The sequence below is a fragment of the Panthera onca genome, chromosome C2 (genome assembly GCF_046562875.1).
Source record: "Panthera onca isolate mPanOnc1 chromosome C2, mPanOnc1 haplotype 2, whole genome shotgun sequence".
NCBI lineage: Eukaryota > Metazoa > Chordata > Mammalia > Carnivora > Felidae > Panthera > Panthera onca.
Genome location: NC_138347.1, coordinates 117,622,477 through 117,744,837, shown reverse-complemented (window position 1 = coordinate 117,744,837; position 122,361 = coordinate 117,622,477). Strand labels below are relative to the sequence as shown.

Here is a 122,361-nt window from a genome sequence, read left to right as displayed (position 1 = left end):
CGCGGCCGCGCGGGCCTCCGACCCCGCCCCCCGCCCCCCGCGCTCCGCGCTCCGGCGCCTCGGGTCGGTGGTCCCGGGAGGCGTGGGCTTCCGAATGAGAAAGGAGCGGGAGGGGGACCCGGGGAGGAAGGTTGTCGCAGCTCTAGAGTGAGAGGAAGAGAAAGGTAAGGGCAAGTCGACGGTTGCATCTAATCAGAGACGCAGGTTCCACAGCCTGTGAGGAAGAGTTTTGCTGACCGAGATTACAGAGCATGGAAAGGCTCTTTCGCAAGAGCCTGTTAATTTGCATCTGCTCCCACCCCCAGACCCTTGGCTTGGAGAATTGGCCTTGGCAATGCAATGCTAGCTGGAAACACAGTGCAGTCCCAGGCATTTTGTTTTCTTTTCCACAGGTTTAGAGGAGGCCAACTTGATGTTGGAGGGAGGGAGTCCGGGAATGAGGAGAGGGGAGCAGGGTTGCCTAGTTTTCTGACCTTTGGAGAAAAATGCCATTTGTTAATTACCATTGTTAGGCACAATGCTTTTTTTTTTTTTTTTTTTTTTGAAACTCCTAGGGTTCAGGTTTGTGGTGGTCCCTGGGGAGAACAAGTCACTGACTGGAGCTAGGGGAGTCTAAAGGCCCCTAACGTTATAAAAAAAAATTCAGAACTGGGCAGAAGTAAATTAGATTAAGCACTGAGAAGTACTTGGCAGTGCTCCACTTTGGGAAAAGTTTGGAAAGGGGAAGGCATATGGGAGGGGAGTTCTGGAATTTTCCATTTTCTTTTGTATGTATGCTATTTTGTTACTATGCATGTAAGAATAGGTTTTAAAAGTTCATATTGTATTTCTCAGTAATCATTGCACAAGGCATTACATAAATACAGAAAGAAAGCCACATGGAAAGCATAAAAGAAACTAGTGCCAAAACTACAGCAAAATATAACACTATTTATTAGCTTTGTTCTAAATTCACAAGAGTGGTCAAGAAATTGAGCTTATGAATGCAAATATCTACAATGGCCACATGAAAGATAACAAACAATTCAAAAGCAAGACACGTCTTGTGAAACACACTGATTTGAGGTGGAGGGAGGGAGAAATAATGGAAAGTGTGTCTTGTGGCCAAATCAGAAGTTTTGAGGGGAGTAAAAATGATTTAAACCCTTGTCTTTCTGAAATTCCTAATCTGATGATATCTCTACTTGAATACTTCGAGGGATGACAAATTCATTATTCTTTTGTACTAATCCTATTATAGTTGCTCTGCTCCTTTGCTACACCTCTTTGTATTATTTTGTTTGTACCGGTTGTTCTTAAATCACCACCATCTTAGAGTTAATATTGTACATCTTCGTATAAAATTAAGAAATTTGCAACAGAGCTTTTTGGTTCCTCAACACTATGTGCCATTGCTCTCATGCTTAACCTGCACACAGATTATAGACCTCAGAATAAAATGTTATGTTTTGATAAAGTAGTCAGTTGTCTTTTACAGAGATTGAGAAAAGAAAAAGGTAACTTTTATATTTACTCACATATGTATAATTTTTGCTTCTCATTTTTTCTTGTAGATAGAGACTTACCTCATTTCCCTTTGGGCTGGAGAATTTCTTTTGGTATTCCTGTAGTATAGGACAACTCCAGACAAATATTTTTATTTTATATACATTTTAATGGTATCTTTACTGGATATAGAATTTTGGGTGAACAGATTTTTTTTTCTTCCCCTACAATTTACAGTTTTAACCTCCATTTTATCTGATGGGATTCGTATTATTGGTTTTTGAGATGAAATGTGTCAGCTTTGGTTTTCTGCAGTTAGTTTATGATGTGTGGTTTTCTTTGTATTTATCCTACTTAGTTTCCTCTGAGTGTCATAGATAGGTAGGTTGATAGTAGTTAAACTTTCAACCCTAATTCCTTTAAATTACTTCCCAAACTGATTCTTGTTCTTTCCTTTCCTCCTGTGAATTCAATTAAATGTATATTAGACTACTTACTGTTACTTCATTGGTCACCAAGACTTTATTTACTTTTTTCCAATTTTTTTTTCTCTCTCCTTCTAAATGTTTATTTATTTATTTATTTTTTTTTTGAGAGACACAGAGAGAGCATGGGAAGAGGGGCAGAGAGAGAGGAGAGGGAGAATCCCAAGCAGGCTCTGGGCTGTCAGCATGGAGCCCAATGCAGGGCTCTATCTCACGAACCATGAGATCATGATCTGAGCTGAAATTAAGAATCCAACGCTTAACCGACTGAGCTACTCAGGCACCCCCCAATTTTTTTCTCTCTAAATTGATTAATTTCTATGGTTTGCTTTTCATAATTTACTGGCCTTATTTCAATCTGTTGTTAAGCTCATTACAGATATTACATTTTTCAGTTCTTGTATTCCTATTTGGTTCTTTTTCACAGCTTCTATGTACCTGCTGAGATTGCACACCTGTTCATTCATTTTGACCATCATTTTCTTTAAATTATTGAACATATTTATAATACCTGTTTACTACTCTGTTCCAATATTTGTTTCACCTTGGGCTCTATTTGCATAGGTAGCTTTTTTTTTTGACATAGCCACAATTTTCTGTTTCTTAGGATGTATATTAATTTTTTATTGTGTATAGGATATTGTGGATAATTATTGTAGAATTTCTGATTTTTGTCTTCTTTCTCTGAAAAGGATTAATTGTTCTCAGACATGTAGCTGAAGGCAGATCATCTTTAACTCCTGGACCTTTGGTTTATACTGTGTTAAGGCCAGTCTATCAAATGCCTGAAGGTTTTACCAAGCCCCACTATCCTTGGCAGTCCTCATATTCCAAACTCTATTTCCTGGCACTGAACAGCAAAAGAAACCTCTGTCCAGTCCTTTTAGCTGTTACTTTCTGCTGTCATCACTGGGGACTCCTCAGCGCATGTATAGTTCAATGGTCAGTCAAGAATTATAGGGTTTTTTACAGGCAAATGTTAATGTTCTTCCCTCTGTATCACCTTACTTTCTGATATTACCCTCAATGCGCAGCCTGTAATCTCTTCACTGACATCACAAGTCAATAAAACTGAAGCATTCCACTTGAGTTGTAGCTGCCCTGCACCTGAGGACTGGGGACTGTCCACAGGGAAATGGCTGTATAAACATGGATCTCACTCAGTTATTATAATTCTCTTCTTTAACTGGTCAAATCCTCTACCGTTTTAGACTGCTTTTGACAGCTCTCCAATGTCTTCAAGTAATTGTTTCAGGTTCATTATTATCCATGGGATAGTTATTCCAGTACAAGCTAACTTATCTTTTTTTTTTTTTTTTTTTTTTCCTTGAGAGAGAGAGAGAGAGAGAAAGAGTGATCCAAGTGGGGGAGGGGTAGAGAGAGGAGGACAGAGGAACCTAAGGAGGCTCTGTGCTGACAGCAGCAAGCCCGATGTGGGGCTTGAACTCATGAACTGCGAGATCATGGCCTGAGCCAAAGTCAGACATTCAACTGACTGAGCCACCCAGGTGCCCCCAAGCTAACTTATCATTACTGAAATTCTAACTCTCACAGACTCATAACATTTTCAAGTATTTCATTGCTAGAGAAACCAAACTGTTTTAAAGTTCTTTTTATTAAAATCTATATCCACAAGACATTCTGCGTTTTTGCTTGCTTCTACTTTTTGTTCCAAAAGATAATATATTTCTTCCTTTAATTCAGTAGCCTTTTAAGTTTTTGTAAATTGCTATCCACTTTTCCTTAAATATTTTCTTCTGAAGACTGAACGCTCTTTCTTTTTGCTACTTCTATTTTTTCATGATTGCAGATTCCTTACATTGAGATTAGCTTCCTTAGAGTTATTAATTACTTTTTAATAGTTGGTCTGATACTGTGTAACACAACAAAATATCAATAGGACCCTATTATTGAGGCCCAATTATGTTAGCTTTATGGGCATAGTAACCATTTCTAGTATATTTGTGGTGATTAAACCCCAACATTAGTGACCCTGGAGTCTGTCTTTTCATTGTATACGACAGAAATTTTACTTATTAGTATTTGGTAGATGATCTTTTATTTCCTGACCTCCGTTCTTTAGTCCAGTAAGGTCTATGCATAAGATATAAGGGAAATGGAACCCAAAGAATTTTAACAAAAGAGTAAACAAAAATCATAAGAAATGAGAGTAGGCTGGGGCGCCTGAGTGGCTCAGTCAGTTAAGTGTCGGACTTCGACTCAGGTCATGATCTCACGGTTCGTGGGTTCTAGCCCCAAGTCAGGCTCTATGCTGACAGCTCAGACCTGGGGCTGCTTCGGATTCTGCGTCTCCCTCTCTCTCTGCCCCTCCCCTGCTCACGTTCTGTCTCTCAATAACAAATAAACATTTTTTAAAAATGAGAGTAGGCTGAAGTTGGGGGTGGAAGGATATGAGCATGGTGGAGAAAGGCTTTTCCCAGCAACTAAAGTATTCCTTGATTTTTTTTTTTTTTTTTTTGCCAGCAAATAATATTAGGTGAATTGCCCAGATTTCAATGATCATCCTCCTAGCTACTCTCAAAAATTTTGGAGTCAGAGTACTCCATGGCCCCTACAGCGTTCATACATTATAACATTGACGGAGAAAATGAACTTTCCTTCCAACTAATCAGTGTAAAGAGAGTACTTGTACAACTGGAAATATTTCTATTCATGTGCAGCATTAGATACGAACAGGATGCCAGCAACAATATGCTTCAGGGTAAAGTTTCTCATTGTCAGATTTCTCCTTATGGATGGACTTGTTACAAATGTTGTGTTTCAAACTGACTTCTCTGGCACATTAACCAGGAAAAGTCAGTAAAAACAGAAATCCTTGTAATGAAATTGTTTCTCTGCGGAGTGCACATAATGGAAGTTTTTTTGCTCTCTTTGGAATCTTACCTGCTGACTTAGGGCTAATTTAGGGGGGTCTCACCCAGAAACTCATTTAATGGCAATTTAAGAACACAATGTGGTTATCCATTTATAGACAGTATCCTCAAACCAGCTCTTTAAAGCTATAGATAACAGAGTCTGTACGGGCAACTGACTTTTTTATTTTAGAAAGAGTAACTTGTATTTTGCCTATATAATTTCATTTTCTTCATTAAATCCATTTAGGTCCACAGCTTTATGACTAAAATTAGATGTAGCCTATTAAGGTTAATTTGAATCTGTATTTTGTTAACCTTTTGTGTTAGCTTTTTTCTTAGATTTTGTCATATACATTGACTTTTTTATGTCTACTTTTTTAACGTCTACATTTATGTCACTGATACAAATGCTGGGATAAATAAAAAATTTGATAAGTTACCACTAGAGGCTAATTTCAGGATGAAAGAAATTCAGTAATTAATACTTTTGATAATTGTTCAACCAGCTAAAAATCCACTTAGACTGTCCTGTTATATAGCCACTTTTTTCTTTCTTGCCCAAAGCAATTAAAATGAACATTTGTGCTACATGTATGTTAAAAACAATGTTCATCATGGTGGTCCCATGATCTCTCTATAGTAACAAGCAGGAAAGGAAAATGTGTCCACTTCCTAAGTTTGATATTTGAGAACACAAAATCGTTAATGTTGTTTACCACTCCTTTTGCTAAATGCTCACATTCTATTATTTAAAAAATAATACTATAAATTTGCCTGAAATTGATATTGTAGTGTATTGTGCATTGAATTGTATCCCCCTAAAAGATCTTAATGCCCTAATTTTTGGTACTTGTGCCTGTGATCTTACTTGGACATAGGGCCTTTATGAATGTAGTCAAATTAAAGTGAGACCATACTATGGGCGCCTGGGTGGCTAAGTCAGTTAAACATCTGACTTTGGCTCAGGTCATGATCTCACGGTTCATGACTTCAAGTCCTGCATTGGGCTCTGTGCTAACAGCTCAGAGCCTGGCATCTGCTTTACATTCTGTGTCTCCCTCTCTCTCTGCCCTTCCCCTGCTCACGCCTGTCCCTCTCTGTCTCTCAAAAATAAACATTGACAAAAAAATTTAAATGCAACCATACTAAATTGGAGTGGTCCTAACCCAATGACTAGTGCCTTATAAGAAGAGAGAAATTGGAACACAGAGACAGACGAAGGAAAGCACCATGTGACAATGCAGGCAGAGAGCAGAGTGATGTGTCTATAAAGCCAAGGAGCACCAAGGATTGCTAGCAACCTCCAGAAGCCAGGAGAGAGGTATAGAAGTGATTCTTCCTCTGAGTCTGCAAGAATGAATCAACCTTAATAACACCTTTTCTTCAAATTTCTAGCCTCCAGAACTGTGACAGAATAGAATTCTGTTATTTAATGTGATCTGGTTTGTGGCAATTTGTTAAAGCAACCAGAGAAAATTAAAATAGAACGTGTGTGTGTGTGTGTGTGTGTGTGTGTGTGTGTGTGTGTGTGTAAGATTTCTATAAGTCAATATTGCACTTTTTTCTCTGTGGAAATTGGGAGAGTTTGCCTTTCACAAGTTTTCTGAATGTTCACATGTTCTATGATGTTGAAAATATAATTGACAGTGGTTTCAAAGAAACATTTACATGTTATTTTGTGCCCATGGATGTAGTTTATATGATTTTAAAAGCTTGTATTCAAGGTGCTTGCATGGCTCAGTTGGTTGAGCACCAACTTCGCCAACCTGAGCATGGCTCAGGTCATATCTTGCGGTTTTTGAGTTCAAGCCCCGCATCAGGCACTGTGCTGACAGCTCAGAGCCTGAACCTGCTTTGGATCCTGTGTCTCCCTCTCTCTCTGCCCCTTCCCCACTAGCACTCTGTCTCTCTTTCAAAAATAAAATGAACATTTAAAAAAAAAACTTAAAAAAGCTTGAACTCATTTATACCATCTATTCAAATTTTCTTTGATACATGAAGTGGAAAGTGGGTTGCATCTTCAAGAATACAGCAATAAAGAATGGAAAAGAATGACTGGAGTGTTTGGGGGAACACATGAAACCCAATCAAAATTATTTCAATATCACCTCAAGGAAGCACAAATAAAAATGATTTATCAAGAAGAAAGAGAATTTCAATCTTATTGAAGTAAAATTATACTAAAAAACATGGGGTGATTTTTAAAAAATATATCTCAAGGAACCTGGGTGGCTCAGTTCGTTAAGCCTCCAACTCTTGATTTCAGCTCAAGACATATCTCCTGGTTCCTGAGATCAAGCCCTGCACTGATCAAGTTCAGCATGGAGCCCACTTAGGATTCTCCCTCTCTCCCTCTCTCTCTGTCCCTCCCCCGTTCACTCACTTGCAAATAAATAAATAAACATTAAAATAAATATTAAAAATATTTATATTTCTCTATAAACAAACAAGTCCACAAGGTGTTTTGCAGGAAGAGAGAATCTAGAGCCAGAAAACTAAAAAAGTTACAGAAGATTTGGAGTTGAATTTACACAGTGAGGAATATAAGCTCATACTCATACATAATTTGGAAAGCTAATAAATTCAACCTTTGGAGTTCTAATAAAACAAGAGAGTTGAAGCACACATCAAATTGGTATTCTGTTATCATTTCATTCAACAGATATTTTAAAAGTATCCTGAGCCATCTCTTTGGGTTCCTTGGAAATCAAACTAAGGGACAAATAGTGGGGTAATGCCTCCATTTGAAAGCACTAAACTTAAATTGAAAAAAAACAACAACATTTTTTTAATGTATAAAAAAACAGGAATAACAAACCTGATTCAGAAACATGTGTTCTCTGTCTTACATGTAGGAAGCCATGGGTAAAAGAGACTCTGGGTTGCATATAGGTGATAGAAATTTCCCTCATGGCCTTAATAATGCAGTAATTCCTGCCTGCTTCCCAACTGGCCTCCACTTGCTCCCACTATACCTCTGTGTTATGGGATGCTATTCACTCTCATTATCAGTTCTTAGTTTCACATCTCTTCCACATTAATACTTTTCCACCTCTACTAAGCTCCAGGGGTTAGGTGAATATACCATATCTACAAAGAAAAGCAAAAAGAAATCGAAATCCTTGACCTGTAAAGAAAAAAAAAATGGGATTACTGTTATCTTCCATTTTTCTTTTTTTTTTTCAATATATGAAATTTATTGTCAAATTGGTTTCCATACAACACCCAGTGCTCATCCCAAAAGGTGCCCTCCTCAATACCCATCACCCACCCTCCCCTCCCTCCCACCCCCCATCAACCCTCAGTTTGTTCTCAGTTTTTAACAGTCTCTTATGCTTTGGCTCTCTCCCACTCTAACCTCTTTTTTTATCTTCCATTTTCCAAAAATACCTCAATCTTGCTACACTTTCTGGTAGAGAAGGGCAGAGGAAGGACAGGGAACAGAGAGGCTATGTGACACAGAGAGGCAGCCTAAATAGTTTGTCCAGCAGTAGACAGTTGTAAAGTGTCTTTAAGGCTCATATTTCAATAAAAATGTAAATCTACAAGACAATTTGAAGAAAACAAGTCTCATTAAATTAGTACATTGATTGGGCGCCTGGGTGGCCGCAGTCAGTTGAGCAGCCAACTCTTGATTTCGGCTGAGGTCATGCCCTCACACTTTGTGAGATCGAGCCCCGTGTCAGGCTCTGCGCTGACAGCACAGAGCCTGCTTGAGTCTCTCTCTCTCTCTCTCTCTCTCTCTCTCTCTCTCTCTCTCTCTCCCTCTATACCATGCCCGATCCAAGTGTGCTCTTTCTCCCTCTCCAAATGAATAACTTAAAGAAAAAAGGTTAGTACATTGATGTGTTCATTGAATTGTATGAGAAAGACTTTGTAAAGAGTAGTCCCATCATTTTACAGTGGAGGGGAGATAATACATGCCTATTGGACCAAAGAATTAAGATTTCTGAATGCATGAGAAGTGTACTGAACAACATCACAAGAGGAGGAACACGATAGCTTCATAAGAGTGCATCCAACAGACCTCCTGACTTTCAGTTTAATTTGTATGGAGTGTACCTGTCAGATGTACCAGAAGATGAAAACAAGTGCAGACGTTTCGTGGAGAGACTAGTGGAGAGACTATCCAGTTGGGCTGCAGAAAATCTGTGCTGATTCTTTCATTAATTTGGAAGAAGTCTGAGCTAAGCCAAGCACAGCGCTTGACACAGAACTAGCACTAAATTATTTGCAGAACAAAAGTATGAATCAAAGTAAGGAAGTAAAGAGGAGCACTCCTAGTTAAAATTACTATTACTTGTTTGGGGAAGTTTATGAAATAAGCAACCAAGTTACATTAATTCAAACTATAAATTATTTAAGCTAAAGAGAATAGAATCTGAATAGTATCAGTTGAAAATTTATCTTTCCTAAGGCACCTGGGTGGCTCAGTCGGTTGGGCGTCCAACTTCAGCTCAGGTCATGATTTCGTGGTCTGTGAGTTCAAGCCCCGAATCAGGCTCTGTGCTGACAGCTCAGAGCCTGGAGCCTGCTTCGGATTCTGTGTCTCCCTCTCTCTCTGCTCCTCCCCTGCTTACACTGTGTCTCTCTCTCTCTCTCAGAAATAAATAAACATTAAAAAAATTATTTTTTCTTCCCTGCTTTAAATTTCATTTACAGTCTTGACAATAGATTTTTGTAAATTACAACAAAATTACATCTTTATGTTTTGGAAAAAAACACCAAAAAAAGAATACAAACATTTAAGTTCCAGTTTGATCTGTGACAAACCTTTAAATCTTTATTCTTATTTGTCATTGACATAATGCCAATGCTCCTCTTTCAAAGAAATTTTGATGATTTAAGACTGAAGCTCCCATCAGCATAGTTTCTTTTATTTATTTATTTATTTATTTATTTATTTATTTATTTATTTATAAGATTTTTCTTTTAATTATTATGTTTAAGTAATCTCTACTCCCAACATGGGACTGGAACTTACAACCCTGAGGTCAAGAGTCTCATGCTCTGCCTACTGAGTTAGCCAGGCACCCCAGCCCAGTTTCTTCACATCTGAATCTCCATGAATTAGTATAATCCTGGCACTTTAGCCAATTAATAAGTACTTGTTGAAGATTTCACAACTGAATAGTAATTCAAATGAAACTTTTCAGCAACATGGAAAAGAAAACTTCTCTTTTGAATCTTTCTAGCTCCTGGTTTGATTAATTCTGTGTTATACTTTTTCAGATTACCTGGCCATCATTTCTGAGCTGATAGAATCAAAAATGTCTGTCAAATTTACAAAACAGTATTTCCTCCCAGTGTGAGAGTACATTAAAACATTCCTTACTTTGGATACATTCCTCTTCTAGGCTGTTTGGAAGCAGTGAATCTGTCCACCTATAAGAAAACAAAAGAATTCCCCACCTTTTCATCAAAGGATTCTTGATCTCCTAAAAAAATAAACAAAAAATGAAAGGTTTGCAGATATCCATAAATGTTTGACTCATTGAATGGCACCAAAAGAGAAATTTCAGTCAATGAAAGAGGAAGACACAGTTAAAACAGAGGGAAGAGGAAATGAGATTAATTCTGGAGTACTAACAATTACTCCATTAAGTCCACTCCAATGGACTCCAATGAGTCCATTAAAAGCAATGATAGCAAAACCAAAATGTAGGGCTGCTAAACGAACATTTTGGTAAGAGAAGTAAAATTTGGTATGACCCACTTGTTGAGTTCTAAAAATATATATATTAAAAATTTAGTAAACAAATTTTGATTGTTCTGTTTTATGACAGATTCCAGAGAATTGAAATATACTATACAAAAATGACTAACCAATCAAACAAACTAATACAGTGTACAAAATCAGTACTTCAAGAAGAGATCCATTGACTGTGATGGAAACTACTCTGACTTCTAGGGAATGTTGGTCAACCATGCAGATAGCCAGATACACAGTCACATCGAGTCTTGAAGGAAATACAGTAACCGACCCCTGGGTATGAATGTAAGAAAAGTGAACATCATCATCTCAGAATGAAGGCATTATGATTGTTTTTATTATTTGAATCAAGGGAAATATTTGGATTTACAATACTTACCTTTACTTTATGACTAAGCAAACTGCTGGATGTTAACAGGCAGAATCTAAATTATGTGAAGATGCCCTTTGCAAACATAAATATCTATCTCTCTTAGTGATAGATTAAGAAAGACATTAAGGTAAGAAAGCTGAGTGATGTGAACATTGCTTCTTCTTAATTTGGATATAGCGAATAAGTTACCAAGTTAAAGGGAAAGGGGTTTATAGAAATGAAATTAAAAAGAAATTATGTCCAAACCAGATTGAATCTTGCAGTGCATGAAGTGTATATCAAGAATCTATAGCAAATACCAGAAGAAATATGTGAAAAGCTCATCAAAGAATGAGAAAAACAATAAAGATTTGGCTCAAGGTTTCCAAGGGGGGAAAAGGAGTCAAAAGAAGTTTTTAAGAAAATCTGACAAAATCAACACTTGGAAGATTGTACTTTTCATGTAAAAAAGATAAAAATTTCATTAATTTTTGGTGTCCACCTTTCTATAAACTTACATGTTCCCTATTTAAAAGGCAGATAGAGGTGGTAGAAACATCATGTTCCTGAACATCTGCAGAAACTGGTAACACTTAGGAAGTAACTGTAGTCATTGATCTCTGGACAATGGAACCGGGGAAATTCTGCAGTTTCTTATGCTCAGTGTTGAAAACCATGAAACTGAGACTCCTACTAAACTAATACAATTACGTATATTTTGTTTGTAACCCTGAAACTTTACCTCTGAAAAAAAAAAAGGCAAACAAAACAAAATAAACAAACAAAAACCTCTGGTCAAAGGAATGACAATTCAGAAATGTGCTGTAAATTTCTCTCCGAGACAACTGATCAAAATGTAACATAGCATTAAAACAATTTTTTTTTTTAATTTTCCATAAAGTTTATTTATTTATTTTGAGAGAGACAGAGACAGCACGTATGGGGGAGGGGCAGAGAGAGAGAGAGGGAGAAAGGGAATCTCGAGCAGGCTCTGTGCTGCCAGCACAGAGCCCAATGCAGGGCTTGAACTCACTAAACCATGAGATCATGGCAGGGCCAAAACCAAGAACCAGTTGCTTAACTGACTGAGCCACCCAGGCACCCCAGCATTAAAACATATTTTAATGAAATATGGCACCTACGATATATTTTAAAATTCTAGTGGAGTACATCAACTAAGAATTGTTTATTGAACAGATACAGGGGTATCTTTCAAGCCCTCATTGTAGATGCATTTGGGCCTCAGCAACTGTCTAAAACCATGATTCTCAAAGCTGGCTTCCCCGTAGACTTACCCGGCAAGATTTGTAAAAATATCAGTGTTTGGGCTCTCTATCCACAAAGATTCTGATTTAATTATTATGGTGTGGACCCCAGAGACTAACGACTAGGTCTACCTCTAATATTTTGGGGAAACAAGTAAATGCTCTCTCCATCTCTTGTCTCTCTGTATTTTCTATTGTTCTTTTTGTTTTATTTATTTATTTTATTAAGGTCTGGCTTTCTCTGCTTCTGTATTCACATGACAGAAAACGGTCCCTGAGCCGATCATCTATGATAGAAATGCTGGTCATCTTAGGAAAGTATGGATGCTTTTCTAGTACGTATAGGTAAAGATGTAGAGAATGGTAAGTGGCTGGCTTTAAAAAAAAAAAAAAAAAAAAAAGCCCAAATAAAGCAGGTAATATAATACTGTTCAGTTATAGAGAAATTATCTTGGATCTCTAACTCTCCTTCCTATGCTGACATGTGAAATAGGACATTTCAACACAACTTCTGTACTTACATTTTCTTATAATATTTTTGAAAAAAGTATTAAAATTCGTAGGCACACTGAAATTTTACTAATAAAATCATTGTTTCCTTTAGGTGTAATTCTTTAGTAGTTTTCATGAATAGGCATATTTCTTCTGCTGTGCAGACATAGCACCCCTCATTGTGAACCATCCTGTTCCTGGATCTCAGTTTGCTTGTTAGCCTCACCGAAGGGGGTGGTGACAAGGTGGAGGGATGGGGACTAAGGAATGTGAGAGTGTGAGAGAGGGACATGATTTTTCTTTTTTTGACTACCTAGTAGAAACAAACCCAAAGCTTTCCTAAGTTCTAAGTAGATCTGCTAATCTTTAAGCAAGAGTTTTGTCATCTTTATTATTGTTGATGTCTCTCAGACTACAATATAATCTCCTCCCACATTATGTTCTTGAAACTAGTCCTTCCTTACTTTGTAATCTGTCATCAGAAGAGCATTCAGGTTTGGCTTTTCACAGTTCTGAAACCACGATTTGTGCCGTTAGAACAAAACACAATCTGGTTTTCTTTACTGCCATGGGCACTTTAGCCTACACCTCTGCATTCATTACTCTGCTGATGGGCCTTGGCAAAGCAGGGAGGGGTTTTGGCAGTGTCCTTGGTACAATCACAGCCTTCCAGGAACATTAGAAAAGCACTCATCCTGGCTTCGTTTTGGCCTGGGTCAAGCCATAGCTGTAGCCATTGTGTCACAAGGGACTATCACCCTCAATAAGTCCCTACTTGGAAGTTGTTCTCAAAGCAACTTGGTTGTGCTGTGATAAACAATAAACACTGTCAAGAATTGCAGCCCTGAGATCTTAAGGGAGTCTGACATTCTTTGACCAGTGGGTCTAATTACCATAATTTGAAGCTACCAGTGACGAACTAAGAGCATCACCCGTTCCTCCCTCTGCCCGTCTCTGCTTAAGAAGCATTAACTGACTTTGAAGTATTTCTGTTTAAAAAGTCAGGCACTCATCTTTCCCGGAACACCAGGATAATTGTTCACTTCCCCAACTGAGATTGAAATAAATGATATCGCTGTAGTTTGCAAAAAAGCAATTTTACTTCTTCATGAAAAAAACACCAGTTACTTCTCAATATAGTCCAACCATATTTTTTGTATATTGTTTTAAAATAATATAATTGCTAACCCTATCTCTTGGCACAAGTCTTTTAGCAATGAAAGAGTTGGGCAAAAATCACATGATGGAATCAAAAGGGGTTAATGAAAAGACTCTCACTTTAAGTTTTCAAAAAACAATACTTAATGATTACACAAGTCTTCAGGAACTCCTTTTGTATACTTTATCTTCAATCTTCATCAAGCTTAACTTAAATATGAGAAAACAGAGAGGTAAAATAAAAAATTTATGAGCTTGTTGTATGTTGTTGAATGAGTTCTTGAATGTTGTTGTAAGGATTCAATCCAAATACTCTGACTTTAAGTCTGGTGCCCTTTTCACTATGTCACGTGACATCCACTGAAAAACAAAGAAACAAAACCCTAATTAGTAAACTGCCAAAATCCACGCAAAATAAACAAAATTCCAAATGATTCCATACACTCCACGCTCAGTATGATTCAGTCATCTCACGTGGGCGGATGCAAACTTAATCTACATTAGCAGATAGATGTCCAGTGTCCAAGCAAGGAAGGTCCCAGGCAGTTCACCTGTCTTCTGCAATGCAAAGAACGTGTCTGAAATATCATTTAGTTCCCAGGGCCTCATCTCAAATAGAGCTGCAGAACGTAAAGTGTCTTAAAGAGTCAGTAGAGTGAGAGTGCATCTGGATATAGCTTCATTTGAAAAGCAGCTAAAGCCAGAAATATTTACACTGGAAAAATAAAGATTTAGGAAGAAGGAAGAATGGGCCAGTTGTTTTGAAGTATTTGAATTACATAGAAGTAACTTTGCATTGCAATGTGTTGGTGCTAAAAACAAGGAATAGAATTTTCAGAGGAGGACGAATGATGTTCCTTCAGTATACCACTTTCCAATCATTACAGCTCTCCAGAAGTTTCAAGGGACCACCTCACGAACAGGGTTCAAAGGGTGCCTGGCCAGTACATTGTACAGAAGATTCCAGACCTGCCCACCTCCACCCAGCTCCCAACAGTTTAACCCAAGAAGGAAAGACTAGAGAGGTTCACTTGTTAGTGCAAGAGATCATACCTAACACTTTGACTATAGAAAGAGTTTGCCTACAAATACTTATAATAATGATTATAATAATGCTACTTGCTGCTGCTGCTGATAATGAAGATAGGAAATTATACCAGTCATTTGAGAAGCTGAGTATAGCACATTGATTCTCTGGTTCTTTATCATTCTTTTTTTTTTTTTTTTTTCCAAAATAATACCCTTGGATGTTCAGGAGACAGACTGAAAAGCAGAGGCTCAGTTAATGCCCTCAATTTAGAACTACATCTCTAAGAGAGATAGTGCCCTTGAGCTAAAAATGTAATTCTTGGCTTGGAGTATCCTGGCAGAGATCAGAGCAGACAACTGCTCCTATATGCTGCTCTCCATTGAAACAAAGCTGTGTGATGCTCACTGAAACAAGTCTTGAACTGCTCTGCTCCGCTGTCTCAACAGGTCCCCTGGAACCGAGGATTTTGTAATACAGCTTTATATCTTTGCAAAGGTTCTGTGGCCTTTGAGTGCTTCTGCCTTTGTTGGGTGGTTTTGTAAACAGTGACTGGATGTTAGGTCCCCTGGGTTAGAGGCAGACAAGATCAGTCCTGCCACTCGACATGTGTGTGCCCCCTAGATGTCCTCCCTTGCAATAGTAAAATGTCAGTAATGCTTACCGCACTGGCTTGTTTGAAGGACTGAGGTAATCACATGCATAAAGGATTTAGCATGATGTATAACAAATAAGTGCCGAAAAGGTATTCGTTGTTTTAATCACATTCATACTCATTGTTTCAAGCAAGAGTGATTCCACAACCTCAGATAGTTCTGCGAAGAGTCCAACTACAGTTTTGTTGTAAACAGCTAAACCTTTTTGCCTATTGCTTACAATAAAGTAAGGTTTGTTGAACAATATGATGTTATATAAAAGTCATCGTAAAATATCAAATAAATACTTACAATAAATGCTATGTATTGGGATATAGAAATTGCTTCGTGTTAACTTGTGGCTTTTTATTTTATCAATTTCTTTGAAATATGGGAAGGTGAGAATAAAGAGACCTTGTGCAATTGGACCAAGATAAATATAGTTTCGGGTTCTGAAGCAGGAGCTTCCGGGAGGGTGATGACTGGAATTAGCTCCCTTCCCTGTGCCACCAAATCCTATGTGTCTGTTCTTCCTGAGTCAGATGGAAGCTGATGTTTATGGGAGTCTGCGGGCCACTGAGGCAGTGTGTTCCATAGTGGCCTTGGTGTGGAAGCTAATGCGCAACCATGAACTCTTGGGCCGGATCAGTCTCTGAAGCCAGGGTTCCTATACTAAAGCCAAGAAGAAACTGAATCATGGGCAGATCCCTCCTGCCTTGTGTGCAGGAGAATAAGAATAGAATGGGTCATCAAGAGGTTTTCTTGATGGGCACCTGGGTGGGTCAGTCAGTTAAGTGTCAGACTTTGGCTCAGATCATGAACTCGCAGTTCATGAGTTCGAGCCACACATTGGTCTCTGTGCTGACAGTTCAGAGCCTGGAACCTGTTTCAGATTCTGTGTTTCCCTTTTTCTCTGGCCCTCCCCTGCTCACACTCTGTCTCTGTCTCTGTCTCTCTCTCAAAAATAAATAAACATTAAAAAAAAAAAGAGGTTTTCTTGAGGTGCTACAGTAAAGAAAGGTTGACTTGCTTGCTTTTACTCTATCAGTCTCAGAGGAGAAGCCACAGACCCCATAGTGACCCATATGCCCTAGCAACTCTGATCTCCTCCCCTATTCCTCTCTCACTCACTTGCTTCTGCTCCGGTCACACTAGCCTCTTTCTGATGCTTAAATGTCAGAATCACACTCCCACCCCAGGATCTTTGCAATCATTACACCCTCTGTCTTTCTCAATTATGTAGTATACTTATTTTAAATTCTTATATTTATGAATGCATTTATTAAATTTATTTTCTGCCTCTCCCTCTTTTCGCCCATATTATCTTCATTAGTCCTAGAAAAGAAAAGAGTAAAAAAAATAAATAAAATTTTATGCACAATAGGGGCACCTGGGTGGCTCAGTCAGTTAAGTGTCTGACTTTGGCTCCAGTCATGATATCGCAATTCATGGGTTCAAGCCCCGTGTCGGGCTCTGTGCTGACAGCTCGGAGCCTGGAGCCTGCTTCGGATTCTGTGTCTCCTTCTCTCTCTGCCCCTCTCCTGCTCATGTTCTCTCTCTCTCTCAAAAACAAAATAAACATTATATAAAAAAATTTAAAAAAAATAAACATTAAATTTTTTTAAAAAAATTCCATGCACAATAGAGACAACTTTGGAATCACTAAATTCTATTCCTGAAACCTTTATTACACTATATGTTAACCTACTTGGATTTAAATAAAATCTTAAAAAAAGTAATACGTTTAACAAGAAATGGATAGAACCTTCATGAAGAAGACTGAAATTTCAATGCTTGTTGTAAAATATAGGAAATGTAAGCAATGCTTTTCAATGGAAAGACTCAAGATTTCAAAAATCAATACATTTAAAGTTAATATATTATTTTAATACAAAAAACACTTAACTTTTAAAAAATTGCTAAAATGATCTTCAATTACATGAAGAAAAAAACTAAATGCCCAAGAATAGCCCAAGAAAACACTGGAAATGTAGTTTAATATATAGTTCACAGTAATTGAGCTATTGAATATTTTTTTACAATGATTCAAATGATTTTGAAAACAATGTCTCTTAGCTTTCAATAGCAGATTTCTTTGTAAGCAGTTATATATACTCACAAATATATGACAGTTGTTAAGTTTGCTAACCTATTTTCTTTAAGAAAAATTTTTTTTAATATTTTTATTTATTTTTGAGACAGAGAGAGACAGAGCATGAGCAGGGGAGGGGCAGAGAGAGAGGTAGACACAGAATCTGAAGCAGGGTCCAGGCTCTGAGCTGTCATCACAGAGCCCGACACGGGGCTCAAACTCATGGAGTATGAAATCATGACTGGAGCTGAAGTCGGATGCTCAACCGACTGAGCCACCCAGGTGCCCCTTGTTAACCTATTTTCTACTCTGCTCTTGTTCAATTCTCATAATATGTTTCTTCCTATCATAATTATACTGTGATGAGTTTTAAATTTGGGGGACATAAGACTACCAGAAACAGGTTTGTTTATAGGCTCTAAAAATAAATAATGCAAAATAATAGAACATTTGAAAATGGCTACTTCCAGTGAATACATAGAATTTCTTTGCTTTCAATGTTTGTATATATTTTTCCTGTTTTTTTTTTTTTTTTTTAAGTTTATTTATTTATTTTGAGAGACACAGGGGCTCGGTGCTCTCAGCCCAGAGCCTGATACAGGGCTCAAACTCATGAACTGTGAGATCATGACCTGAGCTGAAATCAAGAGTTGGATGCTCAACTGACTGAGTCACCCAAGAGCCCCTATATTTTTCTTGTTTAAGTGTATGTTACCTGTGGATTTGGTGCCTTCCATGTTATTATGACAAGAAAGAAACTGTCCGTTCCCCACCCACTGAATTTAGTCAGATATTTTAGTCAGAAGTCAGTCAACTTCTCCAGGCCATTGATTCTTGTTAGGTTCGTAATGGAAATATTTTCAATATTTTTCTGATTGTGAAAATGATCCAGACATATTATAAAGATTGAAACAACACAGAAGAGAGGGAGCTAATGTGTCAGATGGAAACACACTCAAACACACACAAATGCAGGATAGAAGAAAGGGCCCAAGGCATTCTTAATTTCAAGAATATATTTACCATATACAAAACAAACAAGTCCAGTCTGGAGACATGTGAAATTCAGATGTGGTAGCCTGGTCCTGTTGACTCGATCTCAATTAGCAGACATGTGCCAATACACTGTGCCAACCTTTGGACCTTAGGCCATATAGATAGATAGATAGATACAGATAGATACAGACAGACAGCTATTTCCAGATGTATAGATATTTCTTTCTGGATTGAGAACACGCACCAGAAACCACCTAGCCTTTTGAAATGTCCACCTCCAATATCTTCAACTCTTTCTTTTTTCTTTCTTTTGCTTAGGCAAAATTTAGGCTTTGCCCCTGATCTGAAAAAAGTACTCTGTTGTCTCCGTTTCTCCCTATACACCATGGAGACTTTTCTCTTCTTCTCAACTGAAAAGCATTTCTATCTTATTTTCCATTCATTTCTCAACTGCTTGCAATCTGGCTTGCTTTCTTAATTCTCCATGGAAATGATTCTGGCATAGTTCACGAATGACCTCTGTATTTCCAAATTCAATGGAAACAATTAAGTCTTTATTTACTGACCCCTCATGGCTCTCTGCTCCTTGACATCACACCCTCCTGGTTCTCATACTTTTGCAGTTCTTTGCCTCTTTCACAACTCCCCCCCCCCGCCCCCCGCCACATAACCTCTAAATGTCCATGTTCCCTAGGATACATTACTTGACAAATCCTTGTTGGGTAATCTCACCTTTTCAAATGTTTTCAGTGACTACCCTTGTATTGAAATTCCCAAACCTCTTGATTCCACAGAGAGCCCGTCCTCAGCTATAGACTCATATATCCAATTGCTTACTAGACATTCCCATCGGGGCCTGGCAATGGCATCCCAAATTCAACAGATTCAAAATAAAATTGATTTTATCCCAGGCATGTTTTCCTATGTTTCCTGTTTTGATTGGTGGTACTATAATGCACTTAGCTAGAAATCAGGAGTTTTCCTTGAAACTTACCTTCCACTAATTAACATCTAATCAATTGCTACATGTGTGTAGATCTTGCCTCTTAAATAATTGTCCTGTTTTCCTTCTTTAATACCACAAAGGTATGCAAACTGTCTTAATGATTGTCTTAATCATTGTCTTAATGATGTCACCAAAACACAATTCAAACCACATTAGTCCCCTGTTTAAATCCTTCATTGCCTTGGGGCACCTGGGTGACTCAGTCAGTTGAGCTTCTGACTTCTTTCTTTCTTTCTTTCTTTCTTTCTTTTTCTTTCTTTCTTTTATTTATTTTTGAGAAAGAGAGACAGACACACACAGAGCGTGAGTGGGGGAGGGGCAGAGAGAGAGGGAGACACAGAATCTGAATCAGGCTCCAGGCTCTGAGCTGTCAGCACAGAACCCAACGCGGGGCTCGAACCCATGAACCGTGAGATCATGATGACCTGAAACAAAGTCGGACATTTAACAGACTGAGTCAGACTGAACAGACTGTTCCTCTTTTCATATCATCCCCTTATTTTGGAATCTTCTACTTCCATCCCTCTTCTATTTCTGCCCTTTACCTGGGTAACTCCTATACAAATCTTGGCTCAGGCCTTACTCCCCAAACCTTTCCAACTCCTCTCTGCTATTCTTCCTTCATCCCATTGGGTTAAATCCTCTTTTTATGGATCCTCCGGCACCTCTCCCTATGATCATCCTCACACCGTATGTTACAATTAGCTTTGTGGGCTCATGGGTAGACTGTGTCCAAGGTGGCACCTGTGTAATCCCAGTTCTTAGCACAGTGGCAGGCACATGGTTGGATTCAATACATATCTTGGATGGACAGATGTATGGTATCTTTTACTAGATTTCTTGAATAGTCACTTAGTGAGTGCCAACTAAATGGAAAGTATCACAGGCATTATCGTCGCCAAGGACATACTGTTTGTTCCATTTTTCTAATTTTCACCTCTTTTTGATTATATTAAGATCCAAGAACATTTGAAAATGTTTTGAAAATGAATTAACAATACACTGAAAACTAACGATCCACTGAGGACATATTTGTTAAACAATGTTTGTGTGTCAGCTGGTGTGGTAATTGCTTCCTCCATTACTTTGGTACACATCCAAAAAGGAGGTTAAAACCATTGTTTTATTTAACCACGTTTACACATTCCTGTTCCTTTACCTTGTAGAAGTTTTCAACAAACTTAGAACGTTCTTGGACATAGGAGCAACTATGATACAATCTACCACAAAATTAGCCATGGCTGGACATGATCTAATAATATCCATTATATGTTTATTTTACATTGTAATATTTATTTGTGTTCTGCCAGACCTGAGCCAAGTCTTAAATAATCTGCTTAAATGATTGGCTTGAGTAAATTGAGTCATGCCTGAGCTTCATACTGGTCAAGAAAAAAAAAAAAAAAAAAAAAAAGGAGATGTATTAACAACTACATTTCATATGTCTTTAAAAATAATTGTAGAACAAAAAATTAGTTTAGGTAATGATTTAAAGAAAACATTTTATATGAATCATATCATTAAATTCAGAAAAATATGATTTTGGGGGACATGCTTTTGATATTCCTGATGACTCTGAATACCCCGGACTGGAAAATAAACTCTTCACTTTCTCATACCAGCGGGTGGGTGCTAACATCATCATGCTTTTCAGATCAAGAAAACCGGTGTAATCCCTCTGCTGCTCTCTTAGATCTACGATGTCTTAATAATAACTGGATGATAATGCTGGATGCCATAGCTGAGAGATGCAATTTCACTTTTAGTTCTGCATATCCACAAAAATTTTGTGTTACCACTAAAGATCTTAGGATTACTAGGTACACAGATTCCTGTCACGTTCTTTCTCTTTGATTTTCTATCTGTCCCAACATATACTTTTTAAAAGACTTATTTCGGTAGATTTTTCATACCATAAAAGCCACTCTTTCAAAGTGTGCTGTTCGGTGGTTTTGGTATATTCAGAGAGTTGTGCAACCATCACCACTGAGCAGAGATAATAAGCCCCAAACACACAACATTCTGGCTGTCATCCCAGCCCATCCCTACTCTTAGGTTCCTGGACAGCTAACTCTTAAATTCCATCTCCATCTGTTTCCTGACCTTTGATCCTTTTTCTCATTTAACACTTGCTTCTACCCTGGAGACCTGGCATTTGTATTTTGTCTCTGATTTCTGACAGTCATTAAGGACTTTGACTTAGAATTGCTTGCCAGCTCTCTCTCACCAGTTACTTCTGGGACCTCTCTTGCTTTAGCTGTTCTTTACAAATCTATCCATGCATACAACCCACCCCAACCACTCCAGCCAGTTAGCTGTTTCCCAGAAGAGGGTCATTCAAACACTTGGCTTCCAAGTTTTGTTTCTTGGGACTCAGCTCTTGATGAAGTTATAGCAACATGAATGAGCTCAGAATCTCTCATATGGCTTGTGAATCAAGAGCTGAAAGAAAATAGGGATCTTGTTTAGGAGAAATTTAGGGCATGCCTTCAGAAACTGGGAATTGCTTCAAAACCAGGCACATAAAGATATGAGGTACAACCTGGTGAGGCACAGATGAATTGCCTGTGGATCCTAATTCTAGATTACCCCTCAAGGCTTTGCATGGATATATACTGCTGATTCTTAGCACAGAATGAATCATATCTCAGAGTTCATATTGGAGATGAGAGGGGGTCTTTAGGGAGCCCTTGTAGTTGTCACTTTCACAGGGACATTGCTGATATTGAAAGGACAGGGGCCAGAGATGCTAGACCTCCTGCAATGCATAGGACAATCCTGCACAAAGAATGTTTGTTGGTATCCTGAATGACTTTGAATGCCTAGTGGGGGGCATGAAAACAATACGTGTTTAATTATCGAGTGTATCAAGTATTTCATCAGTCTGATAGGTTGAAGACTATGGACTTAAACCATTAACTGTCTGCAGTTCTTCTACCTTTGGCCTTACAACCTGCACTAACAAGTGACTTCGGTCACAAACCCTGCCCTGCCCTCCCCTCCTGGCAATGCCCTGAACATCAACCTGAATCCTGATGGGGAGATCCCTCTTTACCTTTCCCTCAGAATAAACTGGTTATGTGGCCCAGGAAGAGCTATGGTCAGACAGTTGTCCCAGCACCTCCTGAGCTAGCAAGTGAGTTGAAGTACAGCTAGACAGTAGGAGCAGGGACTCTGGACCCAGATCAGCTACTTTTGAACTCCAGCTTTGCAACTTACAAACAGACCTTGAGGAAATCACAAAACTTCCCCTTTCCTCAGTTGCTTTCTCTGTAAAGAATAGGCAATATTTGTACCTGTTCTAGAGGTGTGTTGCAGGATTAAATGTCAGTAAATATAAACTGCCTGTGAGAGCATCTAGTACAAAGTAGTATGTCAACTATTGTTATTCAGGAACCTGTATCACTGATGAATTATCCTCGAATAGGAAGGTCGAATGCCACGTCAATTCTCATCATTAGATGTGTGACTTTGGGCATTTCATTTCAGCCATCTGACTTTGTGTTTCTCATTGGTAAAACGAGATGAATAATTCATGCCCCTGTTATCCAACAATGACTTAAGGTCTATCTTGTAAAGGCTGGGGGCACACAGCAGCAAGCATCGCATAATGCACATGGGAACTCAGAGTGTCAGCAGGAGCATGAGTCTCCTGTTTTTGCAATTTCCTAGAGGAGTGTGCTTGGACAGCGGGGCTGGGTACTGGCAGAAGTACTCGCCCTTTGCTGCTGTCTCTTTTTAATGGAGTGAACATAACAGTGATCTTGCTCAGGGAATAGATACCTTGAACCTTGGTGCCAGTTTTTTAATGATGTACCAGAAAATCCAGCTTTCTAGGACCTGGAGACAGTGGAGGAAGTTGCCATACTACCCAGAGAGAGAGGTCCACAGGCAGGAACCAGTACTCCTGTTTTTCTGTACAGCAGTGACAGATAAAACGTAGATAGATTTTTTAAACTGTTAAGCACTATGTACATTAAATTTATCTATGAATATCAACAAGTAATGGTGAAAGATTACCATGAAGAATACAGTATGTGGAATATACAATGTCCATGACATTATGTTCTTTAATCCCAAATACATAACTTTTGTTTAAACAAGAAATATTTCTGATCTTGAAATGATTTTTATGGTTAATCAAACTTGTGCTTGGCAGCTCACAGCTGAGATGAGGAATGAAACTGATGGCCAAGAGGGGAAAAATAAAGAAGAGAAAAAAAAAGTGTTTCAATTAGTGTAATTCTTGTTCTGAAACTAATAGCAAGATTTCTAAATCATTAATTTTCATAATTCTTCTTTAGTAATACACGTAGTTATTTGTAGAGTCACCAGAATAAAATTCACATGTGTAATTTACGTGATGCTGGAACTTGCAATAGAAGCTTAATTTGCAGGACTACATTTCAGTGAGGAAACTGAAAATAACTTGCTCCAAACCCAGGAGCTGATAAGTGATGGAGCCAGGACTCAGATCTACATTTATTACATTCCGAAGCCTGTAATTGCCTAAACCAGACAGAAATGGGGAATACTTCGCTTGCTTCAATATTTAGAGTGATACTGTCCTCTGGCCAGGACTGGCTTCCAGGACCCCAGAGCAAGTGCAATTGCCCAGGGCACCACATGTGGCTTAAAGCCTACTGTTGCCTCCTTGAAATTCTTAATAATTTTAATCAAGGGACCTAGCACTTTCAGTTTGCCCTGGGCCCAGAATTATGTAGCTGGTCCTGCTTCTGGAAAAGTCCTGCACAGCTTTTTAAAGAGTCTTCGTGTTTGCAATGAGTGTCACAAAATCTAGACTTATCAACTAGCAAAATTGTTCCTGAACATCTTTGGGAGTGACTCATTTCTTTTCATTTTGGTAAAACAGCTTCACCTCTCAGACATCAGTTTTCTCTTTTTCTTTCCTGGAATTCTCCAAAGAAAGGCACCCCACCGGTTTTTTCTATAGTTATCTAGAATGATCTTTTGGCTTGAGCAAACCACAGGACTTGAGACAAATGTAACTTCCTCTAGTTTCCTGAAGGGATATGTTGACCCTTCTCAGCAGTTATCTTCAAAATACAAAAGCTGAGAGATAGGAAGAGAGAGAAACTATAACACTGTTTCTGGACTGTCTTCTACCTAGAAAGAGTGTATTAATCTCTCATTGTGTTCCTACAGCACCTGATATATACCTTGTTAATTGCCTTTATCACCTGGGACAGGTTTAATTGAGTTTCTCCTCTAGTAGACTACTTTAAGTAGTAGAACATATTTTTGTTCATTTTTCAAATCTTTGGAGCACCAATATTTAACAATATTTTAGTGAAGTGTTTGGTGAAATTAAATGAATTGCCAAATTTCTCCCCATATTTCATGACTTTGGCAATTACATATTTCAATCCCAATTGTTTGTTTTTCATTATGAGTTTACGTGAAAAATTGTCCCCTCCAAAAACTTAATGAATCCCCAAAATTGATGTGTAAGTGCTTCATTACCTAAAAGCAATGTTTCCAATTAGTTTCTGCCTCTGCTGCCTCTGGGTTTTATTTTCCCAACACGATTTACCTAAAGCTTTAGCTGAAGAGAAAAATGAGCCACTGATTAAATTAATGTCTTATCATAAGACAAAGTGAATTACTATTAGCCTAAATCCTTCTTCAACAGCATTTGACAAAAAGTACTGCTAGTTATCTAGCCAATGCTAGATAAGGACATATTCCAACTAGAGTTGGAATATGGCACTCACATTAAACAAGAGTATCTTTTGAAAGACAGTGTGGTTGAGGTCACCTTTCTTGTAGAAGAGGAAGATTTCTGTGCATCAGAGCACGTAATTTTCAAAATGGATAGGATCAGGGTCCAAACTCGCCAATCAAAATCCTGTGAATCTTTAAAAAATTTAAGAGGAAATAGCAATGCTAATCTGACAGTGTTCTTTCAGGAAATAAAGCATGATTAGCATACTGCTCTGCTAGGGCTGCCATAATAAAATGCCACAGACTGGATGGTTTAAGCAACAGAAACTCATTTTCTTATAGCTCTGGAAGCTCAAGTTTCAAGATCAAGGTGTCCTCAGAGTTGGTTTCTTCCCCACCCCCCCACCTTGTTATTATTTTTTAATGTTTATTTGTTTTTGAGAGAGACAGAGCATGAATGGGGATGGGGCAGAGATAGAGAGGAAGGCAGAGAGACTCTGAAACAGGCTCCAGGCTCTGAGTTGTCAGCATAGGGCCTGACATGGGGCTTGAACTTGGGAATGGTGAGATCATGACCTGAGCAGTCGGACACTTAACTGACTGAGCCACTCAGGCTCCCCCCTCAAAGTTGGTTTCTGATGAGAACTTTCTTCCTGGCTTACAGATGGCTGCCTTCTGTGTCCTCACCTGGGTTTTCTTCTGTGCACATGTGGAGAGAAAGAACTCTCAGGTATCTCTTTCTTTTTATAACACACCAGTCCTATTGGATTAGGGCCCCACCCTTATAACCTCATTAACCATAATTACCTCTCTAAAGGCCCTATCTCTGGGGCACCTGGGTGGCTGTTGTTAGGTTAGGTGTCCAACTCTTGATATTGGCTCAGGTCATGACCTCATGGTTCCTAAGAACAAGCCCCATGTTGGGCTCTGTGCTAACAGCACAGAGCCTGCTAGGTATTCTCTCTCCTTCGCTCTCTGCCTCTCCCCCATGTGCACACAAGCTCTCTCTCAAAATAGATAATAAATGTTAAAAAAAATAAAAAAAATAAAGACCCTTTCTCAAATACAGTCACACGGGGGGTTAGGACTTCAACATATGAATTTTGCAGGGGCACAGTTTGGTCCATAACAATCCCTAACTGGTTTGATGAAGTCAGAACAGAGGTAGGTTGGGGTCAGCTTGCACAGGCTCACAAGAACCAACTGTGAGCATCTCTTCCTAACTCTGCACTCAGTGACTTAAAATGTGCTTAAGTAGGAGTACTGACACTATCAAAACCATCAACCACTACCATTCAACATCATTTAAGATACATTATCACTGAATGCATAATCATATATAACAATCACCATTATATAACAACAAAACTAAATAATAATGCCAACAAGCATTGCAGGTATACGTATTAGCGAAACACTAAACATTTGGAAATTGCCAAACAAATAAAATCTTATATGCATTCTCTCTGACTAAATTTACTTTGAATATTGTGTTCCACTTGACTAATGAAATGGATTTTATAAATAAAACAACAGATGCATTGGTTTTTCCCAATATTTAATTGTAAAAATTTTCAAATACACAGAAAAGTTGAAATACATTACATCAAACACTCATATATCCATGATCTGGATTTTACAATGATCATTTTACTATATTATATTTTACTATATTATATTACTATATTATATTCATTATATTATAATGAATACTATATTATAATGAATACTATATTATACATAATACTATATTATTATATTATATTACTATATTATATTCATTATACTATATTATATTATTTTACTATAGTTGCTTCATCATCCATCTATTCCTTCACCCATCAATCAAAGCTTAATTTTTTTTTACGTATGTCATAGTGAGTTGAAAACACCAATACACTTCTACTAGATACTGCAGCATGCCTGTGATTAACTATTATCCAATATTTGTATTGGGTTCCTTTTTTTCTTGAAAGGTAAAATTTCTGTATGGTAAAATGGATAAATCTTAAGTGTACCACATGTTGAGTTCTTACAAATATATTCACTTGCGTAACCTACACCATTATCAAGATAACCGAACATTAGCCTCGGCACTGAAAGCTTCCTCATGCTCCTTCCAAGTAGAGTCCTGCCCCACCCTTTACTGGCAACAACTGTTCTGATTTTTTTCTTACCATAGAAATTTGTTGCCTATCAAATTATTGATTCTATACATGGAATCATACAGTATGGACTCTAGATATGGAGCTTTTTTTCTTTCATTCAGCAGAGTATTTTTGAGATTAGTCCATGCTGTTGTATGTACCAATAGTTCATTCTTTTTATTACTATGAAGTGTTTCGTTGTTTGAATACAGTACAATTCTTTATCTATTATCTTCTCACGGAAACTCAAGCTCTTTCCAGGCTTTAGCTGTTATGAATAAAACTCTCTAAACATTTTGTACAAGTGTTTTTGCAGACATATGTTTTCATTTCTCTTAGGAATTGAATTACTGTGTCAAAAAATAAACATATGTTTAGTTTCATAAAAAAATTGCCAGAGCTTTTTCCAGTGTGGTTGTACCATATTATATTCCCATCAATAACGTATGAGAGGCATAACTACTCTACGTTCTCTCCAACAGTTAGGTCATTAGTTAACCCATTCTTTTTTGTTTTAACCATTCTGATGAGATGTCTGGGTATCTTTTCATGATTTTAATTGACATTTTCCTGCCATAAGCAATACTGAACATTTTTATGTGCTTATTGGACACTTGTACTTCTTGGCCAAATGTCTGTTGAAATATTTTGCTTACTTTGATCCATTTTTTGTCATTTAATTATTAAGTTTTAAGAGCTTTTTAAAATATATCCTGACTACCAGTCTTCTATCAGATACATGTTTGTTAATATTTTTTTCTGAGTAACCTATACATTTTTAAAAATGTCTTTTAAACATTTTTTTTAACATTTTATTTATTTTTGAGACAGAGAGAGACAGAGCATGAACGGGGGAGGGGCAGAGAGAGAGGGAGACACAGAATCGGAAGCAGGCTCCAGGCTCTGAGCCATCAGCCCAGAGCCCGACGCGGGGCTCAAACTCACGGACCACGAGATTGTGACCTGAGCTGAAGTCGGATGCTTAACCGACTGAGCCACCCAGGCGCCCCTAAAAATGTCTTTTAATGACAGAAGTTTTTGTTTTCCATGAAGTCTAATTTACTTTCTTGCTTTTACAGTTATTGCTGCAAAATCTTTACTTAGGTCAAAATTACAAAGATACTAAACTATGCTTAGGTTTTAGGCTTTATAGATTTAGCTAATATATTTTAGCTTGAGTTAATTTTTGTGTTTGGTATTAGATAGTCGTTGAGGTTAATTATTCCCATATGAATATGTAGTTGTTCCAGCCATTTGTTGAAAAGATTTTTCTATCCTCTTTGGATTCGTTTGGCACCTTGTCAAAACTTAATTTACTACCAACACATGACTGTATTTCTTGATTCTCTATTCTGTTGGACTGATCTGTGTATCAGCCCTATGCTAGTTCCATGTTGTCTTGTTTACCATAGCTTTACAGTAAGTCTTGAGGTTAGCAAATGTAAGTCCTCCAGATTTGTTCTTTGTAAAGATCACTTTAGATATTCTAGGCCATTTGTGCTCCTGCATAAACATTAGAATCAATTTCTACCAAAGCACCTGCTGGGATTGTGTTGGAATTGAACTGAATCTATAGACCAATTTGGAGTGAACTGATATCTTAATGACTTTAGGTCTTCAAAATCAATAAACTTCATTATGTGGACTCTAATTATTTAGGTCTCCTTTATCAACTTTCATCATTGTATTACAGTTTTCAGTGTGAATGTCCTTTATATCTTTTGAGAGATTATTTCCAAATATTTTATGATTTTTGATGCCAACATAATAGAATTATTTCTTTAATTTTATTTTCTAACTTTTTTTTTGTTATTAGTATATATAAATGCAATTGACTTTTAGTTGTATACTGTGACCTTGCTAGCTCATTTATTATTTTTGGTATCTTAATTGTATTTTCCTAAGTTTTTTCTATGTTAAAAATTATGTCATATACAGATAGAGACAAGTTTATTTGTTTTTGAGTTTTAGGCCTTTTAAATATTTTATTGCCTTAGAGCAATCAGGACCTCCAGCATAAGGTTCAGTAGAAATGGTGGGAGTGGGCATCCTGGCTTTTTACAGATCATGGTGGAAAAGCACTAAATATTTCAGCATTAAGTAGCTTCTTTGATGCCACTTGTCAGGTTGAGAAAGTTTTACTATTCCTACTTTGCTGAGAGTTATCATGAATAAACTTTGAATTTTGTCAAATGCTTTTTTCAATCTATTGAAATGATCATAGTGACTTTGTCTTTTATTGTTAATATGGTGAATTACATTGGTTGACTTATGAATGTCAAACCAGCCCTGCCTTCTTAGAATGAACTCCTCTGATCAAGATGTATTCTTCTGCACTCTAAATCACTCGACTTGATTTCTTAGTATCTTGTTAAAAATCTTTTGTGACTTAGTTTATGAGAGATATTGGTTTAGAGTGTTCCTTTTTTGGTAATATTTTTGTCAGGTTTCAAATCTAAAGTTATACTGGCTTGATAAAACCAATTGTAAAGTGTTTCTCTTCTCTGTATTTTCTCAAAGAGTTTTGTAATATTGGTATTATTTCTTAAGTATTTGATAGAATTAATCAGCGAACCATCTTAACCTGGAGATTTCCTTGTGGAAAGATTTCAATAAGAAATTTAATTCCAGTATTAGACACAGGCCATGTACATTTTCCACTATATCTTGCATTAGTTTTGTGAAGTTGCATAGTTATATTTTCAAGATATTTATATACACTATCTTGTTTATTCAATTACTGATAATCATAATTTCTTTTTCTTCATGGTAAGTCTAGGTAGGTTTATTTTGTTGAGGTTTTCCATTTATATTTAAATTTCATTGAGTTCGGATATATTTATTTTCTTCATTATGTGTACTTTGAGTTTTTACTTCCTTAGGTGGGGTCTTAAATGGTTCCCTCTAAAGAAAATTTTCTAATATAAATAGTTTAAGATACAAATTTTCCTGAAAGTACTATTTTAGGTGTACCACACAAATTTTGGTATGTTGTATTATTATAATTCATTATCCTTCCTCTTTTGATTTCTTCTTTCTTCCATAGATTAGAAATATGGTGTTTAAATTTTCAAATATTGCCAGTTTAAAGATATTTTATTAGTAATTTATACTTTAATCCAATAATGGCCAGAGGGTATACTCTATGATTTCAATTCTTTTAGGTTTACTGAGACTTGTTTTATAGCCCTGCATGCGATATATCAGAATGAATATATCATTTATAATTGAAAAAAACATGTATTCTGTAGTTCTTGGGAAATATCAATTAGGCTAAGTTAGTTAATAGTGCTATTCAGATCTTGGTTATCTATCTATCTATCTATCTATCTATCTATCTATCTATCTATCGTTCTCATTGTTCTATCAATTACTGAGAGAGAGGTTTTTTAATCTCCAACTATGATTGTGGAAATGTCCATTTCTTCTTTTAATTCTTTCAAATTTTTTTCCTGAATCATAAGGCTGTTTTCAGGTATACTGAAGATTGCTGTATCTTTCTATATTATATCTTTATTCAAGATATAGTAGAATATTTTATTATTATGACATGCCCTTATTTATCTTTGATAATATCTTTTATTTAAATACAACTTTTTGTGATATTGATATCATTCTCCAGCCTTCTTATGCTTACTGTTTGCTTGGTACATTTTTTCATTCATTAATTTCAGTCTTTCTGTATCTTTAAGTTTTTATTTAAATTACAGTTAACATATAGTGCAATGTTAGTTTCAGGTGCACAATATAGTGATTCAACACTTCCGTACAACAACCAGTACTGATCACAAGTGCACTCCTTAATACTCATCAACTATTTGACCCATCCCCCCACTAACCTCCCTTCTGGTAACCATCAGTTTGTTCACTGTAATTAAGAGTCTGTTTCTTGGCTTGCCTCTTTCTTTGTTTTTCCCCTTTGCTCATTTGTTTTATTAAATTCCATATAGGAGTGAAATCATATGGTATTTGCCTTTCTTTGACTTATTTCACTTAGCATAATACTCTCTAGCTCCATCCTTGTTGCTGCAAATGGCAAGATTTCGTTCTTTTTATGGCTGAGTAATATTCTATTGTATATTTACACCACATCTTCTTTATCCATTCATCCATTAATAAACATTTAGGCTGGCTTCATAATTTGGCAATTGTAGATAATGCTGCTATAAACACCAGGGTGCACGTATCCCTCTGAGTTTTTGTATTCTTTGGGTAAATACCTAGTACTGCAATTGCTGGATCCTAGGGTATTTCTAACTTTTTGAGGTCCATATTGTTTTTCAGCATGGCTGTACCAGTTTGCATTCCCACCAGCAGTGCAGGAAGGTTCCCCTTTCTTCACATCCTTGCCAAAACCTACTGTTTCCTTTGTTGTTGATGTTAGCCATTCTGACAGGTGTGAGGTGATATATCATTGCGGTTTTGACTTGCATGACTTGCATGATCCTGATGATCAGTGATGCTGAGCATCTTTTCATGTGTCTGTTGGCCATCTGGATGTCTTCTTTGGAAAAAATGTCTGTTTATGTCTTCTGCTCATGTTTTAATTGGATTATTCATTTTTTGGGTGTTGTTATAAGTTCTTTATATATTTTGGATACTCTTTATCAGATATGTCATTTGCAAATCTTTTCTCTGATTCCATAGGTTGCCCTTTAGTTTTATTGATTGTTTCCTTCATTGTGCAGAAGGTTTTATTTTGATGAAGTTCCAACAGTTTATTTTTGCTTTTGTTTCCCTTGCCTCAGGAGACATATCCAGAAGGAAGTTGCTATGGTCGATGTCAAAGAAGTTATTGCCCACGTTCTCTTCTAGGATTTTTATGGTTTCAGGTCTCAAATTTAGGTCTTCAATCCATTTTAAATTTATTTTTATTTGTGGTGTAAGAAAGTGCTCCAGTTTCTTTCTTTTGCATGTTGGTGTCCAGTTTTCCCAACACCATTTGTTGAAGAGACATTCTTTTTCCCGTTGGATGTTCTTCCTTGCCTTGTTGAAGATCAATGAACCATATAGTTGTGGGTTCATTTGGGGTTTTCTATTCTGTTCCATTGATCTATGTGTCTATTTATGTGCCAGTACCATAATATTTTGATTACTACAGCTTTGTAAAATAACTTGAAATCTGGAATTGTGATGACTCCAGCTTTGCTTTGCTTTTTCAAGGCTGCTTTGGCTATTCAAGGTCTTTGGTGGTTTTTGTATCTTTATTTTTTTATAAGGAATTAAAAAAAATTTTTTTAACGTTTATTTATTTTTTAGAAAGACAGAGACAGAGAGTGTGTGGGGAGGAGCAGAGAGAGGGGGAGACAACAGAATCCAAAGCAGCTTCCAGGCTCCAAGCTGTCGGCACAGAGACTGACATGGGGATCGAACCCAGGAGCCATGAGATCATGATTTCAGCTGAAGTTGGATGCTTAACCAACGGAACCACCCAGGAGGCCCTTGTATTTTGTTTTAAAGTGTAACATCTATACGTAGTATATAGTCAGTTCTTTTTTTTTTTATCCATACTGAAAATTTCTGGCTTTTAATAAATCTATCGAATGTTTAGTTATATTTTTATCTAATTTTTAGTGTTTTTTTTTTCTGGGATAACAGTACATATCCTTAACTTTTCACAGCCTATTAGAGCTAATATTATAGTACTTCATATTAATGTAGAAACACTAAAAATATGTGGGTCCATTTAATCATTTTTGTGACAATTACCATATGTAGAATCTCTTCTATATGTTATAAATTCCTCTGGGGTTATAACTTTTGGTGTAATTATTCATAAGAATTTAAAGGACTTAAGAGAAAAAGGTCTTTCCATGTGCCATTTCAATGATCTTTATTCCTCATGGATATACAAGTTTTCAGCTGGCATAATTTCCCTTCAGCCTGAAAGACTTTCCTTAGCATTTCTTGTAGTCCAGGTATAGTAGTGAAAATTTCCACTTTACCTTAAAATATCTTAATGCCATCTTTATTTCTAAAGCATATTTTCACTCAACATAGAATACTAGACAACAGTTTATCCTTCGCTACTGAGTTTTGTGAGTTCTTTTTCTGTTCTAGATAGTTGCCCATTTTGGGATATGTAATTAGCAAATTTTTCTCCCAATCTTAGCTTATCGTCTTACTTTCTTTACAGACACTTTTGCAAACCAGTATGTTTCAGTTTTGATGAGGTCCAATTTATCAATTTTTTCTTTATGTATTGTGATATTGTTGTCAAGTCTAAGAACTCTTTGCCTAGTCCTAGATCTTAAAAACTTTCTCCATTTTCCTAAAAATTTTATAGTTTTACATTTTTACATTAAAACATCTGGTGCATCTTGAGGTATTTTTGTGCAAAGTATGAGGTTTATGCTGAGATTTATATTTTTGTCTGTGGATGTCCAACTGCTCCAGCAACATTTATTGAAAAAGCTAGGGGCGCCTGGGTGGCTCAGTCGGTTAAGCATCTAACCTTGGCTCAGGTCATGATCTCACAGTCCGTGAGTCTGAGCCCCCACGTCGGGCCCTGTGCTGACAGCTCAGAACCTGGAGCCTGCTTCAGATTCTGTGTCTCCCTCTCTTTCTGCCTCTCCCCTGCTCACACTCTCTGTCTCAAAAATAAATATTTAAAAAAAAAAAAAGCTATCCTTCCTCAATTGAACTTTTTTTTTTTTAACCTTTGTAAAAAAATCAGTTGAATAAATTTGTGTGGATCTATTTTTGGATTGCATATTCTGTTCCATTCATCTATGTGACTGCCTCCACCAATACCACACAGTCCTCATTAGTATAGCCACATATTAGGCCTTAACACTGGGTAGAGGGAGTTCTACCTCTTTGTTCTTTTTCGTAATTTTCTTTTCGTAGCTCTTCTAGGACCTCTGCCTTTATATACAAATTTTAGAATAAGCCTGTCTACAAAACAAGTTTTTTGGAAACTTAAGAGGCATTATATTAAAATTATACATCAATATGGGGAGAATGCCTTTACTATGTTGACTCTTCCAATACAATGTAACAGTATACCCATCTCTTTATTTATATCTTTGGTAACTTTCAGCATACAGATCTTGTGCATGTTTATGAAATTTATGAATAAACTGTGAGTTATCATTCTGCCTAAAATCAAGGCCTGGAAAAGACTACCTAAGTCTTATCTTCCTTGGAGTCATTGTAAATGGTATCATATTTCTAATTTTGTTTCCTACATGCTCGTTCTTAGTACATACAAATGCTATTGATTTCTATAGCTTGATCTGTGTCCCGTGACCTTTCTGAACTCATTCATTAGTCCTAGGAGTTTTGTTTAATTGGTATGTAGACTTATATTGGGATTTTTCTTGCAGACACACATGCCAGCTTCTTGAAACTGCGGATTTACATATTTTGTCAAAACTTGGTAAGTTTTTAGTCATTGTTGTTTTTTTTTTTAATACTGTTTCAATCTCTATCCCTTTGTCCTCTCGGACAACAAATATTTTGGGTTCTTTGTTATTGTCCCATGGGTCCTTGAGGTTCTGTTTTCTTTCATCAATTTCCTCTTTGTTGTTTAGATTGGGTCAGTTACATAAAGTTCATAGATTCTATCTTCTCTCATTTCCACTCTACTACTGAACCCATGTCACATGTTTTTTGTTTGTTTGTTTTTAAATTTCTGTTACTGTATTCAGCTCTACCATTTCCATTTGGGTCCTTCGGTTTCTGTGCTGAGATTTTCTATTTTTCCATCTCCTTGAAGATAATTTGTAATTGTTTATGGAATCATTTTTATGATGATCGTTTTGACATCTTTGTGAGATCATTACAATATATGATTCATCTTGGTGTTGGTTATCAGTTAATTTTCTATCCTCATTCAAGTTGTGATTTTCCTGTAATGAGTGACTTTTAAAAAACTGTATCCTGGACATTTTGGCTTCTTTATAAGGAGGCCCTGGGTTCTTTTTAATTTTTTTGTTTTAGGAGGCAGTCCCCTATCTTTGGCCTAATTCTATGGGCCATGGTTCCAATAACCCTATTATTTTCAGAACCAATACAGTGCTATTTTGCTATCTGCTGCTTGTTTTAGTTTGTAACCTGCAGTCGTCACTGGTCCCAGCTGTAGCTGTTTCAAGAAGTTGAAGGAGCTTCCCCAGGCTGAGTGCCTCTTGCCTATAGAGAAGAGATGCTCTAGCACATGGGACAGTGAACATTTCCCAGGTTGGGTGTTTGTCTTATTATGATACCTTTTGCCAGTGTTGCCAGCTAAATGACGTTTCCGGGCTCGGGAGAAGAGTCTCATGCCCTGTGGGAGATAAGAGCACTTCATGGTCTAGACATGTGTGGTGGGATCCCCCTGGTTGATGTCCTATAACTACCTGATGTCTCTGGGAGGAAGAGCACAGTCTCAGGCCTGAGAGGGAAGAAGAGCACTTCCTCTGGCTATTTAAAGTCAGGGGCTCTTCCCAATCTGTCCCTTGTGATTCAATCAGTGTCCCCCGGCATTGCGGATGGGACTCCTGATCAGTCAGGAAGAGAAGTTTCCCTACCTGGGCCACACTCTGTTCTAGGCTGCCATCAAGAAATGCCAGAGCTGGAAATCTTCTTATATTGGGTGGGGATTGTAAGATACCGGCTGCTGTATTGTTCCCCCCCGCGCCCATGCTGGGGTCCCAAACAAGTTCCCCATTCTTTACCAACTTTCAGTTATCGTTTGCTGTCTCTTCAGTTTCCTCCAGAGTTTATAATGGTATGTAGTAGGGAAGAGCATGAGGAGACAAATCTATGCCATCCTGTACAGACCAGAAGTTACATTTAACTTTTCTAGCATCATTTCTATGACTGCATAGTACTAAATTATAAAGATATGCAATTAACACATAAAGTGAAGTCTTGATGTATCCTATCTTTGAACAGGGTTGCATTCAAAGAAACATATTTTCAATTCCAAGAGCACTTCAAAAATAATGTGCTTTTTATCAACAAGGAGCCAGACTTTTATGAAGCATGTGTTATATTTGAGTTACACAGAAAAGTTAAAGGTCTTCTAACTTCTGTAGTCCAACATTTCATCATTTCTTTGGAAGATACTCTGAACTGAGGTTAAGGAGAAAGAAAAAGGAAAGAAGATGAGACAAGGAGGTGAAGGAGAAAAAAAAAAGTCAGAGGAAGAAGACAGGCAGGAAGTAAGTTGGAGGCCTAAAAAAATAGCAAAGAGCTCAGTGGAAAGCTTATGTGAGGAAGATCCATGAGAGGTAAGGGAAGGAAGGCAGTCAACAGGGAAATGGGAAAAACGGTAACAAAATTCACATGGTGTTCTTACAAGAAGAGGAGATTAGGACATAGAGACACCAGATTCACACCTGCACAGATGACCATGTGAACACAGTGACAAGGTGGCGGCCATCTGTAAGCCAAGGGGAAAGGCCTCAGAAGAAACCAAACCTGCCAACAGCTTGACCTTGAACCTCTAGCTTCCAGAATTGTGACGAATTACATTTTTATCGTTAAGGCCACCCAGTCTGAGGTATTTTGTTATGGGAGCCCTAGCAAACTATAACAGTTGCATAACTCTGAAAAGATACTAAATGCCACTGAATTGTATACTTTAAATGGGTGAAACTTATTATATAGAAATAAAATCTCAATAAAGCTGTTTCTAGAAAAGTACCATAGGCGATTCCCTCTCGCAGAAATGGTTACAAACTATGGGCTAGACCATGTTAACAAACAGTCCTGACATTTCTGTGCATGGCCCTGAACTCAATGCTGCTAGGTTTTGGGTTTGATCAGATGCTCAAGGACCTCACAGTCCACTGTATAAAACTGTTCAAGAACCAGAAAGTGTGACTACTGTTTGGAGTGAATCTAAAATTTGAAGGGCCAAAGCAGATAAAATTTTGCAAGCCCTCGTTAAGAAACATACTACAGAATTATGTGTGAAAGTGAGTATTGCTTTAGATTTATAAAAGAAATCACAAATTTTACAAATTGAAAATTAAAAAAAAAACCTGACGAATGCCACAATCATCCTCCAATCCAGAAATATTTTTATTCATTACAAAATTCACAAATCAAATTGCAACTGTTTATGAACAAGCAACATAGAAAATGCTAAAGCAGCTCAAATGATTGCAATTTGACCTGGCTGATTTTATAACTTTTCTGTTACTATGTAATTAATTATTGCAAATTTAACAGCTTAAAACAACATACAGTTATTATCTCATAATTTCTGCGAGTCAGGAGTGAGTCAGGAGTCCGGGCACAGCCTAGCTGAGGCCCTTGCTTAGGGTCTTACAAGGCTACAATTAAGGTGTTAGGCTGCGTTATCCTCTGGAGGCTGGACTGGGTGAATGTGTACCCAAGCCTTTTCGGTTTGTTAGCATAATTCACTTCTTGGCTGCTGTGTGACTGAGGTGTCGGATTGCTTGCTGTCAGCTGAAGGCTATCTGCAGTTCTTTGCCACCTGGACCTCTCCCTAGGTTCACATACAGTGTGGTAGCTTACTTCTTCAGGTCAACAATAGAGAAAAATCTTTCTCTAAGACTTCTCAGCTAAGGTAAGAATGACATCCCATACCTTTGTTATATACTGTAACCTAATCAAGAAGGAGATACCCCATCTCATTTTAACATCCTATTGTTTTAGAGCAAGTCTTGGGCCCTGCCTACTTCCAAGCTGTGATAAGTGGTGTCATAAACTGATGTAATTGCAATGTGCTGGAAATTACTCAGTAAAATTATGCAATTACCTAGGTTAATGGCAAGATTATGTATTAGACATCACATCGTGGCCCATAAGAACCTTGTATGCTCTTGTCTGCTGTACTTGTTTGTTCTTTGTGTGAGGGCAAGGTATTGAGAGGTATCAGCCTGAAGCATATATATGAGAGAGAGAGACTCAAACTACCTGGAACGTGAACCAGAGCATCCTATTTTGTGCCAGGCTTGAAGACTGTAGTGATTCAAAACAGGAGTAAAAATGATATGAAAATATAAAAGAGACAGAGAAACCATGAATACACAAGAGGTAAGGATTCCATGGATGAGCTGCCCTCATGCGGAAGCCCTCTGCCAACTTCACGCATGGGCCTATGAATAACACAACATTCCTGAACATTTTTAAGTTCCCCTGAACAAAGGGAAATGACCAGGGAATCCTGTGAAGACTGTGGGTATAAAAAAGAGAATGTCATACCTGTCCATCATGTTAATAAACATTACCTAATATTGGAACTTCAGTTTTCTTATGTACAAAAATAAAATATTATTATCTGTGAACAATATTTTATCTATGAACTAATACAAAAGTTTCTCCTAAAGGTCAAATTCTATGATTGTGTAAATGCTCTCAAATATTCCTTATTGTACTCTGAAGAAAGTTTGTCACATATTTGAGATGTAGAAAAAGCTGAATTATGGACTTTGAACTTAGAACAAGTCCTCAAGAAAACTAATATTGGGGAAAATAATGCTGGAAAATTAACCTGAAGAATATGCAGTTTGTTTACATAAGTACCCACAGAAAGAATTATAGTTATTATCTGAATTATATATTGACAACTAGAAATACATCACAAATATTCACCAGTAGGGTAGGACAGCATCTATTTGCTCAGTATGGAAAATGCTAGATTAGATATATACCCAATATCCAGAAGTAATAAAACTTGACTTTCTCATTATTTTTCTAAGACATTTATTTCCCACTTAGAGCACTTATGCATTATCTGAAAGCTGTAAACAATGTTTATGGTGTAGTGTCATTTATCTAAATAGAGTTGAGAATCACGGATACATTAATAATATAAATAACAGTAATAATAGTAAAACATATTTATTTAATCATTATGAAAACCCTAAAGAGAGGGAATTATTACCCTTACTCACCAATGCTTAGGGAGGCTTCATTAAGGGTTTTGTACCAAAAGGACAGTGCCAGATTATCAAACCCAGGTCATATTTGGATTTCTGAAGCAAAAATAGTATCATTTTACATATTTCTTACATATAATAATATGATTGAATTCAACTATTTATATTTATTCCTAATTCCCAAAGAATGGATGAAATCAAACCACTACTAGAAGAGAGATTTTGCTGTTAATTCTCAAAATGCTGATTCCCATAATGCATTGGGGCATGAACATAAACTTTGCACTTCTTTCTTCAGTTGAAAAAGACACATCAGTTCCATACTTCACATGTGGCAGTATGTGAACTGTACAATAAAACAGGACAATGCTGGAAACCAAGAAACAAAAATGCACCTACCCGTTGATAAATTGGTTTCATGGATCTATGTTCCTTGAAGCCAGAGACCCTGTGGTCTCACATGTTATCAACATTCAGGTGTCTCACTCACCTGTACTGGAACACTATCTGCCTGATCACTTGGCAGAATTCTAGAAGATTTTTTCCACAATTTGACCAAGTGAGAAGTTCTGGGATACTATACACATTAATGAGGAGTATGAAAAGTCAATTCTTTCTCTTAAGGAAAGGCTTGCTTAACTAGTACTCAACCACATTTTCAGTAAGAAAATGTAATAAATTATTATTAGTTCAAATCTGTGTTTCCATTGCATGAAGCTCACATTTTTTCATTCTGCCAATCCTAGTTCCTTCCTACATTCTTAAACATGTGTTAAACATTGCTCATAAAAATGCCACGTATGGTAAAACTAGAGAGTCAGTCCCTGGATATGAGTAGCAATTTTATAACACAGCAAAGAACAAAGGAATCTGGTGTATATTGTCCTGCAATTTCATGTATGCACAATTTAGAAAAACTCAAAATACAAAATATAAGCTCACTACTGTTTGGACTGGCCTTCCTCGTCTTTAAATTATTTCCCAGTACTGGGCAACTAATACTTACTACAAATTCAATACTACATAGCTTTTAAATAACTTCATAATAATACTTTTGCAAAATGATTACATCTCATCAAAGTAATCCCATACATACATACACACACACATACACAAATCAATGCAAGAAAAGATCTGTTTGCTTCTTTTTTAGCAGAGCTTTACCTTGAGGTTGGTGGCATAAAGAACATCCAAGAAGTCTTTTTGCCTTAAATAAGCAGTAATCCTACAGAAATTTCTTAGACAATAAAAGGATTAACTAGTTATTTTGAAAAACATGAATTCTTATCAAGAAAAATGCTGTTGTTATGAAATGCAAGAAAATATTCCAAATAATGTCAACTTAATTATCAATGTTACATAAACTTAAAACAAAAAACAAAACAAATGTTACATAAACTTCCTAAGTACTTGTACTTACATGATTTTTGTTTGGTAAGACCTACCTTTTTAATTATATAGAAAATGGCACATTAACAATTTCATCCATCTTTTACATAATTACTATATTTATATTCACATATGCATATATACACACACAGAAAGAAAATAAATTTACTACTTAAATTTTCAAAATTCTTTTTCCAACAATCATTAGATTTTGTTCACTAAGACAACAGTTCTCAAGTGTGGTCCCCAGATCAGCATTACATTGAAAATATTTAGATGTGCACAACCTCAGACTCTCCTCTAAACCTACTGAATGAGAAACTGTGGAGATGGGCCCAGCACTCTGTAATTTATCAAGGCCTCCAGGTGATTCTGAGGTGCTGTTGAGGTGGAGAACCACTGCTCTAAGAGATCTTTGGCTTAAGGGTTAGTTGTAATGAAAGTATTTCTTCTGTTGATCCAAAATTGAATAGAAAAAAAATTTTTAAGTATTTTTTAGAATGGGATAGCAATTAAATAAGCTAAAAAACTGAACTATGCAGGTGTGATAGAAATCTCAGATATCAGGCTAATAATATAGAGTATCCTTTCAAAAGTAAAAGAAACATAATAAGAGCTAATGCCTTCGCATTGTTTGCTGTCTGGGTGCCAGACATGGTCCTAAGCACTTTATTTATAAGATATTTAATCCTCAAAACAACTCATATAGCTTCGTACTGTTATCCTGCTCATTTTACAGATGGGGAAACTAAGGCATGGAGAGGTTCGCTGTGACTGTCCAAAGCATGCACTTGGTAAGAGGAAAAGTGAGGCACAGAGTAACAAGTGGCAGAGCTGGGATGCTAATTCTATTTTTTTAATGTTTATTTATTTTTGAGAGAGAGAGAGTGCAGGCACAGGGAAGGGGCAGAGAGAGAAGGGGACAGAGGATCTGAAGCAGGCTCTGTGCTGACAGGAGACAGTCCAATATGGGGCTCAAACTCACGAACCGTGAGATCACGACCTGAGTCGAAGGCGGACCCTTAACCGACTGGACCACCCAGGCACCTCTGGGATGCTAATTCTAATTGGATATTTCCGTAGTCCCTAATCTTAATTATGAGGAAATTTATTATAAGCTTATAAAAAATTATTTTAAGTACTTAATTTTTATTAATAGACCATTTGTTTCTTTGTTTCTGAAGAGTAGTGCATAGGTATAAAAATACTATTTGTAGATGAGTGAAAATGGAGAACTTTGGGCCTAATCAGAACAATCCAACTGTTAGGATTTGGCCAGCAAAGTAGTTTGCTTATTTATTTGTATTTGAGGCATTAGATTGGGCTGCACTCCCTCCCTCCGTCTCTGATGTCCTATATTTGCAGCACAAAAAATTCTGGTTCAAGTAAACAAAAGCCAAATCTGAATCATAAGGATGGTCACAGCCCCTCAATCAACTGCCAGACTTAAGCCAGTTTATATACCCAAAACCCCATGAGTGAAGGGGGGACCAGGTCCTGTTGAGGAAGGACCCTGAGATATTACTAAAAATATTTACTATTAGGGGTGCTGGGTGCCTCGGTTCGTTAAGCGGCTGACTCTTGGTATCAGCTCAGGTCATGATGTCAAGGTCATAAGATCAGGCCTCTGCACTGGGCTCCACACTGAGCTTGGAGCCTGCCTCAGATTCTCTCTCTCCCTCTCTCTCTGCCCCTCTCCTGCTCATATGTGCACTCTCTCTCTCTCTCTCTCTCAAAAAAAGAAAGAGGTTTTTTTTGTCTTATTGTTAATATTTCTTTCAGACTTCCCCAAAGGGACCTATGGCCTTTTACCAGCATAACTAACTGTGTGCATTGAGGAAAAGGAAATAATCTGACCATTTGGGGACTACTTGTCACTGCCTCTGAACTAATTCCACAAGACCCAAAACGTCACTGTGGCCATCAGTCAGAGCAGAGGCTTAAAAGGTCAGGTGGCTGATGGAGTTTTTAACTCTGTCTCTCAATGGGAGCCCATCCTGTGGTTATTCCCCAGCTCCAGAACGCACAGTTGGAAGATATATTCAGCAGCTGGCACAATTTGCAAATTGGTTCCTTGACATGTGGAACGAAGGCTACTATGGTGGAAAAAGCCAAGTTGAAGCTACTATGGCCTCCTCTACTCAGCAACACAGTAAGCCAAAAGCATTATTCCATTCCTGGAGGTATCACAGAGATTAGTGCCACCATCAAAGACTTGAAAAAGAGTAAGAGTGGTGATTCCCACCACATCTCCATTCGACTCACCTATGTGGCCTGTGTAGAAGACAGATGGATCTTGGAGAAGGTCAGCGGATTATCATAACTTTAGCCAGATGCTGACTCCAATTGCAGCTGCTGTACCAGATATGGTTTCATTGCTTGAGCAAATCAACCCATCTTTGGGTACCTGGGATGCAGCTACTGATATGGCAAATGTCTTTTTCTCTATCCCTGTCCATAAGGTCCACCAGAAAAGCAGTTTGCTTTCAGTTGGCAAGGCCAGCAATACACCTTCACTGTACTACCTCAGGGGTATATCAACTTTCTAGCCCTGTGTCATAATTGAATTTATAGGGATCTTTGTCACTCTTTCCTTCCATAAGACATCACACCAGTCCATTACATTGAGGACATCATGCTGACTGGACCTAGTAAGCAAGAAGTAGCAACTATTCTAGACTTACTAGTAGGACATTTGCTATCAGAGGATAGGAAATAAATCCAACAAAAATTGGGTCTTTTACCTCAGTGAAATTTCTAGTGGGTCAGTGCTATAGGGCATATTGAGATATCCTTTCAAAGGTGAAGGATAACCTGTCGCCTCTGGCCCCTCCTACAACAACAAAATACGTGCACAATGCCTAATGGGACTCGGGATTTTAGAGGCAACATATTCCTTATTTGGAAGTGTTACTCCAGTCCATTTACTGAGTGACCTGAAAGGCTGCTAGTTTTGAGGAGGACCCGGAACAAGAGAAGGCTCTGCAACAGGTCCAGGCTGCTATAAAAGTTACTCTGCCACTTGGGTCATATGATCCAGCACATCCAATGGAACTTGAACTGTCAGTGGTAGATAGGAATGCTGTTTGGAATCGCTGGCAGAATTCACCTATAAGTGAATTTCTCTGCAGGCCCTTAGAATCCTGCCATCCCTTGCAGAGAAATACTCTCCTTTTGAAAAATAGCTCTTGGCTTGCTATGAGATTTATTAGAGGCACCCAGTCACCATGAGACATAAACTACCCATCATGAATTGGACGTCACCTGACTTACCAAGCCATAAAGTTGGATGTGCCCTGCAGCACACTATCATCAAATGGAAGTAGTACATGCAGTGGGCCCATGCTCATGGAATTCACCACCATTGCCATGTTCCTCACCATCCTGAAGCAGCTGGCTTGATCAAAATGATGGAGTGGCCTTTTGAATACTTGGTTATAGCACTAACTAAGTGGCAATGCCCTGCAACTCTAGGGTAAGCTTCTCCAGGAGGCTGTATATACTTAGAATCAGCATCTAATATATGGTTCTGTTTTCCCTATCATCAGGATTCTTGAGTCCAGCAATCAAGGGGTGGAAATGGGAATGGCACCACTCACTATTACCCGCAGTGACCCATTAGCAAAATTTCTACTTTGGTTTTGCAACCTTATGCTCTGCTGGCCTAGAAGCCTTAGTACCAGAATGAGGAATGGTTATACCAGGAAACAAAGTAATGATTCAATTGAACTAAAAGTTAAGACTGCCACTCTGGCATTTGGACTCTTTATGCCTTTAAATCAAGACAAAGAAAGGAATTAGTGTGTCAGTTGAAGTGAATAATCCTGGCTACCTAGGGGAAATTGGACTGATATTCAACAATGGAGGGAAGGAAGAGTATCTCTGTAATACAGAAGATACATTAGGGCATCTCTTCGTATTACTGTGGCTGTATATTAAAGTCAATGGAAAACTAAAATGACCCAATCCAGACATGACTACTAACGTCCCACATCTTTTAGGAATGAATGTTTGTGTAATTCCACTAGGTAAAGAACCACGACCAACTGAGGTGCTTGCCGAAGGCAAAAGTAATACAGAATAGGTAGTAGAAGAAGGTAATTACAGATGTCAGCTATGACCACAGAAGAGACAAGAACTGTAATTATTATGAGAGTTCCCTCTTACTTTGTTATATGTTATGTGTATGTGAATAGGAAATATATTTGTTCCCTTATACCGTAACAGGCATTGACTTATTACCATGATATTTAAATATTATTAATTTTATATCATGGTATTTAAGTTACAGGATATCAGGGCAAAAGTAAACATCACTTAAGGACTTTACCTTTTCTTTTGGAATGGGTTAGTGCATTTTCTTTTTTTTTAATTTTTTTTTTTAAGTTTATTTATTTTTGAGACAGAGAGAGAGCATGAACGGGGGAGGGTCAGAGAGAGAGGGAGACACAGAATCGGAAGCAGGCTCCAGGCTCTGAGCCATCAGCCCAGAGCCCGACGCGGGGCTCGAACTCACAGAGCGCGAGATCGTGACCTGAGCCGAAGTCGGACGCTTAACCGACTAAGCCACCCAGGCGCCCCGGGTTAGTGCATTTTCAATGGTAGGTAGTATAGTTGTATCATGTTAGGTGACATGACCTTGTTATTGTCTATATTTGGAAATTAAGTATGGTTTAAGGAGATGTGTATGGGTGTTAAGTTGACAAGGAGTGGACTTGTGATGGCTAATTTTATGTGTCAACTTGACAGGGCCACGGGATGCCCAGATATTTGGATACACATTCTGGGTGTGTCTGTGAGGGTGTTTCTGGATGAGATTAATATTCGAATTGATAGACTGAGTAAAGCAGAGTATTGCCCTTCTCAATGTGGTTGGTCTTCATCCAATCTGCGGGATGTCTGAATAGAAAAAAAAAAAAAAAAAGGGAGGTTAGGGGGAAATTTTCTCTGTCCGCTTCTCTGAGCTGGGACACCAGTCCTCTGCTACAGTCAGACTTGGACCTGAACTGGACTGTACCATCAGCTCCTCTGGGTCTCTAGTTTGCCAACTGCAGATTGTGGGACTTCTCTGTCTTCATAAGCATGTGAGCCAATTCCATGTATTTATTTTGTCTCTCTGGAGAACCCTAATAAAGATAATTTCTGAGATTTATCCATCATCCAGGTTGTACTGTATATCAGTACTTTCTCCTTTTTGTCACTGCATGGCATTTCATTCTGGGAATACACTTTTTTAAAAAATCTATTCTCCTAGGGGCGCCTGGGTGGCTCAGTCAGTTAGGCGTCTGACTTCGGCTCAGGTCATGATCTCATAGCTTGTGAGTTCGAGCTCCAAGTCGGGCTCTGTGCTGACAGCTCGGAGCCTGGAGCCTGCTTCGGATTCTGTGTCTCCCTCTCTCTCTGCCCCACCCCTGCTTGCTCTCTGTCTCTCAAAACTGAATAAACATTAAAAAAAAAAAATGTTTTTTTAAATCTATTCTCCTATTGATGCACATTTTGGGATCTCTGCATTTGGGGCTATGAATACAGTTGCTAGAAACACTGAATATAACCTTTGGTAAACATTTGTACTTATTTTTCTTAAGCATCTATCTAAAAGTTAAGTAGCTGAATCACAGAGAACTTATATGTCTGGTTTTATTAGATACTTACAAATGACTTTCCAAAGTGGTTGAAACAATTTGTGAGAGTTCCAGTTGCTCCACACTTTCACTAACACTTGGTTTTTTCAGTCTTTTTAATTTTAACCATTCAGGGCAGGCAAATTGTGAAGTAAGTAAAAAGATATTTTTGATACCCCTGCCTATGTTCAACTAAGCAACTCCACTGTATGTCTTCCATTTCCCTTATGCCTAGGGCCTTCCACTGCCTTTATGAAGCTGGTAGATTTACCCTAATTTCTACTTAAGATGTTAGTTGATAAAAATGACAAATTAGAAGCCAGCAAGCATCATTAGTGTAAAGATGCTGTTTCTTTTTTTAATTTTTTTAATGTTTATTTATTTTTGAGAGAGAGAGACAGAGTGTGAGCACGGAAAGGCAGAGAGAGAGGGAGACACAGAATCTGAAGCAGGCTCCAGGCTCCGAGCTGTAAACACAGAGCCTGACATGGAGCTCGAACTCACCAACTGTGAGATCATGACCTGAGCTGAGGTCAGTCTCTCAATTGACCAAGCCACCCAGGCGCCCCTGAAGATGCTGTCTTAAAAATGTAACAAGTTGCCCACATTAATATATCAATTTCACATAACATTCTGTATTGCAGGTTGTTTTGAAGAAAAATAAAACAAAAATTAAAAACCAGGACATTTGCCAAGTCGTCATTAGTGCTATTTACAAACTTTTTTTTCCTTCCAAAAATATTCTAAGATCGCACCTTTCTGCTCATTTGAAGTTGGTTGTTTCTACATGGCTTGCACTGACCAATGAACTGTGACTCCAAGTGAGATGTTCCACTTTCGGGCAGAAAACTTAAGAACCAGTGTGCAAGTTGCCATGTGCACTCCCCCATGTCTTCTTAGCACTTCCATAAGATTAGGTCAAGATAGAGTCTGTACTAGCACGAGTCCTTGAGAGACTGTGATGAGCAGAGGTGTTCTGATAACTTGCACCTGGACATACAGGGTAAGAAAGGAACAAATAGGGACGCCTGGGTGGCTCAGTCAGTTAAGTGCTGACTTTGGCTCAGGTCATGATCTCCCGGTCCGTGAGTTCAAGCCCCACGTCGGGCTCTGTGCTGACAGCTCAGAGCCCGGAGCCTGTTTCAGATTCTGTGTCTCCCTCTCTCTCTGCCCCTCCCCCACTCACGCGCACATGCGTTCTCTCTCTTTCTCTCTCTAAAGTAAATATTGAAACAAAAAGTTTAAAAAAAGAAAGGAACTTTTTTTTTCTTATAAGTCACTAAGACTTCGGTGTTGTTTGTCATCACAGCATAACCTAGCCTCCCCAGAAAGGCAGTCTGTCCATGTAAACCTCACTCTGGATGAGTCAATTTGCTTATGCTAAATATCTGGGTCCCTCTTTAAATACCATCTGTAGTCTCCAGTTTGCAGCAGTTCCTGATAATTCTTCCTCGCTCATTTATATCCCTTATGAGGCCTCTAGGAATTTTGTTTTTAGTAGACTATTTTTCAGAGCAGTTTAGGGTCACAGTAACATTCATGAGAATAGATATATATCAAAATGAGTATATTTTAATAAAAGTATTTTTTAATAAAGAAGCTATAAGCTAGTTCTGTCCCTTTTAAGGCTTGTTTTAGTTTTATGGTGAGGAGGGCAAAAGGCAGCTAGCAGCAATAAATTTATAAAACTATGTAAGTATTTTGTCGTTTTAATTATTCTCTATGGCATCCCTCATCTCCCTATCCTTGCACAAATAAGAGTCTCTAACATTGTTTATTTTCTAAATCTGTTTTATTTTTAACAAAACAGAAACAGCATTCAATGAGTGTTAGCTACGACAACCTAGCAAACACACTCTTGAAACTTTGAGGAAAAACATGGTTTCAGCATTTTTTCCAAGATAAATTTTTCTGTGCCTCGGATTGTAAAACAGTTACCATAACATTAATTGAATGAGGTTTTACCTAATCAAACATTAACAGAAACAAACATCTCCAGAGGATCGGAATTCCATACGAATTCCACAGGGCAGAAACATCACATATGTCATCTCAAATAGAAAACGAGGAAGTGTCTTTTTAGCTATTGCCAGCCATTAATAATTCACATGAAGAAAATTATTTTAACTGTTACACTGGTGTTTGAACATTCTGTCTTATGTTCTTGACACTAAAATCTGTGCACCTTTTTAACAATTTTATCACTTCCAGTTCTGGCAAGGTTGCAAAGTAGATAATGTGCAAACCTAAAAGTGCTAATGAAAATATAATTAAAACCTACTGACATGCAAAGTCAAGCTCCTAGAAAAGTTCTAGTAATCTGTGGAGCTAAAGGGAAAAATCTGAAAATCCTGCGTATTACACACAGGCTGACACGTCTTTGGCTTCTGAGAGGTGCCAATCCTCCTTTAGCCAGGGGATTTGATTTCTCCAATCATGGCAGGGCAGTGGTGGGGCCTTGGGCCTGAGCAGTGGGTGTTGTGTACTCTATCATTGATCTCCAATAAGGTGGGAACCCTCAAAGGGAGACAACCCGGTATAAAGGGTAGACTAGACAACAAGGATTAAAAGAAAGCTCGACTGTTTTGGCCTGCAGGGCCAAATCTAAGAACCGCAGGAAATTTAATGGTCAACCATTACCCTGTCTAAATACAGAACACGTGTTTAGAACTTGCTATTTATTTTTTATTTCTTTTTCAAGCTTACATAGAGATTTCAATACGTAAGAGATTTTGGCAGGGAAAATTTGATCACTGAGAACTCATACATCAAGATGTGCACTCATCATTTAGGGGTTTATATTCAAAACACACACATGACTTGGGAATCTCCAAATTGGAAGAATAATATAACACATGGTCTTCCATTGGTTACATCATGGGACACCAGCAGAAGCAAGAGCAAGCCTGTCAGAGAGAGCTGTCCTCGGAGCCTCATGGGCTCAGCCTCAGGGTTCTAAACTTGAGAGTGCGTGAAGTAACCTGCCACCATTTTACTCCATTTCTGATCTCCTGTGTTTACACAGAAAGAAACTAAATATCCCACAGATGAAAGATGACACAAGGCATAGTGGTTTAAGGTGTAGCCTCTGGAGACACTTTCACATTAATGGTTTTGTGAGTGACTTTGCACGAGATATCTAACCTCAGTTTTCTCATCTCTAAAAGGGGAATTATATTTTTTAAATATTCATTTATTTATTTTGAGAAAAAGAGAAAGAGAGAGAGAGAGAGAGAGAGAGAGAGAGAGAGAGAATACACCAAGCACTGTGAGCACAGAAAATTAAGAGTCGGACACTTAACCAAATGAGCCACCCAGCCACCCCTAAAAGGGGTATTATCATAGTATCTATCTAATGGGTTTGTTATACAAATTAAATGAGTTAACATGTGGAAAGTAGTTAGGACCAGAACCGTGCCTAGAAGGTAGGGATCACTGGAAAGGACAGCTGCTCTTATCATTGTCAGCATCACCTCAGTCATCACTGCTGCTATAGGTCACTGGTTACATTATTCCAACTATTCCATGATTAGGATGCTTCTTCTCTAAATTTGCCCAGATGCATATCCTTCTGGCCTGGAATTAAATCTTGAGGTAAACCTAGCAACTATACATATCAAAATTATATGCCTTTGCGCGACTGGCTCCTTTGTTGAGAAGCAACAGAACTAAGAACTGCAAGAAAATGTAAGGGACTACCATGAAGCTAGCTAATTACAGAACATGTGTTTAGAACCTGCTATTTATCTGTTGTTTCTTTTTTAAGCTATACTTTTATATAGATTTCCAGTGCAAATCATTTGCGTTGTAAGTGTATTCTATTAAGGTACACGCATCTTGGTTCCTTAGAATCACGTTACGCAGAAAAATCCTCTAAGATACACGCACGGTTGAGTACATTGGAGGTAGTGTTTACCTCAAGAGTGGATGCATCGAGGTCATCCCAGACCCAGCACCGTCTCCTGCCCCCACCACACACACCAGTGGCCACTGACCACCAGACTACTGAGGAAAGTGGGAGAACATGGATAGGACAGCGGGCTGCCTCACCAGGCTTCTGTTGGGGACTTTGAGACTCATTAGCTCGACAGCTCTTGTGTCAGCTAATTCCACCTGCTCTGCTTCCCTCTTCCAGGAGCTCTCATGTCTCTTTCTTTCTGACTCCCTGCATTGCAATTACATCAGAGGGAAGAAATTCCTCAGCACCCAATCCCCTTCCTATTAACTCTTAATAAATTTCAGCTTTGTCTCTGAAAAATGAGATTAGTAGATACCTGTCTCATGATGTGGTACATATGTGCAACATGATGAATTTGCAATTATTTTGTATCAATGGTTTTTGAGTTTCACACTCTAATTCTGTATTTGCTTATTTTACATTTGGGACAGAGTACTATGCTGTATACCTTCGAGTCTCCTTAAATACCTAGCATAGTATTTTAAATCTTTCATACTGCTGTATTTCTACGTGATTTTGTAAACCTCATTTCACTTACATGGAAAAGTGTACTGAAACAAATCATTCTGAGGTTGGTTAGTCCATGTAGAAAACACTCTGAAAACATTTTAATATTAGGTTACCTCAAAAGCAGAATCTGAACCCAGCCATGGGTTGAAGGCGGCCCACGCACTCCCATCACTTTTTCTTTCTTCTTGCTTTGGATGCTATAAAGCGTCCTGCACGGGTTCCAGTGCTCCAGAGCAAAGCCAGCAGTGACACCAGGAGGCCACTGCATTTCCAGCTGCAAATGGGCAGAGGGGAGGAAACGACACAGACATGTACACATGTACACAGCACCCAGATGTGCTCTAAGCCCTTCAAGGACTAGGGAAATTACTGCTGGGCAAGATAGTCCTCCGTGGGCCTCTCGTACTCCTCCCCTTCTCACTGTGCGTGCCAACAACGCAAGGCCTTGACCACTCTTTCCCTTGGCCATTTGTCAGGGTTGACTTTGCAGGGAGCAACCTTAAGGGATGAGGTCACACCTTCCTTCAGGACACAGAGGAGGACTAAAGTTCCTTCTCTAATTCTATGGCGGGTGTGGTTATGAAGAGGATTTTTGTGGTGAAGGAACTGTCAGGTATCTGTATCTTGGCGGTAGAAAAAGGAATCTACACAGGTGATCAAACCTCCCAGGACTAAAAACACGCACACGCACGCAAACACACACACACACACACACACACACACACACACACACACACGAATACAAGTACAACTGGAGAAATGAGAAAAAACAAATCTATCATTGGATAAATGTTCCATAAATTGAGTATTTTCTAATTTTGATGAGCTTTGCCACATCATGGCTTACTGTAATCTTGGAAGGCTGCATTATAGGATTTGAGGAAAAAAGTCATAAATATGAAGAATTCCTTGTATCTTCAAAAGGATTGAGGATTAAAGGTGAAGATTCATCTCAAATTTAAGGCTGTTATTACAGGGCGCCTGGGTGGCTCAGTCGGTTAAGCGGCCGACTTCGGCTCAGGTCATGATCTCACAGTCCGTGAGTTCAAGCCCTGTGTCGGGCTCTATGCTGACAGCTCAGAGCCTGGAGCCTGTTTCAGATTCTGTGTCTCCCTCTCTCTGACCCTCCCCTGTTCATACTCTGTCTCTCTCTCTCTCAAAAATAAATAAACGTTAAAAAAAAAAAAATTAAGGCTGTTATTACAAACACAGTAGAGAGAGAAGATACCTGGGAACAACTAACATTCTCTGAGCGCTGTACTACCTGCCAGGTACTGTAACGACAGTTAACATTCATTTACTATTTAATCCTCAAAGAAATCCTACGTGATGGTACCATTATTATCTCCATGTTATAGGACATCAAAACACAGAAAGGCTTGTAAATAAACTAACATTCAGGAAGTGCTGGTACTGAACATAATCTGTCTTTATATATCCCAGTAATCCCATGGGATATTATGCATAGTTATGTATGGAAGCACTGAGGCCCAAAGAAGTTAAATACTTTATACCAACGTAAATAGAAGGCATATCTAGAATTCAAAATTCTGGTTGACCTCTGTCTAAAGCTGCTTCTTTTCCCTGCAGCAAACAACCTTCCTAGAGCCTCACAGGTTGTAGAAGAGGAACCCAGCTGTAACTCAGAACATCTGCTTTCCAGTTCCAGTACTTGGTGGAGTGTAACACGCTCATCAGGTGCTTAACTTTCTGAGCCACCCTTTCTTTATCTGTGGCAAGGTGTGGATTGGGATGGACAGTGTACAGTTATCTAAAGTGTCTTCCAATTCTAGGGGCGACTGGGTGGTTCAGTCGGTTAAGCATCAGTCTTCAGCTCAGGTCATGTTCTCGTGGTTCGTGAGTTTGAGCCTCTCATCGGGCTCTGTGCTGACAGCTCAGAGCCTGGAGCCTGCTTTGGATTCTGTGTCTCCCTTTCTCTCAGCCCACCCCTGCTCACACTCAGTCTCTCTCTCTCTCAATAAACCTTAAAAAAAAAAAGTTTTTAAGTCTCTTCCAATTCTGAAAGTATACAATTATGTCTAGGGACACCTTATCTGGGGTTATGTTGGTACACTTAGACAAATGTGTGTGACTTCTGTTCTGGGTAACAGACACATTTCTAATTCAGTAGACACAACCAACAGAATTGGTCACCAAGTAAACAACCCTTATCTGAGTCTGACCCTCCAACTAGCACCAGAAGACAAAAGCCACAAGAAAAAACCCTCTGTGATTTTCTTCAGGTGACACAATTTGGCATCTCCCCCCCACCCCTTCCTGCTCTCTTCTTTCATTCTGACCAGCAGAGCCAGTGAAAACACCCTCGTGTGTCATTCTGGAAGGAGCAAAACGATGCTGTGAAGAGTTAGATCAGAAAGAAACAAGGAATTAGACTTGTGTTCTCTGACCTCTTGCCTAGTGAAGGGACAACAGAAATAACAGCAGGTACATCAGAAAGGCCTCTGCATGGTCATGATTTCTTGCCCCATATAGTCAATGACCTGCAGGATAAAGGGCCTTAGTGTCTGATACACAGTTTTGGTAAAGTCTTCTGTGTTTTCAGTTATGGTGTGAATAATCTGGCCCAGATTGTTTTTAATATTGTATCTATTATTAGTTTTAAAAGATGTCATCACTAAAAAATAAAATGAGAAAGCAGCTTTATTTTTAAAAATTTTTTTAATGTTTATTCGTTTTTTGAGAGAAAGAAAGTGTGTGTGTATGTTATGTATGTGTGAGTGGGGGGGGGGGGGGAAGGGCAGATAGAGAGGGAGACACAGAATCTGAAGCAGGCTCCAAACTCTGGGCTGTCAGCATAGAACCCAAAGAGAGACTCAAACTTGCAAACTGCGAGATCAGGACCTGTGCCAAAGTCGGACGCTTAACCAACTAAGCCACCAAGGTGCCCAAGAAAGCCACTTTTAACTTAGAAGCAGTTAAAACGGTCTTCAAGTATTTGTCTAGCATTTTTTAGTGTATAAAGAAAAACAGCTTTTTCAAAATATCATTGAAGCATATGCAATTCATCAGAACATCAAAATATCTTATAACCCTTGTAAGAATTTAAATCCTTTGGGATTTAGGGGCATCTGGCTGGCTCAGTTAGAGGAGCATGTGACTCTTGATCTCAGGGTCATGAGTTCAAGTCCCACATTGGATAAAGGATTATGTAAATAAATACAAATTAAAAAATAACTCCTTTGGGATTTAAAATATTTAAGCTCAGAGCACAATCATTTTAAAATGTTTATTCACATAACAGGAAAGCCTGAAATCATTTTTTATAAGATATTCATGTTTTCTATAATACTTGCATTCAGAAAACTTTAGTTTTAAAAATATTTTAATGTCAGGATGAATTTAAAATGTTGTAACCAGATACAAAATAAACTAGATATAGTGACAGCATGAAATGAAGAAGCAGAGGAGGGAATAGGTGAAACAGAAGATAAAATTATGGAAAATAATGAAGCTGAAAAAAAGAGGGAAAGGAAGTTACCAAATCATGAGAGGAGACTTAGAGAACTAAGCAATTGCATGAAATGAAATAATGTCCATATCATAGGAGTACTAGAAGAGGAAGAGTGGGGAAAGGAGCAGAAGGTTTATTTGAACAAATTATAGCTGAGAACATCCCTAATCTGGGGAAGGAAACAGACATCCAAGTACAAGAGGCACAGAAAACTCCCTTAAAATCAACAAAAACAGGTCAATACCATAGCATATCATAATGAAACTCACAAAATACAAGGAAAAAGGGAGATTTCTCAAAGTATCTAGGGACAAAGGATCCTTAACTAACAAGGATAGACACATAAGGGTAGTAGCAGACCTATCCGCTGAAACTTGGCAGCCCAGAAGGGAATGGCAGGAAATATTCAATGTACTGAATAGGAAAAATATGAAGCCAAGAATCCTTTATCCAGCAAGGCTGTCATTCAGAATAGAAGGAGAGATAAAGACTTTCCCACAGAAGCAAAAACTAAAGGAGTTCACGACCACTAAACCAGTCCCACAAGAAATTTTAAGGGGGACTTTCTGAGTGGAGAAAAAAAAAAAAAAAGAGACCAAAGCAGCAAAGACTAAAAAGGATCAGAGACCATCACCAGAAACATCAGATCTACAGATAACAGAATGACACTAAATTCCTATCTTTCAATAATCAATCTGAATGCAAACAGACAAAAGGCTCCAATCAAAATACACAGGGTAGCAGAATGGATTAAAAAAACAAGATCCATCCATATGCCGCATACAAGAGACTCATTTTAGACCTAAGAACACCTGCAGATTGAAAGTAGGGGGATGGAGAACCTCTATCTATCTATCTATCTATCTATCTATCTAGATGGAGAACCATCTATCATGCTAAAGGAGGCCAAAGGAAAGCCAGACTAGCCATATTTATATCAGACAAACTAGATTTTAAAACAAAGACTATACCAAGAGATGAGGAAGGGCATTATCATAATTAAGGGATCTATCCATCAAGAAGATCCAACAATTGTAAATATTTATGCCCCCAACTTGAAAGCACCCAAATATATAAAGCAATTAATCACAAACATAAAGAGACTCAGTGGTAATAATACCATAATAGTAGGAGATTTAATATTCCATTTACAACAATGGACAGATCATCTAAGCAGAAAATAAAAAAAGGAAACAACAGCTCTTAATGACTCACTGGACTGGATGGACTTAACAGATATATTCAGAACATTCACCTTAGAGCAGCAGAATAATATTCTTCTCAAGTGCACATGGAACATTCTCCAAAACTGATCACAAACTGGGTCACAAGTCAGCCCTCAATAGGTACAAAATGACTGAAATCATACCATGCATATTTTCAGCTCACAACGCTATGAAACTTGAATTCAGCCACATGAAAATATTTGGACATCCTAGTAAAGAATGAATGGTTAACCAGGAAATTAAAGAAGCAATAAAAAATACATGGACACAAATGAAAATGAAAATACGACAGTCCAAACCTTTTGGGATGCAGCAAAGGCAGTCCTAAGAGGAAAGTACACTGCAGTTCAGGCCTAATCTCAAGAAGCTTTTAAGAAAGGTCCCAAATATTCAACCTAACCTTACACCTAAAGGAGCTAGAAAAGGAGAAGCAAATAAAGCCCAATGCCAGAAGAAGGGAAATAATAAAGATCAAAGCAGAAATAAACAATACAGAAACAAACAAAGACACAGTAGAACAGATCAATGAAACTAAAAGCTGGTTCTTTGAAGGAATAAACAAAATTGATAACCCCTAGCCAGACTTATCAACAAGAAGGCAGGACCCAAATAGATAAAATCACGAATGAAAGAGAAGAGATCACAACCAATACCACAGAAATACAAACAATTCTAAGATAATACCACGAAAAATTATATGCCAACAAACTGGGCAATCTGGAAGAAATGGACAAATTCCTAGACACTCACCTACTACCAAAACTGAACCAGGAAGAAAAGAAAAAATTGAACAGACTCATAACCAGCAAAGAAATTGAATCAGTTATCAAAAATCTTCCAACAAATAAGAGTCCTAGGCCAGACGGCTTCCCAGGGGAATTCTACCAGACATTTAAAGAAGAATTAATACCTCTTCTTCTCAAACTGTTGCAAAAAAATAGAAATGGAAGGAAAGTTTCCAAACTCATTCTATGAAGCCAGCATTACCTTGATTCCAAAGCCAGAGACTCCATTAAAAGGAGAATTACAGGTCAATATCCCTGATGAACCTGGATGCAAAAATTCTCAACAAGATACTAGCAAATTTAATACAAAAGCACATTAAAAGAATTATTCACCGTGATCAAGTGGGATTTATTCCTGGTTCAATATTTGCAAATCAATCAATGTGATACACTACATTAATAAAAGAAAGGATAAGAACCATAGGAGCCTCTCAATAGATACAGAAAAAGCATTTGACAAAATAGAGCATCCTTCCTTGATAAAAATCCTGAAGAAAGTAGGAATAGAAGAAACATGACTCAGCATCATAAAAGCCATAAATGAAAGGCCCACAGCTAATATCATCCTCAATGGGGAAAAACTGAGAGCTTCTCTGTAAGGTCAGGAATATGACAGAGATGTCCACAGTCACCACTGTTGTTCAACATAGTACTAAAAGTCCTATCCTCAGCAATCAGACAGCAAAAAGAAATAAAAGGCATACAAATTGACAAAGAAGTCAAACTTTTACTCTTTGCAGGTGACATGGTACTCTACATGGAAAACCCAAGAGACTCCACCAAAAAATTGCTATTGCTGATACCTGAATTCAGCGAAGTTATAGAATATAAAATCAATGTACAGATATCAGTTGCATTTCTATATACCAATAATGAAGCAGCAGAAAGAGAAATCAAGGAATCAATCCCATTTACAAATGCACCAAAACCCATAAGATACCCAGGAATAAACCTAACCAAAGAGGTAAAATATCTGTGTGCTGAAAACTAAGAAGACACAAAGAAATGGAAAAACATTTCATGCTCCTACATTGGAAGAACAAAATATTGTTAAAATGTCGATACTACCCAAAACAATCTATACATTCAAAGCCATCCCTATCAAAATAACACCAGCATTCTTCACAGAGCTAGAACAAACAATCCTGAAATTTGTATAGAAGAAGAAAAGACCCCTAATAGTCAATGTAATGAGAAAAAGAGAGGCAAAGACAGAGGCTTCATAAATCTGGACCGTAAGCTGTATTACAAAGCTGTAATCAAGAGAGTATGATACAGGCACAAAAACAGACACACAGATCAATGGAACAGAACAGAGAACCCAGAAATGGACTCACAAATGTATAGCCAACTAATCTTCGACAAAGCAGGAAAGAGTATCCAATGGAATAAAGACAATCTCTTTAGTAAATTGTGCTGGGAAAACTGGACAGAGACATGCAGGAGAATAAAACTTTCCCATACCATTCACAAAAATAAATTCAAAATGGATACAAGACTTAAATGTAAGTCAGGAAGCCATCAAAATCCTAGAGGAGAAAACAGACAACAACCTCTTTGACCTTGGCCACAGCAACTTCTTACTTGACACATCTCTGGAGGCAAGGGAAACAAAAACAAAAATGAACTATTAGGACCTCTTCAAGATAAACGCCTTCTGCACAGCAAAGGAAACAATCAGCAAAACTAAAAGGCAACTGAATGAATGGAAAAAGATATTTGCAAATGACATATCTTATAATGGGTTAGTATCCAAAATCTATAAGGAACTTATCAAACTCAACACCCAAAAAATAAATAACCTAATAAAGAAATAGACAAAAGACATGATAGACACTTTCCAAAGAAGACATCTGGATGGCTAACAGACACACAAAAAGATGCTCCCTATCATTCATCATCAGGGAAATACAAATCAAAACTACAATGAGATACCACCTCACCCCTGTCAGAATGGCTAAAATTAGCACCTCAGGAAACAACAGATGTTGGCAAAGACGCAGAGAAAGGAGAACCCTTTTGCACTGTTGGTGGCAATGCAAACTCTGGAAAACAGTATGGAGGTTCCTCAAAAGTTAAAAATAGAACTATGCTATGACCCAGCAAATGTACTGCCAGGTATTTATGCAAAGGATACAGGAGTGCTGATTCGAAGGGGCACATACACCTGAATGTTTTTATAGCAGCACTATCAACGATAGCCAAAGTATGGAAAGAGCCCAAGTGTCTATCAACTGATGAGTGGATAAAGATGATATGTTACACACACACACACACACACACACACACACACACACACACACTGGAACATTACTTGGTGATCAAAAAGAATGAAATCTTGCCATTTGCAACCACCTGGATGGAACTAGAGTATATTATGCTAAGCGAAAGAAGTCAGGCAGAGAAAGACAAATATCAAATGATTTCGCTCATATGTGGAATTTAAGAAACAAAATAGATGAACATAGGGTAAGGGAAAACTAAGATCAAAACAGAGTGAGAGGCAGACCATAACAGCCTCTTAAATACAAAGAACATACTGGGGTTTGCTGGAGGAGAGATGGGAGGGATGGGCTAAATGGGTTGATGGGTATTAGGCACTTGTTGGGATGAGCAGTGGTTGTTATAATAGTAAGTGATGAACCACTATTACTACCCTGTATGTCAACTAACTTGAATTTAAATAAGTAAATTTTAAAAATATTTTAATAAAATTATACATTGCATCACAAATCATTCAGCACATGAAATGTGGTAAGATGATCAAGGTCATCACAAACTGCAGATAGAAAAAGGAACCAAGAAAGCCTTATGTCATAGGCAAATGAATGTGTAAAGTTGTTGCTTTAAGGGTCAGGAACACTTTACTGATGAATAGAGGACAGATTTCATGTTTATTGTGCTCATTTCTTCCCCCTTCCAGTGAATCTAGATTCACTTGTCCCTCACTAAGTTCCTTAGTTTCTCTATTCTTTTCCCCCCTTGTCTATAATATCTATGATGGGGGCAGAAAGAGGGAACAAGTGTAGTGGGGGTGACCAGATAATATGTAAGATCTTTTTCAATCTAGATCTAATAATAAATGATTTATAAATAAATAAAATTATACACAAAAATTCCCTTTTTTAGTTTCTAGGACAGTCTTTTCTCTTTGAACCACTAAGAAATGGCCAATATGAAGAACTAACTGGGTATTCAATAATGCTGATTCAAATATTGCTGATCACCACTGAAGTATACATATTTTCCAGGTGTTCAAAATGCGGAAGAATGGGTATGTTGTCAACTAATGTGATAGAAAAAAGTTAATTAGGAAAGTTAGAAACAATAGCATTAAAACAATTAGGCTTAGAGAAAAAACTGATGATATATTACAATGTAGCAATCAATTTTTAATATATCTTCAGTGTTAATTACTTACAAATATATTTTGTCAAGTGAAAGTAGCCTATTTGCACCTGACCACATATGAGGAGAGCTGTCTAGATAGGAAAGGCGCTTTCTTCCAGCTCTACTCTAGAAGACTAAAATATTTAATAATGTTTCCAATAAAATTTCAGAAAATCATCTTCCTGCTACACTAACAGCATCTAGAAAAAGCTGTGTTTACACAGATTGTATCTAGCTCAGTTCCTATTCACTGGTCTCATTAACATGTCACCTACGGATGAGTTGCTCAGAAAGTTCAGGATGGTTTAACACGGACCAGCCACATACGATGCTATTTTCTCAGTGGCTTAGGGAGAGGAATCAGCCAGGGTGAACCTCACACAGGAGTATCAAATTTTCAAGGTGCCTCTGACAGATTAACATTCTGATTTTTCTGTTCACTTGAGTTACTACACACCAAGCTCTTCCCTACGTGTTCCCTTGTAATAAGAGGAGGGTCCAGGAGGGCAAGAGGCTTATAAACAGGATGAGAGGACAGGACAAGAAACTTTCTGGAATGTGTTCTCCTGAAAAGGGAAATTCATACTATCATTAGACAGATTTCTCACCTTAGTCTTACTTAGGGATTACTCCCAAGACTCTTGAATCCTTCTAGCGGAAGAAATCTCCTTGAGGACAGACTGATCCTATCTTACACAATTTTCTGTCATTCCTAACTTCTGGGCACAGGACATGGACTAGAATGCCCTATTGCCTTAAATATTTTTTGAATGAGTTAATGAATGGTTTTTTAATATTTTTTTAACGTTTATTTATTTTTGAGACAGAGAGAGACAGAGCATGAACGGGGGAGGGTCAGAGAGAGGGAGACACAGAATCTGAAACAGGCTCCAGGCTCTGAGCTGTCAGCACAGAGCCCGACGCGGGGCTCGAACTCACGGACCGCGAGATCATGACCTGAGCCGAAGTCGGCCGCCCAACCGACTGAGCCACCCAGGCGCCCCAACGCTGTGCAATTTTAAAAGAAGGGGAAATGGTCTAGGAGACCACAGACTTACAAGGTCAAATTCTTATATTATCGTACAAGCATAAAAAAGATTTTCTAAAATTTATTAACTATAGGCATCCAATAAGCTTCTAACATAGTTAAGGGGTTTACTCTAGCACTTTAATGACTTCATGTATATTTTATACCTATTTTATGAAGGGATAGTTTAATAAAATTCTTGGCTCCTACAAATTCCAATTTCTCAATCCAATTTTACTGCATTTCGCACATCATCTCCATAGCACTGTATCAATAGTTTTCAGTGCACAAGATTAAATATATAGAACTGCAAAGAGGAACTTGTCGACCTCAAGGAATATTTTATTGATCATGTGGGAAGACAAGCATTGAATTAGAGTTCCTTGCTTATAATGAACTTCAATACCTCCTGTTTCCAAAACAAAAAGAGCCAGGATAACAGAAGAGTTTCCAATAGTAGCTATATCTCAGTTTCACTAGATACATTTTTTGAGTTTATACTATTTGAGTTTATAACCAAATCTGCTTATCCCTTGACGTTAGGACCTGGGTTTCAGAGTGGGTTCACAATTTTTAAACAGAAAGAGTTCAGGGGATCACCACTTTACGGTAGAGGGCCTCATGGACTTGGCTTGAAGCTATGTGTGTTTGGTAGGCACCTTATGTTTACTTGGTAATAATAGATTTTTATGAGGGCTAGAGCAGGTGATGAAATTATGGGTGGTGAGGGAAAGCAAGGGGCCAAGGCACCTGATGAGTTTGTCACTAAATGTTCTATTCCTTCATGTTGCCTTTCTTGATGTTTACTCTTCCAATTAAATGACATTCCAGTTAGGATCTATGTCGACTTTTTCTATTCCTACTTTTCTAATTTCCTTCAAGAGGACATCTCAAATATCTTACCACTCAACATTAATCCTTTATGAAAACCATGCACAGTCTTCCCACGAAAAATATTCCTATACTTACACTTCCCCTTCACAAATCTGAAATCAGGACCACTGCTCCTACAGCCTCACAAACTGGGCCTCTGTCATCAATGACCCACCACCTTTGTCCACTCTATCCGGCCTTGTGTCTCTTTTCTGTTGGATCCTCAAGGTCATATTTCACAGGAAGATATTTTGGATTTGTGTGGAGTACCTGAGCTACTAAGTCTTCCAGACCAGGAGGGAAGTTTGGCACAGGAACTGGCTCTGGCACCCATGCTGTTGGAGCAGACTCATTTCACACTGGACATCTGCCAGGCTGGTGCTATATAGAATGGATGCCACCAGTTGGCTGGTACAAGGGGAAGGCACTGTGCTGATGTAGACAGCAGTATCCCATTAGCAAGCCTCCTGGGTAGTATGCGAGAGGAGGGAGTGTAGGTGCTGGGGGCCCTGTGTTCAAAAACAAATGAAAAAATTACATGACTGTAACTACAATATATTGGAACTTAGCATAAATTTTTACACAGATGTTACATGGGTCACATGGAGGCTTCCTAGAAAGAGTCAGAGCTTCTATTTTCTGAGGGAAAGGAATACCACATCCCAAAAACGTAGTAGGGGGATTTCCAGATTACTAACTCATTGAATCCTCTTAAGCTTTATGAGATAGTCATGTTCACTTCACAAGTGCAAAAACTAAGGTTGAAGAGAGGAGGTAATTTGATAGCCTCTCTATGCCCATCTCATAAGGCTGCTGCAGGGTTAGCACAGGACGTGGCTTAAAGTGAGCTCTGCACAAAGTTCTATTTTTATACTCTTCATACTATTGTTAAGTTTACATAGATAAAGCAAGTGGTAACACTGAGATTTGAAAGCACATCTTGACTTCAAAATGGTGATCTGAAGACTATGCTACATTGCTGCTGACCCCGTCACTTCTTTATATCCTCACCATCTGGTTCTCACACTGATTTCCTCCCAACGGGGTGTCTGTTAAATTCTAACTTGGTCAATGTAAGTAAGGTCACAGTCAAGGAAACCAGATTTCTTTAAATAGTCACAATACTTAAGAAGAGAAGCACTTGAAATCATGAATTGGTAGGAGGGTACCATCAAGGTAGGACTTTAGATTTTGCTTCTTTTATCAAATGTGCCTTAAAAGAAGCAATAATACCACACCCCTCCCTCAGCCAGGATGGATCAGTGCAGGCCTAGTAAGGAGGCTGATCTCCTGCCCAGCAGTGACAAGGATCTTATTTCTAGAATGAAATAACATCTCTGCAATCATCTCGTAGTTTTTTTTGTTTGTTTTTTTTTTTTCCAAACTGTGAACTTTTGCCTCTTCTTTATACTTACTGGTACGAAGCCTCATCCAGTTGGGTTTACTGTAGTAACTTCTTAACTAGTTTCCCTTTTCTTGCTTTCTCTCTGTTCCAGTGTTTCCTTCACACTGGCCCCAAGAGCTATCTTATCAAACATTCAATCACTTACTCACTGGACATTTATTGAGTGCCCTTTAGGCACCAGACCATGTGCCAGAAGCTGGGAAGAAAATGATGAAAAAACAAACTCAAGTATCTGCTTTAAAGTCTTCTTTTAAAAGTCTATTTATTTATTTTGAGAGAGAGAGTGTGTGCGCACAGAAGGGGCAGAGAGAGAGAGGGAGAGAGAGAGAGCGCGCGCGCGAGAGAGAGCGCATCCCAAGTAGGCTCCGCACTGTCAGCACAGAAGCCTGATGCAGGGCTCGAACCCACAAACCGAGAGATCGTGACCTGAGTAGAAGTCCAACACTTCACTGACTGAGCCACCCAGGTGCCCTAAAATCTTGATGTCCCACTTTGGTGGCTCAGTTAAGTACCTACTTCAGCTCAGGTTGTGATTTCACGGTTCCTGAGTTTGAGTCCCACATTGGGTGAGCTCGAGCCCCGTTTTGGGTGAACACAAGCCCCACTTCGGGTGAGCTCTGCTTCTCCCTCTCTCTCTGCTCCTTGTGGGATTCTCTTTCTCTCTCTGCCCCTCGCTCACTTGTGCCCTCTCCCCCCACCAAAAAAAAAAAAAAAAAAAGTCTTGATGTCCTGTTAAAAAGCATCTACAGGCTCTCAAAGGCTCCAGGATAAGATGCAAACTACTTAGTCAGCACTGGAAACCGGTCACCTCCACCTCCGCACTTCTGCCTTTTGATCCAGCCGGCCTTCCTCAAGCCCCAACCACACCACTAGGCCTTCATGACCTGGTATTTTTGGACAGGTTTTTCTTTCTCCCAAACATTCTCCCTTCCCCACCTATTTTTTGATTGAGAAACTCCCTACCATGCCAATAAAACTTGACTTGCTCAGGTAGGCCTTCCCTTTAACCCCATAGTCAGTTACTCTGTCTTCTGGGTCCCTATAACATTCTCTTCACATTTCCATAACGGCATGCAGAACACCATTAATGTTTGTACAACTTCCTACTCCAAGCGATGTAAAGGCAGGAATGTTCTACTTGACATCTAGTAAAGTATTTGGTATCCAGTAGGTACTCAGTATTTATTTATTGAAACAATAAAGTAATTAGCTAAATGAGCAACTTAACTCTCAGTGTCATTTTCTACAGGGGTGAAGAGATTCTTTCTGGAGATTTACCTTACCAGGTAGAAAATGGGAATTCTATTCTGGAGGGTCATCAGGTATTGTAACTGGTGAATTCAAACGGCATCTTTGGTTAGGACCAGCATGAGGTACTGGATCCAAGGACTTTGTTTTATTGTCAATGTCACCCGTCGGTTCATCCGTGTTTGTGAAGGACCAGCCTTGGAGGAAGAGGTCATGCCCAACTGAGAAATGGAATGATGTATTACTGAAAATACTATTTTTTTCTCATTGGTTTGCTAAAACATCAGTGTACGTGATCATTGTTAAATATACTACTCTATTTCTTACAACATACACAATACATGCATATGATACACTAGGCATGAATTCACATATATGGTAAATTGTTAGGCTGAACACAGAGTAAAAACTATGGCTGAGTAATTATACTGTGCTTGTGATTAAAGCAATGAACTCTCAGGCTGGCAGTTCGGCTGCCCTGATACTGACTTTTATTTACATAGACGAATTCCTTCCAACATAGCAGAAATTGTTGTCCTATGATGTAGTATTGAGAGCATGCCATATGTGGAGTGAATCTGATTTTTTCCCCACATCTTCTTTGAAAAGTGGCTGTGTCAGAGTAAATCCCAAACAAAACAACACAAATACTTAATGGTTTTAAAAGCGGTTTGCCATTCATAACTCACCGAGAGGTGATTTAGATCACTTCCCCAGTGACTCCTATTTTGACTTATTCTTCCTAAAACAACCTATGTCACTGTAATTACCGAAAGGAAGGTGCTGAGGTCACGTTTCATGTTACACCCTGTCCTTTCATTGAGATTGGAGACACTGCTCCCTGACCTCAGTGTGAGGAACGGCTCAGTTTCTCTGAAAGAACTGGTTGACTTTTAACTCCTAGAAAACATAAGTCCCATAAATGTAATATTTCTCACCTTACATCATTTGCTAGAAAACTCAGGGCCCACTTTTCAGACCTCTTCCATCAAGGAAAGCTTTTTATTACTATCACCTCTTGTGTTGGACTTTTTTCCCTACCCTTAATTTTCCTACCTCATTTGTCTCAAGTATTTTAAGTATCTTTCTTTAGACGCAACCAATAAAAGTCTCCTTTAGTCCTTTCTATGCCAAATATAGGAAGATAGGAATGTTCATATTTATAAATGAATGGACATATTTACATTATCCAAATGTTAAACAATAAAAGCAATTTCCAAATGAAACAAACTGAAAGTGCTATTAAGGAAAACAGTCCTATAATTCACATTTGAAACAAGTCATAATAGGGGTGCCTGGGTGGCTCAGTTTGTCAAGTGTCTGACTACGGCTCATGATCTCGCAGTTCATGGATTTGAGCCCCGTGTTGACAGCTGTGGTGACCGCTCAGAGCCTAAAGCCTGTTTCGGATTCTGTGTCTCCCTCTCTCTCTGTCCTCCCTGGTTCCTGCTCTGTCTCTGTCTCTCAAAAATAAATAAGCATTCAAAAAACAGTTTTTAACAAGGCATAATAAAGTTCGTTCACAAAAGACATGCTGATATTTTTGAAGAATTCTAATGAATACTAAAAAAATAAAATGCTTTAACGCTCTAAGATATTTATACAAATTTATATATTATGTATATATTACTATTAATTCATGATACATGTAACAAGTTTTATGATTTTTTTTTGTCTCTAGTTACATTTCATACATTTTTTCATTAATCCAACAAATATTTACTGGGCACCTATTGTGTAGGTACTACTATAGACGTTGAAAATACAGTGATAAACCAGAGTAACATCGTGCCGGAGATCCTAATTTAGTGCCATGAGATTAAAAACACATTAACAAATATTTCAGATTAAATTGAGGTAGTATAGTTATAAAGAAACAAAGTAAACAGTTCAGGAAAAACATGGATGGCACTCCCAGGACGTTCAGGGAAAGCCTCTCCCTTACCTTCACTTACCTTCAGTCAGTGGAGTGATGAGATCTGATTATACTCTATCTTGAGGGGGCAACAGTGGAAGTACGCAGTGAAGACGGGATGGCAGCAGTAATCCAGGTGAGCCCGATGCTGGCTTAGACAAGCAGGTAACACGGACAGGGTGAAATGTGGTCAGAAGCAGAACCTGCAGGAGTTTCTGATGCACTAAGAGGAGTCAAGATTGGGTGTCAGTGTTCAGGCCAGGGTACCTGAGTTGATGACAATGCCATTAACTGAACTAGAGAGGAAGATGGTAGGGAAAACGGTGGGGACTGGGGAGGGTAGGAATTAAAAGTTTAAATTAAGACATGCTTCAGAAAAGGCCAAAAGAAGATAAATAATTAACAGAAAATGTTGTGTGCGTATGTTTGCAAGTGTACTTATTTTTCTATTACGACAGATGTTTTTACATCTGAAAAATATAAATGTTCTGGCTAGGGAGAGACTAACTCTCTCAGGGCTAGCCAATTCTTAGAAATAGCAAAGGGCTCTGACAGGAACATGCCTTTGATACAAGCGAACTGCCCCAGAGCTCTACCTACTTCCTTTATCCGGCCTGTCCACCCCAGGAGATAACATTCCCTCACTTTAATCTTCCCGGGGCCAGGACCAGGTAACTAGAAGCTATTCTTTGGCTTAGAGTTTGCCAGAATTATTCAAACCAGCCATTCCTCAGTTGTTTGCCCTGCATTGCCTTGCCCTCACCCCTCCACCATGGTCCTGCCAAACCCCAATAAAGGCCATAATCTAAGGGCTGGCTCTTCTAGCTTCTTCTGCTTCTTCCTGATCACAAGTGGTGTTCCTTCTGTGGCTCTGCATTGTGTCCCATGCCTCTCATTTCTAGGGAAACTGCACCACTACTTTTCTTTCAAAAGCATTAACCTATGTTGTCAGTCATCTTTATAAATTAAGGCGAACATAATCTTTTTGCTGGTGGAGCATTTGTGTCATTGTTGATGGCTGCTGACTGATCAGGGTGGTCACTACTGAAGTTGGGGTGGCTGTGGCAATTTCTTAAGATCATGAAGTGTGACCCATCGACTGACTTTTTCTTTCACGAATGATTTCTCTGCAACATGTGATGCTGTTTGATAGCATTTACCCACAGCAGAACTTCTTTCAAAATTAGTCATTCCTCGGGGCGCCTGGGTGGCTCAGTCGGTTAAGCGTCCGGCTTTGGCTCAGGTCATGATCTTGCGGTTCGTGAGTTCAAGCCCCGCGTCAGGCTCTGTGCTGACAGCTCAGAACCTGGAGCCTGTTTCAGATTCTGTGTCTCCCTCTCTCTCTCTGACCCTCCCCCGTTCATGCTCTGTCTCTCTCTGTTTCAAAAATAAATAAACATTAAAAAATAAATAAATGAATAAATAAGTCATTCCCCTCAAATCCTGCCACTACTTTACCAACTAAGTTTATGTAATATATTTTTTTAAGTTCATTTATTTTTTTTAGTAATCTAAAAATCTAACAAATCCAACATGAGGTTCAAACTCACGACCCTGAAACCAAACACTGTATGGTCCACTGAGCCAGCCAGGAACCCCTACGTAATATCTTATTTTTTAAAAAAAAATTTTTGTTAACGTTTATTTATTTTTGAGACAGAGAGAGACAGAGCATGAAGGGGGGAGGGTCAGAGAGAGGGAGATACAGAATCTGAAACAGGCTCCAGGCTCTGAGCTGTCAGCACAGAGCCCAATGTGGGGCTTGAACTCACGGACTGCGAGATCATGACTTGAGCTGAAGTCGGCCGCTTAACCGACTGAGCCACCCAGGCGCCCCCCCACTACGTAATATTTTAAATCCTTTGTCATTTTGGCAGTTTCATGGCATCTTCACCAGGAGTAGATTCCTTCTCAAGCAAAAAAGCAAAGAAGCTCATTCATAAGAAGTAACTCATGTGTTAAAATTTTAATTCATGGGGCGCCTGGGTGGCTCAGTCGGTTAAGCGGCCGACTTCGGCTCAGGTCATGATCTCACGGTCCGTGGGTTCGAGCCCCGCGTCGGGCTCTGTGCTGACAGCTCGGAGCCTGGAGCCTGTTTCAGATTCTGTGTCTCCCTCTCTCTGACCCTCCCCCGCTCATGCTCTGTCTCTCTCTGTCTCAAAAATAAATAAACGTTAAAAAAAAAAAAAAAAAAAATTTTAATTCAAATATAGTAATAATTTAAATTCAAATAATGTAATTCAAATACAATAATTTATTTGAATGTTAACTCAAATATAATAATTTATTTGAATGTAATTCAAATATAATAATAATTTAAAAAATGAAACATTATGAGAATTACCAAAATGTGACACAGAGACGTAAAATGAGCAAATACTGTTGGAAAAATGGAACAAATAAACTTGCTCAACAATACAGGGTTGCCACAAACCTTTAATTTGTTGGGGGAAAAAAAAACAGTATCTGCAAACACAATAAAATGAAGTATGCCTATATATAATCCTGTTCTCCAAAATAAAAATTAAGACCAAAGCACAAAACATTTATAAGTGAACATTATGAGAATAACTCAGGGTTGGAAACTAGAAGTTGAGATGAAATTTTTAAGAGGGGGAGCATGCAGATTTAGTTAATTCAATCAGGCAAGGAAAAAAAGTGAGGTTATCATCAAAAAAATGAATTAATAATATTTCCAGATTTCTGAAGATGATGACAAATAACTAGAACAATACTAACCAAAGCTATAGTTTAGTGAATGCATAGCAAGGGTCAGGTAAATGGCCAAGCAATTTGCATATTATCTCTAATTATAACGTGTCTGTAAGGTACAAACTATTATCCCAGTTTTATAGATGACAAAACAGACTCAGAGCAATGAAACAAATTAACGATGTGCTTATTAAGTGATCAAGCTCACTAAAGTCAATTCCTTCTGAATCCAAAGCCTATGTTCTTTCCACTATGCCATCTTGTGGATCAGAATTTAGAATGTGGTCATTTGTGCTGTTCAAGCGAAGTGGAAAGTCACTGATGTAGAACAGGTCAAGGAACAGCACGTGAGTGATCATTATAAACACTGAGTTGACTCAAGAACGTTGTCATGAGGTAAGCTAGTATATAGATTCTCAGTCCCAATGTTGTCCCCTAAGTATGGAACAAAGAGACCCACTAGGCTTGGACCATCGCCACTCTGTCCCTTAAGCCTAAGTTACTAATACGGTGTCTCAAGAGGTATAAAAGGATTCTGCAGCACACCAGAAAGATGAAGTGTGCAACTGTTGGCCAGCCAAAGGAATTCAGGACATTGGTCCTACCTTCCAATGATAGGAATCCCTGGGATTTAGAAAAACAATCATACCCTTCTAGAACCTTCATTCCTGGACATCCCTAGGTACATACTTTCGAGCAACTCTTGTATGTGGTACACAGAGGATATATATAAGAATGTTCTTGACACCACAGTGCATATGAAGATAAACTGCAAACATTTTTATTGTCCATCAATGACAGACTAAATAAATTTTAGTCTAATCATGTAAATACTACACTGCAGTGGAAACAAATTAGAATCACACCTATCATCATGGATGAATCTCAAAAATATAACATTGAGCAAAAAAAGTAAGGCACTAAAGAGCATGTATGATTTTACTTTTATGTTTAAAGGCAGAAAACTAAATATGTTTTTCAGATATATACGTGAAGGTAAAACTTTACAAAGAAGCTAGTGACATAACACAATAACCAGTCAATGTTTACCTGTGGGGGAGTGATGAGGAAAAAGGGACTCTAGTTTCCTGCTAATGTACTAAATCTTTTTTTTTTTTGAACACACTGGTTTTTTAAAAACTTTTTTTTCTTCCAAGATTTTATTTAAATTAAAGTTAGTTAACATATAGCATATAGTGTAGTATTGGTTTCAGGAGAATTTAATGATTCATCACTTACATATAACACCCAGTACTCATCCCAACAAGTGCCCTCCTTCATGCCCATCACCCATTTAGCACATCCCCCACCTCCCTCCCTTCCAGAAATCCTCAGTTTGTTCTCTCTAGTTAAGAGTCTCTTATGGCTTGCCTCCTTCTCTGTTTTTATCTTAGTTTATTTTTCCTTCCCTTCCCATATGTTCATCTGTTTTGTTTCTTAAATTCCACATGTGAGTGAAATCATACGGTATTTGTCTTTCACCGACTGACTTTTTTCACTTAGCATAATACACTCTAGTTCCATCCACAGAAGGGAAATAATATAGAGCAGAAATAAATGATACAGAAACCAAAAAATACAGATCAATGAAACTAGGAGCTGTATCTTTGAGAGAAGTAACAAAATTGATAAACCCCTAGCCAGACTTACCAAAAAGAAAAGAGAAAGGACCCAAATAAATAAAATCAAGAATGCAAGAAGAGAGTTCACAACCAATACCACAGAAATACAAATCATTATAAGAGAACATTATGAGCAACGATATACCACCAAATTGGGCAATACGGAAGAAATGGATAAATTCCTAGAAACACATAAACTACGAAAACTGAACCAGGAAAAAATAGAAAATTGAATAGACCCATAATCACCCAAGAAATTGAATCAGTAATCAAAAATCTCCAAACAAGTAACAGTCCAGGGCCAGATGGCTTCCCAGGGGAATTCTACTGAACATTTATAGAAGAGTTAATACCTACTCTTCTAAAACTGTTCCAAAAAATAGAAAGGGAAGGAAAACTTACAAATCCTTCTATGAGGCCAGCGTTACTTTGATTCCAAAACTAGACAAACTAGACAAAGACCCTATTAAAAAGGAGAATTACAGACCAATATCCCGGATGAATAAGAATGCAAAAATTCTTAGCAAGATATTAGCAAATCGAATCTAACAGTACATTAAAAGATTTGTTCACATTCTTAAGGATAGGGAAGATGGGTTGTTATTCTGTAAAAGATACATATATGTTTAAATACATGTTTTCAGATGTATGACTTTACTTCACATTAAACAAGAACCATCTGACAGCTACATTTTGAGAGTAATGTTTTTCTAACTAAAGGTTTGTTGTTACCTTCGAGGTTAAGTTTAGGAATTTCTAACTTCTAGGGATTCATAATGAAATTTATTAGAATAGATTTTAAGGGGCCTATTTCTATCTATCCATCCATCCATTCATATATCCAGTAACTTACCATAATTTTAATGACCAATGAATCTAGATAAAAATACAGATTTGAATTTTTTTAAAAAATAAGTATTATTGAGAAAAAATGCAGAATTCTGTACTCTAAGTCTTAGGTAAAAATCTGTATTTTTATCAAGAGACAGCATGTAGTTCTTATAATCAAGCATGCCTGAAATTGATAAAGAAATTTAATAGTTCTCATAAATTAATAGCTCTCAATTAAATCAGTCAGAAATTAGAATTTAAACCTGATTCAAGTAAAAACTAAACCAATCTATAAAGATGTTCTAAAAATCAACTAGTATCAATGAATTTAAACAAAGTAAAATATACCTGCACACTGCCTCGTATGCTGCAAATGCTCATGGTTTAACCTTCCCTCTCCTTCGAGATGCCAATTTTTCCCTACCACCTAGTGTTCTCAATTCCTTCTTATACAATATTTCTTTCTTTTACAATCTCAGAATTTGCATACTATCTGTTATTATAACAACATGTCTCTATTTAGTTAGCATGTTACATGAGGCAGAATAATTTCCAGTTGATATAAGCATACATATTGTCAACATAACTGTTCCTTAACATTCAGCGGATTGTTTTCAGCCTTCTCCATCTCTCAGCAAGAGCAAAAGGTGCCATAGGTTGAAAAGGGGGGGGGGGGGGGGGAACTAAGATGGCAGAGTAGCAGGAGGACCCTAGACTTGCCCCAGACCTCAAGCACAGCTAGATAAATATCAAATCATTCTGAATACCCAAGAAACCAATCTAAGGACTAACAGAACAAACACATCTGGGGCACATCTGGGAGAGGGGTATTGCCATTTCACTCCCTTACCCCTCAGCACAGGTGCAGAGACACCTGCTAAGGGCAGCTAGCCGGGACACTGGCTCTTTGCTGTGCTTCACTCCAAACTCCATGCCCCTGTGCTTTGGTGGGACTGCCCTTCTGGGACAAACCTGCACCAGTCCCAGAGTAATGAGACCCTCCCCCAAAGAACCAAGCGAGGGTCCCTGCCATGCCAAATCTCTAGTTTGGAATTTTAAAACTCAGTCGGCCTGCCTGGGATAGAACACAGGTGCACTGGGCTACCAGGCCGGCAGATGGCCCAGACAGACATGGTGAAGGCAGTGATCTACGAAACGCCTGGGACACAAACAGGGGAGATTATTAGCTCTTCTGGGAAGGCTTCCCAGGCAGCAGCAGGTGTGCACTCCCCTCTGTGCGGACTAGAGAGTTGGCTGGAGCCATTTTCCTCGCTGCCCCTTAGCATAAACTAACTTCAGTAAGCAGCACAGTGCCAACAATGGTGGTCTGAACTACCTACACCAAGCCCTGCCCCCTATGCTCTGCTCATGCTGCTTTTCTGGGGCAAATGTGTCTGACAAACAGAGCAGTGGGCCCCTCCCCTGGAAGACCAATACAAGCCCTTGCATGCACCATGTCCACTGACCACAGAGTGCTGCAAAGCTTCAGCTTTAGTGGAAAGAGCAAGCGGACCAGAGAACACGTAATTAAAACCTGCCACACTCTGGCCAAGGTCCAAACACTCCCCACTGCAGGCAAGGGGAAATTCCGGAGAGGAGTGACCTAAGGGAAAGAGTAGCCAAAACACAGCAGCAGAGTGCACATAGCATACACTGGAGACACTTTCTGAAGGCACCGGGCCCTGGACAGTGTATGACCTCTGCTTCATAAAGCCATTACTCTCAGTAGCAGGAAATATAAAAGGCTTTCCTAATACATAGAAAAAAAGAGCTAGAGAAAATGCCAAGAAGGAGATATTGATTCCAAAAGAAAAAACAAGAAGAGGCCACAGCTGGGAATCTAACTGAAACAGACATAAGTAATATGCCTGAATCAGAATTTAAAGTAACAATCATAAGGATACGAGCTGGGTTAGTAACAGAAAAGACCCCTTCTACAATGTCTCCATTTTATTGTAGCCCATTCCAGTATTATGTTTAGTGTAAAACAATGCTCCTGAAAATTTACCTGCTAGAATTATAAACAGCAGAGGTGAGGAGGAAGTTAGTGGTGACAGCGGGAGGGAAGAAGGAAGGAGCCATGAGGCTGGACAGGACGAGGTTGGTGAAGTTATGGTTTGCTGCTTTTGCAAGGCAGCTCTGATGGCATAGAAGGCATCCCACAGCAAGAGCATCAACATGGTGCTTGCTGCATCCAACACTGCAGCTGCTCAGTATCTTGCTTTTCAATTCCAACTTTGTCAACAGTGATGGGCTAACAAAGCTCAATGAAAACACAAACTCTCAAGCCCACACCATGGACATCTAAAACCTCAATCACAAAACCAGAATGGTCAGCCCTTTGCAGCCGTGTATATATTGGAAGGTGTCCCATCCACTAGGCAAAGGAGCTGCTGGATACGTCATCTTGCAATTCTTGAGGCATGAGACGTGGGAACCTGCACATGCAATCTAAAACCCTGGGTCCTGCCTGTCTCCAGTGCCTTCAACTGTGAGTGGGGAGAAAAGAAAGCCAGGGAGTCACTGTCTGGACAATTCCTTCTGATTCTTACTTACCAGGAGCAGGGAAAATGGTTTCTGTAAATCTTCTGCAGCTGCTACACTCCATCTTCCTCTATGGGATTAACACGGATACAAGGGATTAACAGCCACTGCTGGCACACTTCAGATGGCATGGACAGTGGTCCAGAGTGTGGGTTCAAGTTCCAGAGATGTCCTTAATGGGGGGTGAATCAAGCAATCTCCTTGTTGTCGGGTTATCCTACATAACACGGTGTGATCATAGTTAGATCCACGTACAGAACTCTTGTTGTAAAGATGAAAACTACCCTGTGTAGAAAGCATTTAAAACGGTGCCTGGCACAGGCAAGCCCTCAATAAAGTTTCATTATTACTATTATTTCAATAGATAAAATATATAAACTAATGAAAAGACCAAGAATAAATATCTATATTCAAGAATAGCCTATAAAAAAGCTGTTAGCCTTTTAACAAGTATTGAGCACCCATGCATAAGATTTTATGCTGGGCTTCCTGCTGTCTCCACTAGCTTCTTCCTCACCTCCACTGTTTATAATTCTAGCAGGTAAAGTTTCAGGAGCATTGTTTTACACGCAGCATTAATACTGGAATGGACTGAAATAAAATGGAGACATTGTGGAAGGGGTCTTTTCTATTCCTAGCTAACTGAAAGACGAAAGAGAGTGCATCTCAAGTGTCTGCAGGGTTCGCTGTTAGTTGAGTATAGCTTCATCATGTCGTATCATTCAGATGAATGCATTTAGATAGCAATAGCAATAGACTTAAAAGAGCAGGTGATACAGAGTGTTAAAAACACCTGAAAATTAGGAAAATATAATATCCATTAAATCTTTAACATAGAGGTCTTTTTTTGCAACCCTGCAATATGAAAAATAGAGAATTTTTACTCTATGTTACTATAGTAGGCTTTACGATATAAAATGAGAGACTATTTATACAATTATGCTTGTTTATGTGAGAGCCTTGATAAAGCTCTTAGTAAATAGGAACAATACTTTCAAAGTGTTCAAATTTCATAACTCGTATTTCACAGTAGGGATATAGGCTGGGTTCATACATGTTAATGTGCCAATAATCCTAACGAAGTAAGTATGCTGTGCTTAAAAATGAATCATTTAGTAGTCTTTGCAGTAAAAGGTTAATACGTTATTTATTTTTCTATATCCATAGACGGCTGTTCCAATTTAATTGTTATAGGTAGATTAAAGCTTAGTTCACAACCTTGGTAGCTTCTGGAATGTAATCTGAAACCAGTCTCCACAGGCAGCTGGGGGGGGGTGTGGGGGGGGACAAAAAGGCAGACCACTCCAGATTGGCAGGTAGCAAGTTTAATAAACAAGGGACCTTACACACAAGGCTGGTCTTGGATGGCTGCAGGCTGTGAGTAGATCTTTACACCCACCACCAGAATCTTATAAGTTCATATGGAGGACTTACCTGGGTTGTCACGTACACCATCCACGAGGTCTCATCACCACATTACTATCTCAACGCTGTGTCCTGAGGCAGCTGGCGAAAGCACGTAGAGTACATATTCCAAGGACAGGAGAGGGGATGAGTCACAAATGCCCAGGTCCAGCTCACAGATCAAATGGTGGTCACATCCTCTCGATGACCTCCTCCAGCATTAGCATGCTGAAAATTTCAATTTTTTTTAAGTGTTTATTTATTTTTTTATTTTTGAGAGAGACAGACAGAGAGAGACAGAGTGTGAGTGAGGGAGGGGCAGGGAGTGAGGGAGACACAGAATCCAAAGCAGGCTCCAGGCTCCGAGCTGTCACCGCAGAGCCTGTTGCGGGGCTTGAACTCACTAACTGTGAGACCATTACCTGAGCCAAAGTTGGGTGCTTAACGGACTGAGCTACCCAGGCACCCCAGCATGCTGGAAATTTTAGAAAATTATTACAATAACATACACATACAATAAAACATTGTTTTTATTATCAAAGTAATAAGTATCTACAGAAAATCAAGGAATGCAAAAAGTCATAAAGAAGAAATGAGCTACATCATTGTTCTTACCTTCCCAAAGTAATCATCCCTAAAATGTTGGCATAATCCATTTGTGTGTATGTGAATTTCTGTGTGTATGCATGCAGAGTGAGTTACAATACATCTTACAATAAAATTAGACTACAATTATAGTCATACATTAACGAATATATATTTTGGATGTAACAAATATTTCTCAAACCACAACTTTAGTAACTACAAAGCAATCTATTAATGGCTTTACCTTAACTCATTCAAACTATTTTGTTATTGCTTTAATTTTTCTTGGTATTATGATTAATACTATAAAATAGCCTTTCACATAAATGTTTTTATGTACATATGGTTATTGTCTATTGCCTTGGTATAAAATAATTTATGTTAAGATTTTGGGTCTATAGGTGAATTTGGGAACATTATGCCCAGATATTTTCTTTCTAGGAAGAGTCCTTCTGTTTAAGCCCATATCACATATGAATGAACATCTTAGCACTGAATATTCATTTCCTTTAATCGTTGTCAAATTACTACATGAAAATTATGGCTATTGTTTTATAATACCATTAAATAGAATTAATTCCTTCTAGTACTTGAAAATACTAGTAATGTACTGCTCAAAACAAAATTTAACTTATACTGGCTTAATAGATTTCAAAAAAATGCAAGACATAGTGTAGAATAGCAGATATACACTACTGTTATGCAGTTTTAACCTCACATTCAAAAGGATCTGATTCCTCCTTTTGTAAGAGACACTTCAAATCATCTATTGCTAGTTCAAAACTATATAATTTATTAATTTCTTCAAATGAAGCAAGATAAGGACAAATACAAATGTAATGGGTACTTAGGCAAGCAGCCTCCCCAACTGGAAGTTTAAAATAACAAATGCAAAAAAATAATAATAATAATAAAATAAAATAACAAATGCAACGTATCTCCATTTAGCTTGCCTGTGGATTCTGTATTGAACATCAACATAGTTGAGTTGCTAGCATTCTATAAGTGAATAAATCAAAATTAACACATATTTTCCAGTACAGGCACAGTGAAATTGTTAATAAGGAATGATTCAAATCAGATTTGGCAGGGAGACCCAGAAATATGGACTCTGCTCCTTCCCAAGCTTACACATTGAGGGTGTAACTAGATTCTTGTGGTGAATTCCCTAAACTTAATAAGCATTCTTTTGCTTACCTTCTTTTCTGAACATTTCTGAAACTTCTTAAGCCTACATCAGCGTATGGGGAAGGCTAAGATACCTGAGATATCCAAAACTGATTATTATTTTTATGGCCAATCTATCGAATCAGAATTTGATCCCATCATTATTGACCATCTCTACCTTTAAACTGTCACTTCCCCCGCACCTTCGAAGACAGTTTAGAAATATCAATCCATTTCATTTTGTAAAAAGTTCTAGAGAACAGGTAGCATAACAGAGAGGGAAACAGTAGCACAGAGAAGCTCAAAGGCATCTCTCCAGGACCCAAGCATGGGCAACCTAGCTCCCTCAAAGCCACAGCTCCGCATGTGCCTCAACGGCTGCAGATGCTTGCCTTTCAGCTACACCAGATCCCTTTGGTACTTGTCTCTGAGGTAGGGTGGGGAGGGAAAACCGACTAGAAAAGTAAATATATTTTAATGAGCCACTCTTTAGTGTCTCTACAAAACCTAGCAGTTCTGGTGAAGGATTTGGTAGAATCAAAAGTGGAAATGACCCGTTCAAACATATGTTTCTTTGAATTTGAAGTTCATTTCATAATCAGGTAGGCATGGTCTTTGAGCTATTTTGAAATGATCGTATTTGGTTAATTTCTTTTTTCTTGAAGAATACTTGGCATATAATATTGTATTGGTTTCAGGTGTACAGCACAATTATTCAATATTTACATACATTGCTAAAAGGTCACATTAAGTCTAGTTCCCATTTGTCACCATACAAAGTTGTAACATTGACTATGTTCCCTGTGTTGTACATTATAGCCCCATCATATTTATTTATTTTTTATAACTGGAAAACTGTATTTCTTAATCCTCTCCCCCTATGTAGTCCATTCTCCTACCTAGAAGTGGGATTGCTGGATTGTATGGTAATTTTTTAATTTTTTGAGAACTCCATACTATTTTAATAGTGACTGAAATAATTTATATTTCCAACAGTGCACAAGGGTTCCCTTTTTGTCACATCCTCACCAACACTTGTTATTTCTTGTCTTTTGGTAACAGCCATTCTGACAGTGTGATATCTCATTGTGGTTTTGATTTGCATTTTCCTGATGGTTAATGAGGCGGTACATCTTTTTGTGGGCCGGTTGGAAGTCTGTATGTCTTCTTTAGAAAAATGACTGTTCATATTCTCTGCCCATTTTTAGCCGAACTTTTTGTTTTTTTCATATTGAGTTATAGGAGCTCTTTATATGTTTTGGACATTCATCCCTTATCAGATATATCATTATAAATATCTTCTCCTATTCAGTAGTTTGCCTTTTCATTTTGATGATGGTTTCCGCAACTATGCAAAAGTTTTTCAGTTTTAGTCCCACTTGCTTATTTTAGCTTTTGCTGTACTTGTTTGATGAGACAGATGCAAAAGTATCATTAAGGCTAATGTCAAAAAGCTTACTACCTTTGTTTTCTTCTAGGATTATTATGTTAAATTATTTACAGTATCAAACCACAAGGCTGGAAAAGATAGGTTAAATAGCCATATTTCAAAATTCCTGAACAGATAACTCTTGTTAAATGTAAAGTTAAAACTAACTTCAATGACAAGAACAAAGAAATTAGAATTTTTTAAAGAGAACGATTGAAATTTTTTTTTCAGAAGTTTAAAGTATGTTTATAAGGAGTGGTTAGATGTATAAAGATGCGGCATTTATATACCGATAATTTAAGACCCCAATGATCAGAAATATCAGTTTATGAGGTTTTAATTTTTGAATATTAATTACTAAATATATATGTTATATTGCATGAAGTTTGTTCTCTGACCATAATGGAATTAAACTAGGGACCACTAACTCATGGATAAGAGAAAAACCTCCAAAACTTAAAAATGAAATATTTCTCAATAATCCATGGGAAATTAGAAAATGTTTTTAAATTAATAAAAATAATAGGTCTTAACTATGGTGAACTCTCTGGGACTGTTTATTTTTCAAGGATCTGCTCAACTCAAAGGCGATCATGCAGCAGTATCCCTGAAACTGACCTCATATTATACTGGGTTTACTCCCAAATACAACTTGGGATTGTATACAAATAAGCATAACTTCCTGGTACCACTGAAATATTTACTGATAACACTCTATTCTCTACCTGCTACCTGATTTACATTTCTCTTGTACATTTAGAGAACCCTTAAAATATAAACAGAAGCTTTCCTTTTCTTCTTAAAAATGTGATTACACCGCTGTAAATTTATCGAATTCAAGACTGAATAGCTAGCTGGGATAAAATTTAGCTATGGGCAATGATCATCTATTAGGTCATATTGGCATCCAATCTCAAGATGATGAAATTGCTGCAAAAAAACGCTACATAGATGGGTCTTAATGAAGGACTGTGCACAGGTATGACAAACTGTGTCATGAACCATGGCGGGCACCCCAGATTTCACTTCTGTCATCTCTCAAGTCATCATTTGTTCAAACATACCTATTACTATTCATTCCTGGGACAGCGGTCTGTCTCTGCTACCAAAATCCAATCCAAGATAAAAAAAAAATAACTTCTGCTTTTTAAAAAACGAATTAGTGTCTTTTTTATTGTATGCATGTACTTACTCAATTACGGAATTATAGAATTACCTAAAGGTAAGTAATTATGACCTAGGGGAATGATCCCAAGAACCTAAGACATGATCAAATTTACAGATTATTTCTTTTCTCTTGGGTACTTTCTGAAAAACTTGCAACTGTATAAACCTTTGATATTAAAATAATACAAAAATAATTGAGAATAAAATTGAAATACAAATTGAAACCTTCTATAGCAAACTTTAAAAGAGGCATTTTGTTGTGATTTTTGTATTAGGTCAAGTTGCTGAAGATTTTTTTAAGTAAATATATATTCTTATATTGTAACATTAATCATTTACTAAACCAGTTAAAATACTATTCTGGAGTATCTAAAATAGTAAATATTTTAAAAATGGATGATTAATAGGATATATACTGTTCCTACAAACAATTGGCTTATCTCCCAAACTTTTTGTCAATTTAATGAAAATATCTCCAAAATGTTTAGTCATCTTCCTACCTTCTCAAGCATGTAAATATTATCCAAAATGCTTCAGAAAAAGAAAATGGCTAAATATATATTTTTTTAATATTTTATTTATTTTTGATAGAGAGAGACAGCACAAGTGGGGGAGGGGCAGAGAGAGACGGAGACAGAGAATCCGAAGCAGGCTCCAGGCTCCGAGCTGTCACCACAGAGCCTGACGCAGGGCTTGAACTCACAAACCATGAGATCATGACCTAAGCCAAAGTCAGATGCTTAACCGACTGAGCCACCCAGGAGCCCCAAATATATTTTTAAACAGTTATACTTGAATTTGTTCTGGACAGTGTAAACACTGCATATTTTTCATCATGTTGAAACTCAAGAAAAATAATGCACATATTTCATAATGCTTAAGTAAATAAATTATAGTGAAACCCCCTGATACAATCTTATTGCCAACTATAAAAGGTATGGTTCCTTTTGCAAAATCATAAAATGTTTATAATATGAGTAATTATAATGTGGATAATTTTGTTTTTAAAAAGTCTGAAAAACCTAGAGGGAAAAAAATGTAAGCAATGTATAATAGATTGTAATAATCTGAATAAGTTGAAAAAATAATAAAAATAGAAATGCCACTGCACCATACACTTAAAAATGGTTAAAATGGTATATTGTATATATGTATGTATATTTTATAACAAATTTTATATGTATATTTTATAGCAAAGCAAAGAAAAAAAGGCAAGAATCACTGTAATTTGAAGTCATCTATAGTAGCAGCAAAAAAGCCTATTTACATTTAGAACGCCCAATACCACTAAATTAAAAATATAAAAGTAACATGTATTTGTTGTGATGACCTTGAAAAATTAAATAAAAGTTAATCTATTGAAAACCCCAGAACTGACAAAGTAGTCTCTTGTAGTGAATCTGTAAGTAAAAAGACCTTCTGAGTTCACCAGAGGCATAGTTCATGCACACTCTTTCAAGTTCAATTCTCTTAATAGGTTTTTAATCTTGGCTCTTGCAGTATACTGTGTTGATGAGTTTCATCAGTTTCTTGGTTACTTAAGATCTAGATAGCTGTTGTTAAAAAAACAAAAATTAAAAATCAAAAATTAAAAAAAAAAGGGGGGGGGGCACCTGGGTGGTTCAGTTGGTTAAGCATCCAACTTTGGCTCAGGTCATGATCTCACGTTCCTGAGTTGGAGCCCTGCATCGGGCTCTGTGCTGACAGCTCAGAGCCTGGAGCTTGCTTCCAAATCTGTGACTCCCTCTCTCTCTGCCCCTCTACCGCTCATACTCTCTCAAAAAATAAATAAATGTTAAAAAAAAATTAAAAAAGAGAAAGATCTAGATAGCTGTGTGGGCTCAATAAGAAGTCAAATCCAACGACTATGAAGAATTCAGTTACTCCTATTCAGCACGTTGGTGTTGGCACCTTACTAGTTTCCTGTCACATATGCTGGGAATAGAAAAACTAACCTAAAAGTCACTATACAGGTTTTGCACTAATAAGATAAATAAACATCTATTACTATGAGATAACATAAATATACAGATATCCGTAATTTCACGGTATCTTTTATTATTAGAACTGTAAATGTAATGTATTCATTTAATTATGTATTATCATGGAATCGATCATTAAAAAAAAAACTTGAGAAGTGAATGCTTTTCACTAGGACTAAATGACATTTGGCAAAATCTAATCAATTTTATATTACCATTTTTGTAATCTACATGAATATATTCCTTATTTTATTCATGCTATGACTGTCCAAACAAACGGCATATGATAGAATATTTCCTTCTTTTCTTTTTGGTGAATGTTAAGGATTGTAAAGGTCAGCTTGTGGCTTTATTTTAAAATAAAAGCATGAGACTGAATGGAAACAAGCCTATAACTACAGTTCCTGGATAAATTTTATTAAGTATATTAAATTAGTTTAAATGCTTTAGAGACTATTAGGTCTCTCTCAATCTTAGCTTTCAAGGAATAGTTTTTGCCATTATGAAGTATAAAAATATTGGAAGAACAATGTTCTCATGAGGTTTATATAAGATGTATAATAGACTTATCACGTTAATTATATCTGGACTATTAACAGATAACATCTTATTGTATTATTACCCATCTAGTCTTCTAGTATCGAAAATTATAACAAAGCAGGAGATCATGCGGCCTATGAGATTGAATCACTTTGACAAGAAATCTTACATTTATAAAAATGGACTCGTTTTGAATAGGTGTTATCTGCAGACAAACAATAACAAAAAATTCAAGCGGTCATGGAGTACTCATATCATGAAAAATAAGGATTCCTTCTGGCCAAATTGTAGAAAGAGCCCAAAAGTCCATCAGCTAATGAATGGATAAAGATATGTGTGTGTGCATGTGTGTGTATTATCTATATACACACACACGCACATACACAATGGAATATTACTTGGCGATCAAAAGAATGAAATCTTGCCATCTGCAACAATGTGGATGGAACTAGAGTGTATTATGTTAAGAAAAATAAGTCTGAGAAAGAGAAACGATTTCACTCATATGTGGAAACTCATTTGAGAAACTCAAAAGATGAATTTAGGGGAAGGGAAGGAAAAATAAGATAAAAACGGAGGCAAACCATAAGACACTCTTAAAGACAGAGAGAAAATTGAGGGTTGCTGGAGGGGAGGTGGGTGGGGGGTTATGGGCATGAAGGAGGGCACTTGTTGGCATGAGCACTGGGTGTTATATGCAAATGATGAATCACTGGGCTCTACTCCTGAAACCAGTATGTTAATTAACTTGAATTTAAATAAATAAATTTAAATAAATATTTAAAAATACTCTTTGGAATAGGTGTTATCTGTAGACAAACACAACATAAAATTCAAGCAGTCATGGAGTACTTAAATCATGAAAAATACAAATTCATTCTGCCCCAATTCCCATTTCTTATCTTTAAAGCTACTCTTTAGAGATACCAGATACTTTGTCTTCTGGGAGACATTCTAAGAACCAAACTAATATGTACACCTTGTGTCAGTCCATCTGTGCTGCTATAACAAAAATAGCATAAACTGGGAGGCTTATAAACCACAAATATTTATTTTTCACAGTTCTGGAGGCTGGAAGTCCAAGATCAGGGGGCCAGCCTGATTTGGTGAAGTCCCTCTTCCCAGATGCAGACTTACTGTAACCTCACAAAGTGGAAGGGAGAGAGATCTTTCCTTGCCTCATATTTTTATAAGAGGCCATTCATGAGGGTGGCATCCTTGTAAACTCAGCATTTCCCAAAGGTTCTACACTATCACATTGGGTATTAGGACTCAATATACCAATTTTGAAGGGACATAAATATTTATAGTACCTTATAATACACATGACAGTCTTGTGTGTTTATTTGTTTTTAAACTTACTAAAGTCTTCATATTGATCACATTTCAATTCATACAAACCTTGTTCTTAATGACTGCAATTAACTGGCTACTTAATGGAAATTTAAGTTCTTTCAAAATTTCTGCTATTTCAAAAAGTGTGCAATATATGTGTATTTATTTCTGTTGGGTATATACCTGGGAGAATAGCTGGATCGGTTTCTTACAATAACGAGGTTGACTAATTTTTGTTGTTTGAAAGTCAATTGTATCTCCTTTTTTACAAGCTGCCATTTGTCCATTTTTAACTTAGTTTTTCTTGTTTTCGATTTGAGTTCTTTATAGAAAGATTATGAGAACTTTATCATACGTTGAAATATTTTTGAAATGTATCATTGGCCTTTACTTATTGGAATCTGCCATGCATTTTTTTATTTTATGCAGTCACATTTTAGGTATTTTTGTTCTTATCACGTGTTCCCTCATCCTGAAGAACGAGAACTATCAAGCTAAGTTTTCATTACGGCATGCAAGAGGAGTCGGTCAGGTGGAAACCTGCCAGGGGACAGAGACGCAGAGGTGGCGAGAGTAGCCCGGCCACGCGACTTCTTCCGACTGGAGGCGCAAGAAAGCCGGGCCGAAAGCACTGGGAAGCGCAACCGGTTCTCCCAGGGCGCACACCTCCCCGCCGGTCCCGCCTCCTCTCGGGGAAGACGCGCTTCGCAATCCCGCGCCACCTGCGGGAGCAGCGCGCCGCGCAGCGGGCCGCCGAGGGCCAGCCCAGGACGTCCGCAGGCCCCCGCCTCCCCCCGCCACGCAGCTCGGCGCCCACCGCCCGGACCCCGCTCTTCGCCCGCCCTGCAGGCCCACTCACCGCCGGGCCTGCCGTCCGCTCGGCACCCGCGACGCCCCGCCAGGGTCTAACTTTCCTAGCGGAGCCGAGGAAAGAGGAGGAGCGGAGGAAGGGGGCAGGAAGAGGAGGGCTTTCCAAATTAAAAACAAACTAAAGCCTGGAGGGGAGGGGGCGGCGCGGGGCTCGGGGGCGTGGCCCCGGCTCGCCCGGACCCTCCCCCGGGGCGTGCGGCCGCGCGGGCCTCCGACCCCGCCCCCCGCCCCCCGCCCCCCGCGCTCCGCGCTCCGGCGCCTCGGGTCGGTGGTCCCGGGAGGCGTGGGCTTCCGAATGAGAAAGGAGCGGGGGGAGGAAGGTTGTCGCAGCTCTAGAGTGAGGGGAAGAGAAAGGTAAGGGCAAGTCGACGGTTGCATCTAATCAGAGATGCAGGTTCCACAGCCTGTGAGGAAGAGTTTTGCTAACCGAGATTACAGAGCACGGAAAGGAAAAGAAAACAAACAAACACCCACTTCGCCCGAGCCCTGTTAATTTGCCTCTGTTCCCACCACCAGACCCTTGGCGCGGGCCCAGGCATTTTGTTTTCTTCCCCCAAAGGGTTGGAGGAGGCCAACTCGATTTGAGAGGCAGGAAGGGAGGGACTCCGTGGGTGAAAAGGGAAGAAGTAGGGTTGCCAGTGTTCCCTGACACGGGTGGAGGGGGGATTGGGGCCGTTGGTTAATTACCACCGTTTAGCACAAATGCTTTTTTCTAACTCCTGGGTTTCAGGTCTGTGGTGGTCATTGGGGAGGAGCACAATCCACCGATTGGAGCTAGAGGAGTCTAACGGCCCCTGACATTATACAAAAAATCAGAACTGGACAGAAGTAAATTAGATTAGGCACTGAGGCGTACTTGGCGGTGCTCCACTACGGGAGAAGTTTGGAAAGGGGAAGGCATATATGGGAGTGGAGTTCTGGAATTTTCCTGTGTATGTGTGCTATTTGTTAGTATGCGTGTGAGAATAAATTTTTAAAATCCCGTTGTATATGCCGTTAGCACAGGACATTTCTCAAATGTAGAGATGGCATGTTAATGTATAAAACTAAAAAATAAGCACCAAAGCTTTGGCGAGCCAACGTCAAGTCTTAAGGACATGATACGATGATGTTCCTACTTGAATAAGTCAGGTGATAACTGCATTACTTTTTAAAAACTATTTTATTTTACTTGATGCTTTTTAGGTACATTTTTTCATATTTGTTGTTATTTTTAACTGGTTGCTTTTATGTTGCCACAATCCACTTAAAGTTAATATCACTTAGTAAAAAAAATAGAGATTTGCAACAGTGCATTTCATTTCTTCAATCCTTTGTGTCACTGTTCACATATTTTATTTATACATAAGATATAAACTCCATGTACATTGTTAAAATTTGGCTTTCAGAGTGAGTAGTCTTTTACAGATATTAAGGGAAGGGGAAAAAAGGATAGCTTTTATATTTGCCCCTATGTGAAGGGAAACAAAAATAATATAAAAACAGGGAGGGGGACAAAACATAAGAGACTCTTAAATATGGAGAACAAACAGGGGCACCTGGGTGGCTTAGTGGGTTGGGTATCCTACTTTGGCTCAGGTCACGATCTCATAGTTCGTGGGTTCGAGCCCCCAATAGGATTCTGTGCTGACAGCCTGGAGCCTGCTTTGCATTCTGTGTGTGTCTCTCTCTGCTCCTTCCCTGCTCACACGCTCTCTCAAAAATAAATAAAATGATTTTTAAAATTAAAAAAAAAATAGAGAACAAACAGGGTTGTGGGAGGGGGTATAGGCTAAATGGGTAAGGGGCATTAAGGAATGTATTCCTGAAATCATTGTTGTACTATATGCTAACCAATTTGGATATAAATTAAAATTAAAAAATAAAGAAAAATAATAAAATATATTTACCCCTATGTGCACAATTCCATGTGTGCTTCATTCTTTCTTGGACATTTGAGTTTTATATAGTGTCATCTCCCTTTGGGGTGAAGAATTTCCTTTTGGAGATCTTAAAGTGCAGGTCTGCTGGCAATAGATTCAGCTTTTATTAATCTGAAAATATATTTATTTTGCCTTCATTTTTTTTTTTTACATGTTTATTTATTTATTTTGAGAGAGAGGGTGAGTATGAGCAGGGAAGGGCCAGAAAGAGAATCCTGAGCAGGCTCCTTGCTGCCAGCACAGAGCAGGAACTAGGGCTCAATCCCAGGAGCCATGAGATCAATTCCTTGGGCCGAAGCCAAAAATCAGAGCTTAACTGACCGAGCCACCCAGGTGCCCCTTGCCTTCATTTTTAAAGGTCATCTTTACTGAATATAGAACTGTAGATTGGCAATATTTTGTTTTAATTCCTACCACGTTAAAGACATCATACGTTTTATCTCCATTTTTATCTGATGGCAGTAGGATATCACTGCCTTAAGATATCTTTTTCTGTTTGGTTTTGTGCAGTTAGTCTATATTATTTGGTTTCCTTTGTATTTTTCTAGCCTGGGGTTCTCTGAGATTCATGGATTTGTTTATATTTCAACCGTTTTTCTTTTAAATTTCTTCTCCATTTTTTCCCTTCTTTCTAAGGAGTCCGACTGTATGTATGCTAGAACTCTCGGTATTGCCCAACAGATCACTGAGGTTTGCTTATGTTTTCATTCTTTTATTCTTTTCTTAGAATTTGATAATTTCTATGGTTCTGTCTTCAAGTTATTGACCTTTAAATCAATCTGCTATTAAGCCTGTCCCATGATTTTTCCATTTCAGATGTTATATTTTTTAGTTCTGGTATTTCTATTTGGTCATTTTCTCCCCCAAATTTGTAATACAGTTTGATTGACTGTAGTTGCCATGCTTTACATTACACCTGCAGGACTCATTTATTTTATAACTAGAAGTTTATACCTCTTGATCACTTCCCACCATTTGGCCTACCCCTCAACCCCTTCCCCTCTGGCAAACACCAGCCTATTTTTTTTGTATCTGTTTTGCTTTGCTTTGTTTGTTCATTTGTTTTCTTCCTTTAGACTCCACATATAAGTGAAATCATGTGGTATTTGTCTTTCTCTGACCTATTTCATTTAGCATAATACCCATAAGGTCTATCCGTGTTGTCACAAATGGCAAAAATTCATTTTTTATGTGACTGAATAATCCATTGTGTACATAGACCACATCTTTATCCGTTCATCTATCAGTGGATGCTTAGGTTGTAAGTAATGCTGCAATGAACATGGGGTGCATATATCTTCTCAAATTAGTGTTTTCACTTTCTTCAGATTGATGCCTAGAAGTGGAATCGCTGGGTTGTATGGTAGTTCTATTTTTAATTTTTTGAGGAACCTCATTACTATTTTTCATAGTGGCTGCACCAATTTACATTCCCACCAGCAGTGCGCAAGGGTTCCCTTTTCTCTATATCCTTGTCAACATTTGTCATTTTTTGTTTTTGGATAACCACCATTCGGACAGGTGTGAGGTGATATTACATTGTGGTGTTGATTTGCTATTTTCATGATGATTAGTGATGAGCATCTTTTCATGTACCTCTTTGGTGGGCAAATGTCTATTTACATCCTCTGCCTATTTTTTTTTAACTGGAGTTTTTGTTATTACTGAGTTGTATCAGCTCTTTATATATTTTGGATATTAATACCTTAACAGTTATATGATTTGTAAATATCTTCTCCTATTTAGTAAGTTGCCTTTTAAATTTGTCAATGGTTTCCTTTGCTATGCAGAAGCTTTTGAGTTTGATGTAGTCCCATTTGTTTATTTTGCTTTTGTTGTCATTGCCTTTGATGCCAGAGCCAAAATATATAAATCACCAAGAGAGATGTCAAGAGATATTTTCTTCCAGGGGTTTCATGGTTTCTGGTTTTATATCCTTTAATCCATTTTGAGTTAATATTTGTGTATGGTGTAAGATAGTGATCCAGTTTCATTCTTTTGCATGTGGATGCCCAGCTTTCTGTATATCATTTTTTGAAGAGACTGTCTCTTCTCCCATTGTATATTTTTGCCTCTTTGTTTTAAATTCATTGACCATTTATACTTGGGTTGATTTCTGGACTTTCTCTTCTGGTGTATTGGTCTGTGTCAATACAGATAGCTTTGTAATATAATTTACATCAGCAAATGTGATGCCTCCAGCTGTGTTCTTCTCTCTCAAAATTGCTTTGGCTATTTGGAATTTTTTTTGGTTCCAAACACATTTTACGATTGTTTGTTCTATTTCTATGAAAAATGACACTGGAATTTTGATAGGGATTGCACTGAGCCTGTATACTGCTTATAGTTGTATGGACATTTTAGCAGTATTAATTCTTCCAATCCATGAGTACTGTATATGTTTTCATTGATTTGAGTCTTCAGTTTCTTTCATCAATATCTTATAGTTTTCAGATTATGGATCTTTCACCTTCTTGGTTAAATTTATAACAAGATATTCTATTCCTTTTGATGCAACTATAAATGGGATTGTTTCCTTAATTTCTCTTTCTGATAGTTTGTTGTTAGTGTATAAAAATGCAATAGATTTTGGGGTGCCTGGGTGGCTCAGTCGGTTGAGTGTCCGACTTCAGCTCACGTCGTGATCTCGCAGTTTGCGAATTCGAGCCCCACGTCGGGCTCTCTGTGGTGACGGCTGGAGCCTGGACCCTGCTGCGGATTCTGTGTGTTTGTGTGTGTGTGTGTCTCTCTTCCCCTCCTGTGCTCATGCTCTCTCAATAATAAATAAACGTTAAAAATTTTTTAAAAATGCGATAGATTTTTGTATATTGATTTTATACCCTGCAATTTTTCTGAATTTGTTTTTTTAGCTCAGGGTTTTTTTGGTGGAGTTTTTAGGGTTCCCTGTATATATGATCATTCATCCACAAATAGTGATAGTTTGCTTCTTCTTTCTAATATGGATGACATTTATTTTTGTTCTTGTATAATTGCTCTGTCAAGGACTTCCACTACTCTGTTAAATAAAAGTGACGAGAGTGGGTATCCTCGTCTTGTTCCTGATCTTAAGGGAAAAGCTTTTAGGTTTTTGCCAAGAAGTATGATGTTAGCTGTGGGCTTGTCATATATGGCCTTTATTATGTTGGGGTACGTTCCATACATACTCACTTTGTTGAGATCATAAATGGATGTCAAATTTCGTCCAATGCTTTTTGTATATCCATTGAGATGATCATATGATTTTTATCCTTCATTTTGTTAATGCAATGTGTTACACTGATTTGCAGATGTTGAACCATCCAAGCATCCCTGGAATAAATCCCACTTGATCATGATGTATAATACATTAAATGTATTGTTGAATTTGGTTTGCTAGTATTTTCTTGAAGAGTTCTATATCTGTGTTCATCAAGGATACCAGCCTGTAATTTTCTTTCTTTCTTTTTTCTTTTCTTGTACTGTCCTTAATTGGTTTGGGTATCGAGTTATTGCTGACCTCAGAAAATGAGTTTGGGAGTGTTCCTCTATCTTCAATTTTTTGCAAGAGTTGAAAAAGATAGGCATTAATTTTTCTTAAATGTTTGGTTGAATTTACCAGGAAAACTATTTGGTCCTAGGCTTTTCTGTATTGGAAGGGTTTCATTACTGATTCAACCTCTTTATTCTTTATTGGTTTGTTTAGATCTTCTATTTCTTTATGATTCAGTGTTGGTAAGTTGGATGTTCCTAGGAATTTAACCATTTCTTCCAGATTGTCTAATTAGTTGGCATATAATTGTTCATAGCTGTCTGTTATGATTCTTTGTATTTCTATGGCATCAGTTCTAGCTTCTCAGTTTTCATTTCTGATTTTATTTCCTTGGGTCCTTTCTCCTTTTTTCTTCATAAGTCTGGCTAAAGTTTTACCAATTTTGTCTGTCTTTTCAAATAACCAGTCTTAGTTTCATTGATCTTGTCTGTTGTCTTCCTAAAGTATTTCATTTATTTCTGCTCTAATCTTTGTTATTTCCTTCCTTCTACTCACTTGGGACTTTGTTTTTTATTCTTACTCTAGTTCCTTCAGGCGTAAACTTAGGTTGTGTGAGATTTTTCTTGTTTCTTGAGATAGGCTTTTCTTGCTATACACTTTGCTCCTTGTACTGGTTTGCTGCATCCCGTACACTTTGGTATGTTCCATTTGTCTCATGGTATTTTTTAATTTCTTTTTTGACCCATTGGTTTTCAGTAGCTTGTTTGATCTCCACATATTGATAATTTTTTCAGTTTTCTGCTTGTAATTGATTTGTAAATGTATACCATTGTGGTTGGAAATGATATTTGATTGACTTCAGTCTTCTTAAACTTACCGAGACTTGTTTTGTGGCTTAATATATGATCCATCTGATGGGAATGCAAGCTGGTGCAGCCACTCTGGAAAACAGTATGGAGGTTCCTCAAAAAATTAAAAATAAAACTACCCTACGACCCAGCAATTGCACTACTAGGTACTTATCCAAGGGATACGGGTGTACTGTTTCGAAGGGACATATGCACCCCAATGTTTATAGCAGTAGTATCAACAATAGCCAAAGTATGGAAAGAGCCCAAATGTCCATTGATGGATGAATGGATTAAGAAGTGGTATATATGTACAACGGAGTATTACTCGGCAATCAAAAAGAATGAAATCTTGCCATTTGCAAATAAGGAATCTACTCCTGAAATCATTGTTGTGCTATATGCTAATTTGGATGTAAATTAAAAAAAATAAAATTATAAACAAACAAACAAACAAAAAAATACCCCAGGGACTTAATAAACTGATTTGTATTTTTTCAAATTAAAAAAAAAAAACCTTAAAAAAATTAACAGTAGTGGAGTTTTTAAAGCTTGAGAGATACTTTTGGGTGAGGCTAGAAATTTGGCACAATGAATCTGTGCAAATAAAATACTGGAATAAAAAAACAATGAAAATTATGACTTATGTAAAATGTGTACATACAGAATTTTTGAGAAGCACCATTAATGACTGTAGTATTTTGCAAGAACTGCCAACACATAGTAGATTAAAGAAGACAAATTACCATGATTACAACAAAATATTGTCCCCACCCCAGAAAGCAATAAGAATTTAGCTGTAGCCTCTTGTCTATATCATTGAATTAAATAAAGTGGGGGGAGGGGGTATTGAGAGTCTTTTAAAAAATGATTTGTCTAGTAATGTATATCTCTAATTATTAAAAACTGTTAAATTTTGAAAGCTATGAAATGACTGAAAATTAATTTTACTTCTAGCTTTAAGTTATTTTCTGTAATTTAATAGATAAGGTTCTATCCAAATTTTAAGAGATATCACATAATTCAATTACTGTAGTCAATGTCATTATTCCAAAAGGAAACTCATTTAATATAAATGTAAGGGTACTACATGCTTGTGCCCACACAGATATATACATCATAATTTGTTATTTACATCTAAATTAAGCCACTCCTTTGAACAGATGTTAGCAAAAGTATTGATATAAAATATATACACATATGCTGGCAATGAGCGATTTTCTAAGTTGAAGAGAAGGAATTAAGTAACAGGCAAAAGCTTTTCTTTCTAAATTTTGGAACTACAGTTTAACTTCTGTACAACTTAATCACATTGATACCATATCAATCACATTGATATAATATACAGATTTGGTAATTATTAAACAGTGTCAATAAGCCAAGAGACAGATACAACTGAGCTAAAATAAAATACTCTGATTCTCTCTGAAAAAAAGAAATAAATATGAATGTCCCTTTTTTATATTTACAATTTAAAGGGTATTTGTATTGGTTAATTAGTGAAAATATCTGCATTTCACTCATTAATTTAAGAATTTTAGGGAGGCAATGTTAGTTTTCAAAAAAAAAAAAAAATAGAAGTCAGAGAGCTGAAGTTTCAAGTCCCACCGTCATCAATTCAATTCACAGAATTCAAAGCCCTGTGAATTTTGGCAGATTCTTAAAACCTCACTGATGTCATTTCATTTAAGAACATACATCTAATAGTACTAACTCTATAGAGTTTTTAAAGAAGAAAATGTGTAACACTTTAAAAAAATTTTTTTAATTTTATTTAAAACCAGGTTGGTTGGCATGTAGTGTAATAATGATTTCAGGAGTAGAATTTAGTCATTCATCACTTACACGTAATACCCAATGTTCATGCCAACAAGTACTCTCCTTGGTGCCCATCACCCATTTGGCCCATCTCCCTGCTCAACACGCCTCCAGTGGCCCTCAGTTTGTTCTCTGTATTTGGGAGTCTCTTGTGATTTGCCTCCCTCTCTCTTTAAAATGGTGCAGGGGACACTGTTTATCTCTTAGCAAATTTTGGACATGTATGCTTGTGGAGTCATGGTTTTTTGTTCCAAGATGTTAATTCTTTAAATATATATAAACATTGATCAAGGTAATAAGCCTTAGTAGAATTAAAGAGTAAAATTAACAAAATAATTTATAAATAAAACCATACTCCAGGTATCTACAAATTGTTCTTTGGGCACAGACTAATAAGTTAAATGCTCAGGAAGAAGGTTATTGCCAAAAGAATAGCTACCTGCTAATGAAAAATTAATCTGCTTTGTGATAATGTCTTTAAACATTTAAGCAATAACTTCATTAAGATTTCTTGATGGCCATCGTGTTCCTACCTTAAATATTGGAGCAAACATTCATCTTCTTAATTGGATTGACTCCTGTATGATTCTGTAATGCTCATTTTTGTCTTTTATTACAGTCTTTGTTTTAAAGTTTGTTTTTTCCTAAGTGAATCTACCCCAGCTTTCTTTTCATTTCCATTCGCGTGAAATGTCTTTTTCCTTCCCTTCTTTTTCAGTCTGTGTGTCCTTACATCTGAAGTGACTCTTTTTAGACAATATGTAGATGGGTCTTGTTTTTTATCCATTTAGCCACTCTGTATCTTTTGACTGTAAAATTTTGTGTATTCACACCTAATTTTTGTAGAGCTATATACTTATTGACATTATTTTAATTGTTTTCTGGCTGTTTTGTATTTTCTTTCTGATTCTTTATTCTTTTTTTTTTATTAAAAAAATATTTTTTAACGTTTATTTATTTTTGAGACAGAGAGAGACAGAGCATGAACAGGGGAGGGGCAGAAAGAGAGGGAGACACAGAATCTGAAACAGGCTCCAGGCTCCGAGCTGTCAGCACAGAGCCCGATGCGGAGCTCGAACTCACGGACCATGAGATCATGACCTGAGCCGAAGTTGGATGTTTAACCGACCAAGCCACCCAGGTGCCCCTGATTCTTTATTCTTCTCTTGCTTTTTTCCTTTATGGTTTGATGACTCAGTGGTATTATGCTTAGGCTCTTTTTCTCACTATCCTTATTGTATCTTTTATAGGTGTTTGTTTTGTGGTTACGATGAGGTTCCCATATTCCAGCCTCTGTACACACATACATACGTCTTTTTTAAGTTGACAGCAAGTTAAGTTTGAATGCATTCTAAAACAATGCATTTTACTCCCTCCCTCCCATTTTTATGTTTTTGATGTCACATTTTACATATTTTTATTTGGTGTATGCCTTAACTAATTATTGTAGTTATTGTCATTTTTACTACTTTTGTCTGGCTTTAAAAATGATTAATGTAATTCCTTTACTATATGTTGACATTTACTAGTGAGTCATATATATATATATATATATATATATATATATATATATATATATATATCTTTTTCATATATGTGTATATATACATATACATATATGTATATATATATGTACATATATATATATATACTTACATATATTTTCTTGTTGCTAATTACTACCCTGTCTTTTAAGCTTAAAGCAGTCCCATTAATGTTTTTTTGTAGGGCTGGTTTTATGATGGTGAACTCCTTTAGTTTGTATTTGTCTGAAAAAAAATTTTTTTTTTTTTTTTCAGTTCTGTAATGGTAATCTTGCCAGGCAGCATATTCTTGGTTGGAATTTTTTTTCCTTTCAGTATTTGAATGCCACTCCCTTCTGGCCTGAAAAGTTTCTGCTTTGAAATCTGTTGATGGCCTTATGGGAGTTCCCTTATATGTAACAAGCTATTTTTCTCTTGCTGTTTTAAGATTCTCTTTTTATCTTTAACTTTTGATATTTTAATTATGTGTCTTGGTGTGGGTCTCTTTGGGTTCACTTATTTGGAATTTTCTAGAATTCCTGGATCTATATGTCCATTTCTTTCCCCAGGTTTGGGAAACTATCAGCCCATTATGTTTTCAAATATGTTTTCTGCCCCTTTCTGTCTTTTTTTTTCTGGGAAAACTATGATACAAATGTTATTTTGTGTGTCTTCCCCTAAGTCCCTTAATATTCATTCATAATATATTCATTTTTTAAGATTCTTTTTCCTTTTGCTGCTTTGTTTGGGTAAATTCCACTGCTCTGTCTTCCAAATCACTGATTCTTTCTCTTGCTTCATCTAGTCAGCTGTTGGACCCTTTAGTGTATTTTTCAGTTTCATTATTTTATTCATCAGTTCTGTTATCTATGTTTCATACTCCTATATTTTTGTTCTCTTTGTTGAAGTTCTTGCTGTGTTCATACAGTTTCCTGACTTTTATTAACATCCTTATGACCATTACTTTGAGCTCTTTGTCAGGTAAATTACTTATCTTCATTTCATTTTTTCCCCCTGAGATTTTATCTTGTTCTTTCATTTGAAAGATTTCTTCATTTTGCTTGTCTCTCTGTTTGATTCTATGTGTTAAGCAAAACAACTATCTTTTCCAGTTTTGAAGGAATGACCCTGTGTGTGAGGTAAATCTTACTCTTTAACCATGCCTTAGTTCTTGGTTATCTCTCAGGTTGTCTCTCTGTTTCATACCCCTGGGCTCCAGAAATGCATTCCTTCCTTCCACCAAAACATGGTGCTCAGGAGGTATCCCCTGTGTGGGCTGTATGTGCCCTGTGACTTGGGGGGCATGGAGACAGGGTGCTCTCCCTTCTGTCCTGGGAGAGAGTCCCTATAGGCTTTTGCCCTTTTGGTAAATGCTTTAAGATTAACAAATGAATTTCCTTCACGTGTGGTCTAGACTTTTCAAACTCTTGCTTTTGCACTGGGAGCCAGGATGAGTGATTCTACATATGAGCCCTTTATGAGCAGAATGTCTATTCCTTACCCCTTGTGGTTCTCTTGGGTGCAAGCTTGTTGGTTCTCAAAACTAGACATTTTGGAGGCTTATCCCTCCAGTGCAGGTCCCAAGTGTTGGGGTGCCTGCTATGGGGCACAGACCCCTCCATTCCTCAGGAAGAAATTCTATATTTGTAAGATCCCTCTTGCTTGTGGGTCACCACGACTACTGTGGGTTTTCAGGAGATTATGTGTCTGCCTCTCCTATCTGTCTTGATATGGCCCTTCTATCCTTTGTTGTGGAGAAGCTGTTTAGCTAGTTCTTGGTTCTTTTCAGAGGAAATTGTTCCATACGTAGCTGTAGATTTTTTTTTTGTCCATGAGAGGAAGTGAGTACAGGATCTTCCTGTGCTGCCATCTTGAACCTCTTCTTCTGCTTGGTTCTTTTTTGTATCTGCCATGTCTCAGCTGAGATTCCCCATATGTGTATTTAGCATGAACTTCTTTTTCGTTCTTGAACATACGAAAAGTTTTACAATCCTTATTTGTTTTTTCCACATCTAAGTCATCTTGGCTGTATTTCTATGGGTCCTTTTTTCTTTTTCTAGATGACAGATCATAATTTCTTGTTACTTATGAGGTATATTGAGTCAACTATGTGATGAAACACTGTTTGATATTAACGTATACTGTTAATAGACTAATTTACAGCCCTTCCCCTATTGCTGCCAACATTCCTCCTCCCCAAAAGCAAACCCACCCCCCACACCCCCCCACAAGCCAGAGGTAGAGAAAAGGAATAGGAAGCTTGGACAGGTGCATAGATAAATGATAGATCAATAAATTCTTATGTGTGCACTGATATATTTGCCAGAATATTCAATAAAAGAAGTGATTGGCTAGAAGATCACTAGGAATAGAGGGATAATTTTCACTCTATGCCCTTATCTATTTTTAACACCTTTATTGAGATATAACTCAGGTGCACAAATCAGTTGCTTTTAGTATATTTTCAGGGTTGTACAACAATCACCACAACCAATATTAGAACATTTCATTACCTTCAAAGGAAACCCTGTATCCCTTACCTTTCACCCAGATGTTTCCCATTTTCCACCACCCCCAGCTCTAGGCAACTATTAGTCTACTTTAGATTAGTCTCTGTAGATTTGCCTATGCTGGACTTTATGTATAAATGGGATAATGCATTATGTGATCGTTTGTGACTAGCTCCTTCAACCTTCATCTGCCTTGTTGCATGCATCAGTACTTTATTTCTTTTTGCCGCTGAATACTTCATTGTATTGATATATCACAATTATTTATTCATAAATTGATGGATTTAAAATTTTTTACCATTTGTATGTATTATCTTTCAAAAAAATAAGGCATTATTATTGAAACCCAAGTAGTAAAATGACTTTTATAATTATACTTTAAGTTTATGATCCATGAGCTTAAATTACTAATATACGGAACTCTGCAAGCTTTTAAACATTAAAAGCTGGGGGCGCCTGGGTGACTCAGTTGGTTAAGCGTCTGACTTTGGCTCAGGTCATGATCTCACGTTTCGTGGGTTCCAGTCCCGCATCCGGCTCTGTGCTGACAGCTCAGAGCCTGGAGCCTGCTTCAGATTCTGTCTCCCTTGCTCTCTGCCCCTCCCCCACTCATGATCTGTCTCTCTCTTTCTTAAAAATAAACAAACATTAAAAAATTAAAAAGAAAACATTAAAAGCTGAATGCTGCAATGAATGTTCAAGTGCACGTATCTTTTATCAAATGTGTGAATATAAGTGTGATGGTTAATTTTATGTGTCAACTTGACTAGCCTTGGTGCCCAGATTAGACATTTCTGGGTGTGTCTGTGAGAGTATTTCCAGATGAGATTAGCAGTTAAATTGGTGGATTTAGTAAATTTTCCTCCTCATTGTGGGTGGGCATCGTCCAATCACTTGGCTTGAATAGAACAAAAGACAGAGAAAGGAGGAGCTTGGCCTTTCCCTCCCTATCCCCCCCCCCCCCCCTTCATTACTTGAGCTGGCACATCTCATCTTTCTTTGCCCTCAAACTAGGATTTACACAGTCTGCTTCCCTCATTCTTCGTATTTAGATGGAATTACACCAGGAGCTTTCCTGGGCCTCCAGCTTGCGAATAGCTGATTATAGGACTTCTCAGCCTCCACAATCATGTGACTCATAATAAATCTCTGTCTCTCCCCTACTGTCTCTCTCTCTCTCTCTCTCTCTCTCTCACATATCATTGGTTGTGTTTCTCTCAAGAACCCTGACTAATATGTATAGGATAAGTTTCTGATAGTTTAATGAAATGCAGTTATATTGATTAATAATTTAATTCATCTTTAATTCATTCATATATCCACATAATGGGAACCACATATATCAGAAGGGAGCTTCAACACTTACCTTTATTAGCTTATGATAGTTTTGTCATTATTTGGTTCACATAGAGGCAGAAATGAAGGCAACCCAATAAGTTACCCTGGGCAAAAATGTGACTCTTCTTTGAAGTATGTGCTTCAAATATTTCCAGCACTTTTTAATGGGCTCGGGTGGTAATGGATTTTAAATCACTTCTAATTTACTTTCCAAACAGTTTGTCAAAACTGAGTCTTATCTGAAAAAAACTATAGAAACACTTTTTTTCATTTTCCCATAATTTTTATTCTCCCTTCCATTTTCTTCAATTTCTTGAGCCAGAAAATTTCTTGGTCATATTAGAAGGCTTACAACTTGAAAGATACAATTGACCTTAAAACACAATGGGTCTGAACTACTCAAGTCCACTTACACATGTATTTTTTTCAGTACACTACTCTAAATGTATTTTCCTTATGATTTTCTTAACATTTTCTTTTCTCTAGCGTACTTCATTGTAAGAATACAATATATAATACGTAAAGCATATATGTGTTACTCAACTGTTCAGTGAGATTTTTGGTCAAGACTAAGCTATCAGTAGTTACGTTTTGAGGAAGTCAGAAGTTACATGTGGATTTTCTGCTGTGCAGTTAGTTGGTGCCCCTAACCCCTGCATTGTTCAAGGGTCAACCGTATAGTACTCGCTTATTCCCTTTAAAGTGTGCACCACGGGGCACCTGGGTGGCTCAGTCGGTTAAGTGTTGGGCTTCAGCTCAGGTCGTGATCTTGCAGTCCGTAAGTTAAATCTCTGCGTTGGGCTCTGTGCTGACAGCTCAGAGCCTGTAACCTGCTTTGCATTCTGAGTCTCCCTCTCTCTCTGCTCCTCCCCTGCTTGTGCTCTGTCTCTCTGTCTCTCAAGAATAAATAAATATTAAAACAAAACAAAACAAAACTTAAAGTGTGCACCAGGTGTTACTTGGTTTTGTTATTTTGGCTAGACCATAACTATGTGAAATAATAGAAAGCTATTGGTAAGAAGCCAGCGAAAGCAACTGCTATATTTCATTATAGTTGTGGCTTACGTTTTTACTACTTGATCCTTCACTTGACAAATTTGTTCCATTTGTGGGCTTTTCCCCAACAACTTCCTGGCTAGCCCTTTCCTAATCCTTTGTTTATCCTCAGACTAAATGTGGGCCTAGATATTCCTAAAGTGATTCCTAAAATCTGTTCTGCAGATGGCTTTTCTAAATATAGTCTTCATATTTAGATTTTAAATTGAGCCTGGAATCTTTTATTTCATGTACATTTTATATTTCACCTATGTATGTCCTGAAATATTGTACCGTGTACAATATAATCACATTACTGTATAGCAAGGGAAAAGATAACAGTTGTTTCAACTGAATATGTAGGGTATTTTGCAAAGAGGAAGGATCTAGAACTAGAAAAATGAAGTCATGGAAAATTCAAAGCTGAATTTATACAACTGAGAATATCAGCTAGGTCTTAGAATATGAAAAGTTAATAAATTCAGCATTTAGAGCTCTAATGGAATAAGGAAATTGAAGCATATCAGGTACCTATTCTGATATAATTTCATTCACCAGATAGTTTTAAGTCTCTGCTATGAACCATGTATTTAGGTTCCTTGGACATCACAAAGAGGATGAATAGTGAATAGTGTCTTCTTTTGAAAGCACAAACTTAAAAACATTTCTTTGGATCTGTGAAACAAAAATGAGTAACAAAAACTGACTCAGTAGCATGTGATCTCTTACACGCATGAAGATCTGATTTATGGGCTGGGCTGGGTTCAAGTGATATACATTCTATAAGCAATAATTGCTGCCTACCTCCCTAGTAGCCACCACCTGTTCCCACTTTTAAACTGATTTTTTAAAGTTTATTTATTTTGAGAGAGAGTGAGAGCAGCACATGTGACTGGGAGATGGGCAGAGAGAGGGAGAGAGAATCCCAAGCAGGCTCTATGCTGCCAGTGCAGAGCCCATGGGGCTCAAACCAATGAACCATGAGATCATGACCTGAGCTGAAGTTAAGACTCAGATGCTTACCCGACTGAGCCACCCAGGCACTCCCTGCTCCCACTTTTAAAGATAAACAAAGCTGGACACTAGTTTAAGTGGTAAGATCAAATTTTAATTAGTAATATTCTATTGTAATAGGGAAAAGAGTTTAACATGACTTTAACTTCAATTTGTATAGAGGGTGACTGGGTGATACAAAAGGAGTACGAGGGAATAGGACAGGAAATGAGTGAGGCCTCAGTGAGTCAGGGAAGTCAAAATTACAAAAAGTGGGAGGGGGGATTGGTTTAGTGAAACCCCCTTGGGTTTGATAACCTGTGACTATTGACGTTAGGCTCCTAGTCTCCCACAGAAGCTAGAATACCATATCTCAAGTCTTGACCAGAACAAACAGTAAGTTCTTTTGGCAGCCTTGACTTTTCTCAGGCAGGTACTTTGAGGGGGCTGAGGGTCATCATCCTAGGGATATGGTCTTGGGCTGTTAGTGTTTTGCTCAAGTCTTTGCAGGCCAAGGTTGTAGTCCCATCAGGAAGAGGGCTGAGCAGAGTCTGGCTAGGGTTTGGCCAAAGAGAGAGTTTGTCATCACTGCATCTTGATATTTCAGGTGCTTTGACTCTCACTATGAGTTCCCAGTTTTACATCTCTTCCGCATTATTACTTTGCCTCCCACATACCGAGCTGCAGGATGAACCCACCATGTGTAGAAACAAAAAGATAAAAAGACATTCTTGATGTTGAAAGGAAAAATAAAAGAATTGTCATTATTACCTTCCATTTTTCACCCATTTCTCAATCTTGCCACATGTTGAGGGTGGAGAAGAAAGGGAGAAGGTCAGGGAGTGAAGAGACGATATAAGACAGGATAGTGTGATGGGGCACCTGGGTGGCTCAGTCTTGAGCATCTGACTTCAGCTCAAGTCATGATCTCAAGGCTAGTGAGTTCAAGCCCCACGTCGGGCTCTGTGCTGACAGCTCAGAGTCTGGAGCCTGCTTCGGATTCTGTGTCTCCCTCTCTCTCTGCCCCTCCCCTGCTCATGCTCTGTCTCTCTGTCTCCCTGTCTCTCAAAAATAAACAAACAAACAAAAAAGACAGGGTAACCTGAAAATATTAAAGTTCATCTGGCAACAGGACCCATAGCAATGTAGTAGGTGCTTAGAAAGCATTCTAATGAGGAAATCTAATCCTTTCTTTATGAATCTTAAAATGTCTTGGAAGGTAAAAAGTAATGCAGTTCATGATAATGTAAATATGGAACTCAATTTCATGAACATAAGGCTCAAATTGGTATTTTGACATGTTCGCTACATTGTGTGAAAGAGGGTTTGGAGTGGGTGGGTAACAATTTTACAGTGGAAAGGAGATAATATATTTATATTGGGCCAAAGAATGGCTATGTCACCTTGTGCATGAGAAGTAGATTGATAATGCCACAGAACTGGGGACACTATAGCTTCAGAAAGGCAAACCCAACAGAGCCTGTGGCATGCAGCTTAGTTAGGATGGAATGTTGCTGTCAGATGCTCCAAGAGATGAAAACAGGGAAAGGATTTAGCAGAAAGAATATCCAGCTGGGTTCCAGACAGGCTGTACTGGTTCTTTCATTATCCTGGAAGAGGTTGCAGTACAGGCAAGCATAGTATATTTATTTATAAATTAATTATTTATTTGAAGAATGAAGGCCCCAAGTTTCCAAGTAGGGAACAATGGACTTTTTTCTTGGAGAAGAGATTGCTGCAAAATAGGCAATCAAGTTACATTAATTCAGAGTATAAATTACCCAAGTGAAAGGAATGAAAACAAATGATTCCATCTGTTTTATTTTCTTTTTCGGTTTATTCTTAATATCTTGATAGCATGGCTTTTTAAAAACGACAATAAGATTGCATCTTTATATATGAAAAAGCCCCCAAAAGGAATATGGAGGTATGAGTTCCAGTTTGGCCATGGACAAGACATTGAATCTTTATTCTTATGTATTATTGACATAATAATGCCAACTTGCATGTTTTAAATAATCTTTGTGAAGATTAAAAGAGAAAGGGCTGCAAACCCCATGAGGGCGGCTTTTTCAAATCTGTGTCCAGGGATTAGTACAGTTCTGGCACAGAAGGTAATTAATAAGCACTTGGTGAATATTTCACAATTGAATAGTTATTCGAATGAAGGCTTTTTTAAAGTTTTCTTTATTTATTTGAGAGAGACAAAGACAGCACAAATGGAGGAGGGGTAGAGAGAGAGGGAAGAGAGAGTTCCAAGGAGAAAATTCAATGCAGAGCTTGGACTCATGAAACCTTGAGATCATGACGTGAGCCCAACAAGAGCTGGACGCTGAACTGACTGAGCCACTCAGCTGCCCCTGAATGAAGGTTTCTTAAAATAACATTGGAAAGAACACTTTTCTTTTGGATTTTTCAGCCTGGCTAGTTTGATACTTCTGTGTTTTATTTGTTTAGATTACATGGTGATTGTTTCTCAGCTAATAGAATCAATAATTTCTGCAATATAACACTTTTCCTCCAGTATAAGAACATACTAAAATCTTCCTTATCTATATATTTTGGACAAGTTCCAGGCTATTTGAAAACAGTGAATCTGTTTATAAGAAGATGAAAGAATTCCCCATCTGTCAATGTTTACTTCTCTAGCTCTTGGAAAATAAACATAAAGGTTTGCAGAAACTCATAAAGCTACTGACATATTAAAATTTCATCAAAAGATAAATTTCAACTCTTGGAAAATAACAAAAAAAAGTGGTATATATTTTGGGATATAAATCACTAGAATGAGGCAATGAAACAAAATAATAGGAAAACCAAAAGCCTTAGTTAGTCTATGCTAAAGAATTTTTCACATGAAAAGTAAAGTGGTGGGGCGCCTGGGTGGCGCAGTCGGTTAAGCGTCCGACTTCAGCCAGGTCACGATCTCGCGGTCCGTGAGTTCGAGCCCCGCGTCAGGCTCTGGGCTGATGGCTCGGAGCCTGGAGCCTGTTTCCGATTCTGTGTCTCCCTCTCTCTCTGCCCCTCCCCCGTTCATGCTCTGTCTCTCTCTGTCCCAAAAATAAATAAAAAAAAAAAAAAAAAAAAAAAAAGTTGAAAAAAAAAAAATTAAAAAAAAAAAAAAAAAAAAAAAAAAAAAAAGAAAAGTAAAGTGGTACATTAGCCCACTATTGTGTTCTAAACAATCTTGAGAACTGAGAGAAAATTTTCCTTTGCTGTTATTCATGGAAGCTTCAAGAGAATTGAAATGCGATATTTAAAAACAACAACAACCAACTAAACAAAATGTACAACAACCGTATTTCAAGAAAGAACTGACTGTGATGATCCTGATTTCAACGTACAACATGTCGTAGAGAAAGTTGTTTAGTTATATAGACGGATAGATACACAGAGAGAACCTTGAAGGAGAAAGTAACTGGTTTCTTTGTCAACATGAGAAAAATTCACAAACTCATTAAACAATCAAGGCGTGGTGATATTTTTTATTGTTTGAATTAAGGAGATGTTGGATTGACTTACTATACCAGTATGATTATCTTCCAAACCCAGCAAATTGGTGGATGTAGACACAGTCTGAACTCTACGAAGATTCCCTTTGCGTGTATCACTGTAATTCGTCCTCAGCAGGGAAAGAGGGAAGGTGAACTACAACAAAGCTGAGTGATGCAGTACTGCACCTTCCTACTTTGGATGCACAAAATTCTGGAACAACAGAAGGAGTTTATAAAAATAAGATAAAGAGAGATTGTGTCAAAACTGATTAAATCCTCTAGTGTTTATCAAAAAGCTAGAGCCAATGCCAGAAGAAATATATGACGCTCATCAAAGAATGAAAAAGATAAAAATTTGGCCTAAGGCTTGAAAGGGAAAAAAGAAGCCAAAAGAAATTTTCCAGTAAGTGTGACAAAATCAACACTTGGAAGATGATTCTTTTCAGAAAAGAGGTACATTTTAAAATAAATTTCTGATGTTCATTTCCCCCTAAAGTGTACTCAATGAGAGTGCACATGGTTCCCAAATACAGGGTAGGTAAATTTGATGAAAATATGAGTTTCATCCACATCTGGGAAAGCTAATCACATGAAGCAATGATTGGCATTGGTCTCTGGAGGAGGAAACCTGGGAAATATCATACTGTCTTCTACTCACGGAGAAAGCAGAAATTAATCGTTGGGGGAAGAGTCTCAAACTCTCTCATCTATGTTGAAATTCCTTGGCGACAGATGCTCAGAGGGAATGAGAAAAAAATACTTGAAATTGCAGCTAGACAAGGATGATGCAAAGTGTGAAGGATAAAAGGTAGATTTAAGATCCCATATATTTTAAATATATCTAAGTTTTTTTCCTAAGTTTATTTCTTTATTTTGTGTGAGTGAGAGCATGAGTGGAGGAGGGACATAGAGCAAGGGAGAGAGTATCCCAAGCAGGCTCTACACTGTCAGCATGGAGTACGATGCGAGGCTTCAATTTCCCAAACTGGAGATCATGACCTGAGCTGAAATCAAGAGTCTGATGCTTAACCAACTGAAGCACCCAGGTGCCCCTATTGTATATATATTCAAATGAAGAGATATACAAACACTTTGTTATTAAAAAATTTGGATCAGATAAAATAGTATACATGAATGTATTTTGGAAATATATTGAGCCAAGACAAATTTGGATTCCTCATAGTTTATATAATCTGAAGCTGAATTCTCTGATGAGCTAATAAGGACCAAAGAAAATTCTTTTATTCACCTCTTGGCTCTTTGTCTCCTCATTTAACATTATGGCAAAGATAATGTGGATAGTGAATAAAAAAGCAGATAAAAATGTTGGTGAAAAATAATACAACACTTTCCCCAACTACTTATTTGCTACAACAGCCCAGTAAGGTAAAAGGGTTTTTGTTAGGACTCTGCCATTAACTTCTATTCTGTAAGCAGGCTTTTGTTTTGCTTTGTTTTGTCTATAACAATGAAGTTTAGCATGCCTTAGGCCTGAAACCTAGACTTCTAAAGAAATTCCATTATATGGACTACAAGGTCTTTTTCCTTGTTTTTTAAAACCTCTGGTCAAAAGAATCACACTGTAGGTATATGACAAACTTCTTTTTGAACTAACTTCTTAAGATGTAACATTGCATTAAAATGGTATATATTTGGGGCGCCTGGGTGGCTCAGTCGGTTAAGGGTCCAACTTCGGTTCAGGTCATGATCTTGCAGTTTGTGGTTTCAAGCCCCATATTGGTCTCTGTGCTGACAGCTCAGAGCCTGGAGCCTGCTTTGAATTCTGTGTCTCCCTCTCTTTCTGCCCTTCCCTCGCTCTCTCGCTCTCTCTCTCAAAAAAATAAACATTAAAAAAATAAATAAAATGGTATATACTTGCCGTTTGCTTTGCTATCTCTCTGCAGCACTCATGTTACATTCTAAAATTTTGGCAGAAGAACTATGTTAGTTAACAGTAATGTACTGAATGAATACTGAGGTATTTTCCAGGCTCCAGATGGGAAATGCGTTTGAGCTTCAGAATCTATCTAGAATCATTATTCTCAACCCTAGCTGCTGCTTAACTTAGTCTGACGGGAGTTTTAAAAAATCCACGCTCCACCCAAAGAGACTCTGACTTAATTATTCTGGGGTAGGGACCAAAAATTAAGTATTGCTTCTAGCTGTAGTATTTGATGGAACCATTATATCTCCTCTTTCTCTTACTTGCCTCTCTGTATGGTATTTGTTTCTCATTGCAGCCTGGCTTCCCTGATTTCGATGGTCCCTGAAGCAACTGACTGTGGAATGAGGGGGTGGTCATCTTGTAAAAGCCTGGCTCTCTCTGTCATAACCTCTAGATGAAATGTGGTCCATGTCCACGAGGGGATATGCAGTGTCTAGAAAAAGGGACCCGGAGCAGCTAATATAATAGCACCCGGTTATAGAGGAATTACCTACGGCTTTTACCTCTCTTTCCCATGCTGACATGTTAAATAGGGAGTTTCATCAAAACTCCTCTAACTACATTTTTTAAATAATATTGTTGATTGATTGTTTTCACTTTCCTAATGAAATTATTTTTCCTCTGAAATGATTCAGTTTTGTGTTTATTAGTTTTCACGAAGACTTTTTTCCTCTTCTATGCAGATACATGTATCTGCCACATGGTGGCAGCCAGCATGTTCTTGAACCTTAAGTTCATCTGCTGGAAGGGACTGCAAGGGGTGAAAAGATGGGGAGAAGGTGTGGGAGTGTTGGTGAATGGGATGGGGCATGATTTTCTTTTGTGACTACCTGGTAGGGAACCAAGAGAGCAACAAAGCCTCTCTAAGAATAAGCTCGTTGATCGTTCAGCAAGAATTTCATAATCTTTGAAAATTGACGACTCCCAGACTTAAAGTGGAATCACCTGCTTCCTTCTGTTCTTGAAACTAGTCCTTTCTTACCTTTTCCCCGTCATGAAAAATGTATTCACGTTTAGCTGTTTAAAGCTTTTGAAGCTAAGACTTGTCCAGTTAGGAAAAAATAAACAAATATAATGTTTCGGGGGCGAGTTGTTTGGTTCTTTGCTACCAGGTGTGTTTTATCCCGCATATCTCTGCATTTATCACTCAGATAACGGGCTTGTCTGATAAGGGAGAGGGGGGTTTTGACAGTGTCTCTTCAAAAAAACATTGGAAAAAGGCTCATTTTGACATCAATTTGGGTCTGTGCTAACTCATAGCAGAAGTCATCAGGTCACAGGAGATTGGCGCTCCCTGCAATGTCCACACTTCTCAAAACCACTAAATTTTGCTGTGATAAACAGTACGTGCTGGTTAGAACTGCAGCCCTTGGGGCGCCTGGGTGGCGCAGTCGGTTAAGCGTCCGACTTCAGCCAGGTCACGATCTCGCAGTCCGTGAGTTCGAGCCCCGCGTCAGGCTCTGGGCTGATGGCTCGGAGCCTGGAGCCTGTTTCCGATTCTGTGTCTCCCTCTCTCTCTGCCCCTCCCCCGTTCATGCTCTGTCTCTCTCTGTCCCAAAAATAAAAAAAAAAAAAAAAAAAAAAAAAAAAAAAAAAAAGAACTGCAGCCCTTGGTAAATAAATTCAATGCACTGAAACCTTTTGGGAATGTGACACACCTTGACCAATAGGTCTAATTCTCATAATTTGGGGCCACTGTTAAACTAAGAGAATTACCACACCACTATGAGCCCATTGACACACACATTTATTTAAGAAACATTAACTTGATTTGAAGCATTTCTGTTTATATATAAGGCACACATTTTTTCCCACAGTCTTCCTCTATTAAAATTAAAATTAATTAAGAAAATAACAGGATAATAATACACAATGTCTGTCTCTATGAAATCCAGAGTGATGCTAATGCTGTCAGTGTGGGGATGCAGGATTGTGTAGTTTGATAACTTAGACTTTGTGTTTAGATGGTTCCAGGTTCAGATTCCAACTCTATCATCATGCAACATTGGGAAAGCTACATAACAATTCTGAATCTCACTTCTTGCATCTAAGAATGATATTGTGGTTTTTGATAAGAGTGTTTTATACTTTAGATGGGTTACTGAATGTGGCCAGGAGGTAACACTGGGCTGGGAGAGTTTTTATAATGGTATTTCTCTAGCAGCAATCTGATGCCTAACTTGACCTCAGAGTTCCTGTAAGGAGGCTCTAGGAGAAATATTTACACAAATCGTTTAAAAAAAATTTTTTTAATGTTTTATTTATTTTTGACAGAAAGAGAGACAGAGCATGAGCAGGGGAGGGGCAGGGAGAGAGGGAGACACAGAATCCGAAGCAGGCTCCAGGCTCTGAGCTGTCAGCACAGAGCCGGACATGCGGGGCTTGAACCCATGAACCATGAGATCATGACCTGAGCCGAAGTCGGATGCTCAACCGACTGAGCCACCCAGGCGCCCCATACACAAATCATTTTTAAATGAATTTTATTGAGATAATAGATTCACATGCTTTGTAAAAAAAATAATATAGAACAATCTTTAAACCTTTCACCCAGTTCTCCTGCTAGTCATTTTGTAAAACTAGTTTAATACTACATCCAGGATATTGGCCTTGATACTATTGAATCTTACTTAGATTTCTGCAGCTTTATTTACACTCCTGTGTGTGTGCATGCGCACACGCATGTGTGTGTGTATATGGGGGGGATTTAGTTGCATACAATTTTATTACAATTGTAGGTTTGTATATCTAGTACCGCAGTCATGATACCGAACAAGCCATTATCACAAATATCCCTCATATTGCCCCCGTATAACTACTCCCACCTACTTCCAGTTGTCCCATATACCTTATCCCCCTCACTACCACTAGAAACCAGGAATCTGACCACCATTTCTAAAATTTTACTTGAAAGTGTTGTATAAATGGAATCATGCAGTATGTAACCTTGGGGATTGGCTTTTTTTTACTCCATGTAATTCCCTGAAGATCCACCAAAGGCACACGTACCGATAGTTTGTTCTTTTTATTGCTGAGTAGTATTACTTGCACGCGTACCACACACTTTGCTCTTAACTATTCATCTGTTGTAGGACATCTGGATTATTTTTAGTTTCTGGCTGTTATGAATAAAGCTGCTATGATTTTTTGTGTGAATATACATTTCTTTTTCGTTGGGACACATGCCTGAGATTCTGTGGTAGTTGCATGTTTTTGTTTTATGAGAAACTGCCAAACTTCGAGAGTGTCTGTATCATTTTGCATTTTTTACCAGCATTGTATCAGTGAAACGTTTTCTTGGATCTTTGCAACATTTCATGTGGTAACCATTTTTCTTTTGGCCATTTTGATAGGTATATAGTAATGTCTCATGGTGGTTTTAATTTATATTTCCTAACGGCTAATGATGTTGAACATCTATTTTTTCATAAGCTTAGTTGCCATCTGTATATCTTCTTTAGTGAAATATCTGTTCATGTCTTTTACCATTTTCTAATTCATTTTTTTTATCTTACTGTTGAGTTTGGAGAATTTTTAAATATATTATATGGGTCTTTGTTGGTTATGTGGTTTGCAGTTATTTTCTCCCTGTCTGTACCTTGTCTTTTCATCTTCTACCTTCCTTCCGCTTGCCATTAGGCTTACCTTGCCCCCTTTTATCTAATTTCCGATCAGATATATGATTTGCACATATTTTCTCCCATTCAGTAGATTGCTTGTTCATTTGGTTGATAGTTTCCTTTGCTGCGCAGAAGCTCTGGAACTTGATGTCGTCCCACTTGTTTATTTTTGTTTTAGTTGCTTTTTTTTTCTTTTTTTTTTTTTTTTTTTGGTGTCAAATCTAAAAAATCATCACCAAGACCAGTGTCAAAGAGCTTACCACTGTTTTCTTCTAGGAGTTTTACAGTTTCAGGTCTTACATTCATGTCATTAATCTATCTTCAGTGATTTTTTGTACATGGTATCAGATAATGGTCCAGTTCATTCTTTTGCATGTAGCTGCCCAGTTTTCCCAGCACCATTTATTTATTAATTTTTTTTAACATTTATTCATTTTTGAGAGAGAGAAAAAGAGAGAGAGAGAGAGAATAAGCAAGGGAGGGGCAGAGAGAGAGGGAGACACAGCATCCGAAACAGGCTCCAGGCTCTGAGCTGTCAGCACTGAGCCCACCACGGACCTCTAACCCACAAACCGTGAGATCATGACCTGAGCCAAAGGTGGACGATCACTCGACTAAGCCACCCAGACGTCCCTTTCCAGCACCATTTATTGCAGAAACTGTCCATTGTATATTCTTGGCTCCTTTTTCATAAGTTAATTGACCTTATTTGTGTGGGTTTGTTTCTGGGCTCTCTATTCTGTTCCATTGATCTATGTGTCTGTTTTTATGCTAGTACTATGATGTTTTAATAAGTAATATTTTAAATTGTTGAATACAATGTAAATTAAATGACTATCTATGAGTCCCCCAAATAATGGTGAAATGTTACAATAATGAATATAATATGCAGAATATATAATTCACATGATATTATGTTCTTAATCCTAACTCCATAACTTATTTAAATATCGTAAAATCTGGTCTTAAAATGATTTTTTAGTGATCTAACTTGTAATTGGTAGCTCACAACCAAAATGAAGGATGTTAACAAAAGGCAAGGAAATTTTTTAAAAAAGAATGGATTGGGGCGCCTGGGTGGCTCAGTCGGTTGGGTGTCCGACTTCGGCTCAGGTCATGATCTCACGGTCCGTGGGTTCGAGCCCCGCGTCGGGCTCTGTGCTGACAGCTCAGAGCCTGGAGCCTGTTTCGGATTCTGTGTCTCCCTCTCTCTCTGACCCTCCCCCATTCATGCTCTGTCTCTCTCTGTCTCAAAAATAAATAAACATTAAAAAAAATTAAAAAAAAAAGAACGGATTGTTTTAATAATTATTTTTCTAAAACTAGTAGCAATACTGTAAAGCCACTAATTTGCACAAACTTTTTATAATACTTTTAATTGTTTGTAAAGTCACTAGAAGAAAATGCACACGTTTATTCACATATATTATTAGAACTTGCAATGGAAGTTTTCATGGCCACATTTTAGTGAGGAACATGGAAAATTTCATAACTTGTCCAGTATTTAGTAGGTAACATGTGATGGAAGTAGTATTCAGACCCACACTTGCTGCATTTCAAAGCTCATGGTTTCTCATTCTAAACCAAATGACAAAGATTTAGCTTGCTCCAGTACATAAAGTGATACTGCCCTTCGGTCAGGACTGGCTTCATGGGCTTGAGAACTATGTAGTAATACAGAGCCCTGTACTGGGTTTAATGTGCAGCTACTGCCATCTTGAAATTTTACTTGTGTTTGAACAAGTGACACTGCATTTTTAGTTTGCACTGGGAAAACTTTAGATATTTCTGGAAAATATCTCATCAGCTCTTTTAACAGTCATCATGTATAAAGATATGATAAAACCTATCCTAATCGATAAACAAGATTATTTTGGACAATGCTGAGACTGCTCCATTTCTTATCATTAGAAAAACAACTTCACCTTTCAGATATCCATTGTCTCTTTCCTAGGAGAATGGTATTCATTGACCGTGAATGTGCTATGCTCACTTGTTGCTGAGGAGCTCTTCAACAATAGTAATGTTTCTGGAGTTCTCCAAAGGAAGATATCCCACTGGGAATGAATGCCCCTTTATTTGACTTGAGCACCCCTTTTAAAAGCAAACAATAGGACTTGGAGCAAAAGTAACTTCCTCTGGTTTACGGAAGGGATACTTTGACCCTTCTTTATATTTTTTTGGTTACTTAAATTTTAATTTATTTTTTATTATCATTATTACTTTTTAAATTTACATCCAAGTTACCTAATATATAGTGTAATAATGATTTCAGGAGTAGAATTTAGTGACTCATCTCTTACATATAACACCCAGTGCTCATACCAAGTGTCCTCCTTAAGGCCCCTTGCCCATTTAGCCGATCCCCCCCAAAAAACCCCTCCAGCAACCCTCAGTTTGTTCTCTGTATTCAAGAGTTTCTTATGGTTTGTCTCTCTCCCTGTTTTTGTGTTGTTTTTGCTTCCCTTCCTTTATGTTCATTTGTTTTGTATCTTAAATTCCACATATGAGTGAAGTCATATATTTGTCTTTCTCTGATTTTGATTAACATAATACACTCTAGTTCCATCCACATTGTTGCAAGCATCAAGATTTCATTCTTTTTGATTGCCGAGTAATATTCCATTATATAATTTTATGCGTGCATGTGTGTGTGTGGGTGTGTGTGTGATAGTACTGCGATAAACATTGGGTGCATGTGCCCCTTTGAAACAGCACTCCTGTATCCCTTGGAGAAATACATAGTAGTGCAATTTCTGGGTCATAGGGTCATTCTATTTTTAATTTTTTTTTAATGTTTATTTATTTTTGAGAGAGTCAGAGCACGAGCGGCAGAGGGGCAAAGAGAGAGAGGGAGACACAGAATCCGAAGCAGGCTCTAGGCTCCGAGCCATCAGCACAGAGCCCAATGTGGGGCTCTAGCTCACAAATCGTGAGATCATGACCTGAGCCGAAGTCTGATGCTCAACCTACTGAGCCACCCAGGCACCCTTCTATTTTTAATTTTCTAAGGAACCTCCATACTGTTTTCCAGAGTGGCTGCACCAGTTTGCATTCCCACCAGCAGTGCAAAAGTGTTCCTCTTTCTCCACATCCTTGCCAACATCTGTTGTTGCCTGAGGTGTTAATTTTAGCCATTCTGACTGGTGTGAGGTGGTATCTCATTGTGGTCTTGATCTCTATTTCCCTGATGATGAGTGATGTGGAGCATTTTTTCATGTGACTGTTAGCCATCTGATTGTCTTCTGTGGAAAAGTGTCTGTTCATGTCTTTTGCCCATTTCTTCACTGGATTATTTGTTTTTTGGAGGTTGAGTTTGATAACTTCTTTATAGATTTTGGATACTAACCCTTTATCTGATGTGTCATTTGCAAATATGTCTTCACTTTCCATCAGTTGCTTTTTAGTTTTTCTAATCATTTCCTTTGCTGTGCAGAAGCTTTTTATCTTGATGAGGTCCTATGAGTTCTTTTTTGCTTTTGTTTCCCTTACCTCGGGAGACATGTCACCAAAGCTGGAGGCATCACAATTCTGGACTTCAAGCTGTATTACAGAACCAGAAGAGACCCCTAATAGCCAATGTAATGTGAAAAAGAACGGTAAAGCTAGAGGCATCATAATTCTGGACTTTAAGCTGTATAACAAAGCTGTAATCAAGATAGTATGGTATTGGCACAAAAACAGACACAAAGATCAATGGAACAGACAGAGAACCCAGAAACAGGCCCACAAATGTATGGCCCACTAATCTTCAACAAAGCAGGAAAGAGTATCCAATGGAAAAAAGAGAGTCTCTTTAGCAATAGGTGCTGGGAAAACTGGACAGTGACATGCAGGAGAATGAAACTGGACCACTTACTCATACCATGCACAAAAATAAATTCAAAATGGATGAAAGACCTAAATGTATGACAGGAAGCCATCAAAATCCTAGAGGAGAAAACAGGCAACAACCTCTTTGATCTCAGTTGCAGCAACTTCTTACTTTGACACTTTTTTTAATTCATCTTCAAAATAGTTAATTTGTTGATGGGGAGCAGTGTGGGAGAGAAAAAGAGAGAAACAGACAGACAGACAATAACACTATCAATAGACTTTGTCTCCCACCTAGAAAGAATGTATTGGTCTCACATTGTGTTCCTATAGCACTTTTTATAAATCTCATTAATTGCCCTTATCACCTGTTAGTGTTGTTATTAGTTTAAATGTGTTTGTTCCTTGCTAGGTTCCTGAAGTAGTGGAATACATTGTTGTTCATCTTTTTTATTTTTTGGACCCCTAAAGTTTAGTCAAATTTTGATGGAATGTTTGATGAAATGAAATGCCAGATTTCCCTTGTACTTATATTTTGGTAATTATACATCTCAATCACAATTATGCATTTTTCAGTTGAGTTATATGAAAACTTCCCCAAACTAACACTTAATGAATCCCCCAAATGGATGCATAAGTGCTTCATTACCTAAAAGCAATGTTTCCAATTAGTTTCCACCTCTGGATTTTATTTTCCCACTGTGATTTAGCTAATGTTTTAGCTAAAGAGAAAGTCAGCCACTGATTAAACTAGTGTTTTAGCGTAAAACAAAATGAGCCATTATTAACATAAATCTTTCTCCAATAGCATTTGACAAAATCCACTGCTAATTATTTAGCCAACTACAGATGTCCTTGTCAGGTAGTAGGATCATAAAGATTCGTTTTGCTTTTTGCTTCATTTGATTTTCTTTTTCCTGGAATATGTCAATATGTCATTTACATACTAACTATGCACTTCTCTTGAAAGACACAGTGCAACTGATGATATGGTCTTCACAGAAAAGGGCAATTTTTTTTTTACATTAAGAAAAAGAAAAAAATATATATATTTCAGGAGTCATAAGACCAAACTATTCAAAACCTTGTGACCAGTAAAAAAAATTTTAAAGCAGACTTGGAAATACCAATATTGCACCAATTATCGAGTATAAAGCATGACAGAACAATTCTGAACTTTTTTTTTTTTTTTTTTTTTTGGTCAGAGCAGTGGAATGCTGGAGCCAGCTTGCACAGGCTAACAAGAATGAAGTATGAACTTGTCTTCCCAACTGTTCGTTCAGTGACATCACATGATAGATTGAAATCAGCTGTCATGGGACTTTATTCACCAAGGTAATCATCAACCGCTATAAACCAAGGCCTTTTATCTCCCTGGAAAGCTAATGATTGGACATTTACCAGCAGACCACTGGGTAAGATTTGGCTTGATTTCACAACAAGAAAATTACAAGAAGATAAAATTACAGACTAAAATCACTCATGAACATAAATGTAAATATCTTTAACAGAATATCAAATAATTAACCCAGCAAAAACAAACAAAACATTATGATTGATATCATCCCACATCAATCAATGTGGTTCACCAGCCTATCAGAATAAGGAGAAAAACCATATTACTTTATCATCAGATGCATAAACGTCATATAATTAAATTTAAACTGGTAAAAATCTCAGCAATTTAAGAATAGAGTCAAACTTTCTCATTATGACTGAAAGTATTTACCAAAACCATAAAGCTAACAACACATATGAGTGAAATATGAAAAAAAATCTCACCTTAAAGAAAGTTGGGAACAAAGCAAAGGTATCTACTGCCAATACTTTTTTTTTCAATTTACTTAATTATTTTAAGAAAGAGAGAGAATGTGAGCTGGGAGGAACAGAGAGAAGGAGAGAGAGAGAGAGAGATTCCCAGCAGGCTCTGTGCTGTCAGTGTGGAGCCTGAGGCGGGGCTCAGACTTATGAACCATGAGATCATGACCTGAGCTGAAACCAAGAGTTAGATGCTTAACTGACTGAGCTACCCAGGCGCCTCAGCTGCCAATACTTTATTCACTATAATATTGGAGACCCTATCTGATTAAAAAAAGCAAGGGGAAAAAAGCAAATCCATAAAGACTGGGGATTATAAAATATAATTATTTTTATCTGCCAACAACAATTGTGTGTACAAAAAACTCAAAAGACTTTACAAAGAAACTACTAGAACTAATAAGTAAATTTAGCAAGGTGATAGTATACAAATCAATATGCACAAAATGAATTGTATTTCCATATACTAGAAACAAAAAAAAAATAGAAAATAGAATTTAAAAGATGCCATGTACAAAAGCACCAAAACATCAAATATCTAGTAAAACATGGTTATGAAAAATGTGTAAAAGCGGGGCGCCTGGGTGGCGCAGTCGGTTAAGCGTCCGACTTCACCCAGGTCACGATCTCGCGGTCCGTGAGTTCGAGCCCCGCGTCAGGCTCTGGGCAGATGGCTCGGAGCCTGGAGCCTGTTTCCGATTCTGTGTCTCCCTTTCTCTCTGCCCCTCCCCCGTTCATGCTCTGTCTCTCTCTGTCCCAAAAATAAATAAAAAACGTTGAAAAAAAAAAAAAAATGTGTAAAAGCTCTCTACTCTGGTAACTATAAAACCTAGATGACAGAAATTAAAAACATAAAAGATATACCATGTTCTCAGATTGGACGTTTCAATATTGTTAAAATATCATTTCTCCACAAACTGATTTATAGATTCAACGAAATTCCAAACAAAAACCCCAGCAAGTTTTCCTTTACTTGTTTTTGTCGAAAATGTAGAGTAGCCAGAAACCTCTACGTGTTTTAGCTGTGTTTGGCTTTAGTGACTTTTCACATGCTGTTCATTAATACATTAAAAGTTAATTTTTAAAAATTCTCCACATATCCCCAAATTTCCTGCTATGTGACAGCTAGATAGTCCAAAAGAGAACCTGCAATGTAAACTTGAGGAACATCAGTGCATAAGGAATGGCACAGGAGGAAATCTAATAGACTGGGAATGAGTGAGAAGTGGGGAATCAACCCCAGGGATTGGGTTGTCGGGAAAACAATGAAAGGGAAGAGTTCAGAAGTTAGCACCAAATGCCCAGAGAAATCGAGTAAGGTAAGATCTAAAAGGATCTCTTGTTGAAGATAAGAGAATGGTGGAAATGCAGAAGAAATCACAGTGACTGGGTGGTAAAAGGAGGTGGGTAAGTGGAGAAAGAAAGTAGGGAATAGTCAAGCTTATAAGTGAAAAAACAACAAAAATTTTAGACGTAGATATGCAATTGAGAGGAATTGGAAGAAAGTAAGAAAATTCTATTGAAGTACTGATAAGAAAAATATTTTGGAGAGTAGTTCCTAAAGTTGGCTGCACATGAGGCTCACCTGGAGAGCTTTTGAAAATTCCTGTGTGTATTTAAGTGCAGAAGGTATACAGGAAATCTCTATGCTGTGAACCTAAAACTGCTCTTAAAACTAGTCTATTTAGGGGCGCCTGGGTGGCTCAGTCGGTTAGGCGGCCGACTTCGGCTCAGGTCACGATCTCACGATCCGTGAGTTCGAGCCCCGCATGGGGCTCTGTGCTGACAGCTCAGAGCCTGGAGCCTGTTTCAGATTCTGTGTCTCCCTCTCTCTCTGCCCCTCCCCTGTTCATGCTCTGTCTCTCTCTGTCTCAAAAATGAATAAACGTTAAAAAAAAAAAAAAAATTAAAAAAAAAAAAAAAAAACAACTAGTCTATTTAAAAAGAAATCCAGTGCCCAGGCTGTATCTTAGAGGAATGGAATCAATCACTGGAGATAGGACCAAAGCACCAATAGCTTTTTTTTTAAGCTTCCATGTGATTCCAATGTGTAGATAAGTCTGAGAACCACTGCACTATTCTAATGCTTCTCATACTTGTGATAAAATTATCTGAGAATTTGTCAAAACAGAGAGGTCTAGGGTGGGGCCTATGAGTTTGCCTTTTCTAAAAACTCCCAGATTGTGTTGAGGTTCATGACTCATAAACCACACTTCCGGGAACATTCTCCTCCAGGGAGAGAGATTGAAGATAGAGAGAAAGGAGTAATTGAGTGGGCAAGATGCTTTGGCGGGGGAGGTGCGGGAGAAGCATGTAGATCACCAGTGGCTTGGTTGCTTTTCGGATGGGAAGAAAGGCAGGTGCGTGTGACAAGGAGAAAAAAAAGGAAGTGTGAATGTGAATTCAAATAAATTTGTTGGTGGATTAGCAGAAAGTGAAGGAAGTTCTGCTTTCATGACTCCAAGCATTTTAGGCTAGTACTGGGGGTATAGAATGGTCAGATGTATCTAACACATACATAATCATGAAATGATCATTTATAACAATTACTCAAGTGGCATCAAAATTAAATTCCAGACAACATCCAGGTTACATTGATGTATGTAATCAGGACACATTAGCCCAAGAAAGTGTGTGCAGCTGTAACCATATTGACTCTAGCATTTGTTTTCTCACATAAAAACCAAGAAAGCAGTGCTGTACTACCAGTATTCCCAATATCTGCCCAAAAGCAAAGATGACTCTTTTGCTTAGAAAAAAGGCAGTCATTCAATAGATTTTTTGGGTGTAAATGTATGGAATCCATGCTAGACCAAACTAATCCAAACCCAAAACTTTTCTAGTCATCCAGTAGTTTGAACACTAATTGTCCATAATTATCCTACAGGATTTGTTTGTGGAACAGAAGCCAGCTGATCCAATTGCATTGCTAGTTGCACCGGGAATGATGGTTTTACAGGATGGTTGTGGAACAGTTCTGAGAACACAGTCCTTCAAGAATAGAAAGGGCCAGGGGCGCCTGGGTGGCTCAGTCGGTTGAGCGTCCTGACTTTGGCTCAGGTCATGATCTCGCGGTCTGTGAGTTTGAGCCCTGCATTGGGCTCTGTGCTGACAGCTCAGAGCCTGGAGCCTGCTTTGGATTTGGTGTCTCCCTCTCTTTCTGCATTCCCGCCCCCCCCCCCCCCCCCCCCCGCTTATGCTCTCTCTCTCTCTGTCAAAAATAAATAAACATTTTAAAAAATTTAAAAAAAAAAGAATAGAAAGGGCCAGCAAGGTTGACATCTCACATGCACTTTCAAGGGCAATAAATACTGAAGTTTGTGGTAGAGATGGGAAAGTTCTCAATGACAGTTCTTGTGAGTTGACAAAAATGTTATGGTTTTATTGCATCGATGATGCATCCTGCAGTATGTACCAGAAGATACCACGATGTTTAACCAGACAACCATGATGTTTAAAGATAGGGCCATTTGGATGACTCTGGTGGTCCTCTAAATTTTTAATAGGCCTTTATGATCTGCTCAATTTGGTCCCTTCAGCAGCTCACAGAATTCTAGCTGAAATCTGGTAATGTATTCCAGTGCAAAGGTTCTCAAAGTGTGTCCTCATTAGCAATAGCAGTAGTGTCACCTGGGAACTTGTTAGAAATGAAAATTATTACCAAGACTTATGGAATCAGATACTTTGGTGTTGGGGTACAGCAATCTGAATTTTAATAACCCCTCCAGATGATTTTGATGCATGCTAAAGTCTGAGGACCACTATTTTAGTGAATGACCAGAAGTTAATAACCAGGAGCCCTGGGGTTTTCCAAAAAATGTCAGCACTCACTTGTCAGTGAACTATTTTGGTGGAGGACTTGGAAAACACTTTCTAGCATAATCTACTTTTCTCAGAGAGTGATAGGGTGTCATAGCCACCTACATAGTTGCGGACACTAACAGGTAATATATTTTTATAACCTTCTATAACGTCTTACTTTGGAGCACATTTTAAAATTCCAGTCGCCTTGTTCTAAAATTCTATTGGATTGGTTCTGTCAGGCAATTAAAAATCCCGTTTGCTCCCTATCGGATGTACTCCCTGGCTGGTCATTGTGTGAGCATATGTGAGTCCCACATTTTCACATATTCAATATTTTTTTCAATAAATAAATTTTTTTCAATAAATTTATTCAATACATAAATTCAGTAAATTTCAATAAATAAATTTATTCAATAAATTTAAAAAATTGAAAAAAAGATGAGGCACCCCATTAATGCTGCTTCTTGGCCGTTTCACATTCAGAAAACAAATACACAACAAACTCACTCCAGTTTATGTAGCTGTTATCTTCAATAATTGATAGAAATCAGGTACTCTTGGGGCGCCTGGGTGGCTCAGTCGGTTGAATGTCTGACTTCGGGTCAGGTCATGATCTCACAGCTCGTGAGTTCGAGTCCCGTGTCGGGCTCTGTGCTGACAGCTCGGAGCCTGGAGTCTGCTTCGGATTCTGTGTCTCCCTCTCTCTCTCTGCCCCTAACCCACTCGCATTCTGTCTCTGTCTCTCCCAAAACTAAAAATAAACATTAAAAAAAAAAAAAAGAAATCAGGTACTCTTTAACGTGTTAATAACAACGACAGCTATACTTAATGCAAATACCCGCTGGCCTCAATAGCTTCGTCCCTGCTATTAGCAGCAGGGCTTCGCTACTCCCCCAGCCACTCCTCATGTCATCATGTCATACCAGACGCTATACTCTAGAGGTACTCCATGTGTTTTCAAAAGGCAGTCTGTGCCTGTTAGTTCCCCCACTGCATGCTGTTCTCTGGTTCCTGTGCTCTCGCTTCCATTTATCCATCTCTAAAATCATCTGAAAAAACCTCAACTACTCCATAACATGTTACGAGAGTGTCAGTGTTCATACCAAGGACACTGGGTGTAGGTGCTATCAAAGCTTCCAATCCTCAGGGTGTTAGAAGAGCATCACATCATCGATAAAAGTAGGTGTAAACTTTGTCCTGGGAACTATTTCACCTGTGTCAGAATGCCTACATGGTCTCTTCTTGATCAGCTTTACCAGATTCTGGCCCCCAGTGCCAAAACCAGAAAGGATGGGACGGGAAAGAGACGCCATAGCTTATACATCTTTCTCCTTCTCCTGTAACTCTTTTATTGCCTGAGATGTATTTGAGAAGTTGTGAGCTGAAGACAGATTTATTTTTTCCAGCATATCCTACATAAATAGTTTAGAATCTTGTACTGGAATGTGAGCATTGAAATCTTAATGTTTTTTGCTTAGTCTTCGGATGCCTGACCAAGGCAAAAGCAGATATATTCAATTTTAGCATTCTCTTAATAACTTCAGACAAAACTCCTTCCTCCTCTAAAAAACTGTTTATATCTCTATAAATTGAGGCAAACAAACAAGATACCAGTTTGTGAATAGTGTGTTAGTATTTCTTCATGTTTTGTTGTGGATATGTGGGTATCTGAACTATCAACATTCAGTTAAATGTGGCTCTAATAACACTGTCTAACATATACTAAGCATTCAGTATGTATGAGGCATTGTGCTAAAAATTACCTAATTTTGGGGTGCCTGGGTGGCTCAGTTGGTTAAGCGTCCAACTTTGGCTCAGGTCATGATCTCGCAGTGCGTGGGTTTGAGCCCCACGTCAGGCTCTGTGCGGACAGCTCGGAGCCTGGAGCCTGGTTCAGATTCTGTGTCTCCCTCTCTGCCCCTTCCCCACTCATGCTTTGTCTCTCTGTCTCTCTCTCTCTGTCTCTCTCTCTCTCTTTCTCTGAAAAATAAACATTTAAAAAATTATCTAATTTTATGTTCCAAACAATGCTGTAATTACTTTTCCACATAGAAAATTTAGACGGGCTGAGTACCTTGCCCCACTGATGCCAAATGCTGATCCAATCAGACCTAGATGAAGAGGGAAAACTGGATGTGTCTTCCAGATGTTGCAGGCAAATAAGTTCACAGAAGAATTGTGAATGAGACAGATAATGTGGAAATGAAATTGCTGCACAAAATTTTGGAGTAAAAAAATCATGTTAGTTTTTCTTCTTTAAATTAATTTGCTTCCAAGTTTTTCTCACTAAGAGAATTCAGTCTTATGTATTTTTTCCCTGAGGGTGTGTGGGCTATCCTCCCACTAAGAGGTCTTTGTGAAGACTGCCAGGGAATGTAACAAAAAGAAACTTGGGAAAAAGTTCATAGGCCAAGATCCTGTAGTCCTCTATAAAGCAGGAAAATATGATGTTCTATATGTGAATCTCCCAGGCCACAGCACCAAATAAACATTTTAGACGTATGTGTGGGTCCATTTACCTCAGAAGTGGAGTGCATGACTATTAGATGAGCCATTTTTGACTCCTTCACATTTTTTATTTCATCTTTCTAGAATGATCTAGGTAACATCTATTCGAAGCATGAGCTTTTGCAAACAAAAAACTGCTCTTTTCTTCTGCAGACAGAGATCCCTACCACCTGGACAGGATTTATCCAGAGCATGAAATGGCAAGCCCTAGTGACAAGGGCTGCCCTATCCAGACGCTTTTTGTAAGGAAAAGTAACCTTCATGTGGAAATAGTCAAGCCTCATTTTATTAGATTTCACTGAGTCTCTATCCCTTTTGGTTCCCTTCAGAAAGTGTCTGTGTAGTTCTGATGTAGGGTGACCTGTTCTTTGGAACTTACTGTTCATCGAAACCAACCATATCTAAGAGGCATCATAAATAATTATTAGTTAATTACACAGTGAGGTAGAATTGAAAAATAAAATCACATAAGAAAAACTGTTTCATAGGTAACACCGTCTCAGTTTATTTGGGCTATTATCAAAGAACACCATAGACTAAGTAGCTTATGAACAACAGAGATGTATTAAGGCTGGGAAGTCCAAGGTCCAATTACTGGCAGATTAAGTGTCTGGTAAGGGTCCACTTCCTGATTCATAGTTGGCTGTTTTCTTGCTATATATTTATTTTATTTTATTATTTTTTTTAATATATGAAATTTATTGTCAAATTGGTTTCCATACAACACCCAGTGCTCATCCCAAAAGGTGCCCTCCTCAATACCCATCACCCACCCTACCCTCCCTCCCACCCCCCATCAACCCTCAGTTTGTTCTCAGTTTTTAACAGTCTCTTATGCTTTGGCTCTCTCCCACTCTATCCTCTTTTTTTTTTTCCTTCCCCTCCCCCATGGGTTTCTGTTAAGTTTCTCAGGATCCACATAAGAGTGAAAATATATGGCATCTGTCTTTCTCTGTATGGCTTATTTCACTTAGCATCACACTCTCCAGTTCCATCCACGTTGCTACAAAGGGCCATATTTCATTCTTTCTCACTGCCACGTAGTACTCCATTGTGTATATAAACCACAATTTCTTTATCCATTCATCAGTTGATGGACATTTAGGCTTTTTCCACAATTTGGCTATTGTTGAGAGTGCTGCTATAAACATTGGAGTACAAGTGCCCCTATGCATCAATACTCCTGTATCCCTTGGGTAAATTCCTAGCAGTGCTATTGCTGGGTCATAGGGTAGGTCTATTTTTAATTCTTTGAGGAACCTCCACACTGTTTTCCAGAGTGGCTGCACCAGTTTGCATTCCCACCAACAGTGCAAGAGGGTTCCCGTTTCTCCACATCCTCTCCAGCATCTATAGTCTCCTGATTTGTTCATTTTGGCCACTCTGACTGGCGTGAGGTGATATCTGAGTGTGGTTTTGATTTGTATTTCCCTGATGAGGAGCGACGTTGAGCATCTTTTCATGTGCCTGTTGGCCATCTGGATGTCTTCTTTAGAGAAGTGTCTATTCATGTTTTCTGCCCATTTCTTCACTGGATTGTTTGTTTTTTGGGTGTGGAGTTTGGTGACTTGCTATATTTTTATATGGTGAAAGCACAGGGGAGTTCTCTGGTGCTTCTTGTAAAAGGGCACCATTGTTATGAGGG

At 38.0% G+C, this 122,361-nt stretch overlaps 2 protein-coding genes across 8 annotated transcripts in view; both read right to left on the bottom strand.

The window, feature by feature from the left end:
- PLSCR4 (phospholipid scramblase 4) overlaps positions 1–256 on the bottom strand; it is a 50,970-nt gene extending 50,714 nt beyond the window's left edge. Inside the window, exon 1 of one of the 2 annotated variants that reach the window (XM_060638887.3) lies at positions 1–256. This exon is cut by the window's left edge and continues 205 nt beyond it. The gene's annotated coding sequence lies outside the window, so the exon portion shown is untranslated. The other variant, XM_060638885.3, reaches the window with a different exon arrangement.
- A 7,000-nt stretch (positions 257–7,256) lies between these two features.
- Positions 7,257–84,439, bottom strand: LOC144612776 (phospholipid scramblase 4-like). 6 transcript variants are annotated; one of them, XM_081790129.1, is made up of 8 exons: positions 84,248–84,431; positions 75,214–75,411; positions 73,792–73,996; positions 64,191–64,376; positions 61,773–62,011; positions 50,843–51,003; positions 10,182–10,231; positions 7,257–7,973 (listed from the first exon to the last, which is right to left on the bottom strand). In XM_081790129.1, the coding sequence occupies exons 6-8, from the start codon at positions 50,995–50,997 to the stop codon at positions 7,918–7,920; spliced, it is 261 nt and encodes an 86-aa protein (XP_081646255.1). In that variant the 5' UTR covers positions 50,998–51,003; positions 61,773–62,011; positions 64,191–64,376; positions 73,792–73,996; positions 75,214–75,411; positions 84,248–84,431; the 3' UTR covers positions 7,257–7,917. The 6 variants fall into 6 exon arrangements, 1 of the variants encoding a protein (XP_081646255.1); XR_014135241.1 differs by lacking the exons at positions 7,257–7,973; positions 10,182–10,231 and adding exons at positions 12,615–14,186; positions 39,267–45,539 and having other exon boundaries at positions 84,248–84,439; XR_013549830.2 differs by lacking the exons at positions 7,257–7,973; positions 10,182–10,231 and adding exons at positions 13,634–14,186; positions 39,267–39,347 and having other exon boundaries at positions 84,248–84,429.
- Between the last annotated feature and the right edge of the window lie 37,922 nt (positions 84,440–122,361).

Coding starts and splice junctions, on each gene's coding strand:
- LOC144612776 (XM_081790129.1), bottom strand. CDS start 50,997: ATGCAGTGGCCTCCTGGTGTCACTGCTGGCTTTGCTCTGGAGCACTGG. Junction 10,232..50,842: donor GTTCAGATTCTGCTTTTGAG/GTAACCTAATAT, acceptor GTTTTCTTATAG/GTGGACAGATTCACTGCTTC. Junction 7,974..10,181: donor AGAAGAGGAATGTATCCAAA/GTAAGGAATGTT, acceptor TTTTCTTTACAG/GTCAAGGATTTCGATTTCTT.